The 142,507-nt window shown below is 47.1% G+C and overlaps 3 protein-coding genes and 1 long non-coding RNA gene across 11 annotated transcripts; 2 read left to right on the forward strand and 2 right to left on the reverse strand.

The window, feature by feature from the left end:
• Window positions 1-26,284: 26,284 nt before the first annotated feature.
• Window positions 26,285-64,246, reverse strand: TMEM44 (transmembrane protein 44). 5 transcript variants are annotated; one of them, XM_082698736.1, is made up of 11 exons: window positions 63,794-64,239; window positions 61,278-61,404; window positions 58,870-58,963; window positions 57,395-57,561; window positions 57,110-57,196; window positions 53,035-53,205; window positions 51,157-51,285; window positions 49,071-49,175; window positions 43,995-44,153; window positions 35,158-35,190; window positions 26,285-32,598 (listed from the first exon to the last, which is right to left on the reverse strand). In XM_082698736.1, exons 1-11 carry the CDS (start codon window positions 63,934-63,936, stop codon window positions 32,410-32,412), a joined length of 1,404 nt encoding a protein of 467 aa, XP_082554862.1. In that variant the 5' UTR covers window positions 63,937-64,239; the 3' UTR covers window positions 26,285-32,409. The 5 variants fall into 5 exon arrangements, with proteins under 5 accessions (XP_082554862.1, XP_082554863.1, XP_082554861.1 ...); XM_082698735.1 differs by lacking the exons at window positions 26,285-32,598; window positions 35,158-35,190 and adding exons at window positions 39,698-39,970; window positions 40,186-40,231 and having other exon boundaries at window positions 63,794-64,246; XM_082698737.1 differs by lacking the exon at window positions 35,158-35,190 and having other exon boundaries at window positions 63,794-64,238.
• On the forward strand, window positions 60,655-85,406 carry LOC309847887. Of its 4 annotated transcripts, none has more exons than XR_014302690.1 (6): window positions 60,655-60,898; window positions 61,566-63,882; window positions 79,804-80,240; window positions 81,122-81,329; window positions 83,806-83,927; window positions 84,556-85,406. It is a non-coding gene; the product is annotated as an uncharacterized lncRNA (long non-coding RNA). The 4 variants fall into 4 exon arrangements; XR_014302691.1 differs by lacking the exon at window positions 60,655-60,898 and adding an exon at window positions 82,629-82,673 and having other exon boundaries at window positions 63,745-63,882; window positions 84,556-85,400; XR_014302693.1 differs by lacking the exon at window positions 60,655-60,898 and having other exon boundaries at window positions 63,745-63,882; window positions 79,804-79,912; window positions 84,556-85,395.
• LSG1 (large 60S subunit nuclear export GTPase 1) lies at window positions 76,141-108,462 on the reverse strand. The gene is made up of 14 exons (XM_082698719.1): window positions 108,009-108,462; window positions 106,405-106,531; window positions 100,905-101,025; window positions 100,649-100,735; window positions 100,058-100,144; window positions 95,648-95,708; window positions 93,954-94,130; window positions 88,958-89,374; window positions 85,709-85,810; window positions 85,435-85,578; window positions 83,500-83,623; window positions 81,199-81,278; window positions 79,702-79,875; window positions 76,141-76,614 (listed from the first exon to the last, which is right to left on the reverse strand). Exons 1-14 carry the CDS (start codon window positions 108,105-108,107, stop codon window positions 76,435-76,437), a joined length of 1,980 nt encoding a protein of 659 aa, XP_082554845.1. The 5' UTR covers window positions 108,108-108,462; the 3' UTR covers window positions 76,141-76,434.
• A 12,439-nt stretch (window positions 108,463-120,901) lies between these two features.
• On the forward strand, window positions 120,902-126,371 carry FAM43A (family with sequence similarity 43 member A). Its single transcript, XM_082691936.1, has one exon. It carries the CDS (start codon window positions 122,050-122,052, stop codon window positions 123,334-123,336), a length of 1,287 nt encoding a protein of 428 aa, XP_082548062.1. The 5' UTR covers window positions 120,902-122,049; the 3' UTR covers window positions 123,337-126,371.
• The last annotated feature ends 16,136 nt before the right edge of the window (window positions 126,372-142,507 follow it).

Raw genomic sequence — 142,507 nt, forward strand, 5'->3', positions numbered from 1 at the left:
GGACATCTGCAATAAACTGAAAGACTTACAACTTTTTAGTGAGTAGACTGATACACCCTAAAGGTATGAATTCTGAATTCCTTTCCAGAATAAAATGGGGTATGTATGAATAAATATGTTATCCATGCCCAGTTTAGGAAAAGAGCTACTGTAGCTCTGTTGTTTGTTACTGTAGCTCTGATATCTGTTACTCTGAATGTTAAGGAGACCCGGCACCTTTTTTCTGCTCTATCCTTGGCTTATTTAGAAATAGTGGTGTAGGGGTAAGTAGGGAATTACATACAAGATGGGCTTCCCTGTAAGGAAGAGTGAGACAGAAGAAGAAGGATGGCCTGAGTGTTCATGATTCACTAACTGAGAAAATATTCCTTCTCTATGCGAGGTTTTATGTGAGGGGGTGACCGAACATCTAGTAAGATCTGCGAAGAGCCTGACGTAAATAACCACCATACAGAACAAAGAGCAGACAGGATGACTGAGAAAATGTCTGCCGCCTTGTGATGGAAGTGTCCTCGGCGGGAAGCCCAGCCATCTGATGCCAACCAAAGCTTTGGGCAAATCACATCCCCTCTATGGGTCTCGGTGTCCTTGGCTGTGGCATTAGAGGTGGGGAAGAATCACAGACCCCCACCTGTATAAGGACCCCACCGTCCATCTGTAGCTTTCAGTCTACGGCTGTCCTACTCTCTTCAGAAACCATTTCAAACCTTCTCCACTTTTCTCAGACCCCCAATCCCCAGTCTTAGCAAATGATCTGGGTCCTTCATGCACAAAGAAAAGACCAGTCCTCTACCAGGGCCTGGTAGCCTCAGCCTCCCTCTGCCACATCTGCACCCGTGCTCTTCCCTGTCACTCACAGGCATGAAGGAAGCATCCTTTCTCATTGGTGTTTAAATGACACATGTCTCAGGATGCCTGGGTGGCTCAGTCGGTTAAGCTTCTGCCTTCAACTCAGGTCATGATCACAGGGTCCTGGGAGCCTGCTTCTCCCTCTGGCAGCTGCTCTCCCTGTTTGGGCTCTCTCTCTCTGACAAATAAATAAAATCTTTAATAAATTAATTAATTAATTAAACATGTCCCAGTCATTCCCACCTTAGAAACAAAACACCTAGATATTCTGCCATGTTACCATCTAAGGGTTTTATAGTTTTGTGTTTTACATGGAGATCTAGGATTCATTTTGAGTTAATTTTTATGAAGGGTATAAGGCCTGCATCTCAATTTCTATTTTTGCTTGAGGATGTCCAGTTGGTCCAGCACCATGTGCTTTAAAAGACTGGTTTTTTTCCTCCATAGAATTGCCTTAGGTACTGTTGCTATACACATTATATAGAAGAAAAGAAGTTAAGGAACTTTCTGTAGGATCACACAGCAAGTCACTGGAAGACAAAATCCAACTCAGGTTATCTGCTGATGAACTTAGGCTCTTATCCAGGGATCTCCGTGGTTCCTCTGTTTCATGCCTGTCTATGTATTAATGAAGAAACACATTTCATTCTAGAAATAAACAAAGAGGCTAAAAAGGACAAGTAAATATTAGCTATAAATTTATTACACAGAGATTACCACTGTTGACCTTTCCACATAAACCCTTCCAACCTTTATCCTCTGCATTCATCCATGGCAGGTTTTTACTATAAAAATCAGATGATGGGGAGTCTGGGTGGCTCAGTGGGTTAAAGCCTCTGTCTTTGGTTCAGATCGTGATCTCAGAGTCCTGGCACTGGGCCCCGCATTGGGCTCTCTGCTCCATGGGGAGCCTGCTTCGCCTTCTCTCTCAGCCTGCCTCTCTGCCTACCTGTGATCTCTGTCTTTCTGTCAAATAAATAGATAAAATCTTTTAAAAAATTGGATGATGATAATGTATTCTGTTTTATAACCTGAATTATTATTATTATTATTTTTATTTTTTACTAATAATAAGCCATGGACAGTTTTCTTGTCAGTAAACATACCTTTGAAACACAGTTTTTATTGATGTGTAATACACCCTCACACAGGTCCCCATTTTTTAGCCTGTCCTTTCTGGTGGGCATGTCATTTGCTCTTCTTTGCCCTTTGTATTTAAATTTTATTCCTCAAGCTTAATTCCTAGCAAAATAATTCTTGGTCAAAGAGGCAGGCGCTCACCTTTCTAAGCCTATGCTCAGGCAGCTGCCTTGGTCAAGTGTCCGGCCATAGCCTTCTTGGAACCACAGTGGGAAGGTGTTTGATGTGCCCAAGTCCCAGGCTATGTGCCAGGTTTTCTTTGTTTTTGAAAATGTCGAGTTTCATCTTTTTTTTGGAATCCTCCTATAGGAAATTAGCAGAAAGTACATGGGAGCTGCTAGCCTGGTACCATTTTGAAATAGAAAGTCTTCTTTATCTTGCTTCTGTAGAAGTGCCTGAGCCTTTGCCAGTGTGACTGTTGCCAGTGCTAATTTGCCCTCAAAGGGCTCAACCTCCAGGGTGCATGAGTGTGAAGTTGGGGTGGGGTGGGGGCAGAGACAAGGACGGGAGCATTGGGGGAGGAACCCACACAGCTAGTGAGTGCCATGCAGACTGTGAGAAGTCATATTATAAATTCCTCTGACTAGAGGAATAGCCCAGGGAGGAGAACAAGGTTAATTTAGGGTTTAGGAAGGTGGATTTGAGTCTACGGCCATACCACCCTGAACGCGCCCGATCTCGTCTGATCTCGGAAGCTAAGCAGGGTCGGGCCTGGTTAGTACTTGGATGGGAGGAAGGTGGATTTGAGAGCCAAGAGACAAAGGAAAGGCTTGGACAAAGTTCCCAGAGAGATGTGGGAAGACTTTGCGGCCACACTTGTAGCCATAGTGGATAGAACATTAGAGCGTGTGTGTGTGTGTGTGTGTGTGTGTGTGTGTGTGTGTGTGTGCCATACAGGAAATAGTGAAAAGGATTTGATTTATTATTGTGAAGGGTCTAAATGATATGAGACTTTGAATGGGGAGCCACAAGGTTAGTTCCTGTACTACAGGTACCAGGAAATTAAGGAAGGGCTTTTCAAAATACTATGTACTCTGATCAGGGTCCTACAGCCAGGAACAAAAACCCACTTTCTGGGAGGCTGTATTCTGGCCCCAGTGTTGTTCCCTGCCCTGCCCCCTCCTCCCTCCACACGGGTTGTTAGGAGAGCTACCTGCCCCTCCCTCAGCCTGACAAGTACGCTCGGAAGGTTTCAAAATGTTCAACACGTCTCCCTTTTTGATTCAGACAATATTTAACTGCACTGAGTCTCTTGGGTGGTGAGCCTCCAAATTCTCCTTGTCTTGTAGGCCAGGGTAATCATTTCGGGAGTTTGGTGGTTGAAGGGCCAAGAGGGTGAAAAAAAGAAAGGAAGGGGATGGCCCAGGTAGAGTTCTGGAACACACGGGGTCTGGCTTGGTTGCCCAGAGAGGTCACCATAGAATCAGAGAACCGGTTGCCAGGGGAAGGAAGGGGTCCAGGCGGCAGAGGACAATGGTGGCAGTGGTTGGCGGGGGGCAGTTAAGGAAGTTTTCCTGGGGTGCAAAAATTGCTAGTTCCATTTGTGGCTGCTCCTAATATAGCAGTCTGCTTTCCCCTCTAATCTCCGTGTGGCCACCACAGCCTTCCAGCCCCCGGATCCCAAGGGCCCATAGGAGCTGCTGTTGAGATCCGGCACCGACAAACAGACACCCCCTGGGCCCCTACTGGTTTTGCTGAACATTGCAGTTTGGACACCCCCCCCCCAACTTTCTTTTTTTTTCCCCCCAGAAGACAAGTTTTCATGAGCCCTGGCTTGTATTCCATCCTCCTCAACTTGAAAATTCTTCCACTCCTGGCTGGAGAGCTAGTCCTGAAGCCTGAGAAGACACTGAAGAGGCGTGGGCTGAGGGCTTCAAGCTGCCCTTCCTGGGAAGGAAGGAGCGATTTCCAGGCTCGGGACCTGGTCCCCACTGTCACACTACAAGAGGGCCTTTTGCGGGCAGACAGGAGCAGAGTTGGGGGGGTGTCCAGTCTGCAGGGGCCCTCCAGGCCTGGGGCCCATCACCGGTCTGAGTGGTGGCTGAAAGTAAATAAGCTGCCATTACCCACTTTTTTCACAACACCAAGAAACTGGAAGAAACTCTGAGTCAGTCCCTATGTGTGTATTTCCACTTAACCCACCAGGAATCTTCTGCCTCGCTTTATGCAAGAAGCTATCATCGTCGTAATCAGGAATGAAAATTTTAGCAATGATGGGTAGGAAAACCATTCTAATTATGTCAAAACAAAACCCACATTTTTCAGATTTTCCTCTTCTCATTCAGCAACCTCTTCTAAAAAGAATCAGAGAGTCAAATAACATTAGCTGGTTCTTCCTCATTTTTTAGAACCCCTTGACAGTTGGGGGGGTGCCTGGAGACCAGCCCCGGGGGCCTCTTCTAATCACCGTGTAGCCCCTCCCGAGGGGGCCGTGGATCCAGCCCCCTGACCTTCCGGCTCGTCCTGTGATTGTTCCCAAAGGCCTCTCCCAGATCCAGACCACCAAGTACCACTGACATCCATCACCACACGTGCGGCTAAGAAGCAAGCCCTCCCTCACATTTCCCTCACCCTCCCTTCCTCAAAGCCTTTCCTCCTAGCCTCCTCAGCACCCTAAATCAGAACTATTTCCAGTTGCTCAGGCCTCACACCCTGAATTCATCCTACATCCTTCTTCTGCCCTTGCTTCCTATCTAAACCATCAGCAAATCTTAAATTGTTCTATTTCCAAAATCTACATCCCTCTCCCCTCCCCCCTCCCCCATCCTGGGGCCAGACGTCATTATCTCAATTCTGGAGGGTTAGGGGAGGCCCTGAGCTCACCTCCTCAAGTCTATGGGGATCCTTTTGTGACATGAGTCAGATCAGGGGGCTTCTCCTCCCCTGACCCTGGCCTTCTCTCTCTCTGCCCTGTCAGCCGGCCCCTACCCCTGACTCTGCTCCAGCTGCTCTAGCCTCTTCCTTGAACAAGGCAGGCACGTTCCAGCCTTGGCAGATAACTGCTGGGCTGGAGGCCTTCACTTTCTTTCTCAGTGTCTCCACTGAGTATCACCTTATCAGAAAGGCCTCCTGGTAAACCACCAAGCCCACACCCTTCAGATGTCTCCTGCTGCTTATCCTGTCATCCCTCAGCATTTTATCTATTCCTTAGTTTGCTGATTGTCTGTCAATGAAAGCCCCGGCCCCAGCCCCAGAATATAAACTCAGTGAGAGCGAGGTCTTTGTTTGCCGCTAAATCCCCAGAGCTTGGCACTTAGTAGGTGCTCAATAAACACGTGTTAAGGGGGATGGAAAGGCCCTGAGGTCACTGGGGCCAAATGGATCACTTTACACAAGAAGATACCAAGACCAGAGAGGACACGTGTCTAGAGGAGACCACTTAAGGAGATTAATAGCTGTGTTGGAACAAAGGCCCAAGTTTCCTGATGAGGAGTCAGCTCTAGTAAATTGAAGCCCACAGCCAAGAGGCATTCCTACACAAATAGTCAATACATGTTTGTCTGTGTGTATTGTGCACTAGTTAACTTTAGTGTATAATATACTCCCATGCTCATATTCTGTTCTTACTCCATTTTGTGAAATTTTGGAAAAATGCTGACCATTAATTGAACTGCATGAACTGTTTCTGGGTTGTGACCTGGAGTTTGAAACTAGTACTCTATGCTACAGAGTTTAAAAAAAAAGAGAGAAGAAAGAAAGAAAAAAAAAGTCTTTCTACACCTTCTCCCATTTTTATAGTACTAAGAGACATGGCCAATGCACACACTCATTAGTTTTAAAACTTTTAAAAGTGCTGTAGGAAAACGATCTGACAGTAATTCCATAGTGGATGTGGCCATGCAAAGCCATAAAAGAAACACCTAAGGTCTGGTGTCTTGGCTCTCCCAGCTCATGTATATTAATCTCAAAATGTCATCCGATTCCTGATTCTATCGCTGTCAGTTTACAGTTCTGAATTTCATGCTATGCCTAGTCATATTCATTTGCTTGGTTTTGTGTCTTGTTTTCTGCAGCAACTCAGGCTTGTAAATTGCTGCTTTGTGCTTACAGTCAGAACAGTGCATTCCAAAAGGAGGCAGGCGGAATGGCGAGGGTTTTCACATAGCTGACTTTGTTTTGACAGTGATGGTATCTGACAGAGTGGGAACTGATTACAGCCCGACACCCAGTCGCATTGTATACACCGACTATTCACAGCTCCTGGGGGTGGGAGGTACACAGGAGTATGGGGGCAAGAGACTGAGAAGTTGGTCAAGCCCAGGACAGGGAATACGCAGTTATGCAAGGCACGGAGGTCAAGGTCATGTTTAAAATCAAGTCTTTAAAATAATTGGCTCCAGCATAATAACCCTCTGGTCTAAATTTATCCCCTTCCTAGCTCTCACAGGTCTGAGAGCAGCTAGTGTCACCGGTCAGGAAAAAGGGAGAACAGGGTCCAAATCTGTGTCTAAAGAAAATCTCAAATGAAAGACAGAGAAGATTTAACCTGGCTCCTTCCATGTTGTCGGATGCCCCCTGTCATGGGATCTTACTGCAGGAGAATATGGTTATATAAGACTCAAGATAAAATCATCACCTTCATATTTATTGCTGTCGTCAGCCACGTGGCTGGGAATTTCCTTGGGACTGTGCCCCCCTCCCACTCTGCTCCAGGCTCTTCTCACATTGTTGGGGAGAAAGACGGGGTGAGCTCTGAGACCGGAGTCCTCCAAATTCTCCACCTGTCTCCCCATCCGTTCCCTGCCCTGCTCTGTGCCCTCTGTTTGCTGTGCCCTCTGTTAACTGTCACACCGGGCTCCCTGTTCCTCTGGCTTCCTATGGGGCTCAACCAATGGGAGGCACTGGCAAGACATTCCAGGTCGACTTGCTTCCCCCACTGCCTCCCACCACATCCGCACTGCTTTGCTCCCCACTGGACTGCTCTTCCAACAACGGTGACGGCCTTTGCTGCTCTGGCTTCTGTGAGGAAGCCCTTCTGTCATGGCTAAAGTTGTCAAGGCCTCAGGCACACCATCCGCTCCCCTGATCCTCTGGGTCTGGTCCTATTTCTGGGCACCTGGCCATTCTGTGTTAGTTCCTTCACTCTAGCCATACCTTTGCAAACAGTTCCTTCATGAAGCCCCTATTCTCCCCACTTCCTCCTGTTAAACACTTCTGAGTAGGCACCTGCTGCCCACTGGGACCCTGATGGGATGGGCTCACTCTCATATCCATGAATGCTCTGGGCCTTGCTCGTGCTCTGGATCTCACTGAGGTCCAAGCAGGCAGAACACTTTGTGACCTTAAATCTGACCTATGCTCCCAGCACAGGCCTGTGGCTCTCCCTCTGTATCTATTCAGGTCCTGCTTTTTTTCTCTTTCTTTCTTTCTTTTTTGGATAGTTATCAGCTACTAAACACCCAGCTGAAGGAATCTCTTGATTTTGTTACACAACTTTGGGCAGGGTCCGGTTGGGTCAAAGCTTATGGTGGTCACTCCAAGGTTTTCAGGCCTCGTTCCTTTCCAAGGGCTGGGGAGAGCTGGAAATGTGCTGGTGCAAGCTAGTCCCTAAGGAGAAGGAGATTCTCGAGTCTGGAAAGAACAGGAAAGGTCATCTGGGCCAATCCAGTCCCTCTGCAGCTGGGAAAGTAAGATCCAGGAAGAAGAGACACCCTTGAGAGAGTCAGGATGGGAATTCAAAGCCCTTGAATATTTGTCATCAGATCTCAGAGTTGGAAGGAGGACTAAAGGTTGCACCACCTGGCCACAGTCAACAGCGAAGTTCAGGGCTCTGCTGGTTACAAGGGGGCACTGCCAGAGCCACAGTAGCCTCTGGCAGTCTCCCAAGCTGTCCCTAACCAAGGACAGTTCAGACAGCGCTCTGGGGTGTGATCTGCAGTGAAGACACACCAACCATGTCCCCTCTCCTGGCAGGGCACGCTCCCTGCCCGAAGATCAGCCCCCGCAGTGCAGCTCAGGTGTGGGCGGCACAACCTTCCAGTTGGGGGGAGTCAACCCCAGGCTGCGCACTGGCTATGTTCCCGACCCAGACTCACTTCCTGGGTCCATGTCTAAACCAGCTTTCCCGGCCCCTGGGGGCTAGATGGGGCCTTGTAAATCATCCTTACCCACAAAAACAAGTGAAAGTGATGGATCACTGCCATCCATGGTGGTGGGGACAAAGCTTCACTTTCTCTTCTGTCCATCTGGCTGGAAGCAAAGGATTCCAAGATGGCAAAGTTAGCAGGGGGTTGGGACGCCTGGGTGGCTCAGTTGGTTAAGCAGCTGCCTTTGGCTCAGGTCATGATCCCAGCGTCCTGGGATCGAGTCCCACATCGGGCTCCTTGCTCCGCGGGGAGCCTGCTTCTCCCTCTGCCTCTGTCTGCCATTCTGTCTGCCTGTGCTCTCTCTCTCTCCCTCTCTCTCTCTGACAAATAAATAAAATCTTTAAAAAAAAAAAAAGTTAGCAGGGGGTCCAGCCAGGATGCCGATTGAAGTCTCTGGAAGAGAGCTGTATGGGAACCCTGCCTCACCAGTGCCACCCACATCTTACTGTTAGAGGAGTGGGAAATAAATAAGTCTTTGTCGCCCCTAATATTGAGATGAGGGGTGGAGGAAGGGGGGGCGGCAGCTAGTGCCAAGAGCCCAGGCTAATACAGAAATTGAGTCACTTTCCCGGTCACCCCTCAGTCCTCAGGCTTGATCTTGGAGAGACATCTTCAAACCCTCCTGTCTGCCCCTCATGGAAGTCGCATTCCGCAGTGTCTCCCTCCCACCCCTCCTCTCCCGGCTTCCCCTCTCCCCTGCGGCTACCACCTGGATGGCTCAAAGGGCCTTCTAGAGGGTGGTTTGCTTCCCTTGGGAGCTCCCTCCAACTCTGCCAGAACCATTTCTTTATGGGGCCCTCTGACCCTCTTCGGTCCTCAAACAACACACCTAGTTTGCTCTGGGAATTGCCTGGGTCCCCATGGTCATCTCTCAGCCAATTTTCTTAAAGCAAATTTGCTGGTGAACAGCAGTATTCTCTCGGCAAAAGCACACAGAAGGCTCCATCAGCTCCTTTATTGTTTTAAAGGGACAATCATTTAGGAGCACTATTTACAAGTTTTTGATAACAACAATAATAGCAGTGACAGAGATGATAACCCCACCTTTTTTTTTTTCCATTGTAGAAACTTCCAGTCATTCACCCTATCAACCCCTTAAAATAGTCCTTCCTATCTCCACTCTTCCCTTTTGGGACATGACCTGGGTTTCTATGTCTAATCTCCAAGATCCTAGGGTGGTACCCATGTAGAGATTTTTTTAATTGCTTCAGGCCATAGGGGAATTTTCTGCTGAGAAGACAATGAAATTTGTCCTTTTTCCCACCCTTCTGGAGGAAGAAACATTTCAGGGGGTACCTGACCTAAACATCCTGGGCATTTCCAGCAAATCTCAGCAGATTGATGAGATGGGGCAGGGGGGAAAAATAGGACGGTTGAACCTGTAATACGGTAGGGTTTTGTTTTGTTTTGTTTTGTTTTGTTTTTCAGTCATTGTAGGTGGCCAATTACAATAGATTAGCCTAGTCTTTTACTAGTTTCTCTTGACTAGCTCTTGAGTTCTTAAAAGGGCAAAAATCTTTAGCGAGATGATTATATATGATTATGGGATGGTGCCTTAGTGATGAGAGAAGGAAGGATGGAGTCAATTATTGACTAATTATCCACTGGCCTCATGGTCATGTTAAGGTCATAGAAAGCAGGCTTGCCAGAGTCAACAGACCCGGGCCTAAGGCGCAGCCCTGACACTTGGTGTCATCACTGATAAAATGAGGAGGATGGTCTACACAGGGGCTTTTCACGCTTCTGTGTGGACATAGATGGCCTGGGGATCTTCTTGTTTGTTTTGTTTAGTTAAAAATTTTTTTTTTTAAAGATTCTATTTATTTATTTGATAGAGAGAGAGACAGCAAGAGAGTGAACACAAGCACGGGGAGTGGGAGAGGGAGAAGCAGGCTCCCCACTGAGCGGGGAGCCCGATGCAGGGCTCAATGCCATGACCCTGGGGTCATGACCTGAGGTGGAAGCAGATGCTTAACCACTGAGCCACCCAAGTGCCCCGAGATCTTGTTTTATTTTTTTTATTTTTATTTTTTTTTAAAGATTTTATTTATTTACTTGAGAGAGAGACAGTGAGAGAGAGCATGAATGAGGAGAAGGTCAGAGAGAGAAGCAGACTCCCCATGGAGCTGGGAGTCCGACACGGGACTCGATCCCGGGACTCCAGGATCATGACCTGAGCCGAAGGCAGTCGTCCAACCAACTGAGCCACCCAGGCGTCCCGAGATCTTGTTTTAAATGCAGATTCTGATTCAGGAGGTCTGGGATGAAGTCCAGGTTTCTTCATGTCTAACAAGCTCCATGTGACGCCAGTTCTTCTGGCCTTCAGGTCACACTTTGAGTAACAGAGGTCTCAGTGGCCAAGGTCCCTTTCCTAATGTTCTGTTTTTTTCACATGAGTAATCAGTTTGTTCACCACTCAGCTGCCAAACTCCTTATAAAAGGTAAGTTTATTTGACCCTTCGGTGGCTTCCATATAATTCAGAAAAAAATCCAATTTTGGCAATGTAGGTCTGCAAAGCCCTAGATGATCTGATTCCCCCCACCTCATGACTTCTCTGACCCCATTTCCTATCACATCTTCCCTTCGTATATACACACACACACACACATACATACATACATACATAGGCTAGCCACACTGGCTTCTTTGCGGTCTGCTCTAGACTCAGAGTTATTCTTTTTTTTTTCCCAAGATATTTAGAGAGAGAGGGACAGAGAGAGCGACAGTGGGCGCAAGCAGGGAGGAAAGGGAGAAGGAGACTCACCACTGAGCAGGGAGCCCGATGTGGGGCTTGATCCCAGCATCCTGGGATAATGACTGGAGCCAAAGGCAGACACTTAACCAACTGAGCCACTCAGGTGCTGGGACTCAGAGCCTTTGCATGTACTGTTCCTTCCACCTGAATACGTTTCCCCCAGTATCTGTATAGTCTGATCTTTGCTCAAATGTTGCCTTATTAGAAAGACCTTCCTGATCCCCCTATAAAAATTATTCCCCCCATCCAATCATTCTGTAACTCCTTACCTCACTTAATTTTTATTCATAGCAAATATGGCCATCTAATATCTTGCATATAGGTTTTGCTGTTAGTCATTGTCTTATTTATTCATTGGTATATTTGCTTTGATTTTTGTGTATTTATTAGGCTATATGTCTATTGTTTTCCTCTCCCACTAGAATATGAACTCTGCAAGAGCAGGAATTTTATCTACTTTGCTCACTGCTGTCCTCCAGGACCTGAACAGACCCAACCATCACTTTTAAATAAGTAAATGAATAGATGAAAAGTGAGATATGGATAGGCTATTAAAAAAAATAGGGCCCTATGCTGTCATTTGATCCATCGGCCCCCTCTTTGTTTGTAAGAAAAGCTATGAGTCCCCAAGACCCTGGAGACTGACAGAAAGAAGAGAGCCGTCTATAAGGAGAAAGGCTTGGGGTTCACCTTAGCCACAGAGCCGTCTCTCACCTGACTTCCCTTTGCAACCCTTGTCACCTGAGACGTGTCCATCACCCTGGTGTGGGAGTGACTGCAGCGGGCCCCCATTCAGATCACCAAACTAACTCTCATTACTCTATTCTAGGGGCACCATTAGCTTCCTGATTTCCATTTGACTTTGCAAGCGGACTCCCCATGGTGAGAAAGAGCAGGCTGGTCAGGCTGACCCAAATGTCCGCTTCACCTGGCATTTATACGTCTCATTATAAATTAATCATTTGGCATTCTGCTTGATCCCCTCTGGTCTCCTCTGAGTGAGTCAGCTTTCCGAGTCCCATGAACATTAGGGCCCTGAAGAGATCAAGTTTCTGAACCTTCAAGGCCAGACCCTGGACAGCGGCTAATTCTACACTGGGTTTCTACCCTGTGAAGGCGCTCAGCAGAGGGCCAGCTGGGCCTTCCCAGGCACCACCCACTATTCCCGCAAGATCTGTTTAGCATTTTTCCACAGACCCAGCAACTCCACCTAGAGGAGTTTGTGCCAAGGAGAGAGTTGGATAAGTTGGAAAAGGCATAAGCAGAAAAATTGTATTGCCATCTGCCTTCTTCCTCAGCTACCAGTGATGGTGGTGGTGGTGGTGGTGGCGGTACATTTGCAGACCACGCGGTCCCCAGAGTGCGGATGGGTGCTGGAGCCCCCCCAGTGCCTGCCTCAGAGAGCACCTGTGGGAGTTAATGGATGTGGTGGTATCTCTCACTATAATTGTGAGGGAAGAGTTCGTGACAGAGTGGTAGTTGTTTAAATAATCCGTATCCCAAACCGGAAGTGAATGAAACTTTGGCTTCATTTAGTGAATTAAGGAATGAGGTAGCCACCTCGCTCTCTGGGGCTGGGAGCGGAGTCCGGATCATGCAACAACAGCTGGCGTGCCTGAGCTGAGTCCTGGGCCAGGCAATGGCACCGTCCTTGGTTCTGGCTGTGGCTCTGGGCATGGCGGGGTGGGTTAGCAAGGTCAGATGGGCTCCAGTCACTGCCCTCTCCTTGAGGCCTCCACCTGGAGCACGGTAGCTTCTCCAGGAGACCAAAAGACCCCTTCTATTCCCCTTCCCAGTGAGGGGCCCCTCACCCCCACCCCAGCCCTCACTCTCCGAGGAGCCTTAGCCCCACACTCACTCTCCTCACCACTGGAGAGGAAGCAAGCTACTTTTAGTTTCCAGACATGATTCACCCCCAAGGGTGACCAAGATGACCTCTCTCCCTGAAGGAGGAGATAACCCCCAAGTTAGCAAAAACCTGGGAACCACTCAGGCAGGGTCTGGCTCACTGTATTAAGGTGTATTCATACAGCATATTAAGGTTTATCATAAAACTGTTAAAGTGAAAATAGAGATCTATACAAATCGTGAACAAAAAAAGAATGTGACAGAACTGCACATTCTTAGACTCTCGTCCTAATTTTACAAAACCGTGGATATACAAGTGTAAACAGACGTGCATAGAGAAGTAATTGAATGATGCTTCTTAAAATGCTGACAACGGTTATCTCTGGGTGGTGAGATTTCTGGTAAGTCTTTTTTTATTCATCTGCATTATTTAAAATTTCATAATGAGCATGTTTATTTTATAAATAGGAAAAACCCGACTCTCGGTTCACAAGAAAAAGCTTCCGTTCAATCTGGAATACTGTAACATTCAAAATGCTGGAGCAGCAGCTGGTATGTGGCACCCCGGAAATGGGGTTGAGGATGGCATTCGCCCTGCCCCATATTTGTAGGATCAGCATGCCCTGATCAGATGACCTCCATGGTAGGTCTTCCTATTTCAGGAATCTGTGATTTGAAGACGCCAAACAGTATCTCTAGATCAAAACTATTTATAAGAATCATTTCCTTCATAATGAGCTGGAACTTCCACAAACTGCTTGTATGTTTAGATGACATCATCTCTGAGATTTATGTGAAATGACTCTTTTTCCTTGATGTTATCAAGGAGCTTCAGCAGTTGAGTTCCTTGTATTTCGTTGTGTTTAAATGATATCCGAAGAAGCTGTCATTTGTCAGGGTTTAATTGTTTCCATGATTTTTTTTTTCCTGGTAAGTTTCCAGATATTGCTGAAGAGATATTATGAGACCAGCAAAGATGATGAGAGGTGGAACTTCCCTCCAAGTTCCAGGTTGCAGCCCAGCTCTTCCACTTTATTTATTTATTTTTTTAAAGATTTTATTTATTGGGACGCCTGGGTGGCTCAGTTGGTTGAGCAGCTGCCTTCGGCTCAGGTCATGATCCCGGCATCCTGGGATCGAGTCCCACATCGGGCTCCTTGCTGGGCTGGGAGCCTGCTTCTCCCTCTGCCTCTGCCTGCCATTCTGTCTGCCTGTGCTCGCTCTCTCTCCCTCTCTCTCTCTGATAGATAAATAAATAAAATCTTTAAAAAAAAAAAAGATTTTATTTATTTATTTGATAGAGAGAGAGAGAGAGAGAGATCGCAAGTAGGCAGAGAGGCAGGTGGGGGGGGGGGTGGAGCAGGCTCCCGCTGAGCAGAGAGCTGGATGTGGGGCTCGATGCCAGGACCCTGGGCTCATGGCCTGAGCCAAAGGCAGAGGCTTAACCCACTGAGCCACCCAGGCACCTCAAGTTTATCCTTTCCTAGAAGGGAAGCATCAGCTGAAACCTTTAAGGCAAGCCACACAAAGCCACTTTCCTGGGCTGGACAAACTCTTTGCTTGCTACGTGTCTACCAGAGGTGCGGTGGCCGAATGTACTCTGTGACTTTAAAAGAATTTCAAGCTGAGTGGGAAGGGGTCGTGAAATCACAGAAGGGCTTCAGGAATGATTCTCCACTGAGCAAAGCTAAAAAGAAATCTACATGACATCGTGGAGTGGGACAGAAATAGTCTTCTTGCTCTTTGTAAACAGCCAGAAGTACGCATGCGTGGTGATACGCCGAGGTCTGCAGGAGCCAGCATGACTTTGGAGGGTGGCAGGCTACAGTTCAATGCCAGGGCACCTCGCAGCTGTTCTGCTGACCTACAGGACAAGTGAAGGCCTTACGGTTTTCCTTCTCATCCCCTCCTACGCACCCCCCACCCAGAGGGAATGATGTGGGCAGAGGGCAGCTGGGAGAGCTCACATCTGAACACGGGGCAGGAGGTGCTCTCTCTTCTTCCTGGGACATCCAGGGGGCAGGAGCCACGCAGACAGGCATGCCCCTGTTCTCAGTGGAGCTCACAGCACCTGAGCCCTGCTGCTTCTCAACAGCTCAGTCAAGGTGAAAAGGAAAGAAACAAGGGCTTCTGTTTCATTGACACCACCTTTGTTCTCATGGTGCCATATGACCAAGTCTACTTTCCACCTGTAGCTTGTTTCTCTGTGATGATAACATCCAGCTTCTCTGGGGATTGGAAACATGGTTATTAAGTGCAGGAGTCTGTGGGCAAAAGTGTTATTTTAAAAGTGATGTCCTCTGGCTTCCTCCAGCATTGTGTGGCATTAAGGCAGGGTCAATGGCTTAGGGGCAGGACGCCTGGACATCTGCTTCCGTGGCCTGGCTGTGTGCCTGGGCCCATTGCTCCCCAGGGGCTCTGCCGTTTAAAATAAGGGACTTGACCTGTGGCCTCTGTACAGTGCTGTCTGCTCTTGTCTTTCATGACTGAGTCTAAAGGCTGGAGTGGCCCCATGATGCATTGCAGAAAGTGAACCAAATGGACACCTGAGTTTTTACCCAGCTCTTCAGGGGAGCTCAGAAATGAACCCATCCTCCTTCTTCACCCTGACTATCCGATAGATCTCCAGGGAGACCTTGTAAACCATACCACTTCTCAACCTCACGCCGACCAATTGATTAAGAATCTGAATCCCTGCTTAGGTATTGCTTAAAAAACTCCCCAGTTGATTTTAATGTCCACAGGAGCCTGAAACCACTTAACCCTTCATGACAACAGGCCTCAGCAGAGAGACCCAGTTCCCAGCACTGGCCTTTTCGTTGGCAACAGAGCTGGGACTGGAGCTCGAAGCTTGTGAACCCCAATCCTTGAAAAGGACCGAGAAGTGATCAATGGAAATTTTTATATTCCCCATCAATGAAAACTCTTGGGTATCCTCAATAAACATCACTCCTAATCCTAAAGGTAGTGATGCAGGGACATCTTCACAGGGGGAGGGCAGCTGGACTTATTTTCTGAGTCACCTTACCTTTGGTGACCTCAGTAATCACAGGTGCTACTATCTCGCTGGACAGAGGAGCCCTAATTCCCAGTGAAGTGCAGCCCAGCCAAAAGCTGAGGGACAATGGATAGGAATTAGCCATGAGAAGCCACATCTTTTAAGAAAATCTGCTCCCGCTTCAGCGCACTTGTCTTCTGAGAGGGATGTTGCTTGCCTCCCTGCCTTAGGCCCAGGTGGAAGGCCAGCAAGTTTCTGAGGCCCATGGGCAGTCATTTATTTATCTCTGTCAGATAAATAAAAAAATAATCTTTTAAAAAAAGCTCAGAATCAGAGAGAAAGGCCAGCAGGAAGTGTAATGTCTATCCCCTACATTCGAGCTGCTTCTCCTGCTAGCTGACACATGGAAGGGCCACCCAGCCTCCAGCCCCACATCTCCCACAGCTGTGAGGCCTCACCAGGGCCCCTTCCTGACCCTGTCAGGAATAAGACGATGTGGGGTGGTTTTGATATCCTGCTTCATCTTTTCTGAGCTAAGAGACCCAAGATCCTGTCACAACAGAAAGAACGGCTGGACGTATAGTCAGCAGGTCTGGTTGGGGTTTTGTGTATTTACTTTACCTGCTAAGACCTTGGGTTGACCCCTTCATTCTTCTGAGCTTTTGGCAACTCAACTTAAAAATGGGGATCTAGAGGAGCGGCGGGAGGAGGGGGAGGAGGAAGCGCACGGAGGAGGTGGGCGAAGCGTGACGGGGAGGGTCATTAAAAAAAAGGGGGATTTAGGGGTGCCTAAGGGGCTCTGTTGGTTAAATGTCTGCCTTTGGCTCAGGGGCTCAGGTCATCATCCTGGGGTCTTGGGATCAAGCCCAGCAGCTAGCTCTCTGCTCTGCAGGGAGTCTGCTTCTCCCTCTCTCTCTGCCCCTCTCCCTGCCCTCTGCTCCTGCCCATTGTGCATGCCCCCCCCTCTCTCAAATAAGTAGATAAATAAATAATCTTTTTTAAAAAATGGGTATCAAACTCTACCCCACTTACCCCTCAGAATCAAGACAAAGATCAGCAACATCTTTAAACTACAAAGACCACTGGGGGGGGGGGGCTTTATTTGGAGGGAATCGAGGCTTGGATGGGAGTACAAATATTCAGAAGGGCTAATGTTGCAGAGAATGAGGCATTTCTGCCCAAACATCTGCAGTTGGAAAATGGCTTCAAGGGATACTTGTTTAGGTCTGACACTGATCATCATATTTATGGGCTCCCTGAGGGCACACCATGGGACTGACTGAGAGAGGCTCTGAACAGGCCCTGTTTTCTCCTAAGTGGCAGAAGCTGTCCTAGAACCAACGCCCTCCAAAGGAAGGCTACCCGCCCCTGTGCTGTTGCTAAGCAAATGTGATGCTCTTCACCCCATCATTATTGTGCCTGGTACATGGAAGATGCCAGACATATTCATTGAGTGAACTGATCCCAATAGAAGGTAAAGCCCATGCTCCTCCAATACTCTCTTGAGATCTGCAGCTTCTTAGGGCAGAAGTCACAGGTAGGACTGAAGATTAAATTAATTGGGGGAAAAAAAAAATAGCCAGGGGCGCCTGGGTGGCTCAGTGGGTTAAAGCCTCTGCCTTCGGCTCAGGTCATGATCCCAGGATCCTGGGATCAAGCCCTGCATCAGTCTCTCTGTTCAGTGGGGAGCCTGCTTCCTCCCTCTTTCTCTCTGCCTGCCTCTCTGCCTACTTGTGATCTCTGTCAGATAAATTAAAAAAAAATCTTTAAAAAGATTAAATAAAAAAAAAGAAATAACCAAACCAACTGCTCCAATTATAGAATAATACGTATGTATCTATTGTGGTGAAGGAGTAGGCATTACAGGTATGTACTACACATGCACAACCAAAAGAAATAAGAGCACAATTCCGTTGCAGAAGACGTTGCTAGTGACAGTTATTAATATGTGCCTCAGTTGGTTAAGCAGCTGCCTTCGGCTCAGGTCATGATCCCGGCGTCCTGGGAGTCCTGGGATCGAGTCCCACATCGGGCTCCTTGCTCAGCAGGGAGCCTGCTTATCCCTCTGCCTCTGCCTGCCATTCTGTCTGCCTGTGCTCACTCTCTCCCCTCTCTCTCTCTGATAAATAAATAAAATTCTTTAAAAAAAAAAAAAAATATGTGCCTCAGACCACGCTGGCCACGGCTGTAGGCAGGGCAGAGAAAGAAATCATCTGCAGTGTTACAATTGGGGTGAAAGACAGGATGGCACCTGGGGAGACCGGAAAGGACTGGAGGAGGGGGAGGTGGTGGGGGAGGGAAGTGGGAGAACAAGCAGGGAATCACGGGACAAATGGAAACTCTAGGGCACATACGATTAAGTCCCGAGAGCCACTGCTTAGCGAGACTTTGCTCTGTGTAAGGGCTAAACGCTCTGTATACACCATCTTATTTGCTCCTCATGGTAAGTCCATGAGGAAGATATTTTTATTCCCCTTGTGCATGTGAAGCAACTGGAATTCAGGTGGTCACAAATCTAGTAAATAGCAGGAACAGGATTCAGACTGGCCTGACTCCCCCCAGTCCTTGCCCTTCTGTAATCCAGCAAGAAGGAAGGAACTGCTATTGCAACAACACAACGGGAGAAAAGACAGGATGAAAACGAATCAAGGAACCTTTTGTTTATGGATTCTGAGGTGCCATGAATTAACATAGAAGCTCAGGTGGGGTTGGGAGGGATAGAAGGAGGAAGAACGGAATTAGAATTGTGTCATTCTGGTGGCCGTCGGGAGGGTGGACAAGAGATCAGTCAGGAGGCTGTGGCCATGATCCGGGCTCAGAGCGAGAGGCTCACTGCGGGTCCTCAGGCTTTGCCACTCAGTCATGTGGTTCGGGGGCCAGCAAACTCTGAGTCACATAGAGATGGTCAGAAATGCAGACTCTGAACCCCACCCAGACCTACTAGTTTAACTATGTTTTAACCTGATACCCAGCCAATTCTAACGCACATTGGAATCTGACCAGCATTGCCATGAAGGACGGGAGCTCCGCCCGGCCCTCACGCTCCTTCTAGAGGTACACATCTTTTTTGGATGGTAGATCCCTTTGAGAATCAGAGGAAAGTCAAGGATCCTTACCCCTGAAAAAAATGCTAATGCATACCAAAGGTAACCTACAACTTTAGGGGTGTCACAGAGCCTGGAAGAGCACGAGGACAGCTGCTGGTTTGTAAAGAATCCCCGAATCTTACGATTGGTTTTTTTTTTTTTTTAAAGATTTATTTATTTATTTGACAGAGAGAGATCACAAGTAGGCAGAGAGAGGCAGGCAGAGAGAGAGAGAGGAGGAAGCAGGCTCCCTGCCGAGCAGAGAGCCCGATGCGGGACTCGATCCCAGGACCCTGAGATCATGACCTGAGCCGAAGGTAGCGGCTTAACCCACTGAGCCACCCAGGCGCCCAAGAATCCCCGAATCTTAACTCATTGATAATTTAGTTGGGGAGCCATGGTGAGGAGTTTGCAGCTAAAAAAAATTCAAGTCTGAAGTCATGGGTTGTCATCTTAAGAGACCTCTCCAGAGCCTGGACCAGACTTCCGGCTCCAGGGCTGGGGCAGAGACCCTGTTCCCATCGTCCCCACCCCACTGGCATTGTTCTCCAAATCCCCTGGGTGATCTGAGCAGATACCCTGGAGCAATGAAACCAGGCCCACCCCGGCTTCCTCGAGCTGGATGGGGCCTGCCTGCCTCTTTTTCTTAAGTCCCAGAAAAGCCAAAATTAGCCTCACTTTTGTTTCTTTTCTCAGGAGCCTCTACATTGTATCTCAGGAAAGGATTATTGTGCTCTGGGGACCCTATCTTATCATGGGGTGTGGGGGAGGTGATGAGTGAAAGGAAAATGGTCTTTGACAAATTGGTTCAGTGTGGCCAATCACGTGACTTTCCAGCACTCCCGCACTACTGCTCCAGTGAGGGTATTGTTTTGGCTCCCAAATATTTAGCCAAGCAGGAGCCCGGGAAGGTTGGGGAGCGGTCAGAGGCCTGAGGGCATGATAATGCGGGGAAAGGACTGATTTGGGTGACCCTCTGGCATTATGTGGAGAACCAATGATACCGGGGAGGCTCTGGTCCCACAGCCCGAGTGCTTTATCACTCCCTGAGTTCTTTGGAAAGGTCACTGAGGGTCACTGCCTGAATGCAGAGAGCTGGGCGAGACCCCTTCCAAGGAATCTGGCTCTGAGGCTCCTCTGATTCAGTAATTACCTGCTTCCTGGCTGGACAGGCTGCTCGCCTAACTCCTCTGGGGCCCAAGGAAAATACTCTTTTACCCCGCCGGTACCTGCGTGACAATAAACCTCTTGCTGTTTGCATCCAGTGGCAGTGTTGGATTCTTGGGTAAGGGGATCCGCGGGTCTTTCACTCTCACAACGCACAGTGCTCAGAAAAACAAAACCATGCCCAGCAAGGCAAGGAGCAAATGTGACTTGAGCTGTCAGAGCTAAAGGCTTCACACAGAGAATTCAAGGCCTGACCAGGCATTTGCCCTTGTATGACTTTTCCCAAAAAATTCCTGCGTCTCCAGGGAGAGAACGTTCCCGCTGACCTCACTCAGGCTCACTCAGCCTGACATCACGGGACTTTCGGGAGATGAGGCCACAGCAGCACGTGACAATGTGTGTTATCGATGGGGAACACTTTCCCCCCACCCCTGTGCTCATGTGGTCATCTGTTTGATATGCCTGTGGGTGGAGGTGGGCAGAGGGGAAGGGAGTGTCCGGTCACCGGCGACAGAAAAGAGCCATGAGGTCATCGGAGCCCGAGGCTTTCCTCACTGACTAGCGGCAGCAATTGTCTTCCTGGCTTGCTTTCCCAGGGGCTCACCTCCGCTCTCATGGAGGGTGCTGATACTGGGGCTCCTGCTTTGGACATACATTTTCTTCCATCTGAAAATATGCTCCAAAAGCCAGATAGGAGATATATTATTTGGCAAGAGATTTAAAATTTAGCTTGTAGAATTGCACTCTTGTTTCTAGGTCCTGATTCTCCCTGGGATGCCCCCACTCCGGGGCCTCACACAACTCCCTGCTTAGGCACGGCTGAGTGGGCAGCCTTCCACCCACTTTGTCCACACTAGTGGCCTCTCACTAGTTTGGGATTTCCCCCCACTCCTCCACTCCAGAGCCATGGACTCAGCAGAATGTGAGAATGCGTATGATAAGCAGACCCCCCCACACACCCCAATTCCAATGTTTTAGTATCAAAATATTCTGAAGGGGACACCTGGATGACTCAGTTGGTTAAGCAGCTGCCTTCCTGGGCAGCTCCCACATCCTGGGATCGAGTCATGATCCTGGCATCCTGGGATCGAGTCCCACATTGGGCTCCTTGCTCGGCAGGGAGCCTGCTTCCCCCTCTGCTTCTGCCTGCCATTCTGTCTGCCTGTGCTCGCTCTCTCTCCCTTTCTCTCTCTGACAAATAAATAAATAAAAATCTTTAAAAAAAATGTTCTGAGGAATGGCTTTAGCACACAGCCATTGGCACGAGTGAGTTTTAATAACCATTAGGTGTCAGTCCTCCTATTTCAATGGTTCTCTACCTTGGCTGCATATTAGAAATACACGTGGGGTTTTTAAAAACTACACACAACATGATTTCAAAGAACAGATTCTTTCCTCTTCTCTAAGAAGCAAAAAAGCGCCTCAGGATCCCTGGCAGTATTTCCAGTAGAAGGAGGCCTATTGGACACCTGGTAATCTCTTGGGGAATCTTCCTCATGAGGGTGAATAGCTTGGAGCCACAGAGAACAGACAGCCTTCTGAACAAAATGGGGTATGGGGACCCCAAGACTCACTCTGGTAACTTCCTTTGAAAGAGTAGCCTCAGGGGGCGCTTGGGTGGCTCAGTGGGTTAAAGCCTCTGCCTTCAGTTCAGATCATGATCCAAACATGGTCCCAGGGTTCTGGGATCGAGCCCTACATCAGGCTCTCTGCTCAGCAGGGAGCCTATTTCCCCCTCTCTCTCTCTGCCTACCTCTCTGCCTACTTGTGATCTCTGTCTGCCAAATGAATAAATAAAATCTTAAAAAAAAAAAAAAGAGTAGCCTCAGGGCACTTGGGTGGCACAGTCAGTTGAAAGAGGGACTCCTGGTATCAGCTCAGTGTGTGATCTCATGGTCATGAGATCAAGCCCCCTCGTTGGGCTCCATGCTCAGCACTGACTCTGTTTAAGATTCTCTGCCTCTGCCCCTCCTGCTCGTGCGTGTCCGCTCTCTCTCTCTCTCTCTCTGATAAGTAATTTATATATACATATATATTTTTAAAGATTTTATTTATTTACTTGTCAGAGAGAGAAATAGGGAGAGAGAGCACAGCAGGGAGAGCAGCAGGCAGAGGGAGAAACAGTCTCCCCGCTGAGCAAGGAGCCCAATTCGGTACTCGATCCCAGGACCCCGGGATCATGACCTGAGCTGAAGGTAGATTCCCAACTGACTGAGCCACCTAGGCATCCCCAAATAAATCTTTAAAGAAAAAAAAAAAAAAAAAGAGTAGCTTCATTGGGGAAGGGGATAGGCTCAGATCCTTAGAGTCCAGGATGGTCACAGAAAAGCTATGGGCGCAGATCGGTCTCTGTGGGGAAGAGGGTGGGAGAATGGAGAATCTGGAACTGTCAACTGAAGGGCCTGGATCCGGGTCTGACTCAGCACCATGAGGCCAGCCGGTCTCCTGGGAGGAGGCTGTGTAGGTGAGCTATTTTAGGAGACTAAGTCAGGGTACCCTCGGCCACTGGTAGCAAAGGGGGAGGCAGCTGACCTTTCTGGAAGGGCCACAGCTGGTCCTGAAAGGCTGCCAGGACCCGGGGGCAAACAGCAACGAAGTGAGAGGCTCGGTGTCCAACACTGACACCACGAGGCCGCAAGAGGTCACGGCAGAAGTCACGACAACGGCTAGTCTTGTCTTGGGTGCTGTTTGCCCTGTGTTGATCTCACTGCCTTGAGCTTATTCATTCATTTAATAACACCCAAGAACAGTTCTGGGAGAGAGTCACAACCACCCCTGTTGTACAGAGAAGGAAACTGAGACACAGAGGTTATACAGAGAGTAGCGGGCAGGCTGCGAACCCGAGCGTCTGGCTCCAGAGCCCACTCCCCTAACCACAGGCAGCCATCATCACTGAGCCCTCACTGTGTGCCCTTATGTTCTCTGAGCTCCTTTAGCCTAGCTTATGAAGGAAGAACTGTTTTTATTCCCATTTCACAAATGAGGTAAGTGAGGCATGGGAAAGTTAAGTGGTGGACGTCCATTGCCCATCCTCTCCCTTCTGGGAATGAGGCCGGACTAGTGCCACCTAACCCTATCGCAGCTCCTTCACTTTGGGGACCAGCTAAGCCCTTAGGGTTCTTGGCGACCCCAAGTGAGGTGGGAATCTTCTAGACGATGCTGAGCTTCCCGCAATAAAACGTGTGCGGTCCTTAGGGAGAGAGTGGAAAAGCAAAGTGGGTATGACAATATTTCCACCTCAGTTTTGTGAGAGCAGACCGTACCAATCTCAGGGCTCCTGTCCCGGATTTACTGAATCAGAAGATACAAAAGGTGGGGCCAGGAAACCTGGATTAAAAGAAAACCCAAACCAAACCCCAGGTGATTCTGGTGCCTGGCCGGGGTTGAGAATTACTGCCTTGATTTCATAGTAATATTTTACAACTCCTGGCAGCAGTGATTCTAGGATGCGCTGCTAGCTTTCAGATCATCTGGCTAGAAAGAAGCTGCCTGTAGAAGCTGAAGAGAGGGAAGGAGCTGGTGAAGGACGGGGGAGCAGAGAATCAAAGTCCACGGGGCTCCAGACTCACCCACACAAGCGGGAGGTGGAAATCATCTGTTCTTCAAACACAGCCTCAAATATCTGGTTCTCAGTGAACACTTGCCTTGTGTGGGCCCCACTCTTCCAGCCTTGTCCCCAGCCAAAGGACTGCTACCCTGTGAACCCACAGCGCAAGCTTCCCTGAGACCACTGCTCGCCTCATCCCTGTCCCTGCTCTGGGTTCTCCAGCCCCAGGCAAGACACACAGTCTCAAGGCATAAGGTTTGTGCACTCCCCCAGCCGCCTGGCAAGATATCTGGGATGCAGAATCTCTCAGAAAGTGCTAGCTGAGGGAGCACAAGGGAAGGAAGAAGGGTAGAGTAAAGACAGGAGATAGAGAAGACTCAAAGAGCCATAAGGGTCACCATAGAGGGACGATGGCTGGTGAAATCTGATTTAGTGTTCATCCCTTGAGCACGTGTGACCTTCGCTCTGACCCACTGCAGGCACTCAGCCTCTCTAGGCATTCACCTGGTCAGCCCAGAACTGGGGACAGAGTACACAGAGAGAGAGGAGTACATTTATGATTTCGCCAGGAACTTCATCTTAGGTCTGCGGGTGCTTATAACAACTCTGTGTGGTAAGTGGGGTAAATGTTAATAATCCCATTTTACAGCTGAGAAAACTAAGGCTCACAAAGCTAACAAACGTGTCCAAGGTCCCGTGGCTAGCGAGCAGAGGACAGGTTAGTAGATTTTTAAGTCTGGAAGAGCCCCGGCATATCTCCCGATCCAAATCTCTGGGCAATGTTGCATCATCCCCAAAACCTCTTCGAGGAGAGGTTGGAGTGGTGGTGGTGGAGCTGGGTTGTAGACATTATGGTGTCTGGGAGCTCTGCACGTATACAACTCACTCAGCTCAATCCTTTCCTCCTGAAGCCCGGTCAAAGGCACAGCTCTCTCTCTCTCTGCTCTCCCTGTTCTGCTCTACCTCACCCAAGAAGCCAAGGCCACATCTCTGACTGAGAGAAGGCCCGCTTGCCCTCCCTTGTAGCTCACAAGACCAGCTCAGCAGCTCCCTCTCACCTCTCCCTCCCTCAGGCCAGCATGGGAGAGTCACCACTTGCCTGTGGGGATTTATTTTCTGGTAAAGGGGTATCAAAGGGGTGACACCTTCTGCTTCTCTTGGTTTGCTCTGGAAAAAGGGAGCATCTCAGAATATCTCAATCCAGCCTGTTTAGAAGTTCAAAGAAGCTTTACTCATACAATCTCAGAATAAAAGTGCAGTCAAGGCCTAAAAGACATCCAGGTGAGGTGGACTCAAAAGTGGGGGGGGGGGGCAACAAAACGAGTTGCTTCATGCCTACAAAGTCATGACAATAACTGATACTTCACTGGCCTTTAGGAGCTGAAAAGGCCATTCATGGTCAGTTTGCAGTGTGTGGCACCCAATGAGGATGCAGGTCAGAGAGGAGTGAACTTTCTTAAGAAGAGCAGGAATCAGTCTCACTGATGAAGGTTTAGAATATAGGTGAGGTTCAGTGGGGTGAGGTCCGGAGCCGATGACCAAGAAAGAATTCCTGAGACATCTTTGGTACAAGACAGGGGGTTATTAAAGCAGGGGGACAGGACCCACGGGCAGAAAGAGTTGCTGCCCAGGGGTTGGGAGGGGTGGCAGGGGAGGTAAGAAAAAAGGGAGGTTTCAATAGAACATTCATATCTACCCAAGGCCTTCAGGCCTTGCCATTGTCAGATTAAGGTTGTTTTCCCCTCTAGCAAGGTATTGACGTTAAGATAGTTGAGAGATTCCTAAGGAATGTCCCACTCAGGAGTGGGGGTGGGGAAGGTTGCAGGGTGTCCGCTTCTGCTTTGTCCTCAGCCAGCCTTCTGTTCCCTCATCATCACAGCCAGGGAGTGGTGGGACCAGGACGTGCCTGCTGGCCTTCTGCATCCGAGGTCAATGACTTTGCCCTGTGGCAGGCCAGGGCAAGCCCTACTGGGGACCTCCGCTCAGGCTGCTCCCCCTGGGATCAGAGGCAGCACTTCTAAGCCTGGTCCTTTATTGTGTATTATCTTATCTCAATAGGAAAAGGCAATTCAGGGGAAGAATTTCCTTGTCACGGTGCTCAGGGCTTTCCATTGTCCAGCTTTCTTAGCTCTGGTTCATCCCCAGGGTCTGACAATTACTCATGTCCCTGGAGGCGCCTTATCAAGGGTGTCAAAGATAGAAAACTTATTTTTTTTCTCAGGACCAGACAAACTGGAATCTGTCCATCCCTTGTGTCAGGACATCATCCCACAATTAGCGGGCGGTGACTCCAGCCACACAGGGAAGCTGCTTGAAAAACAGTCCCTAGGAATCTGCCTGGTTGCTTTGCATAGCCCAGAGCCTTCAGGGTCCTCCACTGACTGACCAGTGGGATGGACTGCTGGACAGCCAGACAGCCGGACAGCCAGACAACCATCTCTTGGTGGGGCTGACTATGAGAGGCTTTACTCCTGTACCCTCCCCACCCAACTTTTGACGCAGGAAGACTTCAAACCTACAGAAAAGTTGAAAGAATCATACAACAAACAAACACACCGTTCACCCCTATTCACTTGTCATTCAGTTTATCTCCTTTACTGTATCTCTCTATTTTCATATACATATACACCTGGAAATACATACTCCTCACCCCCCTCAAGCCATTGAAAAGTTGCTGAGTCATGATGCTTCTCTCCTAAACAGCTGGGCATGTGTATCCTAAGAATAAGAATTTCTACATACACACAGAGAGCAAGATAAAAATGCATGCACAGGTGTTTATCAACTTGGAATCTACAGCCAGGGAGTTAGATGTAGAAAGAATCAGCCTTTATTGAAAAAAAAAAAATGCACGCACAATATACAGTACAGTTACGTATGGATTTCACTTTTTCTAATGTTTATGCAGATTTTTAAAATTTTTTATTTATTTTTAAAATTTCTTTTCAGTATTCCAGAATTCATTGTTTATGCTCCACACCCAGTGCTCCATGCAATATGTGCCCTTCCTGATACCCACCACCAGGCTCACCCAACCTCCTACCCCCTTGCCCCTCCAAAACCCTCAGACTGTTTTTCAGAGTCCACGGTGTCTCATGGTTCATCTCCCCCTCCAATTTCCCCCAACTCCCTCTCCTCTCTATCTATTTGGGGGACCAGATACGTATTTATAAGTTTCTTTGTCTAATTATATAATAAATATATACTAATTGAAAAAAATGTAGAAAGCATTAAAAGTATAAAATTCATAAACATATCCATGACAAAGTTACTTATACATTTGTGAGAATGAGCAAGGCACTCAGGCAGTGAACTAGATGATTTTAAGGTAATTCAAGGTCTAATACTTCAGGCTGTGGTTCTCCAATCTTTCAGGTTTTGGGTTTTTTTAAAATCTTTTAGATTTAATGGTGAAATATCATTGCTTCATTGAAGTTATGTCTAATCTGTCCCCACAGTGGGTATGGGGACTTGACAACTTTTTTTTTTCTGTCCTAAATAGTTTTATGAGAACACCTCATGCAAATAGATCCGTTTTAAAGTAATTTCCTTAGGGCAGTGTTTCTCAAAGAGTGGTGCTGGACCATGTAATGGATTCAGTCACTTGTGGAGCTTGGTAAAGATTCCTAGGTCTTGCCCGGATCTAGGAAATCACAAAGGGGTGGAGCCCAAGAGACTATATTTGAACAGGTGCCACACAAATCGGAGCTTTGGAATAGACATATTCACCACGTGCAATTACTAGTTAGAAGGAAAGGCCTATGGACAGCTCTTTTATGGCCAGGATATCTCTGGGAAAGGCCAAAATGGCTGCAGTAGGTGAGGGCACTTTGTCCAGTTGTGCGTTTTGCAAATTCCTCAAACTTGCGCTGGAGATGCTCCAAGTGCTAAGTAGGGATGGCCGGGGGAGGTGTAAGAGGATGAAGGGAAAGGTCAAGTCCAGAGTACAGGAGTGGAACTTGCCAGCCTGCCTTGAAGGAACATGTGAATTAGACCAGGCTGGATTCAGAAGCTGGAAGCTGGTTTAGGAATCACCACATAACCAACGAAGCTCTGGCACTGGAGGCTGATCCCATAGCAACCCACAGGATGTGAAGACAGTTCTTTATACACAGTGCTCAGTACACACGTGAAGCTGCTCTTTCTTATTAGCCCGGAATTCGTGCAAGCTGGAGATAATGCAGCTAAGAGAAAAAAGTATAATCTTAGAATCTGAGAGCCAAAAAGCCTGTTTGAAATCAAACCTAATGAGAAAACTACAAGCAGCTGGTTAAAAGTGGTAGGAAGGGGCGCCTGGGTGGCTCAGTGGGCTAAGCCTCTACCTTCGGCTCAGGTCATGATCTCAGGGTCCTGGGATTGAGCCCCACATCGGGCTCTCTGCTCAGCGGGGAGCCTGCTCCCTGCCCCCCAGACCCCGCCCCCACCCCGGTCTCTCTCTGACTACTTGTGATCTCTCTGTGTCAAATAAACAAAGTTAAAAAAAAAACTGGTAGGAGGAGGAAGGAAGAGGGAGGGGAAAAACGGAAGGGGGGTAGGGAAAAGAACAGAAAAGAAAAAGAAAGAAAAAGGACGGTTGCTTGAGAAAGAGGGCTGCTGAGGGCAGAGGGGAGGAGCAGGGCACTGTTCTTTTTCTTCATAAACATTTTGGTACAACCTGATTCTTTTTTGAAAACAAACATTAACCGCACTACCTTTATTTTTTTTAATGTGTATTTAAAACACAAGACTGATGTACAGTATACCGTAAACTGGTGTCCGGTGGTGTCAACTACATTAGTCACGGCAACATCTTCTCAGAACGATCCCCTTAAAACACCAGAATGGCGATCCAGGCACCAGCAGCCCCTAGACGACCCTCCCCAGTCGCCGCGCCGACGCCGCGAGGCGGGAAACCGCGCGCGGCCGAGCCGGAGGGAGGCGGTGGCCGCGGAGTGCGCACGCGCTGAGCCCCGCGGCGCCTCCTTTCCCGGAAGTGCCCGGCGGTGGTCTGAGCGCACTGCGGGACGCTGGGGTTTGGCCCCTTCTCCGGGAGGAGGTCGGCAATAGGAGGCAGGATTCAGTTCTGATTGGGTCCGCAGGGGGTGAGGAGGGGCAACCGCCCCTGACCGCTCGCCACTGGGGCTAAGCCCTATCTGTAATCGCAGCTAGCTGCAGACTCAGAGGACCCGGGAGAAGAGCCGCGCCCTCGGCCGCCCGTGCCGGCAGCCGGTAGAAAATGCCTGGCGGAGTCGGGAGAGGGCGATGCGTTCTCCAAGGAACAGATTAGTTTGCAGTGAATCTGAAGGCACTTAAACGCTAACGCGCTGTTGACGTGTCTGACCCAGAAGAAGCAGTTCAGGATGCCTGGTGCCTTGTTTAGCTTTCAGAATTTGGTACGGAAAAAGCCGTTGTTCTCCAAATCATTCGATTTAGCACCATTTCTTGAACTTCTTTCTTGATTAAGAACGTCCCTCTCACCTGATGGTGACCTTTGGATTTCTACCGGCAGGATGTGTAAGCTTGAAGAGATCTGCGTCAGCCTTGCGCCGTATCTGGGCTTGTTTCAACGCCGAGGCTTCTCCGCCAAAGCATTGACCTGAACCTGGCGCGGGGGGTAATATTGTAAAGTAGGAGAGAGTAGTCCGATGCTCACATCGTTGGAAAGTGCCAAGAATGATCAACTAGGCACGGAAGAAGAAGTGGAGACCATCTTGAAAGTATTCTGAAGTCAGTCTTGAGACACTCCTACGACATCAGTGATTGAGCCAGGTCTTTTTCTCACACTGTGGAAAATATTTTTCATATTTCCTTCAATATAAGACATGGTTTAGCAAGAATGTGACTTCACCAAAATAAACTGCCAATAATAGAGCCTCTTAATAAACTAAATGAACTCACCAGAATCCCCAAGTTTGGAAGCAAGGTGGCATAGTTTTTGGTTTTCAGTATTGAAAGGACTCTGCAAAATTTTTAAATGTCAAATCCCATGATGCCTTCATGTTACAAAGACAGATTTTATCTTCATTGGATAGCAAAATCCAAACAGAACTATGGTTATATATTGAATCCCATTTTCAAAGTAAATCTGAAATTTGTCTTAAAAGAGTTTATAAAGATGTCCATCTTCTGTGGAAAACAAATTCACCAGCAGGGAAGAAAGAAAGCTGGCCTTTCATTTTACAGGTGAGGAGACTGTGACCCAGAAAGAAAAATGATTTGAGAAGGATTACGCCAAATCAGATTTGGGAGTTAGAGCCCAGTGTCACGCCTTGCCCAAGTGCCTCTCCTTACTCTGTCCAGGCTCATATCCCATGGTAACAAACATGATGTGAGTGTGGCCTCAGATGTTGCTCACAGGAGATATGGAGATAGTGGTTTTTCAGGATCTAGACAGGATTTTAAGAAAGTCTTAGTGATCAGAACTCTCCCTAAAGGGTACAGACATCAGAATATACAATAGTGAAATCTCTCTCTCTTTTTCTGGGAAGATCTTAAGTTGGGGCTACATAATCATTTATTAGGATTGTCAAGGGGATTCAACCCTCTGAAGATCATTCTATTTGTGAGTCTGATATTTTTTTGTTACTGACAGCCCTTTGAGCACCTAAGTGCCCAGCAGGTCTAAGGAGAATGGAAACTAATCCCTTTTCAAGGTTACTTTGAGATTTAGGTATTGTGTTATGCAGTTCATGTATGTTGATTTACTTAGTCTTCACAACAGGCATTGTAGATAGGTATTGTTTCACTCAGTTCACAAAGGTTAGGTAGCATGCTCCAAGCCACGGAGATAATAGGCAGCACAACTGAGGCCACATTAAACCATCACTTACATCCAGATGAGTGGGTGAGAGAAGATGATGACGGTTTGTTTCCCAGCCTTTTCCCTTGTAGGTAACCCTTTTACTGCTCAGTGAGTCTTCAGGGCAAGTAACTCCCATTATCCTCCTGGTCCAACAGGGATGAGGCTGCAATGGAGGCCCAGGACGGGGACACTCCGACTAGGAGAAAAGATTTTGGGTTGGCACCTCTTTACAAAGGCTCTGGGGTTCCAGAGCTTTGCCTAACAGACAGGTTCTTATTGAACAAGGAGGCCAAAGTTTGCTTCCAAAGTTTTCAGTTTAATAGTTCACTCTGGGTGAAGAGACTTCTTCAGGATTCAGCTTTGAGACAAGATTGGACCACAACATGAGGAACTGGTTTGTGAAGCAAGGCTGGGACGATGGGAACTAGGGAGACAGACAACATCTGGGACTCAGGTAGTTTGTGCTGCTTAAATCAGCGAGACTATTTGATGTTGTTGGGTAAATGGCCATTTCATTAAGACTCGGGCAATTTCTGGTACCCCCTGGGAGCATGGGCCAGCCTCCTCTTGAGAGAAGGAGGATATGCAAAAGGTAAAGTCCAGAGATTGTATCCTATCCCTGGGCCTTCTTGCCTTTCTAAAGATGAGCCCACCTTCTGCCCTGCTGCTATTGCTCCAGTTAAATATGTTCCCCATGTTCATACTGTGCCCATGACTACATTTCTGCTTCCTAAAAAGCTGTGGCCTACCGGAGGCATGTCAGTCACCTTCCTACTCTAGTTCTGGTCACGGCTGCCAATGAGCCACGGTATTAAGTGCTAACTCCCTTGCCTGTGTGGTCTGATTCCTTGCCAGCCTCTTCACCACCTAGCCCAGATTGCGCCATCCATTCCGGCCACATCAGCTTCCTCTTTCCTGGACTGGATTCCATCCCTCCCTGGGTCCAGTCCTCTGTAGGCTTTCTTCCGGAATGCGCTCTCCACCCCAACTCTTAGCTCCTTTCCAAGAACAGCTTCCATGGTTAAGAGCACAAAGCAAAACTGGCTTTGGCAAACTCCATTTCAAGACACCAAGGGATCAGAGCAGTTGGATAAAGGGGATAAATAGGGTGGCTTTAAGTTCTCTTCTAGCTCAGAGGCCACTTAAAAAATTGAGATCTCTGCTGAGGTCTGTGGAATCCCCTTGCTTTCCTGAGGCACCCCCTTCTTCATGCTGCTGGGATTTAAACTACGCCTTTGGAGAAACCGGGTAACTGCAACTAAGTCACACAGGCTCTGAGGGGCCATCCAGGAGCAAAGCTATGTTTCTTGACACGCCTTCCAGTTCCCTTCATGGCTGGCTTTTGTGGCTGTGCTGGGATTCAGACATCTCTGCACTCCACAGTGAGATGCTCCAACTCAATCATGACTTACTCCAGTAAATTTATTCACTCCCACCTCGGCCCCATTCCCTCCAACCTTCCCCTCTCCCGTGATCATGGTATCAAAATAATGCTAAAATGAGATGACTATGCTTGAATTTAACACCTCCCACCATGCCTCTTTCATGTTAGCTCCTGAAGCAGACAGGCCCGCTCACTGCAAACCCTGCCAGCACACACCTTGGGCGGGTTGGAGCAGCTCCTGGTACCTAGAGCAATGAACTTAGCTTGCCCTTTCAATAACCATGATCTCACAAACTTTTGGTCGACCAAGCAGTCCCATCTCCAACTTCCAGCAGAAAACTCCAGAAGCAGAAAACTTTGATGGGAGCCAGGTCCCATCAGTACTGGTGAGGGTGTCCTAGATCTGCATACGGGCCCACCCTTCTCATCTCCTGGACTTGCAGAATGGGGGTCCGTGGAGATCCAAACATAGGAGCTGCTTGTTAGATGAACTCATTCCTGGCACCTAGCAGAGATGTGGAAGATGGCTGAATCGGAAGGGAAAAGGAAGAGAGGGCCCAGTAGATGAAAGTTTCTACTTCAAAGCAAGAGTGGTCTGTGAACTTCTGATCTTCAGACCAAACTGCGCATGCCCAGGTCTATCCACGGGACCCAGAGTCTTCGCTCTGTTCTGAGCCACAACACACAGCAGCCAAGCTCAGTGACCACACCCAGCTCCTCACTTTCATGAGCCACCTCTGCAGAAGCTGAGATGCCTGCCATGGGGTTCACTGCAGGTTGATCCCTGCTCCATTCCTGACAAACGTTTGGCTGAGGGCTCTGAGCTGATGGCCTTGCATTAGGTGTTCTTCGTCAGACGTCAAGACCACTGGCCCCATGGAGCCCTTGTGTGCCTGGGATCCGAGCATGTCTACGTTGTCTTTGTTCCCTTCAAGGTTTACGTCTTCAGGGTCCCACTGTAGAGAAAAGACACAAATGGTACCTGGATGGAACAGATGCTTCCCATCTCTTACAATGCGCCACGGCTAACAACAGCTCCAGTCCTGGTTCTCACAACCCAGGCATAGACAAGGAGAAACAGTAAGGGCAGGTTAATCAGGCCTGCGTTTCTAGGAACTCATGGGACACATACAACTTTAAAGCAAGGAGTTAACAGACAACCACCCGGAACCGACAGACCTACTCCCCAGCCCCGACAGACCCACTCCCCAGCCCCCTTTTCCATCTTTACTCTAGTGAGAATGAGTCATGTTCCTTTTATCCCAAGACTTCCCACCTCCATGCCTAAGTCATTCCTGGAATAGATCAGGCAAATTCAACCCATTCTTTATGGCCCAGATAGGTACCTCCTCTTCCAGGAAGCCTACTCTGACTGCTTTTACCCATTGAGCTTGCACACCCTTATTTCTTTGTATTGACTGTACAAGTCATTTGTAGCTGAACATGGGCACTGCCTTGTCCTTTTAGGTAGAGGATGAGTTCCTTATGAGCAGAGCACCGGTCTGCCCTTGCCACCTGGCCCTCCTCCCCACCACATCATTTCCTATAAAATTGAGGCTCAGCAGACTTGTCCAAAGCAAACACTTAAAACTTAATTGAGAAGGTGGTCACTGCCAGTGATTATTCTATTATTCTGACTCACACAAGTATGGGAAAGGTTAAGAGCAAAAAGTTGAGAAAAGAGAAGTCATATAAGCATTGATGATACATGGTTTGCAAAGACCTCCTCTTTTTCTCATGTGACCAAGGAGAGAGAGAACTTTGCATGGGGCCAAGAGCAGGGAATTCTTGGTGAGTCCAGCCACGGAGGCAAGCGGGGGTTGGACTCAAGTCCTCCTTCTGCCACTAACTTGCTTTCTCTTCTTTGGGCCTCAGTTTCTCGAGTGGTAAGCCGGGGTGTTGGATCAGCAACTAAATATGATCTCTTTAATTTCTGAGTTTCTATGACTGATAACTTGGAGTGACAAGGTCACATTTGACAGTATCAAGAGACCCAGGAAACAACATAGGAAAAGATCGTGTCTGCCTAGGCCAGATGATGCCTAGCCGGGCAAGGAAACAACCAGTCATGGCCTGCCCTCCAAGAAAAACACTGCCAGCTGCTCGAACTTAAGCTCAATCCAACAGTCCAGTCGTAAGGGTCCTAGATAAGGTCTGTAGGGCTCCCTGAGCTACTGAGAGAAATGCACACAGCATGCCAGTTATAAAATACAAAACGTGGCTTTGTTTGAAATAGGAAGAGCCCAATTCAATTAGTGATTTACTGATAACTGAATTGAGTTCCACTACTTGGTGCCTAAAAAAGCATCGTGTTAAAAAGGCCACCTCCTCCCCTAACCCTGCGGGCCAAGGACTAAGCTGATCGGGTTGTTGCAGCTTGGTCCCCCACCCCTGCCCTGTACCTGTTTGGGGCTGTGCCAGCCACTTCAAGCACTAACTTATCTATGCGTGATTGCAGATGTGGGCAGGAGATAACAAGCAAATCCCCAAAGAGTCTCCGATGGCCCTGCAGGCTCCACCGCCCAGGTGCCCAGGGGCGGAGGTAGGGGCCTGTTTCATTCTTTGAGGGTGGACGGTATGCTTTGTGATGAATGCTGATTTCAGGCTCAGGCCCACGTTCCAGATCACAGCTCTTGGAGCGGGCTGTGATCAATCTCACCAGAAGCGCCCAAGGTGCCCATTAAAAAAAAAAGACGGATGCCGGGCATCCACCCTCGCCCCTCTCTGGTTTGGGACCTAAGGTTTGACATTTTAACAAGTGCCTCAGGTGATTTTTAGCGCCACAATATTTCAGAATCACTGCTCCAGCTCCCGAAAGAGCTTCTCCAGAGTTGTTCTTTCTGCTCTTGACCAACTCAGAGGCCACCAAACAGCCAGCCTCTTCAATTAAGTGCACTCTTTGAAGTGGGTTAAGCCTCTGAAACATTTTTAATCTCTTCCTTCTGAATTCCTGGAAGACTGCGTTTTGAAACCTCATCTTAAGCAATGAAAACATTGCTGGAATCCAGGCAAAAAGAAAATCTGAGCAAAAGATGATCTCCACCCTTACCAGAAAGAATCCTGGGAGATGAGCAGCACAGGTAGTTGTCATCAGACAAGCTCAGCTCTCCCCTGCAGGCCAGGGAGGTGTGGACACAGCACCCGCTGCCCAGGGTCCCAGAGGGACAGTGTGGGGGGATGCAGCCGGCCCCCAGCACCACCACCACCACCGCCGCTAACCTGCTGCTACTCGGCTTGTCCACGGGTTTGTCTGCCAAACCATGCTTCTCCTGGGGTTCCACATCTTCTGAATCCCTACCTGATGATTTGGGGCACAGCAGAAAGCACTTGGAACTGAGAGAGGCTGGAAAATCCCCTGATCCTCAGACTTGCCTCTCGTTTTCTTTTTTCTTTTTTTCTTTACCTAAAAGAATGTGGCATGGGCCCAGCCATCCAAGAAGGGCTCACAAAAACAGGAAATGGAATCAAGCCACAGGACATCCCTTCTGGAATAGAGAGAGTATGATTGTCCATACCTGCTCCGAGTTTAGGGCTTCCCAATACTTCTGCTGCAGAATAAAAAGAGAGATGGAAACAAGTGTTGGCGAGATTTCGCCAGCGTCACAGAGCAGAGCAGAGCAGAGCAGGGCTCAGCGCCAGCACAGTCTGCCCAGTGAGCGAGGCGGCAGGGCCCTGCAGTGATCTGGGGGCAGAGGAACAGAGGACTTGAGCAAGCAGAAAGGCAGCAGCTCCTGGTGGCTACAATCTAGTTAAATGATCAATAGGATAATTGCGATAATTACAAAGGGCTGCAGGTTCTTGGAAAAATTATAATCTGTACTAGATGTAAAAATTACTATTATTAGAAGTTATTATTATTATCAGGCATAATAATAAATCTTCCGTTTATTAACCACATGGCTGAGATGAGTCAACTCAAACCCATAAAACTAAGAGATGCAAATAAAATCCCCTTGAAAATACAGAGTATTTTCTACCAGCCAAGATCCAGTTTTAATTAGCCTTTACTGCATGGGTGGTTCCACCCCAAGGCTCAAGTATGTCTGACTCAGGTTCTGGAAGTTCGCAGGATGGTCTGCTCTTGTTCATCCAGCACCTCATGCAGCGCCTGGGAGATACGTGTTTCCGACATAGAGTCATGAATCTGCAGATGTCCAGCAGACTTATCTGTCTGTCGAATAGCTGCCGATCTGCACAGTCCAGACGATGTGGCTTTGTCACATTAAAACAAAGCCTCTACTGTTCAATTCTTTTAAATTCCATTAAAAAAAAATTTTTTTTTAGGGACACTTGTGTAGCTCAGTCGGTTAAGCATCTGCCTTCAGCTCAGGTCATGATCCCAGGGTCCTGGGATCGAGTCTGGCTTCAGGCTCCTTGTGCCGTAGGTGCCTGCTTCTCCCTCTGGTTGCCACTCCCCATGCTTGTGCATGCACTCTCTTTCTCTCTCTCTCTCTCAGACGAATAAAATAAAATCTTTAAAAAATTTTTAAAATTTAAATTATTTTTTAAATTATTATTTTTTTAAGTTGGAGGTCCAGCGCTTTTTTTAAAAAAAGATTTTATTTATTTATTTGACAGACAGATCACATGCAGGCAGAGAGGCAGGCAGAGAGAGAGGAGGAAGTAGGCTCCCTGCAGAGCAGAGTCCTCTGCAGAGCAGAGAGCCCGATGAGAGGCCCAATCCCAGGATCCCGGGAACATGACCCAAGCTGAAGGCAGAGGCTTCAACCGACTGAGCCACCCAGGCGCCCCAGGTCCAATGCTTTTTTAAAAAGTAATCTCTATGCCCAATGAAGGGTTCTAACTTACAACCCCAAAATCAACAGCTGCATGCTCTACGGACTGAGCCAGCCAGGCGCCCCTTAAATTTCCACTTTAAACAACTTTTTAAAAAAATTTTATTTATTTGACACACAGAGAGAGAAATCACAAATAGGCAAAGAGGCAGGCAGAGAAAGGGGAGGAAGCAGGCTCCCTGCTGAGCAGAGAGCCCGATGCGGGGCTCGATCCCAGCACCCTGGAATCATGACCTGAACTGAAGGCAGAGGCTTAAACCACTGAGCCACCCAGGCACACTAAACAACTCTTTAATTGTAGATTTTCAACCATATACCAATAAAAGAATATCTAATGAACACCCAGGGACACATCCTGTTTTATCTGCTGTAGCTCTCCAATTTTTTTATTTGCTTAAGTATTTTAAAATAAATAATTTTATCTGTAAATATTTCAACATGTCTCTCATAAATAAAGACGTTTTCTAAAAAATCCTTAGAACAGTGCAATTATTAGACCTAACAAGATTCGTGATAATTCCACGGTGTTCATCTTTTAATGACAGCCTGCCTTGGGAGGGAGACATAAACTGAAAAAACAAAACAAACAAACAAACAAAAAATATTTTTTTTAAAAAACAGGGTGAATTGGAGAAGATATGAAATTACTAAAATGATAGTTCAACATACTGCGAATGACAGAAATGTTGGGAGGACGCAGGGGTTGAAAAGTGAAACAACTTTAACAAATGAAACAAATAAAAAGAAATGAAAAAGGGGCGCCTGGGTGGCTCAGTCGGTTGAGCCTCTGCCTTCTGCTCAGGTCGTGGTCTGGGGGTCCTAGGATTGAGCCCCACATTGGGCTCTCTGCTCAGAGGAGAGCCTGCGCCCCCACTTTCTGCCTCTCTGCCTACTTGTGATCTCTCTGTCAAATAAATAAAATCTTAAAAAAAAAAAAAGAAATGAAAGAAAAGTTGCTAACTTTTACCTTTCTTTCGAAAATACAGATGTTCATGCAAAGTAGCAATAGTAATCTGATTTTACACAGTGAGGGGCTGTGTTTGTTTAAAAAAAATTATTAAATGCAGAAGAAGAATCAAATACAGAAGAGAATACGAAGATTGATGGGAAAACTGGTAACCTCCAAATAAAAGTCTGTAGTTTAGTTAATAGTAATGTACTAGTGTTAATTTCTCAGTTTTGACAAACAGCATTCTTGTGTAAGATGTTAACATTACAGGAAACTGGGCAGAGGCGCACAGGATCTTTCTGTACTACGTATTATTCCAAAATTTGAAAAGTTTATTTAAAGCCAAGCAAACAGAACTAAGAGTCCCCCAACTGGATTGGCAAGAAAGCTTGAAATTTCCTTTTCCAAACTTCGCCATCACTGTTTAAAATTTAAGAAGAGTGCCCTCTAGTGGCAGTAGTAGTCGGGATTTCTTTTTAAAGTTCTTTCTTAAGCCAAAAATGACAGTGTGCCCAAGGATGCAATGAACCCAAGTGTCTCTGAGAACTCTCTCCACATCCCCAAAAGTGAAAATAAATCACATATTCTGGTGATTCAAGAGCAAAATGTGTTAATTTCTGTTCAGGAATTTTTTTCAAAAACAAATTTAAAAATAAACATAAAATAAATTCTATCCCATAATTCTACTCCAAGAGCCTCATGAACAGTATTGAATAGCTCTCTGAAATACACACAATCACATACACACACAAACCAAAATGTGCAAACAGCTTTTCTCCCTTATCGTCAGTGGGCATTACCACGGTCTTGAAATTGTCTTTAGGACGCTGATTTCACCACCTCCATGAACCACAGCAGGTAATATGTCAGTTCAGCTCCTTTCTAAAAGCACACTTTTTCATGCTTCTGAAATCAAAAGCAATACATAGCCCCCCACCTACAAGGCATGGGGCAACATTTCCTTTGTTTCTGTAGGCTTTGAGGTGTGTCCTAACCATTGAGGAAACATGGTCACTTTCCAGGCTTACATTTTAGACTTCGTCCTCTTACACTTAGGGAGAAGTGACTTCTCCCAAGACTGGGGAGGTGACACGGTGTTGGACTCAGGACCAAAGATGATGAAAGTTTTTTTGTTTCTTCCAATTATAAAGTGTTAAGATTGGCCAGGTACATATCAGCTATGATTTTCTCCCAGAATTCATTAAGTGAATTTCCTTTTGAACTGGAACCTTATAGACTTTTAAAATTTACACGATATGCTTCCAAATGGTACCCTTTCTATTTCTCTAGTTCGTTAAGCTGTTCTATAGCACCTGCCCTAAATGGGGCAGGGTTTCACCTCCCCACGCCTTCCTCCTCCCCACCTGCCCGAACTCTTCCTGCCTTCTCCATAATACACGTTTACACTCAAGGTCATGGTGCTGCACAGGACCTTAAAGACGGCCTGGTCCAGAGCTGGGGTTTCAGAGTGAACATTTATGGGAACAGTACATCCCGACCTTGGCGGAGCCTCACAGCCTTCCCCAAATCATTGTCTCCACTTTCAGAGCAGGCCCAGAGAAAGGATGAGTGCTGCCATACTGATGCCACAGCCAGAAGCCCAGAGGTCATACCTGAGCCCGCCTCCAGCCTGCTTCCCACGAACGCTGTGTGGGGCACACCAGCTGCCCCCCACTTGATCCTCCTATTTACCCTGTAATGCAGGTAGCACAAGTCTCAGGATTCCTAGATACAGAAGGAGAAGCTGAAACTCAAGCAGTCTAGTGGGGGCCCAAGGCCACCTGGCAGGTCAGCGAGAGCCCAGAGAAGCCCGAGTCTGTGCTGTGTCCTGCACAGCTCATTTCCCTCTGGGGACCAGGAGAGCCTCTCTGCTCACCCTGGGGGAATGAGCAGACTGAACACACCTTTCAGGAACTATTCTTTCTCATGGTCTCATTGCAAGTGGTGCCCGCTGTCCGGGTAGGACACAGTTCCCTGGAGGGCAGAATGTATGTCCTGAACTTGATCTTGATCTTTGGTACTTATTGGAATGTCTGGCCTCCTTCTTCACACTTACACGTATTTTCTTCTAAAATTAGCACTTTTATAGCCCATTAATGTAAATATATATTTTTAAAAGGTATGCAATAAATATATACATAAATATAAATATATATAATAAATATGTATTTAAAAATATTTTTATATATTTTATATATGTGTACATATACATTTTATATATTTGTACATATAGGTGCCTCGTTAGCGCAGTAGGTAGCGCGTCAGTCTCATATATTTGTACATATACACACATACACACACACACACACATAATTTTTTTTCCTTAAAAGAATGATTTGGTCTTCAGAATAGCAAACAGCCAAAGGAATCTGTCCTGGTCTGCTGGTGCTGAAAGCAGGGTTTGGAGAGGGAATGAGCAGTCTTGGTTGCCAACAACAGCCTTAGACACAGAATTAGCAGGGACACACAGGGACTTGACCCTCTTTAGACAGAGCAATCTGGCATTCCATCCTGTTCTTGACCCCCACACATGTACACACAAGTGTACACAAGACACAGACTTTGTTCCAAAGCCAGAAACAGCCTCTTCTAAAATTTCTTTTTTTTTTTTTTTAAAATATTTTATTTATTTATTTGACAGAGAGAGATCACAAGTAGGCGGAGAGGCAGGCAGAGAGAGAGAGGAGGAAGCAGGCTCCCCGCTGAGCAGAGAGCCCGATGCGGGACTCAATCCCAGGACCCTGAGATCATGACCTGAGCCGAAGGCAGCGGCTTAACCCACTGAGCCACCCAGGCGCCCTCTTCTAAAATTTCTACAAAGCTTCTTTCTCCAGATAGATGGCACTGCGAGGGAGCACAGAGGGAAAAATGACTAGACATTCGTTCATCACAAAGCTGGACTTCAATCTTTTCTTCTATCCCGGGGGGCGGGGGTGGTGGGAAGGAGAGGAGAGGAAAGGAGAGGAAAAAGGAGAGGAGAAAGGCACAGAAAGTTTCAACAACGGGGGAAAGTCAGATGCTGGCTACTCTAGAAAGGGAAAAGGCCACTCCCAAAAGCCCTGCTCCTTCAGGGCCACAGCCCCCACTGCAGACCACAGGGACATTCACCCGTCCTCAGCATCTGCTCAGTCCGCCCTCAGTGGCTCTGCAGGAGCGGGCAGCCTCGCGCTGAGTGGGCGAGTGAGTGAGCGAATGAACCCATGGATCCTGTCTCTGTGCAGGATCTCTGTGCCTCTCTTGTGGAGATGCCCAGAAGCCCTCACGGTCCAAACACAAGGCCTCCCTCCAGGGTCATGAGTCACACTGAAAGCTCTGGCATCATCCCTCGGGTGCCCTGACCAACCCAGCCCTCCACATTTAAGGAAAGGTGAAAATAACCCGAAGTCTCCCTCCACGTGAGCTCACCCGGCCTTATCTGTCTCTGTCTTATCTGTATCTGTTCTGCTGTTACCGGATTTACTTGCAAGCCCGTGTTTTCTGGCCCTGAGCACCCACGCGGAGCACAGGGCAGGCGGCAAGAGTCCTGGACAGCAAGTCAGGTTTCTCTTTTGTCAACTGGGAATGCTGGATAATAAGCCTGGTCCTGCAGACCTCCCCGGTAGGAGTCCCGGCCAAGGCACTGCGGCAGTCAACAGCAGGGTTTCTGGGCCAGACAGAGCTGGGGCCGAACCCCTCGTCTGCTCCCTCTTATTTTTATCATGATTATTATCATTACTATTATTATTATCATTACTATTATTAAGAATGCTTTCTTGGGCAAGCTACTTAAACTCACTGAGTTCTAGTCCCCTCTTCTGGAAAACAAGAATAACAAAGGTAGGGGTACCTCGGTGGCTCAGTCAGTTAAGCATCTGCTTTCGGCTCAGGTCATGATCTCAGGGTCCTGGGCCTCCCTGCTCAGTGGGGAGTCTGCTTCTCCCTCTCCCTCCACCCCTTCCCCACTAGCTTTCTCTCCTGTGTTCTCTCTCTCTCTCTCTAATAAATAAATAAAAAGTAAAAAAAAAAAAAAAGAATAACAAAGGTATCTGCCTCAGGGCTGTTGGGAGGATTACACGGAGCGTGTAAAGTACAGAGCACACAGCGTCTGGCATGCGACCCACGTGTCCTCAGGGTCAGCGATCACAACAATCATCCTGACTGATGGCGTGCAGGCATGGAGTGAACTAAGTGTTGTGGGGATGGCCGCCTGCTTCCCTGCCTCCCTAACGCTGCAAGAAACAGATATTCACCATGGTTGGTATGTGCCCGGCACATGGACTTAAGCCACCCTCTGAGAGTTACAACATCATAAAGCACCACCGGAGAGATAAACACATCACTTTAACCATACAGAGGGCCTCCAAGGCCTCCATGGTAGGAGCTGGGATGCCATTCACTTACGGGTATGAGGGGACAAGCAGAAGCTATCAAGACAGACACAGACAAGGTGGGGCGGCTGAGGACACGGATCGGGCAGCTGAGGACACGGATCCCACAGCTGTTGCACTATCTCCCGCTCATCTACTGAACCATCTGTATTGGGAGTTTTCCAATACGTCTGATCTGGTAGCATATGTATCTAGTGAAATTCTAAGTTATTTCTTTACAGGATGCAGTAGCTTTGTCATTCGTGGTGTGTGTGTGCTTTTGAGAGTGAAGCTGAAGGACTGTGCCATGGGCTGGGCTGGGGCAGGTGAGCTTCAAAAATTATATTCCTTTTAACATAGGCAAAAGCCTTCCTTGCCATTTGCTTAATTTAAAAGTGTGACCCTAACCCCTTTGTACTCAGATAGTTTCAAAAAATCAGTGTCTAGAAAGATAGAGGTAATGGAATCGGGGAAGGACAAGGACCACAAATCACAGAAAGGCCCAAACCTACCACCAAGACAAATTTCCCAAATTTTCAAGGTCACTGTCCAGTCCTTACGTCAACTTTGGCTGCCTTTGTTTTCACAGAGCAAATACTGCTGCTGGGTCTCCCCAGCCCCTCCCTGACCCATTGACTTAACTGTCTTTTCCTCCTCACTGAACACACTTAGCCATCAGGCTCATTCTCCCCATCTCCACACACCCCCCACCCGCCCAGCCTTAGATTTCTGCCAAGATTGCTAGATCCAGGCTGCCAAGTCATGTGCTGTGGGTGTCCTACAAATTCTGAGACTGGAACCAGGAAATATACAATACTGAATGGCATAGGGATACATAGACCCCAAATGGTGCTCGGTCTGGTGCAGAACTCCTCACTCAAAACCCAGCTCTCAATGACCCGCTGTGTTTTGGAATCGAGGGACAGAGAAATATGAGTGCAGCTCAGGCCCTAGTCCCAAAAAACTCATGCCCAGCCTGTTGGGGAGACAAGCCCCTACAGCTCACCACAGGACACAGCCAACAATGGAAGTTGTGTAAGAGAGGTCTATGTTCTGGCATTCACAGGAAGGAGCCATTAATCTCGTGTGTGTGTTGGCGGGATGAACCGTCACCCAGCAGGTGACAGGGTAGGCTTCTGATACATGGGCCAGGAAGAACCCCAAGGAGAAAGGCCCAGAGGCCTGGGTACAGGGAACAGTCCACGGCCAGGGCGGACATTGAGGTAATAAGGGAGGAGGCCGAGTCCCATGAGGCTGGGGTAGCCGTGAAAGGTCTAGAACCTCACACTGAGGAATCTGGACTGTATCCACAGATCAGTGGCTCTGAATCTTCTGGATTTTGGGGTCCACAACGAGTTCAAGTTTAGGATAGTTACCCAGGATGGCTAACTGAACTATTTGGCCAGATAAGGCCATTAAAAAAACCCAAACCCAAACCCAAAACTCAACACAACTACCACTTGCATTATCATCATTTTATAAAAGGGCACTTTAACTCCCAGATCGTAGAAGACAAACGCTGGAGGAAGGACAGTTTTCCTTTCCCCAGCCAAGCCCTACCAGAGACCGCGGCCACTGTCCCGTTGCCCTCACACGCCTACAACACTGCCCTTGTTCTCATTTTCCGTAGGCAAAGGGAAAACTTCCTCCTAGAACCGGGCTGGGAACCACAGCTAGGGGACCGACAGTGACCGAACAGCTCGGACCCGAGAGTTACAGCACGTGTGGCATCCAAAATATGACCTGTGTTTTGTTCACAGATCCAAAGACTCAAAATGAGGCGAAGTTTGCCAAAGTGCTGGGCACGGTGCCCAGCAAGGGGCTCCTGTATGCAACCCTGATAACGCCATGCGTGTAGCGGGTGCTCCAGCCGGGGAAGAGATGCTCCATGGTCAAATGAGTTCGGGGAACACTCAGACTCTGAACGTTAATCGATTACTTGTGCGTTTTAAGACTTGAACATGCGGATGACTCTAAAACAGCACTGCAACATGCCCTGAGGCCCTAATTCATCTGACTTGGGAAGCTCTCAGTCCCGCCCCGCGTGAGCACCTCCGGGGGGCGGGAGCGCCATGCGTGCTCATTCACCTTCCATTGAGCGTGCGCGCCCCTGGGGGCAGGAAAGCCCTGCGTGCTCGCTCACCGGCCAGCCAGAGTGAGCTTAGCGTGGGCAGCCTCGAGAACAGCGGTGCAAGCCCCGCGGAGGCACCGGCAAGTGGCAGTGGGGGACAGCCATGCACCTGGTGGGTGGTAGCGTGTACCTCAAGGTCCGAGTTGATGGAGGAGACCTCGCAGGAGCTGCTGGAAGACACGCGGGCCCGGATGACCTGAACGGGAGGGTACGAGGGGGGCTCCTGCAGGGTGTCATCTCCAGGGCTCATCTGTCCATCGCCGGGCAGCCTGGTGGTGCTGCAGCTTGCCTGCAAGTTGTATGGGGAAGGGCAGGCAGGGAGGCTTAGCTTGCTTTATTTTTGAATTGTCAAAGCATTCCAGTACTCTAGTATTCAAAGGGGACAAGGGGCGCCTGGGTGGCTCCAAGGGTTAAGCGGCCTGACCTTCAGCTCAGGTCATGATCTCAAGGTCCTGGGGGTTGAGCCCTGCCTGGGGCTTCCTGCCCAGCAGGGAATCTACGGCTTCATCTGCCCCTCCCCAACTCATGCACTCGCGCTCTCACTCAAATAAATAAAATCTTTTTAAAAAAAGTTACAGAAGGGGCGCCTGGGTGGCTCGGTGGGTTAAGCCGCTGCCTTCGGCTCAGGTCATGATCTCGGTCCTGGGATCGAGTCCCACATCGGGCTCTCTGCTCAGCAGGGAGCCTGCTTCCTTCTCTCTCTCTCTCTCTGCCTGCCTCTCAGTGTATTTGTAATTTCTCTCTGTCAAATAAATAAATAAAATCTTTAAAAAAAAAAAAAGTTACAGAAGGGTGTAGAATGCAACGTCGGCCCCCACCTGCATGTGGAGCCGCCCAGTTCTCCCCAGGAGCAGCCAGGCTCCTGATCTCTCCATATCCAAGCAAATGCAGATAACACAGCTCCCTAGCTCGAAGCACGGTGGCAACACATCTACACTCTCCTAGGCAACTTGAGTTGTCTCACTTCACAATATGTCGGGGGCTCGTTCTACAGCAGTGGATTTGTTGCTCTTTCTCTTCCTTTCGTGGCATCCTGTAGGTGTTCCCAAACTGCGAAACCGTCCTCTACTGACTGGACTTTGAGGGCATTTCCCATCTCTGGCTTTTACAACACTGGCTGCAGGAAATTCTATTGTACATCCAAGGTTTCAGGGTACTTAAAGGATACATTTCTAGAAGCCCAATTGCTGGATCAGAGGGTATGAGCTTTTGTGATTTGGAGAGCTACTGCCAAAACGCACTGCATGGCTTCATACCCACCAGCAGCTCCGGAGGGTAAAGTGAGGAAGAAACTTGGAAGATTTCTGTCTGTCCATCCATCCATCCATCCATCCATCCATCCATCTCAGGAGAGAGCTGCCCTCCACAGGGCTCTGGGACTCTGCTGGAGATCCCCAAAGCCCTGCTGGCCGGGGTTTCAGAACCAGGTGGGATTTGGGTTGTTCCACTGACATACCACAGGGGAACAGTCTGCCTTCTAGAACCACTTCTTCCACAGTGAACCACAACACCCTTGGCAAGAAACGCATCCTCCTGGAGCCTCAGTTTCCTCATCCAGCAAAGGGGACATTATTCCCTGCCTTGTCTCCTTTGAACCGGGGGGCGGGGGGGAGGGCAGTCTGCAGGGCTAAGATGTGAATGTCCCGGACACATGAGATTGGCTACTCATACTGGGCCCCAAATCACACAGGGCTCCAGCCCCGGGTGGGTCACATGCATGGTTTTATGTGAGAGTTGGCTAGACAGGCTGGGGGGCGGGGGACACAGGCGCCCCAGGGAACAACGTTAGAGTCTGTAAATTCCTCAGGGCCTGATGACACCTGAACTGGGTTTTCAAATATTCCAAGTCACTGATCCCCATGACCCCACAGCATTCAGCCTGAGCTCACCCTAAACTCGGCTGCATGGGAAACCTCCCTGGGCCCAGCGCCAAGGAGGGACTGCTGGGAAGACAAGTGAGCATCCCTGTGGGCCTTGTTGTCTACTCCCAGACAGCTGTGCAGACAGGACACATAGTGATGCCCATGGCAACAAGGGACCTAGTTCATCACAACCTTGCCCCCCAGGACATTGTCATGAAAAAAAGAAAAAAAAATTGGCTAACTGAGCAGGGCATGAAATGAGCACATGTTTTAAGAAAACACGTTCTCCTTAAAAAAACTCGGGTCTGGGGTGCCTGGGTGGCTCAGTGGGTTAAGCCCCTGCCTTTGGCTCAGGTCATGATCTCAGGGTCCTAGGATCAAGCCCTGCATCAGGCTCCTTGCTCAGGGACCCTGCTTCCCCACTCTCTCTGCCTGCCTCTCTGCCCCCTCTCTCTCCGCCTACTTGTGATCTCTCTCTGTCAAATAAATAAAATCTTTAAAAATAAATAAATAAATAAAAATTAAAAAGCTCAGGTCCCAGGCTCAGGCAGGCTTGAAAGCCATTCCTATGCTTTCCTAAGTATGAGATCTTGGGCAAGTTACTTAACACTCCCTGTGCCTCAATTTAAAATCACAATACAACAGTTAATTATTCAATAATAACAATAGAAATAATAATAGTTATGAGAATTTGCATTAATAATAATTTGAAAGCCAACCATTGGGGTGCCTGGATGGCTCAGTAGGTTAAACAGCTCAGGTCATGATCCCAGGATCCTGGGACTGAACCCTGCATTGGGCTCCTTGCTCAGCGGGGAGTCTGCTTCTTCTTCTCTCTCTGCTGCTCCCCCTGCTTGTATGCTCTTTCTTTCTCAGTGTCGAATAAATAAAATCTTAAAAAAAAATAAAATAAAAGCCAACCATTTATAAAATGCTTACTTGGTGTCAGACATTATGTCAAGTAAGGGGAGCAAGGGCACAGACAGGTCTGAATCCTGGTTCTGCCATTGACAAACTGTGTGACATTGAGTAAGTTGCTTAACCTCTCTGTGCCCTGTCGTTCTTTTCTATAAAATGAGGTTAGGGGTCGGCTGTGAGGTTTACATGAGTTCATGTACAGGAAGCCCTTAGATCAGAGGGATCACTTCTATGGTTGGTTACAAAGCACTTAGTCCAGTAATCTAAGCGCTATGACCAGCATAAGAAGCATCATGGAAGCAATAGCTGTTACTACTGTCTCAAAGACTGGCAAGTAGTTAGCTTTCAATAAACACACTGGGAGTGGTGGCCTTAGAGCCCAGAGAAGCAGCATCCTTCCCCAGGCTGGACCTCGGTGCTCAGGCTGGCTGCTGGGAGCCTCAGCGACAGAGGGCAGTGGCCCTCTGGTGGACACAGAAGGAAGAAGCCAAGGGAGTGTATTTGCTCAAAAATGTGCCAGATGCCTCAGTAGAGGAGAATAAAGGAGGGACACACTTTTCTTTCACGCAGTCTGTTCTGCAGCAGGAATCCATTCAAGATTCAGGTGCTGGAAGGGTTAGACTGAATGCAAGCTTTGCACTATTATTTTTCAAAAGTTTGATAATTTAAAATTTTCTAGTGCCAAATGTTCCCAGATGCTGCCAGGTTCCCTGCTCTCTCCCCAGACTTCCCATCCTAAGAAGGGTTTAACAGCCTAGGTGGGCTCTTCACTGTGAAAGCATGCTCTGAATCTCTCTGAATGGTACTGGCATCCCGGAGTTACCTGTGCCCACTTTCCAAGGAGACAGAACAGAGAGTAAAACCCATCTCTCAGGCCCAAACTCTTTCTGAGCACCAGCCCATCCCACGGGGGCCACAACTACTGAGCTCCAAGCCTGCTCCAAAACGTCCAAACATCCTTTACCAAGGGCCACATGCACCAGTGGCTGGGCAAACAAGATAGAAGGAGGCAAAGTTTACATCTCAGAAGGAGAGAGACAAAAACAAAAGTAAAAGATAGTGAGAAATGCTTTGTAGAGCATTTAAAAAGGCAATAAAATAGAGATATATTGGGATGCCTGGGTGGCTCAGTGGGTTAAAGCCTCTGCCTTCAGCTCAGGTCATGATTCCAGCGTCCTGGGATCAAGCCCAGCATCGGGCTCTCTGCTCAGCAGGGAGCCTGCTTCCCCCTCAAAAAACAAAACAAAACAAAACACACAAAACAAAAAACCAAATAAAAATAGAGATATATGACAGGTAGAGGCTACTTTTGAGTGTGTAGTCAGGGTTGGCCTTTGAGAAGGTGACATTTATTATTATTATTATTTTTTAAGATTTCATTTGTTTGAGAAAGGGAGAGAGAGAGAGAGCGAGCGCGAGTGCAGGAGCAGGAGGAGGAGCAGAGGGGAGAAGCAGACTCCCCACCTGAGCAGGGAGCTCATGCGGGGCTCAATCCCAGGACATGACTTCAGCCAAAGGTAGACGCTCAACAGACTTGAGTCCCCCAGAGAAGGTGATGTTTAAACTGAAGTCTGGAAGACCGGAAGGAGGCACCATATAAAAGCAACCTGAGGAAGAGCATTCTAGGCACAGGAATGGAGAGAAATCCCAGGCAGCTAGGAGGAGTGAGTGAAGAGGGAAGAGAGTGGGGAGGGAGGGAGTGCTGGGCTCCAGGGTCTTAAATTTTCTTCTCTATGAGATGGGAAGCCAGGGGGTTGGGGACCAGAAAGGAGCACGATGTAATTGCCCCTTCTGGCTGCTGACTGCAGGTGGAGGGGGTGGGACAAGACTGACCGTGGAGAAGGTAATGAGGTAGGAGGCTGCTGGCTCTATTTTAAAGGCGGTATTTAGGAGACTCACACATGGAGCGGATGTGCAGTGAGGGGGAGAGAGGAGTCCGAGGCTTGACCAACTGCCAGGAAGAGGACGGCGGAGGGAGAGGACGTGGCCATCTCAAGTTCTGTTTGGATGTGGCAAGTGTGGGATGCCATGTGGTGACACTGCCGGGACTGGGACTGAGGGAGGGGAAGGCGTCAGGACGCACACCGGGGATAGCACAAGAGCTGGCACGGAGAGCTAGTCTGCCCCCCAGCACTGCCTGAGTGATGCCTCTAAAAGGCACATATGACCCTGAGCTCTGGTCCTGTTGCCTCCTGGACTCTTGCCCCTGAGGATGACAGTCTCCACAGTGGGACAATCTCTCCCTTGCCTCCTCTCCAGTCTTTCACCTGGCCTCCACTGAGGCCTTAGAGAGCTCCTTCCTCCTTTAACATGCTTTCTTGCCTCATTCTGCCCATCCCGCAGCTAAAGTGTCACCTCCTCCAAGAAGCCTTCCACGACTATTTCCCACCCTTCTCGTGCTTTGGCTGTGGGCCACAGCCATGTACCTGCTGCACCGGCTCGATGGTCAGCTCCAAGTAGCGACTGATGGCTGACATTGTCCTGAGTGATTTGCAGGGTGGAAGTGTAGTGAGAGGCACCCAATCTGAATTCTTTTAAGGGGAGGTGGGGAGACAAAAAAAGAATTCTTAGTCAGGAGACATTTTTCCAAAAACAAGATCCCATTTTGTTCAAAAGAATCCCTAAAATATTTTTTCTGTCCTTTCATGGTACATTTCACTTTCTGCTTCCTAGAAGATATTATCTTATCTCCTTGTCTTTTCTTTTTCTTTTAGGATTTTATTTGAGAGAGAGAGTGAGGGGGAGGGGGTCAGAAGGAGAAGCAGACTCCCCGCTGAGCAGGGAGCCCAGTGTGGGGCTCCATCCCAGGACCCTGGGATCATGACCTGAGCAGAAGGCAGATGCTTAACTGACTGAGCCACCCAGGCATCCCCTCTTATCTCTTTCTTTGAGGTCACAGTAGGTCAGTGGTTCCCAAACTTTGTTGCACAGTAGTCACCCGAGCATCGTAAAAAAAAAAAAACAAGCTAATGTTTAGCTCTGCCCACCCCCAGCAGACATTCTGAACCATTGGTAGAGGTGTGACCTGGTATTTCAAAGCCCCCCAGATTATTCTAAAGCATGGCAAAGTCTGGGAATCACTGCAGTAGGCACTAAATAAATACTTTTATAAACCAGTGGTTCCCAGACATTAGTGTGCATCAGAAGTATCCAATGGATGCATTAAGACACCCTCAGCTTCAGAGTTGGCGGAGCTGGTGGAGCCCTAGAATTGCACCCCCAACGAGTCGGTGGGCAGTGCTGGTCCAGGGACCACATGGAAAGAACTACAGAAGAGGGGCGCCTGGTGGCTCAGTCAGCTGAGCGTCTGCCTTTGGCTCAGGTCATGATCCTGGGGTCCTGGGATAGAGCCCCACATTGGGCTCCCTGTTCAGTGGGGAATCTCCTTCTCTCTCTGACCCTCCCCCTGCACCACCATGCTGTCTCTTTCAAATAAATAAATAGAATCTTAAAAAAAAAAAAAAAAAGCTACAGAAGACATTGCAAAGGCTCTACTTCCTTCAGAACACCAAGACACATGGGGCTCTCTTTACGCACATTGGCTCCCTTTGGGGATACAATTTGCTAGGTTTCTGGAATGGAATGAAAATAACCTCCTGTTAGAGCCTTGCTGGGAACATGGGAGCTCTGGGCCGAGCACTTACAACACTCCTCTACCTTGGTCATGCCCCACTACCTTCTGTTCCATGAACTGAGTCAGATTTCCATGTTAAATCTAGAACGTTCGAAGGAGTGGGCCAGTTTGCTCAGAGAGTCTCCTTTACGCTCTCTGAGAGAAAAACGAGGATAGTGAGGAGCCCAGGCAATAGGCGAGATGTCTTTCCTCAAGAAATTATCTTAGAAAAGTGAGAGCTGCTTTGTTTCAGTCCTTATAAGCACTGCTATATCATGAGGTGACTTTTCAGTTATTGGGAACCAAGGACTTTTGACAAAGGTAAACTGTCTCAGGAGAAGAGAAGCTCTGCCTACTTACAGAGGTCACCTTCTTGAGTCAGGAAAAGGGGACAAACACATGTGCTGGTTTGACGTAATTGTAAATGGCAGACACGACCATAAACAACACTTTGAAAGGCCAGCTTTTAGCAATACCAACTGAAATAAGGCTGTGTTAGTGATGGCGATGATGCACACGTCACAGATGCATGTGAAAGTGGGAATACAAGTTTCTCCAAACTATGAGGGCAAATCATATTATTTCTAATTCGACCTGTTAATATATATATATATATATGGAAGTAAATTGCTAAAGAGCATACATGGACATTTGACTATTCCATCTACGTTGCTAAAAATACATTAAAGTTATTAAATGATCAAAAAAATGTAAAAAAATACGTTGTAATTGGAAAAACAGAGAATCCTACGGGCACCCTTAGTGTTGGGCAAAAACAGTTCGTTGTTTTTTTTTCTTTTTTCCATAAACAGTAGTTTTTTAAAGTGACCAAGTGTCCTAGTTCCAGGGACATGCAGCCCCCGGTGGGACCAGCAGGTTTCCAGCTGGCAAGACCTTGCCTCCTGGCTTTCTTCCTCTTTCTCTGCGCAGGTCAAGAGGGCTTGGGTGTCCGGGCTCTCTCTGGCTTCCGGGGCAAATCCCAAGGCCCGTCTCATCTTGCTCTTCATCACCCAGGAGAGGAATATGATCTGAGAGGGAGAGTTAAGGTCCAAGGAAGCAGAGCATTTCAGCCGCCCCTGGCTGCCTTCACCTCTGCACTCTGAGGCCCCCCTATGCCCAGGCTCTCTACCTCATGGGATGATTCTGCCAGGGTTGGCTCCAGAACAGACATGAGCTCATTTAAGAATGGAACCAGTTTGGGGCGTCTGGTGGCTCCGTGGGTTAAACCTCTACCTTCGGCTCAGGTCATGGTCTCAGGGTCCTCGGATCGAGCCCCGCATTGGGCTCTCTGCTCAGCGGGGAGGCTGCTTCCCCCGCCTCCCCATGCCTGCCTCTCTGCCTACTTGTGATCTCTGTCTGTCAAATAAATAAATAAAATCTTAAAAAAAAAATAAATGGAACCGAGTCTGACTTTCTCTACATATCCCTGGCAAGGGCCCAGCAGCCAGCAAGACCCTGCCTCTAGAATTTAGTAAATACTCAGCAAATACTCATTATACAAAAGCATTTTGAAAACATCTTCCTTGAAGGGCTTGGCTTACAGGGACAGTACACGGAATGGGTTGAATAGTATCCCGCCGCCCAAATTCATATCCTGGAAATTCAGAAAGTGGCTTTATTTAAAAATAGAGTCTTGGAGGCCCTGGCTGGCTCAGTTGGGGAATGAGCCACTCTTGATCTGGGGTGGCGGGGGGAGGTTGTGAGTTCGAGCCCTTGCTGGGTGTAGAGATTACTTAAAAATAAAATCTTTTTGTTTTCTTTAAAAGGGTCTTTGCTGATATAGTTAAGATGAGGCCATAGTGGGTTACAAGAGTCCTTGTAAGAGCAGAGGACACACAGAGATAAACGAAGGGAAGAGGTTTTGTGAAGACTGAGGCAGGAGATAAGATTACGCTACCAGAGGCAAGGAGCATTAGGGGCTATCAGAAACTGGAAGAGGAAGGGAAGGTTCTCTCCCAGAGCCTCTAGGAGAGTGCGGCTCTGCGTGGACTTTGGACTCGTGTAGCCCGTGGAACTGTGAGAATACATTTCTTTTGTCTCAAGCCACGAACTTCTAGTAACTGAATATGGCAGCCCTAGAAAACAAATACAGCCCATGAGAAAAATCACCCTTTTAAACTATTTCTAAACTATTTATGATGAATCCACACGTTTTCATACACAAATTACCCACTGTCTACCTCTCTATCTGCCCACCTTCTGAGCTTAGCTTGCCCTTGAGGCTCTCACGTCAAGGTCCCTCGGGTGTCCGTGCATCATGCAACACCCTCTGGGGAACCAGAAGGGTGCTCAGTAGTCACTGACAAAGGGCAGCCCCTGTGAGTTTATCTCTGCGTCCCCAGCCCAGGCCAAAGACAAGAGAACAGGGATGCTTAGCCTTGCACGGCACGTCAGCTTACAAAGCCCATTCCTAGCCTTGTGAGAAAGGGCAACGATGAGGAAAACGGGTCTCTGGGAGGGTGGGGCCCTGCCCAGGGGAGGAGCAGCAATGAGACCGGTGCACGGGTCTTCTGCTCCCAGGGCCAGGAACCTGCACACTCCCCCTCGCTGCTCTGCAGTGCTCCAGCCAAGAGATCATTCCTTCTCTTACTTGTACATCAAGGAAACAAAATACAAAATTGCAAATAACTGCAATTGCATCTATCTGCCCCAGGGCTCAACCCTAGTCCCTGACCCCTGGGAGAGAGCTCCATCTAGCAAAAGGGAAAGAGGGCACCACAGGGACAGGGAGGAGATGAGACACGAGCAGTCAAGCCTCCTAGACCCCAGGTGGATACAGAGAGGTCCAGTGCAGCTCGACCGAGAGAGGTCAGGAACCAGGGCGTGGCCCGAAGCAGGTACTCAGGCCGCCGGTCATGGGCCACGATAGCCGAGGCATAGAGGAGGCCAGCCAGGGCCGACAGGAGCCGGGTCCACAGGTGGATGGAGGGAAACGCCTTACCTTGGCACTGGACAGAGAGAAAAGGGAGCTGGGCAGGGGGGAACACTGTCACTCCCCAGCTTCCTCTGAGATGAGTTCTAAGACCTAGGCTCTTGGCATGGCAGCCCTCTCTCTGCCTGTGGCTGGTTCCTAAAGGTGCTGCTTTAATAACGCTTTTGCTCAAGCTGCTTCCTTTGCCTGGTGAACTCCTATTCATGCCTCAGAACCTGGCTTAAACTCAACTCTGGGAAAACTCTCATACTACCTCCACCCTAAGGGGGGTGAGAAACTCCCATATCCAGGCCCCATGACACATGACGCATCCCAGCAGACAGAGGGCTCCTGAGAGCGTCCTCTCCATTTCAGCATCCCTGACACCCGGCACTGGGGAGGGGCTCATTAATGTCACCTGGGAGAATGGGAGGGAATTAGAAGAATTCTGAATAGCCAGGGACTGATGTCTCTTCCTGAGACCGTCAGTGCTGAATCTGGCCAGCCGGGAAAGGCCAAGAACATTAGAGATTAGGTCCTGGAAGTTTTGAAGTCAGGGATTATTTTTGGAGAATGAGTAATGACAATATTGATTAAAAAAAAAAAAGGCAGGGACGCCTGGCTGGCTCAGTTGGTTAAGCGGCTGCCTTTGGCTCAGGTCATGATCCCAGCGTCCTGGGATCGAGTCCCACATCGGGCTCCTTGCTTGGAAGGGAGCCTGCTTCTCCCTCTGCCTCTGCCTGCCACTCTGTCTGCCTGTGCTCTCTCTCTGACAAATAAACAAATAAAATCTTAAAAAAAAAAAAAAAAAGGCAAATAACCCATATTCAATATTCATATGTTAAATACCCTTTACAGGTATGAAGTCACTTTATATATACATTTATATGTATATATACAAATACTACATATTTATAATTATATATAATCACACGGTATATTAAAATTTATGTAAATATAAATTACATATAATTTATTTTACTTATTAAATAACTTAATTTAGAGATATACAGGCTAAGATTAGAGAATAATAATAATAAAAAAAAACCCAGAGGAAAAAGCAAGGTTTGGCTGATTTTCCCCATTTTTATTTTAACTCTGGAAAAGACTGCTTGGGAATGTTTCCTTTCCCTCTGCATTTATTCAAGTTTGGTTCCCCACGGCTCCCTGTTTTGTTTTTTGTGTTTTTTTGGCCATGCCCAGAAGACTGGTTCATAGAGACCACCAGTGCTCTGGCTGGGGTGGGGGGCAGGGGGCCCCTGGCCCTCCAGCCACCCCGGACTCAGCCCAGGAAGCAGCGGTCTGCACTGCTGTGATGAGAACTCCTGGGGGATCCCCCAGCCTGCCCAGCTCCATTTACTGTGGACACTGAGGGCTTGAGAGAGGAGGTAACTTGCAGGGCCAGCGCAGGGACCTGCCTTCTGCCCCTTGGCCTTGTACCTGCTGCTGTTTAGGATGATCCCAAACCGGGTGAGCTCTCTGCTGTCACTCATGTGTCCACCTACTCCTGGCTCCCACTGACCTCAACACTCAGTCTCTCTTCACTGTCGGCACAAGACCCTGTGGGGCTCTATCTGCTGGCATGCTGGACACACCGTGGGTGCTGAGCACCCACTCTAGGTTGGGGTAGGCTTGGTGACTCGGCATGTGGCAGGTTCAGCACCTGTGGGCTTTGTCTGGCTGGTCACAGAGAACCCAGGGGCGCTGTCCAGCCCCGTGGCTTCCTGGCAAATCCGCGCTGGGGGCTGGAAGCAGGTGGGGTATCCTGCAATGGCGACACTCCCAGTGCTGCCAGCAGAGGCCATACTGGTCAGGGGGTGTGTCACTTCCGGAAGAATGGGAACCTCTTCCACCAAAGCCACCCAACCATTCTGTTCCTCAGCACTCGCACCAGGGGTAAATTAGAAGCAGCTTCTAGGAAATCTAGCATTCATAGCCATGCTGTCTAGGCTTCCCAGAAAACCCAAACCCTGCTGAGTTTCTCCCTCACAAGGGGTACTTAGCTGTGGACTCTTCTGCCTGGGACCAGAGATGGTGCCTGCGAGACTGCCCAATCTAATCCCTAACACGACATGACTCTATCTGCCTGCCAAGGGCTATCAGGCTTGAATGCCTTTAGTGATGGGGAGCCCACTCCCTCCTAAAACAGGAATAATGATACTGATCACTTTCTACATTCCAGAAACTATGCGAAGCATCTAAATTATAAATGTGATGCCCCCCTCAACCCATAATCTCTTTCCAGTCTTGCTTTTGGTTCTCTTCCCCAAGACCACAGAGAACAGCACTGCTCTTTGTGCCCTGAGAAAGCCCTTCTAATTCCTGCTTCCACAAGTTTCCTTTTTCCCAGACCAGATTAGGTCAATCACTAACAAGTGTCTTCTGGCACCTACCACGGGTGGGCTCCAAGCACCTGCAATACAGAGGGAATGAAACAGACCAGACCACTGCCCTCAGGGCGCTCATGTTCTAATGGGGACCAACAACTTGGTTAATAACTGAAGGAGCTAACTTCAGGCTGTGACAAACGCTATGAATAAAATGAACAACAGGAAGGACACAGTCATGGGACTATGTTAGGTGCCTGATGCAGAGGTTGACTTGTTTTCCCCCTCACAAAAGATGCTCCCAACCTCCAGAGCCAGTGAATGTGGCCTTGCAGATGACCATGTTCAGATGAGGCCATTAGGGTGGACCCTCGCTCAGTATGACCATGTCTTTAAAATAGGGAAACTGAAGCACAGACACGTACAGAGGGAAGGCCGCATGAGGACACACACAGGGAGGAAGAATGCTGTGTGAACCCTGGAGTTATGGAGCCATCAGCCGAGGAAATTTCCAGAAACTTGGGAAGAGGCCTGAAAAAACTCCTTCCCTAGCACCTCCAGAGGGAGCTCGGGCCTGTGACACCTAGACACTGGTCTGCAGGCCTCTAGAACCTTGAAGCCTGTTGTCCCAAGTTTGTGACCCTTTCTTACGGTGGCCTCAGGGCACTGATACAGGCAGGCACCTGTCCCTCTGAAGGTCTTCGAGCCGCATGTCCCAGGGATTCTCACACTTCCCTCCACTGATCTGGAGTTGGCATGCCCGGGGGGGTTCCCAGCCAGCCCCCCAGGCTTCTGCTTTCCACAAATGACCAATGAAGCAGCTGCCATCTCCAAATCCTGTTCTCCTGGAACTGCTATTAAATGATGTTCTGGGGAAAGTGATTTTTTTTAGAGGCAGTGAGGAGCCCGTGACGCTCACCTTTGCCTCCTCCGGGCTTCCCTTTGGTTTGGAGCCACGCTGAGGCAGCCCTGGCATCACTCCCCGCCCCCAACTCCCACCCCCACCCCTGCCTGGCAGTGTGACGTTTTCACCCTCACTCACTGGAGTGGCATGGGAGCCCTCTCTCCTTCTGAAACCCCAAACATTTGATTCTATTTTTCTCTGAGCGCTTCTCCTGCTTTGCATTTCTGTGTCTTTCCACGAGACTGTAAGTTTCCCAAGGGTGAGCACAGCATCTCAAGTCACGGCTGCGTCCCCTCCAGAACCGGCCAACACAGGGCTTCCCTCAGCCTAGATGCCCGGGAAGTTTCCGTGGTGAGATGCTCCCGGAAATCCAGAAGCCTGGCGGCTGTATGATGCTCTCCTCTGAAACCATCTCATTTTCCTAATGGGATGTCTTAAACAGACATCTGAACCCCAGTGCCTTTTCCCTGACAGCCTGCTTTTCTTCACTATGGAGAACACAATGGGTTCTCCCGTGAGAGGCCCTAGCAGGGCTCATGAGCTCCCCTGCATTGGCTGACCAGCCCCTGCACGTGTGGAAATGCACACACACACACACACACACACACAAAATACACAAGTAACACAAGGACCTAGAACTTGGAAGAGGCTCCCAAGGGCCCCAAGACCTGCCATGGTAACCCACAGTCCCAGCCCCGACCCAGCCTCACGATTCTGGAGAGCGGGGGGATCCGGGAAGCCCAGGAGCCAAAGACAGCAATGCCACCCAGCAGGTAGCCGAGGACTTCAGTATTGTCCTGTGGGAACAGGTGACACACTCAGTGGCCTAAGGAGACAGTCCATACATCCCAGACCCATCCTTTCCCAATTTTAGTGGTTTCCTCCCAGTGACGGCAAGCCTGAACCCTACCCCTACCCCTACCCAGGGCATTTGCTGGGACCATGAGGAGGGAAGGAACACGCCCACCCCCATGTCCTCCTGGGCTCAGCCTCACCTGCAGCAGGCTTTCCAGCAGCCTCCGCTGGGACCCTCGGATGGGGCCTGAGGCCTTTGGGGTGGTGGCCCAGAGAGCCCAGCCTGGTCCCAGGCTCAGCGGCAGGGCCAGGGCAAATACACTGGCCCTGAGCCACTGCCTCCTTGTCCTCTCCTGGGAGCCTCGACCTGCAACAAACAGCAAAATGCCACAGGCTCCTGGGATCTAGAACTCGACGGACAGCGACATGTGCAAACCAGCTGTCAGCCCAGCCCTGATGCCAGAATGGGTTCCCAAGTTGTTCTGTGGGCCAGATCCTCCCCACCCTTCAAGGCCCCATGGCTATGTCTCCTCTTTGGAGAAGTCCCTCCTCCCCACCATCCCAGGCCATGCACCCTCACGACTGCTGCTCTTCTCCTTGCTCGGCCCTCTCATAGCGTTCTGTTTCACATGTATCTGTGCACAGAGTAGCCTCCACAAGATTGGAAGCCCCGGGGGCAGGGCCCATGCCCCAGTAGCTTCTGGATTCTCCGCAGAGCCTAGCACAGAGCAGAACTGGCCCAGCCTTAGGGAAAGCACCACCATGCTTGTGCTGGCGCCCAAAACCGAGCAAAAAAGGAGCACGGTCTTGGAAGTATCCTTGAAATATAAGACAGATGTCCTCCGAAAATTCTTTTTTTTTTTTTTTAAGATTTTATTTATTTATTTGTCAGAGGAGAGAGCCCAAGCAGGGAGAGTGGCAAACAGAGGGAGAAGCAGATTCCCCACTGAGCAAGAAGCCCGATGTAGGACATGATCCCAGGACCCTAGGATCTTGAACTGAGCCAAAGGCAGACACTTGACTGACTGAGCCACCCAGGCACCCCAGGTCTCTGAAGATTCTATTAAGAACATGTCCCTTCTAGGCAGTACTGAGCAGCTGGAGACATCTTACCTCACCCCACTGAGGCAAGCACTCCCTTTCTGGACACAGATCTGGGCACACTGCTGCCCCTTCTCAGGAAGGCCCAATCCCACAGAGTCAGGGTGACCCATCCCCGCTCAGTGACTTGCAGTCCCCGCTGGGCAGAGGTGGCCCACGCCTACTCCTGGCATCCATTTCCGGAAGTTACGGGGCTTTGTTTGGCCATCCTGGACTTGCACCGTAAGATAGCTCGGGACCTCCCCTCAGCCTTGTCCTATCCCACCTCCTGGCCTTTGCTCGTATGATCCTTTTCTCCTGGATTATCTTTCCCTGCGGCCCCCGTTTCACCTGGATTATCCTTTCCTGACGCCTACAGGCCCCACCTTCCCTCTGGTTGCCCATGGCTGGCGTGTGCACACCATCTCACCAGCAGCACGGATGGTTCTGTAGGGCCCTGTCTCCTCTGTGACTGGGGTCGAGGAGCTCATTCTTTTGTCTGCGCCCAGGAGAGGCCTGGCTCAGGCATGACAAGGAGCACAGGGCCCGCTGAGGAGAGCGGATGAACACACAGGAGCGAGGCGCACACACTCACCGTGACGAGACTTCCACTGGCAGCCGCAGATGGGGAAAAGGATGAAGACAAAGTTCACCAAGTCAGCAGTGGCGAGGTAGGCACCTGTGAATACCTGGGAGAAAAGGAGACAGACTCTTGGTGCTCGAACGTTCTCCAGCTTCCGCAGCCCCTCTCATCCTGGGTCTCCTCTCCCACTACTGTGGTGATCCCAACGAAGCCGCCTACTGCCCCCAGGAAAGGCTGGTTATCAACTCCACTGGACTGAGCGGGGGGCGGGGGTGTGGCGTGTGAGTGACCCATCCCTTGGGCAGAGGCCCACCAGCAGAACCAGCCCTGCTTTTCTCACTCCACATTCTTCCCAGTGCACGGCCAGTCTCTGCTGTGGGACTTTAGCCCAACCACTGGCCTCTTCTGGGCCTCAGTTTCCTCCTCTGTAAAATAGGGATAATAACAGTGCCTCCCTCAGTGCTAAGCAGATTACATGGAGCAATACATGGAAAATGCTTAGATCAGCTCCTAGAGGAACGGACAAGGCTCCTACCTACCGGGGTACCAGCTACGCTGACAGTGGAGTCACTGGTTCACAGAAGACTCTGCAGGGGTGCCTGGGTGGCTTAGTGGGTTGAGCGTCCACCTCTTGATTTTAGCTCAGGTCCTGATCTCAGGGTCATGAGACTGAGCCCCAAGTTGGGCTCCATGCTCAGCTTGGAGCTTCTTTCCCTGCTTGGGATTCTTTCCCCTTTCCCCTCCCTTTGGCCCCACCCCCCACTCACGTGTGCATGTGAGCTCTCTTCTCAAAATAAATAAATAAAATCTCAAATAAATAAATAAACAAATAAAAGAATAGATTCTGGAGTTTGAATCCTGACACTGCTGCTTAGTGGACCTTGTAAAAGTTATTCAACCTCTAAGCCTGAGGATCCATGTGTGTAAAACAGGGATAAGGAGAGAGCCCAGGTCGTAAGATAATTTGAGGACTAAATGAAGTAATATGAGACAAGCCCTCAGTGCCAAGTACACAGTGAAGTATTTACTTATTTATTTTTTTTATTTTTTTTTAAAGATTTTATTTATTTATTTGACAGAGAAAGATCACAAGCAGGCAGAGAGGCAGGCAGAGAAAGAGGAGGAAGCAGGCTCCCTGCTGAGCAGAGAGCCCGATGCGGGGCTCGATCCCACGACCCTGGGATCATGACCTGAGCCGAAGGCAGCGGCTTAACCCACTGAGCCACCCAGGCACCCCTACTTATTTATTTTTAAAAGATTTTACTTAGGGGCTCCTGGGTGACTTAGTTGGTTAAGCGTCTGCCTTTGGCTCAGGTCATAATCTCTGGGTTCTGGGATCGAGTCCCACATTGGCTCCCAGCTCAGCAGGAAGTCTGCTTCTGTCTCTCCCCCTACTTGTGCTTTCTGTCTCTCTCTCTCTCTCAAATAAATAAATAAAATAAAAATTTAACAATTTTTATTTATTTGAAAGAGAGAGAGCAGGCACACATGAGTTGGGGGGAGGGGCAGAGGAAGAAGCTGGCTCCCCGCTGAGCAAGGGTTTGATCCCAGGACCCTGACACCATGAATTGAGCCAAAGGCAGACGCTTAACTGACTGAGCCACTCAGGGGCCCCTCACAGTGAAGTACTTAACAAACATCAGCTATTATGACCCGGATGGAGCTGGGCCTCCCTGTATTCTGTCAGCAAATGAGAATGGGCACCGGAAACAAAAGGTTGTTTGTTTGTGAGACAATATTATTCGAAGAAGGGTTAGAACTCTCCCAGTGTGTGTCGCAGCCATGAGGCTGCCTTCCACCATATCCACCTGGGTGGGCACCAGCCTATTGGGATAGGCCCTGTTTACACAGCTTTGAGGGCTTAGACCGTGGGCAAGCTTGACATTGTTTATCACTTGCCCCAAAGCCTGCATCACTGCTTGGGAAAAGCATTCAGCCGCTCCTGTTGAGCTGAGGCTCTGAACACAATCACCACAACCATCCCTATTTACTGAGCATCTGCTCCGTCCCAGATGCTGTTTGAAGTGACAGGGATAAAGTAGTGAGTACAAACTCTTGCCCCTGGGGAGGTGACCCTCTAGTAGGGGTTAGCCTACCATAAAGCAACAAGCACAGGAAGTAAGGAAAGCAGAGGGTGTATTGAGGGTCAGCTATGGGAAAAAACAGAGTGGGGTGAAGGGGCTGAGTTCCCTGTGGTGGAGGTAGGGCATGGGTCGGCACAAGTGCTCAGGGGAGGCCTCACCGAGAAGCTGACCTCTAGCAAAGCCTCGAAGGAGTTGAGCAGTGAGCCCACATGGTCATCAGGGCAAGAGCCCCGGATGGGGGGCAGAAAGACCAACGGGTACAGGTCAGAGGCAAAAACGCCTCTCGACAGTGATGGAACCAGACAGAAGCCACTGTCACCTGTGGGCCTGACGCACCTGGATCGTGAGCTGTCTGGCCAGAATGGCCCCGATGGTGTCACACAGGCTGGTGAGGAGGCAGCAGGCAACGCACAGCACTGACTGGTCCTGTCCGGATTTCTTCGCACACCTCAGATAGAGAAGCCTGTAGCAACAGATAGGGGAGTGGGTGGGTATGGACAGGACACAGCAGCCAAAATTGGATTCCCAAAGCAGGTGTTTGAAAAGGGCACTTGTGACTTTGTGTCCCTGTGAAGCACTCTCTCCCCCAGAGATTCAGCAGGTATTTTTGAACTTGGTTCACAGATGGGAAAATCAAGGATCAAAGACTGCAGCACGAGCCCATGGCAGGAGCCAGACCTGCCTCTCTAATGAAGAGGAATTTCTTTGCTCCTACAAATCAGGCCAACTCAAGTTCATGACCTACCACTCAGTGCTGACAAACTAACTGTCAGGTTTGATTACTGAAAGGAAACATGCCAGTTATAAAAGTAATTGCCCAAATTAAAAAGGCAACTTGTTCCTTTCAAATTCACGTGTAATCCTTCAAAGCTGTCTGTCCGTGCAGAGGGGTGGCCTGGCTTCTGCCAGCCCTTGCCCAACTTAAGCATGTTCTTTACACACACACAGAGAACAAAACTTCTTAAAGAGGCCATGGCACTTTGGGCTGACTTCTCCCTAGGGGCCCCCACTGCTGTCTTTTCTCCTTACTCCCCTTTTCCTGCCCTGCCCCTTTCCCCCAGAACAAGCACAGAAAGGCACAACAGCCTGGAAGGAGTGAGAGATCTCTCAGAAACACTGGGTTGGATCTCAGAAACACTTTGTTCTAGAAGTTTCCGTGCTACATTTTATGGAGAAACTGAAGCACCCCTGCAGCTCTTGTTTCATTTCCTTCAACCACAAGATGTAACTCACTCCACGTTATCAGGACTGTTTGGCTGGTTCTGAGGGCCTGCCCTGGGGAACAATGGAGGAGAAAGGAAGGCTGCTGGGTGCCCAGTGGTTTCCTGATCTGCCAGCAAAGCCCAAAGCTCGCAGTGAGAACAGAAACCTTCCATTTGGGCTCTGGGCTCCTGACACCAATTCAAAGTCTAAGAGCAAAGACTCTAGAGACCCTCGGACTCAGATGAGAAGCAGTTGATTTCAATCCTCACATTGGAGAGCTGAGAAAAGATGGGTCTATGCTGACTAGGTGAGTTCATGGCAGACCCTCTGGCTTGGAAGGTGGAGGCTTTGCTCCCTGCTGTCAGGGGAGGGGGATCCTGGGGGACCCTTCCCCAGGCCACGCCCAGTTTGGAAAACATACAATCCCTGAAGACAAGACTGGGCTCAGGGAGGATGGTGTCCAGACAGGACGCGGGTTGAAAAAGCAGAGGAGGCATTTGCGGGGGGAGGGGGGGTACCTAACCTCTCCCAATCCGAGTTTCCAGGTCAGGAAAATATCTAATAAAGCACCTAGGCTGCCTCATCCTCACAAGCCTGCCCCTTTCTCTAAGAGTCTGGGGGATCCGTTCTTTCCATTCACTTGCGCAAGTTAGTTAACCTGTCAGAATCTCCAGAACCCTGAGTGCATGGGAGTAGTAACAGAATGAGGTGAGTTAATAAATGCCACACTGGGCCCACAGTAAAAGTGTTAAGGTTTGTTTGTTTGTTTTGCATTCCAGTGACTGGGTAGGGGCGCTGCCAAATTTCCACAGCAATATCACACAAGGGAGTGGAATGTCCATGGGGTGCCCAAGCTGAGCCACTGCCGGCCTCCCTTGGGGTGCTGCTCCTTTCTCCGCTGCCAGGGAATACTTGGGTAGCACCAGCTTGGGACAGGGTGGCCCGAGACCTGGAGGCCATCTTGGGCCAGACTTCAGCCAGCTTAGGACCCAGGTTACGGTGACCACCTGGCCAACCGGCTCCAGATGCTGGACAGAGCAAAGGCTGTGGTTAGAGTCAGATCCTCGCCAGTCCTCCTTGCAGATCAGAGGGCCTGGGGCAAAGGGAGGCCAGAAACACGAGGGGAGCCTCGTCCTAGGTCCTGGCCTCTGCCAAAGGCGGTGGCAGGGCGGGAGCAGTAATAAGGATGTTTAATGAGCGCTAATGATACTAAGAGCTTTACCGGGACTAACTCATCTAATCCTGCCATCCGACCCACGAGTTATCAACCCCATCTACGTGAGGAAATCGAGGCTCAAACAGCTTGCCCAGCTCGCACCGCCAGTCGGCGAGGAGACGCTGACAATAGAACCCCGGACTCTCGGCTGCCGCCCCGGACCCCACGCACTGCACCACCCAGCGTCCTCCCGCGGGCCGCGCGCCAGCCTCCCCGTGCGCGGAATCCGGAAAGAAGTCCTGTCCGACTCCAGTCCGCCCTCGAAAGCTCCTTTCGATCGCGGAGCTGCGCTGCCTCCTGTCTCCTCCCTCTCCGTCCCCTTCCCTCCAGGTTTCCAGGAGGGAGCTGGTGGGGGAGGGGGAGGTTAGCGCCCCGCGCCCCCCGCGGCCGACCCGGCCCCCACCCCCGCGCCGCCCGGTCCGGTCCCTGTTACAGCGTGTGGGCGGCGATCCAGCAGGAGGAGGAGCAGATCCACAGGCCGAAGGAGATGCAGACGCGGTGGCGGGCGAAGCAGCGGTCCAGGTAGTCCCAGTCCCAGAGCGCGGACGCGGGCGCGGGGCTGGCCGCCTCCCCCATGGCTCTCCCGCTCCGCCCGGCCCCGGCCCCGGCCTCCCGCACGGCCGCCCCGCGCCCCCTTCCTCCGGCTGGTGCCCCTTGCGGCGGCGGCGACCCCGGCTGAGCGCACGGCGGCGGCGGCGCGGGGGAAAAGTTTCCGGGACCGCGCGGCTCCCCACCCGGCGCGCTATTGTCGGGGGTCGGCGGGCTGGAGGCCGCCCCCCAGCGGCGGGAGCCGGCAGCGGCCTCCGCACAAAGGCTGCGGCCCCCGGCGCCCGCCGCGCCCGGACGGACCCCTCGCGGTCACCCGCCTTCCCCCGCCGCGGCGGCCAGAGCCGAGTGGGTCACGGTAAGGCACTCCATTTTTCTGAGCCGAACAATACACCTTACTTCGCGCCTGGTGCAGCGCTTGGGTGCTGCGGCTCCCGGCGGGAGCGGGAGGTCTGATCCTAGGGTATAACGGACAGGGGGCGGTGGGGGGCCAGGCAGAGGGACACAACCCACTCCTACCCCGCAGTCCCCAAGCCAGACTTCCAGAAAGTCACCCTGGAAGGTGCCCCAGCGAGCTGAGGAGGGCGGTGGTCTTGGCCATCCTGCTGTCCCCTCCAGCCACATTGCCACACAATGCTGGTACATAGAGCTGTACTTGAAAACAAAGCTATGATAATCTTAAAATTTCCTCGTTGATTTTAGTAAATTTGCTTAAACAAGGAGGTGACCCTATCATTTAGGTTTTTGTTTTGTTTTTAAATAGCAGCCTTACAGACTTCTCATTCATATACCACAAAATTTACCCTGTTAATTTACAATTCAGTGGTGGTTAGGGTGTCCACAGGGTTGTACAACCACTACCACTATCTCATTTTATAACATTTTCATCACTTGCCAAGAAGCCAGTGCTCTTAGAAATTACCTTCCCCTCCACAATGGCAGCCTTAGGCAACCACAAATCTACTTGCTGTCTCTACAATTTTTGTGTTCTGGAAATTCTATTATTTATTTTGTTAGTGAAAGGTTTTATTTATTTGTGTGTGTGTGTGTGTGTGTGTGTGTGTGAGAGAGAGAGAGAGAGAGAGAGAACTCGCAAGCAGGAGGAGCAGCAGGCAGAGGGAGAAACAGGCTCCCTGCTGAGCAAGGATTCCCCATGTGGGGCTCCATCCCAGAACCCTGGAATCATAACCTGAGCCAAAGGCAGTTGCTTAACAGACTGAGCCACCCAGGTGTTTCTGTTCTGGAAATTCTATCCCTTCTTTCACTCCACATAATGTTTTTTTTTTTGTTTTGTTTTCCACATAATGTTTTTAAGGTTAATCCATGTTACAACCTGTGTCAGAACTTCCTTCCTTTTTATGGCTGAATAATAATCTATTGTGTCAATACATCACATTTTATTTATCCATTCATCAGTTGACAGATGCTTGGGTTGTTTGCTTGTTTGGGTTATTATGAATAATGCCTCTGTGAACATTCATGTAAAAGGGTTTGTGTGCACAGAGGTTTTCAGTTCTCTTGGGCGTGTCCCTAGGAGTGGAACTACTGGGACTCCTGGTAACTATGTTTGAGGTTTTTTTTTTTTTTAATGTGATTTCATTTTTTTTTTCTTAAGATTTTTTATTTATTTGACAGAGATCACAAGTAGGCAGAGAGAGAGGGGGAAGCAGGCTCCCCGCTGAGCAGAGAGCCCAATGTGGGGCTCGATCCCAGGACTCTGGGATCATGACCTGAGCCGAAGGCAGAGGCCTTAACCCACTGAGCCACCCAGGCGCCCCTATGTTTGAGGTTTTGAGGAACTGCCAGATGGTTTTGAAAAGTGGCTACATTATTTTACAGATTAATTTATGCTTAAAGTTATGACCACTCACAGGAGAAATGGAACACTATTTGTCAGGTATGTCAGGCTAGGAGCTGAAGACACAGGTTTTTTTTTGTTGTTGTTTTTAAAGATTTTATTTATTTGAGAGAGTGCAAGAGAGAACATGAGCAGGATAGGGGGAGGGGCAAAGGGAGAGGTGGACTCCCCACTGAGCAGGGTGTCGGACACGGGGCTCTATTCCAGGACCTATGCGGAAGGCAGACACTTATCTAACTGCCCACCCAGGTGCCTCTGAGGACACGTTTTTGAGAAAAACAGTCAAGTCCCTACGTTCATGGTGCTTACAGTCCAGTAGGAGAGAGACAGACATTAAAGAAGCAATAGAATAGGGGCACCTGGGTGGCTCAGTGGGTTAAAGCCTCTGCCTTTGGCTCAGGTCATTATCTTGGGGTCCTGGGATCGAGCCCCACATCATGCTCTCTGCTTGGCGGGGAGCCTGCTTCCCCCTCTCTCTCTGCCTGCCTCTGCCTCTTTGTGATCTCTCTATGTCAAATAAATAAATAAAATCTTTAAAAAAAAAAAAGAAGCAATAGAATAAATAGAAGTCAAATGAAAATATGTTATTCAACAGAAGGGGCCAAAATCAAAATATGGAAATGATTAAGACAACTAAGGCAAGATTAAAAGTTTAAGTTAAGGGGCGCCTGAGTGGCTCAGTGAGTTAAGGCCTCTGCCTTCAGCTCAGGTCATGATCTCAGGGTCCTCGGATTGAGACCTGCATCGGGCTCTCTGCTCGGCGGGGAGCCTGCTTCCCCCTCTCTCTGCCTGCCTCTCTGCTTACTTGTGATCTCTGTCAAATAAATAAATAAAAAATCTTAAAAAAAAAAAAAAAGGTTAAGTCAAAAGGAAAAATCTCCTTCGATTTTTCTCAAATACATAAAATCTTTAAAAAATAAAGGAAAAAGAAAGAAAAAATATAGTAGCCGAGTTTCTCGTAGGCTATAAAAAACACCCACGGTCTGCAGGCCCGGCCTGCTGGTTCTTTGTGGGTTCTTCTGGCGTGCGTGTGGATACTGACCTGTGATTGCCTGGATCCCGGGTTCTTCTGGTCACGTGGCCTACCTACTGTTCCCAAAAGAGAATCTGTTCCACGCACTATCTTGCTGAAATGAGGACATACCCTGCCTGTGTCCTGTCACCCTCTCACAGGGCTCCTGTAGGGTAGGGGCTGCCTTGGGCTCTGCCTCGTTGAGGCTTGAAGACACCAGAATTTAATTGGTTTGCTTCTTATGAAGACTTCCTTGTCCCTCAGGCTCAGTATAAACCCTTGGAGGCTGGGCCCGGTTGGAGAAATTGCTTCATTCCTCCCCACCCCACCCTGGACCAAGTTTGGACCCCTCAGTAGTTTTTCGTTCTGGCGGTTAGTTCTCAGCCTTTTCAGTGAACTCTGAGAATTTGTGGAGAAAACCTCATCCGCAAAAAATAAGAACCTGTGTGCACACTCACGCGGTTGTTCATACAATCTTAGGAATTTGTGGAAGTCCTGAAATGCCACTATGGATTTCATGCAGGATGAGACCCCAGACTAAAAACCCTTCGTTTGAGGGGTTAAGCTCGGAGGGAGTCCCCTTTCCGGTCCCTCCGGGCGGTGAGGTGTGAGGATCCTTCAGCCACCTGTCAGAAAGGACCCCTGCTGAGTCCAGCTCTCTGGGCAAGAGTGCTTGGAATCTGCACTGATCCATTACCTGTCGCTCTGAGTGGCTTAAAATAACAGAAATATATTCCCTTCCGGTTCTGAAAGCAGGTTCCGGGGACCACAATCAAGGGGACTCTAGGAAGGGAATCCATTCATTGTCTCGCTCTATCCAGCGGCTGGTGGCTTCCAGTGCTCCTTGCTTGAGGCCTCAGCACTTAACTCCATCTCTCCCTCTGCGCTCACATCCCCCTTTTTCTTCTGTGTCAGATCTCCTCCCTCTGCCTCTTTCCCAGAAAGACTACATTTGTGACCTGCTCAGATCATCCACACTACTCCCCATCTCAAGATCCTTAACTGAATCACGTCTGTGGACTCTTTTCCCATATAAGAGGACATTTACAGTTTCCAGGGATTGGGACCTGGTATTTTGGGGGGCCACTATTCAGCCTATGATGCCGACTTCCCACAGGCTTCCTGTGAGATTCTTATGAGAAACTCCAGCTTGTGGAGATGGCCTTCAGTGGAGGCGGACAGACTGTGGGGAGTTCTTGCCAGTCCCTGGACACGCTGGCTCACAGGAAAACGCAACGGGAAGAGTGTGGGCTTTGGAGCCTCCCGAGGCAATCTTCCCTGCCCAGGCTGCTCTGCGTCCTGATCCTGTAGGGACATAAGCCACTGGGCCTGTACTCCTCCAATAGTTACTGAATGAATGAATGGATTTTTTAAAAAAAGATTTTTCTATTTTAGACAGGGGGTGGGGGTGGGCAGAGAGAGAGGGAGAGTCTCATGCAGACTCCCCAGTGAGAGCATAGCCCAGTTCAGGGCTCAAGCCCAGGACCCCAAGATCAGGCCTGAAACCAAGATCATGGAGCTGAAACCAAGAGTCGGATGCTTAACCGACTGCACTGCCCAGTTAATTGATTTTATTTATTTATTAAAGATTGCATTTATTTATTTGACAGAGCAAGAGAAGGGGCGAGAGAGCACAAGTACGGGGAGAGGCAGGAGTGGGAGAGGGAGAAGCAGACTCCCTTGCTGAGCAGGGAGCCCAACCTGGGACTCGATCCCAGGACTATGAGATCATGATCGGAGCGGAAGGCAGACCCTTAACCAACTGAGCCTCCCAGATGGCCCCAACTGAATGAGTTTTTAAACAGCCCATACAAATGTGGTAGGTACTGTAGTTAGAGCGTGTTTAAGATCCTTTTGTGCCCCTACCATTGTGCGTGCCGGTGTGTTGGGAGGGCTTTTAAGAACCCCACGAGGGGCGCTTTGGGGAGTAAGCTTGCTTTTGGCACTAGGAGACAGGCGGGATGGCGGGCGAGCCACCCAGCTGTCAAAGAAGTGGGACTTCATCCATTGCAACACTTGGGATTATATAGGCTAACCCATGCCCTCCCTGCTGTGCAAACCCCTCCCAAATTCGGCCAGGACCTTCCAAAAGGATTTTCACTCGGTGGGCCCTCAGGAAGTGGATCAGTTCCTTTCCTGGGCTCCTCAGAGGCCCTGCAGCAGCCCTGCCCAGAAGCTAAAGCTCCTGTTTCTTTGGCCGTTGTCCAGAGCTTGCCAAAAAGAAAAGCTAACACAAGGACCAGAACACAGGTCCTCCCTCCCCCGCTTAGAGGCATTTCCTGTTGGCAGGAGCGGTGAGCCCAAGGGCTTTGTCCTGGACAGGGAGGGGCTGCAGCAGCCTGGACTTTGTCCTGCAGGGGCTAGGGCCACGCGTGCCTGGAGGTCCAAGCCACCAGGTGGGGTGGGGGAGGGGACACACACAGGCCTGCAGCTCAGCTGTTTTCCCTTCTGAGGACATGCTAACCCCCCTGCCAGCGTTCCTGTGGGGTATACTATTTAGAGGAAGGGCTTGGGGCTGCTACTCAAGCAGCAACACTAAAAAAGGCTCTCTCCAGTGTGATTTACCTGCTAGGAAGACAGAGAAACCACTGCTCGGCAGATGCGTTTTGAAATAATGGCATTTCCAAATCCCAGTCAGGCCTACTGTGGACACGCTGGAGTGTCATGAGGGAAGCAGGTGGTAGGACTCCTGGGGCCCGGGGTTCTACTTAAAACTCAAACTCACATCAACTCACTGCTGGGTCTTGTGAAAATTGTGCTTTTTCTTCCCCTTTAAGTTCTTTATTAGTAACATCCTGCTCCTTAAAGTCACTTACTTCACAAAGCTTAGAAGCTAAGCAGGGGCTAATGGAACTCATGGATGTTGAAACATTACATCAAGGAAAGCCTTACCTTTTTTTTTTTTTTTTTTTTTTTTTTTTTAAAGTAGTCTCTACCCCCAATGCAGGGCTCAAACTCACGCACCAAGACTCAAGTCTCACACTCTACGGACTGAGCCAGCCGGGTTTCTCACCTTTTTAAAGAGCCAACTAAATAGAATTCAGTACTTGAATATTTGAAACTCTTGCTAATTTAACTCTTGCTAACTATTGCAAATCTTGCTACTTTAGAAGTAGCCAAGATGTACAAATTATAAATGTGAAATCCACCCTTTTCCTCCCCCACTCTCATGAAAAAATTCTCACCATTCTGACCTTTGATTATTGGGCTGGGCAAGAATTAAGAGTCATTACTGTTAGCAGTTAACTTCTGAAGTTGTTACGAGTCACATTTTAAGTGCCTAATAGTCAACATTGGCTGTGGTTACCTATAAAATAGCCCTGGATTATAGAAAATTTATTTGCATTGTGGCCAGAAAGTTTTATTTGACAACTCCTGTATTACAACATCTACGGCAGCCCTACTTTATATATATATACATATATATATATATATATATATGTATATATTTAATTTATTTATTTGACACAGAGAGATCACAAGCAGGCAGAGAGGAAGGCAGAGAGAGAGAGGAGGAAGCAGGCTCTCTCTGAGCAGAGAGCCTGATGCAGGACTTGATCCCAGGACCCTGAGATCATGACCTGAACCGAAGGCAGAGGCTTAACCCACTGAGCCACCCAGGAGCCCTGGCAGCCCTACTTTGAAAAATCAGAACCCTCTGGAGAATAATGATATGTCTGTGTAGGTTCCCTGTTAACAGATGTACCACTGGAGTGTGGGGTATTGAGGGTGGGACAGGTTGTGCCTACATGAGGACTGTCAAATATGGGAACTCTGTACTTACTGCCTAATATTGCTGTGACCCAAACACAGTTCTAGAAAATAAATTAAAATTAAAAAAAAAACACAAGCCTGCAAAAACTTCTTCATGTCCATCAATAATAGAACCATAAACTACAGCAATGACAGATTTATCACTATATAAGTATATATGACTGTGGCCACATCTCACAATGTTGGACTGAAGAAGCCAGATAGAGGAGGACACACTAGATTGTGTGTGTGTCATACAAAATCTGGTGAAAAGGTCAGAATAGCAGTTACCCTGGGGAAGATCAGTTTGTGGCTGAAAGGAGGCATGAAATGCTGAACCTTCTGTATCTTCATCAAGGTGCTGGTTGCATCAATGTGTTGTGAAAAGTCAGCTTACCTATACTCTCACAATTGTGCACTTTCTGTATACATATTACACTTCAGTAATATGTACTTCAATACAACATTTACAAGATGTATTCGGAGTCTACCGTGTCCTGGGCACTTTCCACTTACATGATGCCTTTCACTTCCAGATTGTTCAAAATTGTTTTCCCTTCATATCAGAGTCTTTTTTTTTTTTTTAAGATTTTTAAAATTTATTTGACAGAGAAAGAGATCACAAGTAAGCAGAGAAGCAGGCAGAGAGAGAGAGAGTGGAGGAAGCAGGCTCCCTGCTGAGCAGAGAGCCCGATGCGGGATTCCATGGGGCTTGATCTCAGGACCCTGAGACCATGACCTGAGCTGAAGGCAGAGGCTTAACCCACTGAGCCACCCAGGCACCCCATATCAGTCTTTTGAAAGCAAAATCTTTCCTTTCTGTAGGGCCCTCAACTGGTCAATAGTATGAGGAATGCACGGACAACAAATGGTTACGGGTGGGTATTTTGAATGATTTTCCTCACTTCTCCCCACAAAGAAGTTAGAGGCGTGGCATTAAGCAGATTTCTGGCTTGCTGCCACATTTTCCAGTTTACCTTCAAAGAAAGCATATGTGGCTACTGGCATCTTGACCAAAACCTTAACTTCCTTCTAGTTTCCTGAAAAGTAAGCAGACGACAGATATATAGCAGGTTCTACTTTAAAAGGGCGGTGTATTTCTTGTAATAAAATGCTGGATAGAAATTCCAAACAATAGAGATAATGTCAGTGACTGGAATTTTTAAGTGTAAAGTACTAACTGCTACAAAATGGGTGAGAATACCCCCCAAAAATCGAAAGGATGCTTAACGAGACACATTGTGGGCAGAAGCCAAGATGAAAACAGAAAGCCCCTTTCAGGGTGTTCTAGTTTTGGTTCTTCAGACTCTATCTAAGCAGAGGACCTAGGTTTAGTTAATTTTCTTGACTGGAGCCCAATGCGGGGCTTGAACTCAACCTACGCTGAGATCACTGTTGGATGCTTAACTGAGTCACCCAGGCATCCCTTAAGTTTAGTTTATTTGGGAGGCAATCCTGCATTTCTGCATGAAGCAGAAATGAGGGAGTGGAGAAAGTGAGGGATGGGAAAAAGGCCACCGGTGAGTTAGTGAGAGGGTGTTGGCTGTGGGCAGGCAGGGCTCAGCTTCCCTGAGGACACGGTTAAGGCACGCGTACAGTGTGTGCACCAAGTGACAGACGCTGGGGCACTTACCAGCCCCCGTTCTTTACCAGTTGGTGGTGGTTCTGGGGGTGTTACAGCCCCAGCCCTTTTAGACTGCCCTGTGTGCAGGCTGAGCAAGCCCTGTGGGGCAGGAGAAAGGGAAGCAGGGAATACAGGGCTTGTGGTGGAAAAACCTGCACAGGAACTGCCCACTGGGGCTGCAGGTGACCCCACCGTGGGCTAAGGGACATGTAGTGGTGTGGGGCATCCACACAAACATCTCTTAACAGAAAATTGAGTCAGATGCTCTTCACAATTGTTCCACACTCACGAAGTTAAATACCAAAGGGTATACATCCAGAAATAAGCCCTCACGATTATGTTCAATTCTTGACAAGGGTGCCAAAACAATTCAATGGGTAAACACTAGTCTTTTCAACAAATGGTGTTGGGACTACTGGATACCTCATGTCAAAGAATGAAGCTGGTCTATCTACTTCATACCATATACAATAACACAAAATGGACCACAGACGTAAATCTAAGAGCTAACACTTTTAAACTATGTAAAAACTATGTAAGAACATAGAGGGTAAATCTTAGTAAACCTTGGATTTGTCAGCAGTTTCTTAAACTTAACACCAGAAACATAGCAACCAAAGAAAAAAATGGATACATTTGGAATTCAGCAAAATTAAAACTTGTGTTCCAAAAGACACTATTTAAGAAAATGAAAAGACAGCCTATTTAATGGCAGAAAACATTTGCAAATGACAGATCTGATAAGGGACTTGTATCTACAATGTACAAAGAACTTTTGTAATTCAGTAACAAGATAACTCTAAATTAAAGAATGGGCAAAGGATCTATCTTAATTGACATTTTTCCGAAGATGATATATAAGTGGCCAGTATGCACATGAGAGGATGCTCAACATCACTAGTCATTAAGAGAATGCACATCAAAACCAGGAGATACCACTTTGTACCCATTGCGATGGCTAAGACAAAAAGACAGACAGTAACAAGTGTTGACAAGTATATGTAGAAATTAGGGGCGCCTGGTTGGCTCAGTCGGTTAAGCATCTGCTTTCGGCTCAGGTCACCATCCCAAGGGTCCTGGGATAGCGCTGCTAGGCAGGAAGCCTGCTTCTTCCTCCCCCTCCTGCTCCCCCTGCTTGTGCTCTCTAATAAAATCTTTTTTTTTTTTTTTTAAAGATTTTATTTATTTATTTGACAGACAGAGATCACAAGTAGGCAGAGACAGAGAGGGGGAAGCAGGCTCCCTGCTGAGCAGAGCCTGATGCAGGGTTTGATCCCAGGGTCCTGGGATCATGACCTGAGCTGGGGGCAGAGGCTTTAACCCACTGAGCCACCCAGGCGTCCCTCTAATAAAATCTTAAAAAAAAAAAAAAAAAAAAGGATATGGAGAAATTAGAACCTGTTGATGGGAAATGTAAAATGGCGTAGCCATTCTGAAATAGTAGTTGCTCAAAAGGTTAAATGTAGGGCAGGTCCACTCCTAGATATATACCTGATTTAAAAACCTGTGTCCACACAAAAACTTGCACACAAATGTTCAGAGCAGCATTACTCATATAACAGAAAGTGGAAACCCACATATCATTATTAATGATTTGAGAGAGAGTACAAGTGGAGGGAGCAGCAGAGGAAGAGGGAGAAGTAGACCCCTCGCTGCGTGCAGAGCCTGACGTGGGGCTGGATCACAGGAACCCAGAACCCCAGGATCATGAGCTGAGCTGAAACAGACCCTTAACTGACTGAAGCCACCCAGATGCCCCTGGAAACCCAAATGTCTTTTAAGTGATAAATGGATAAACAAGATGTGGTATATACATACATCCAATGGAATGTATTATTTGGCAATTAAAAGCAATGAAGTACTGAGAGGTGTTAAAATACATACAAACCTTGAAGACATGGGCTAAGTGAAAGCCAGTCACAGGTCACTTAGCTTGTGATTCCATTTATAGGAATGTATAGAAGAGGTAAATCTATATAAAGTAGATTAGTGGTTGCTTGGGGCTGAGGGGATGAGAAGACTGGGACCCAATAGCTAAAGGGTCCTGGGTTTCCTTTTGTGGCAATAATGTAGAATTGACTATGGTGGTTAAGTTACACAACTCTGAATATACTAAAAACCATTACACTGTGTGCATTAAATTGTGATTTTGTACAGTATATGAATCTCAGTAAAACTGTTACAAAAATAAGAGCATGGAAGCATATGTACCTACTTTTTCTGTAAAGTCTCATGTTTTAGCTATTACATTATCATTAAAGCAAAACTTATTCTAAATCCGTACATGCTTTGTTCATTCAGTATGGAAGTTTTCTCCCACACAACTGTGTGCCTGTTCTTCAGTAAATGGAACAAAGTATACGCATGTGTATGTATATATATATATATATATATATATATATATATGTATGTATTTTTTTTTTTTAGAAGACTTTATTTATTTGACGGAGACACAGCAAGAGAGAGAACACAGGCAGGGGGAGTGGGAGAGGGAGAAGTAGGCTCCCCGCTGAACAGGGAGCCCCATGTGGGGTTTTGAGTGGATCACGACCTAAGCTGAAAGCAGATGCAGAACGATTGAGCCACCCAGGCGCCCTGGCACAAAGTATATTTTAACATGCCAATGCTGTTCCTGTCATGAGCTTTTTTTTTTTTTTTTTTTTTTACTAATTCTGTCTCATTTTTCTCAGATTAAAATGACTAGAAGTAGATTATTGCAGATGGACCAACACCATTTTAGAACCTTCTTAGCTTTGCCTCCTCTCAGTCTACCTCAACCTTGGTCTGGAGTAACTTTTCGCTCCGCATTTAAAGAAGAAAACAGTAATCCCCTGTTTATAAACCCTTCCTCGGCTTATCTAGTACTTTTGAGAAAACATCCAGAATCCCCCCATAAGCTCCAAGGCCCCGTGTGGCGGCTCTTGCTAACGTCCTTCCTGCTTCAGGCGCTTCTCCTGCTGGGCCATTTTCTAGTGCCCTTTCCTGCCAGACAGGAGGGTTTGTTAAATGAACAAGTACACTTTTTATTCTCTAGGTGGAAGATATTTTCAAATAGATCTAAAAGTCCTTATGGCCACATAGGGCAAGGCTTAACTGCGAATTCATAGATGAACTTTGAGTGTGTGTGTTTTTTATGGAAATGTGCATTTTTCTGGAGAAAGCATCCATAACTTCCATTAGAGTTTCAAAAATACCTATCACACAAAATAAGCAGGTCCTACAAACCTACCTACAAAACAAGGTAGGTTTCTGATTTAAAGGAATAATGAGGCTCAAAGAAAAACGGAGACAAAAATAAAGTGAGAAGCTGAAATAGCCATGGTGTATTTATCACACACAATGGCACTATGAAATGTAAACTGCCTTTGTGATTCTTTTTTAAACAATATTTTATTTATTTGACAGAGAGAGAGAGACATACACACACAGCAAGAGAGGAAACAAAAGTAGGGGGAACGAAGAGGGAGAGGAAGAGGGAGAAGCAGGCTTCCTGCAAAGCAGGGAGCTTGACATGGAACTCGATCCCAGGACCCTGGGATCATGACCTGAGGCAAAGGCAGACGTTTGACTGAGCCACCCAGGTGCCCCTATCTTTGTCATTCTTGATGGTTATAAGTACCAAGGTGATCAGGGATCCCTATGACTAAAACAAAATCTAGCTGCTTATCCCCCGATTTTCTCACCCCTGCAGATAGCCACAAAAAAACCGCTTGCTTCCTTCTATAGTAGAGGCTCATGTTGATGGTGATTTTCCATGGAAGGTCGTGCTCTCCAGAAGTTTCTGGAAACTACACACGCCAGTCTCCTATTCCACGATCTGATATGCCTTCTGTCATCCCAGGGGTGTGCGAGGTTGAGAATCATTAACCTAACTAATGTTCCCCAAAGAAGCCATCTAAAATCCCAGTCATGTCTTGCAAATTCAAACTGTTTAAAGAATGTGAAATGTCCAAATGGCAGTGTATCTACATAAACCAATAAAACATCTGTCAGTGGCAATTTAATTTTAGTACTTTTCAAAAAAAACCCCAACTTACAAATTAGTATGCATCAGTGTATCTGTTCTTGCACACATATACTCATTCGTTCCCTCATCTTAAGTTCAGCCTTCTACAGGACAAAGTTTCTGGGGCTCCAAGATGACTGTGTGAGAGTCTATGCCCCAACGAGCCTCTCCGTCTGGATACAGACTGTTTGGTGTGGCCACGGCATCGCAGGCCAGAACAGCTCCTCTTCTATTCTGGATGCACAAGGCAGATGCCATTACGTCACAGCCCATGTTCACGTATCCAGGTGCTTATAGAGTCGGCGACTTTTCTCTTTTTTATTTCTGTTGCCATGTTTTTTCCAGGCCTTTCCAGTCCTGCTCTCAGAGCTCACAGTAGCTGCAGTCACCAGGCCACTCCCTGGCTTGTAGCCCATCACAGTCTGGACTCCTTTGGTCAAAGCTCTCACATTTTCCTAGGAAGTAAGACAGCATTATTTGAGCACAGAATTACTTATGGAGAACTCTAAGACAGCAGACTTCCACTTCCTTCACGCTCCTTTCTCTCCTCACTTTTTTGCTCCCCTCCTGAGATCATGACCTGAGCTGAAAGCAGACGCTTAACTGACTGAGCCACCCAGGTGCCTCTCTCTCCCCATTCTTAAATAAGTTTCTCAGCATTCTGTCTTCAGTGCATTCTTTGTTCTCAACTTTGCTTAGTCCCAGAGCTTCAAATACCATCTCTCACTAGCCACAACAGAGCACTCCCATTACCTTCCTCGTGTATTGCATACACCCAGCCACTGAGTTCTCTGGATTGCAGGCTCTAGGATTTGGTGCATCTATCCCCTCCTCTCCACCACCCGGCTCTAACCCTGGTATTCACTGACTTTTACTGCAAGTGAGAGGAGTCTGCAACACTCCTCTCATCCAGGCTCCAGGCTTCCACTAGACTTCTCCAATCACATATTCCTCTTCCTGTCCTCACAAGCCCCTGGTGGCTCCCTGCAGCCTGGGGAATCGAGTTCCTATTCCCTCACAATGTGCACAGGCTACTGACAGCATGGACTGTTTACTCAGAGAACCTACACCCCCATCTCTTCATGCCTTTGTTCAGACTACTCCCCCTGCCCAGGGCGTGCCCTCACTACTCCCTGCACCTGGCACATTTCTAGCTGTCTGTCAGAGTCCAGCTGAGGTCTCATCACCCCTCCGTAGTTTCACTCACCTACTCTCCTCCCAGCCCCAGGAGGAACTGCTCCCTAGTCTGGGTTCACAAAGTACTTGACTTACACCTCTGCCCTAGACCTGGTGTGTCATGTTATTTGTTAACTTGCCCATCTCCCCTTAGCTAGAATGTGACCTCCTTGTAAACAGTGTCTTATTCATTTTGGTATCCTAGGTCCTAGCATAGTAGGCACACATAGAAAGTGCACAAAAAAGTTTTTGTAAACTTGTGACTTAAGTGGAACACAAACAAACAAACAAAAAGAACTAAACAAATTTTAAGTTTACTAGGTTAAAAAAAAAATAATAAATCCCTCATAATCCTGGAAATGCAAAGCAGTATTTCATGATCTTCTTATAATAGTAAAATGTTACTCTAGAGGCTAAAGCTTTGGTATCTGTGACTTTTTAGCTTTCTTGCACATGACCTTTAGAAACATTGTGTAAACACTTAAAACTTCCATTTACACGTTTTGCATGACAATAGCAGGCCCAAGGAAGAACCTGTAATCTTTCTGCATATCATTAAATTTCCTTCTAAATATTGGTAAGACTGAAAATAATTCAAACCAGGAGCCACAACAATCTAAGTTCTATCTCAGCTTTGCCATTTAAGACAAGTGTCCTTGAATAAGTCACTTAAATTCCGTGGGCTTCAGTGTCCTCAATGGTAGATAATAATGGGGACAATACTATCTGCTTGGCCCACCTTAACAAACGGTGTGAGGGACACAAATAAAGCATCATATAAATACAGTAAGACTCATTCTCTGGATACAGATGACCCCTGCCCCACCCCAACTTTTCTGGGTGTAGCAGTCACAAAAGCATTTAATAAATATATTAAATACAGTTACAGGATTTAACTGTTCTACATATATATTTGTTCTTTAAAATTAATATGTATTGGCTCAGAAAACCCACTTAATGGTAAACAATATTTGCATATTATGACAAAGGCTTATATTGGAACATATAAAGAATTCTTATAACTCAACTCAATGTCTCCAAAGAAGACATTCATGTACTCATGAGCACATGAGAAGATTATCAACATCATTTATCCTTAGGGAAATACAAATAAAAATCATGACATATCACTTCACATATACCAGAATGGCTAAAATGAAAAAGACAGAAAAGAAATACTGGTAATGGGGTGCCTGGGTGGCTCAGATGGCTAAACATCTGCCTTTGGCTCAGGTCATCATCTCTAGGTCCTGTGATCGAAGTTGGGCTGCCAGCTCAATAGGGAGTTTGCTTCTCCCCTTCCCTCTGCCTCTCCCCCTGCTTGTGCTCTGTCTCTGTATCACTCTCAAATGAATTAAAAAGAAAAAAAAAAATCTAAAAAAAATTAAATAAAAAAATAAAAAAAAATATATATATATAAAAGAAATACTGATAAGGATGTAAAAATTAGAGCCCTCATACACTGCTGGTGGGAATGTATAATGGCACAGTCACTTCGGAAAGTTTGGTGGTAAATCAAATGTTAAACATGGAGTTACCACTGGACCTAGCAATCCCACTCCTAATTATATACCCCAAAGAACTGAAAAATCTTATGTTCAAACAAAAGCTTGTACATGAATGTTCACAGTAGCACAGAAGAAAGAACAGCCAAACTTCATCTACAGATAAATAAAAAAAATGTGGTCTATCGATTCAATGGAATATTATTTGGCAATAAAAAAGAAGTACTGATACATGGATGAACCTTGATGTCATGATGCCAAGTTAAAGCAGCAAGTCATAGGGGCACCTGGGTGGCTCAGTGGGTTAAAGCCTCTGCCTTTGGCTCAGGTCATGATCCCAGGGTCCTGGGATCGAGCCCTGCATCGGGCCCTCTGCTCAGCAAGGAGCCTGCTTCCTCCTCTCTCTCTTCCTGCCTCTCCGCCTACTTGTGATTTCTGTCTGTCAAATGAATAAAATAAAAAATCTTAAAAAAACAAAACAAAACAAAAAACAACTAACTGCATAAAAAAAAAAAAAAGAAAAAAAAAAGAAAAAAAAAAGAAGCAAGTTATAAAAGACCACAGAGTGGGTGATTCTATTTATCTGGATAGGCCAATCTATCTAGGAGAAAGTAGATGAGGGATTGGCAGGGGCTGGGGGGAGAGGGGAATGGTGAGTCACTGCTCATGGGTATAGTATTTCTTTCTAGAATGAAAAAATGTTCTAAAATTATGGTGATAGTTGCACAACTCTGAATATAGAACAAACTACTGAATTGTATTTTAAAAGAGTGAATTTTATGCTATGTGAATGAGTATTTCAACAAAACTGCTATATAAAATGTGTTGGATCAGAAAGTAAAGAAAAACTTTAAAACTTACTTGATGGAAAAAAGTTTTATCAACTATATTTTCAATCTGTATTACTTTTTTACTTCTGCCTGAATGTATTTTCAGTCCGCCACCATTTGTTCTGTTCTCTAGGAGTCGCTGGTGTTGCTGCTGAAAGGTCACAGGGTCTCTTCCAGGAGGAGGATGACAGTACAGAAGTTTACCCTACAAAGACAACAAGAAAAGTAACAGCACATGACAGGTGCCTTGTGTGTTATCCCAGAAGAAAAAGTCCTCTGAGAAGCTATCTCCGCCAGGCACCCTCTGGCAAGCTTCCTGCTTTTTGTTGCAGAGAGCTGAGCAGAGTTCTGTCCCCTATAACCACAGCCCTAACGAACACACAACTGTGCTCCTTTTTACCTTGTCTGCATTTTCTACAGAAGTGTTCTTCAGTACACTGACATGAGTAGACTTAGGGTAAATATTTTCCAAAACAAAAACCAGGACACAACTGCAAAGTGGGACGATACTAATGGGGACATTGGGCTGGCCGTGGTTGCTCACTGGGCGCAGATTTTCCACTTCCCACTGTAAGCACTCTATAAACTGTGGTTGGTTTTAACTCATCTTCCGTGGTTTTATAAATGGTGAATCAATACATAATTTATCCATACGAATATTCTACTAACTTCTTTCTTCCAGAACTGAAGGCGAGAGGGTATGCTGCCCAATCTGACTCCTGTGCTTGCCAGAGCTCTGCTGACATGGCACTGAGAAGGCCAAACAAAGCCAAATCCTCATAACCAGTTATTACTGGAGATCCAGAATGCTTTGTTTGTGAAAAGAATTCAGCTTAACCCATAAATACTATTGGGGGTTAATTATGCGCGAGGCCCTGAGCTTAGTGGTGTGTGTGTCTCCACATACTTGTATTTTTCTCATTTATTTCCCATAATAATCTCATGAGATAGGTACTATTAATTCTTATTTTACTTACAAGGAAAACCCCAAACTTGGCAACTGTTCATTTGTAACATGAGAATAATAACCTCACAGACTCGCTGTGTATTTTTAACGAGGTGACACAAAGAAAACATTTTACACTGCCCTCAGCAGGGCTCGCTGGGAGTGCTGCTGTTATGAGGGCATGCGCAGGGAGAAAGGCCCATGACCAGCTACACTGCAGGGAGGGCGGGGGCACAGCTGTCACAGGAACCAGCAAGGGCTGTGGGAGATGGAAAAACCAGAGGCACCATTTTCTCACTTTCACCGATGACAGGTTCAGCGCCCTCTTGCCTCGCCTTACGCTGCTCGTGACATGCCAGGTCCAGATGACACTAGCTGCCCTGGTCAAGAACGTCTTGCCAAGGCTGTGGATCCCCTTACCCAGAAGAGCCGCGAGAACCTTGCCCATGTGGCGTCTCTGACAACACAACCTCAGTGAGGAAGTATCTCCTTTCTAACTTAACAGGCTGCCGGCATCTAAAAGCACAGTGTGAGAACGAAGGCCTATCTACTCCAGAGCAACAAGGAGCCAGGCTCACTCACGTTGACGTAGTCCTTCAGGATATAGCGAGCAGACCGGGGCTGGTCTGGCTGCCCATGCGCTGTCATGAATCCTCGCATGTCTGTTTAGGCAAATAACGGTGCAAAACGGAAGTCACAACAAAGACAACCAGGTGATGGAAATTTAGTCTGTTACCCCACTAACTGTGCATCCTGACTTGTTAGCTTTATTTTTTAAAAAAGATTTTCTTTCATTTGGCTGGGGTTGGGGGGAGCAGGGGGAAAGGGGGAGCATAAGCAGTGAGGAGAGGCAGAGGGAGAAGCAGACTCCCCGCTGAGCTGGGAGTCCAACATGGGGCTCAATCCTGGGACCTGGAGGATCACGACCTGAGCCGAAGGCAGACACTTAACCATCTGAGCCACCTAGGCACCCTTGAGTCACTAGCTTTCAAAAAGCAACCATCACTGCAGAATATAATCTGGTTAGCACTATAAAGACATCTGACAATCCAGGTGAACAGACGATACTGTTCTGATATCCTAGCACCAAGTGGTAACAGAGACATTCAATTTCTCTCTTCTCCAGTTATTTCTTTCATCTCTTCATTTTATGAACATTTAATCATGGAGGCTACCTGTAGAATGCTATGTTGTCACTATTATTAGCAACACCAAAGGAAATCAGTAAGTCTCTTCTTGTTTAGTGATCTAGCTATGCTTTTTTCAGCTTCTCAAACATACTGCAAAGATCCCTCTAATACTCACCTAGAGGGAGTAGCAGAGCATAGTGGTTAAGAATATAGGCTTTGGCAGAGATAGGTGGGGTTCAAAACTCGGCTTCCTCACCTACTAGCTGTGTAGCAGGCTCTGCCATTTTGGAAGAAAATAAAACTCTAGTTCACATAATATTAAAAAATACATTTAGGCAGATTAAAAATCTAAAGTATTAAGAAAAAGATATTAGAGGTAAATAATTTTGTCCTTAGATAGGGAAGACTCTCCCCAAGTAAAACACCAAACCCCATCAAGACAAAAAGGGGAAAAAAAAAACAAAAAAAAAGGCTATTAAAAATTTTTAATGTTGGGTGCCTGGGTGGCTCAGTTATTAAGAGTCTGCCTTCGGCTAGGGTCATGATTCAGGGTCCTGGGATCAAGCCTCGCATCAGGCTCCCTGCTCAACAGCGGGAGGCCTGCTTCTCCCTCTCCCACTCCCCATGTTTGTGTTCCTTCTCTGTCAAATAAATAAATAAAACCTTAAAAAAAATAAAAGTCTCTCAACCTAAGTTCAAGTTCTGGTTTAAGTGTGTTTCATATCAAATCACCTTTCTCTGTGAGAAAAATACAGGTTTTTTTTTTCTCTTTGTATCAAATCACTCAAATAAACTGAATTCCTTCCCCACTGGTGGCAGTTCCTTTAAAGGCATGTATGCCACAGATGTGTGGAAATGTTTCTAACACTGCTATCTCTTTAGGTAGACAAAGGTTCCTCCAGACCACCTTTAAAGTTTCTATTTAAGGTAAATAAACCACAATCAGCTGAAGAATGATAGGCAGCTAGCTCCCACGTAGCACTGGGTTAAGACACAGAGGTGGGAGAGTGATTGACTCATTTTAAAGTCAAACAAGGTTTTCAAGGGACCGATGGAAGCAAGGGAGACTGTTTTGTGTCCCCTTCTTGACCATGCTCCACTCTGTCCCAATTTCTGAGGACTTCCTTTTCCATGCTGCCCTCCAAACTTTCCTATCCTACTATCACAGCATATTCATTTTCTTCCTAACATTCCTTCACTTCTGTTTGGGAGAAGACTCCAGAAAAAGCCAACATGGCTTCAGTCAGAATGCATGTCTATACGTGAGTACCAATAAACCAGTGAATGCCCTAAGGGCCTTTTCTTCAACACATGTGACAGCTGCTGGCATGCCCCCAGAGCTTCTGACACTGTCTGCATGTAGGCCTCCTACAGGGAGGGGCCGGAGACCAGGAGGGCAGGGGAAATCATGTCTCCCCTGGAGTGGGACTGATTGCTACTGTCAAGGTCCACAAAGGGCAGACCTGAAGAGTCGTCCAGGGACTCAAATGATCTCCTTCTCTAACTCCAGGAAGCGCTTAAGTAATCTACTGCTCAGGCAGTGGTCAGCTCTCCCTCCCTCACTGTTTCACTCTGAACCCACCTGCAGGATAGCTTGTGGGCAAGACCAACAGAGACAACAGAAGTACCAACAAAGTAAAGGACATGGCAAATACTAAGGAATAATGTGAATTTGTATCTTTGCAGGAGTAGGTCTCTCATTAACTATATTGTTACTTTTTCGTTCATATTTTAAAAATAAATCACAACTCACATCCATAAGCTGTCAATAGTTCTTCTGATGTTGGAGGTCGATGTGGATCTTCATCCTCTCTAGGCTTGATGATATTAATGCCATAGATAGCTTCTAAGACATGTCTTGGAATATTCTGGCAAACATAGGCTTGTCAAGGAATCCATTCCCTTGAACTGAACCCCTCCCCACCACAGCTTCAGACACATGCTTCCTAATTCAGCACTTCCAGGACAGAAACTTTTACCTCTCCAGAAAAGAAGGGTAGTTACTCACTAATTTCTGAATACTTTTTCTTCCTTTAAACCCCATGCTACCTTGTACCAGTTATTCATGGACATGCTCCATCTGACCGTCCGTCCCCCCAACTGAATCTGGCAAGGGCAGGATCCACGGCTGATTGATGCCTATAGCCTCCATGGAACCCAGCCTAACCTGGCTTGGGATAAGTACTCAGTACATACCTGATTACTAATTCACAGAGAAGCTGAAAATATACAGAGAAGCATTTAGTGTAACATGTGTTCCTATCTATCAAGAGGCAGTAACAATGTCATCTATTAAAACACTGTACTGAAAGGGAGCCTGGGTGGCTCTGTGGTCATGATCTCAGGGTCCTGGGATCGAGTCCCGCATCGGGCTCTCTACTCAGCAGAAAGCATGCTTCCCTGCCCCCGCCCCCCCGCCCGCCTGCCTCTCTGCCTACTTGTGATGTCTGTTTGTCAAAAAAAAAAAAAATCTTAAAAAAAGGTGCTGAAAATGCAAACCTTTCAAACACGGTACCAGTCCCACCTCGCCCCCTGGAGGTATGTGAGTCTGTGTGCAGTCACTAGGCCACTTTGCAGACTTTGACATTTACCAGTATCTATTAATTCAAAGTACGGTTCTGCAAGATGACAGTTTTTACAGAAATGGTGTCAGAGCGTATGTGTAATGTTTTCAGATTTACCCAGGTCACTACAGGTAGACTTAATGCAGTGCAGTCTTTTTAACTATTGTGTACTATTTTATTTTAGCAATACACTGTATTTTACCTATCCTAAATGAATTCTTTCTTCCTCATTTTCTTACAGAAAGAGAAATTAAACTGGGGTGCATGAAAAGCTGTGGCCTTCAGGGAAGTCATGAAGGATCATGTCAAGAACTGTAACTTACCCTACCTAGGAACTAACAGATTGGTGTGCTGGTCTCAGGGAGTCGCCTGTCTCCCGCCAGCACACACAGAATAGTAAACAGGCAAACATGCTGGCTTATAAGAACGGTAAAACCTTAAGACACCATGGTTCTTAAAAGGTTTGTCTCTGAGTTCTTTTTTCATGTCGGACACTATTCTAGATGCTTCACAGAAGGTAACTCATTATGCTGGGAGGTGACAGAGTTCCTAATCAGCTGCTTACTAGCTGCTAGATCTTGGCAAATTGTTGAAGTTCTCTGTGCCTGACTTTCCTCAAGCTTGAAAAAATGCAAACAGCAGCAGTACCCACGTCAAGGGCTGCTTTAAGAATTAAATGAGATTACTTGGTAAGTGTTGTGTGGCGCACACAGTAAACTAGCAATAATGTTGGCTGAAATGATTACAATTCTCACTGTGAGATCATCAACTGTGAAGTAGTTTTTCGAAATTTTTCAGGAAAGGAATGTTTCTGGAAGGTTATGCAAGCTTACAAAGGCAACAGAAATAGTCTAACACCAGTGTCAGGATTCAACTGGGAGCCGAGATCCAAAGCCCGGGCTCTCCCACTGATAACAGGCGACACAGTTGCCATCGGGACATGAGGTCTTCCTCCCAGAGTCCTGAGGCTACCTCACTGTATAAACTTAGATCACTAGCCAGTATTTCAGGTTTTTCCATTCAATAGCATTTGTGAATTTATCCAATGCAAAGCAATGTCCCAAACAAACTTGAAGCCCTAATATACACAAGAATAACCAATTTTTATAAAGCGGAAAGGATATTAGTGACACAGGGGGGACGTGGTCTCTCATTTGGTCAATTGGGAGGATTCCACTGCAAATCATCTCTGCCTTAGTAGAGACGAAGGATGGCATCACCAGGCCAGGGCAGTCACACAAGCAGAGGCCAGGTTCCACATAGAGGGTCTGAAAGATAAGTGAGAAGTTTATGCTGGGCACAAAGCAGAGGAAGGGAAAAGACCAGCACACGAGCAGCAAGGACCTTCAAAGAAGCACCCAGAGGGAGGAATCTGAGAAGTCGATGCTGCAGAAATACCTGGAAATGCTTGGTGTGGCCAGGTGTGGCAGACACAGACACTTTCTTGTCACCCATGATGGTGTTGATTGTGGAACTCTTACCAACATTTGGGTAGCCCACCTGCAAGAGACACCTCAGTTACTGAAGAGTCAAACGCTACCTCTGTCGAACCCAAAGTAAATACACACAAAGGACAACAGTAGTGTAAGTGTTTGGGAGCTTTAAAACATTTGAAATAGATGCTGTTTGTTGACAATCTTCTCCCCGGTGGTATGGGTGTATTTATTCAGACAAGTTTCCTGGTAAATAAATTCTTCCTCATCACTGTCTGCAGTGATGAATAGTCAAGCTAAGTACATTTTACTTTTATAGGTCTTGCTGTAACAGCAGACGTTACGATAAACCTCAGCCCTCTGTTCCCAGCTTTCCCCAGGATGTCCCATCTCACAGGCATTTTGCTGTTTCTGCTGTGTTTTTCACACTGTGGGTGAAGTCAAGCATTAGACAGGCATTTTAAACACCACCACATACAATTAATCTTTAATTTTTAATGACTTGTTAGGAAATTTCTGTCTTATTGGTTAAAAAAATTTTTTTTGATTGGTTAAAAATTTTAAGTGGCACATTGACTTGATATGGGTTAGCAAGCTCTTAAAGCTCTTCAATTACTCCTAGTAGGATTATATTAGGGTTCTCATGGCAGCCTTGCTCCAGGTTTTTCCTCAGGCTTCCTCCTGTACCTCCAAATCCAATTCCCACTTACTTCTAAGAATCCTTTATCAGTGTGACTGGAAGATTATAAATACCAATTCCACTAAACATAAAACCCCAAATCTTCCACCTCTATTCTAGGCCTCATTACAGACAATATCCATTGTTCCAGTCTTTGCTCTCGCTCCTCTTCACACTTAGACAAATTGTTATCTGCTGTTCCACGACATATTTCCATTCCTGAGGCTTTGCTTGAGCATTTACCTTCTGTCTGTCTGGAAGGCCCTCCCATGGTCACTTTGTCAAAACCTCACATTATACATTCAGGTGAGAAACCTCTTACATAAAGATTTCAGATGACTGCTCATCGTTCTCAATATTCTCATGTTTTGTGTTTGTTTGTATCTTGATTATATGACTTATTACTACTTGTTTCGATGGCATGAGTTGGGGGGAGGCCACTGTTGTAGCTGTACTCTCCCCCACCTTCTGTAGATCAGGCTCCTTCACTACACACTCCTACAGGCTGCAGGATGTATTCTCACACGCACCACACCTGGAACTCCAAGCTCTGGGAGGGTGAGGACTGGGTCTGTCTGCTCCCAATATACTGCTAGGGACCAAAAGGATGCCTGGCCTGCGGCACGTGACCAGTAAATGTTCGTAGACTGAGGAAATTAACCTATTCTTGGGATTTCTAGAGCAAAACATTCAGAAAGTAGAGGGGCTGCTTAGTACTTCCCTAAGTGTGAGAAAGAAACTAGCTTTTAGGGAAGCTGGTTTCTGGTAGCATGAAAAAAATGAATTTTTAGCAATCATATTAAAAAAAAAAAGAAGCTGAAGCTCTGATGCTGAGGGAAATGACCTAAGTTCTCCAAGCTTCACAGCAAGTGAGTCCATCCCACTGTAACTAGGCAGTGTACTAGGTCTGCCCAGCTCTAGGGACAATTCCTTTAACTAGCACTCTGAAGTGAAACGTTGACGTACTATAATCATTGTAAGTAGGCTTGTGGTGGGGGGTGGGTGGGAGCACACTTTGAAACAATTAGGATTAGCTATACTTGGCATGTAATTTAAGAGTTAGAAGATTTTAAACCTGTCATGATCTACTTTCCCTCATGGTTTTGTTCTCTTGGATGAGAGACCTTTACAATAACCTTCTCTGACATCTAACATCTCCTTAGCTAAAGATGGGGCCTCTGGAGCTGTGCTGTACATCTTTGAGGTAGCACTTCTCACAGCCACCTCTAGAACTAGTGTATATGTAGCTAAGGATGGGATCTCCTTTCCCTTCTTCTTCTTTTTTTTTAAGATTCTATTTATTTGACAGACAGAGATCACAAGTAGGCAGAGAGGCAGTCAGAGAGAGAGGGGTAAGCAGGCCCCCTGTTGAGTAGAGAGCCCAATGAGGGGCTGGATCATGAACTGATTCGAAGGCAGAGGCTTAACCCACTGAGCCAACCAGGTGCCCCTCCCTTTGTTCTTATGCAACTAAAGCAGCAGTCACATTTTACTTGGCCCAAAGATGCTGGGATTTTCCCTAAAATACACCTGGAATATTTACAGTACAAGTTGGCAAGGATCACATGACACCAAAAGCCCAAGATTATTGAACTTGAAGTCTGAAGACAACTTTGAAGGCGTTCTCATTCTGCTACCTCTTTGTAAGTCACAGGACTGGTAGGGCTGAAATGGAAGACAAGAGAAGATAACTGATATAAACAGGGCTGTAACCAATGTTAAGTCTTGAGAGCGTTCATTCTTTTGAGCTGGACTTTAGCTATTCCCACAATGCCAATAGGCAACAAGAGGGCAATAATGTTCCCTATGATGCCAAAAGGTTGGTTGGTCTCTTGGGGTCCAGTGTAGCTGCCAAGATCAGAAATAAAGGCACCCATGTGGTGGGGCACGTGGGTGGTACAACCGGTTGGGCGTCCGGCTTTGGGTTTTGGCTCAGGTCGTGATTTCAGGCTCCCAAGATCAAGCCCTACTTTGGGTTCCATGCTCAGTGCACAGTCTGCTTGGGATCCTCTCTCCCTCTGCCCCTTCCGCTTCTCTCTTTCCAGTAATAAAACTTTCTTAAAAAGATTTTATTTGGGGCGCCTGGGTGGCTCAGTGGGTTAAGCCGCTGCCTTTGGCTCAGGTCATGATCTCAGGGTGCTGGGATTGAGTCCCGCATCGGGCTCTCTGCTCAGCAGGGAGCCTGCTTCCCTCTCTCTCTCTCTGCCTGCCTCTCCGACTACTTGTGATTTCTGTCAAATAAATAAATAAAATCTTAAAAAAAAAAAAAAAGATTTTGTCAGAGAGAGAGAGGGAGGGAGGGAGGGAGGTGGAGAGAGAGCATGAGCACAAGCAGGGGGAGCAGGAGACAGAGGGAGAAGCTGGGTCCCTGCTGAGCAAGGAGCCCAATGTGAGACTTGATCCCAGGGCTTCGGCAAAAGGCAGATGCTCAACCAGTTAAGCCACCCAGGCAGCCCTCAAATAAGAAAATCTTAAAAAAGAAAGAAAGAAAAAACTACCCATGTAGTAACGATCTGAGGACCTATTTCATTTTACCAGTCCAACTGTAAGTTGTCCGTCTTTCACCTTCTTCCCAGTGTGCAGCTGCTTAAAGATCTCCAACAATTCCTGCCTCGATACCAGGTGGGTGAAATTGTGTGTGCACTCCTTCCGCAGGCTCTTCCTACCCTGAGCCTCAGAATCCACAGGACAGCTTCCCTGCCAGTCCAGGCCACAGGCCTCTTCATCAGGATTGCTATCCTCTTCCGAGCAAGTCTGCCAAACCTCTTCCTCCTCCTCTGGACAGTCCTCATACTCACTGGAGTCTTCATCGCTAGAGGCAACGTCACTGAGTGCGAGGGAACTGGTGTCTGGGAGATGTCTGGGCTCACTGCATGAGACCAGAGCCTCATCGCAACTGGACTTTTCGGACTCGGCTGTGTTGGTTTCTCCAGCATCCCCTTTCACCTGCTCCTGAAGAGAGGACAGAAACCAACAAAGCTCAGAAGTGTATGACAACGGCACCTTCCACTCTAGTGAATGTACTCAGCGCTGGTTATCTCAGGTGAAGACAGGATAGGATAAGTTATGAAGGAGACCAGAAAAGATGAAAACAGGGAGACATGGTAAACTTTTTGGTGAAAGGACACAACCAACTAGCAGAAGTGGTGCTCTCTGGGGATGGGAGGAGCAGTGGACCTTCACTTTACACATCATGTTTGTAACAGATACATCTCTAAAAAAAGCAAGAGTTTAGAAAAAGCCGGTGTCAAGCTGACTTCTTTAGCAGTACATTATTTTGCACCAGGCTGTAGAACAAAGCATTTCTCATTAATGATAAAATATTTAACATTCTCTTCTTTGCACAAAACAAGGGCATGGTTTATAATTTGAGTTTCTTTTTACATTTCCATTTTTAAAGACCATGATTTGCATGTTACAGGGAACTGCTATTCCTTTGTAATTGCCTTTAATAAGTCAAAGCACTGTGGAGCACAGCTCCCTCTGGATGAAACGCAGAAGCAAAAAAACTCAACTCCACATGTGAAACTTACGCACATAAGCAAAGAGAAAGATATGAATCATTTACTCTTCAAGGATTTGTTAATTCTTTTGAATTCCTACTGATAATAAAGCAAAAGCAAGACAATATACAGTATTATTAATTTGAATTAACAAGAGGTCTGGGTTTGGATTTAGAAGTGATGCAAACTTTAAATCATTTCTAAATTACCTAGTGTTAGAATGAGTAGCCATCACAGAAGAGGACACTATGAACTCAGTTAAACAAGTATCCTAAATTTTAGGAAAGTAGAGATATAAACAAAATGTTAGGAAAAATAGGCATGATTTCATGCTCAGGCCTGGCAGGTCAAAAAGAAACATGGCAGCATGGCTTATAATAGAACTACAGAACTAGAAGTAATTTCTATGAGAGCAATGAATATTAAGACAGTATGTCTTCATTATGAGCTCTTTTGGATTGTTTAAAATATCAAAGAAACAGAAAACAATAATGTGAACTGAATGTGAATGTATATTAAAAAAACTACTAAAACTAGAAGCAGTTTAGGTTCAGAAAAAATGATAAAGACAACAAAAGAACTTTGTGCCAGTTATATTAAAAATAAAAAGATGGGAAAAATCAATCCCTTAGTGGGGGGAAAAGAGTGCAATTTAACAGATAGCCAAGAGAAAACAAAAGTACTCAGCTTGAAATCTGAAAATTTTTTTTTCCCCAAGTAAGAAGGGGTCAAACAATTGCAAAGGAAGAACCAAATTTCATATAGGTGAGGAAACAGTGATTATCAAACTATTTCCAATAAATTCATGTTTGACAGTCAAATGACAGATGTGATGCTAGCTTTGAAATCACAACAGTAGCTGGTTATTGGTCTCAGGAGATTATGAAAAATGGCAGACACTTCAGAAGACTTGAGAGAAGTAAAAGACGGCTAACTTAAAAAGGGAGAAACAGTATTCTCCATTAACCAGGCTCTGCCAACTCAGAACTGGGTATGGAAGCAAGTCTACAGGGCACCTGGGAGTCCTAGAAAGACAGTCACCAAGGTACTAGTTGGTTAACAGTTCAGGGAAGGGGCGCCTGGGTGGCTCAGTGGGTAAAGCCACTGCCTTCGGCTCAGGTCATGATCTCAGGGTCCTGGGATCGAGCCCCACATCGGGCTCTCTGCTCAGCGGGGAGCCTGCTTCCTCCTCTCTCTCTCTGCCTGCCTCTCTGCCTACTTGTGATCTCTCTCTGTCAAATAAATAAATAAATAATCTTAAAAAAACAAAAAACAAAAAACAAAAAACAGTTCAGGGAATACCACCTATATAGAAACTATCTTTTTTCCATTTTTTATAGTTATGGGGTTGATACATCAGGGCTAAGTAATACAGTGATAAGTATTTATTAAAAAAAATTTCCTTAAAACACTCATCTCCAGAAAAGAGTTGAAACACAGAAATAACGGTTAAGAAGACAACCCAAGAAGCCAGACTGACTGCCTGAGGATAATAAGCACTTACAGTTATTGCTGAGATGATTAAATGAATACATTGTATAAAGTGCTTAGGACAACGTAACTGGCACAGAATAAGCTTTCTATGGTTTAGTTTAGGTTTTTGTTTTTTTTTTTTTAAAGATTTTATTTATTTATTTGACAGATTACAAGTAGGCAGAGAGGCAGGCAGAGAGAGGAGGAAACAGGCTCCCTGCCGAGCAGAGAGCCCGATACGGGGCTTGATCCCAGGACTCTGGGATCATGAGCTGAGCCCAAGGCAAAGGCTTTAACCCACTGAGCCACCCAGGTTGCCCTATGGTTTAGTTTTTATTAACAGTAGTTAATATTAGTAGTTTTTATTAACAGTAGTAATAATGGAATAATTATTATTGTTACATCCTTGTGAACACACCTGTATTCATCACATCAAAATGCTTACAGGGGGGCTCAGTAAGTTCACAAAAGCCTTGGTGCTAATCTGTTTAACAATGTTATTAAGGACTGGAAAGAATATAGAGGACAAACACACAAAACTTGTAGATTCAAAGCTAAGAGAAGAGAAAAGCAAACCGTAAAACCAAAATGAATTCTCTATCTTAGCCCTAAATCTCTAACAATATTTCAGAGTAATTACATGTCCTAAATTGAGGTAAACACAAAATGAAAAACTTGTTCCACATGTAAATATGGGATCAGATTTGCATAAGTTTTTTCTTTTTTAAAAAATATTTGAGGGATTTTGTTGTTCACAGGTTAAATGAGCCACAAGCTTTAGCTCCTCTGAAATGGGGTGAACCAACAAAAACAAAAACAAAAACAGAATTACTGGGAGTATTCTGGTCACAGGACATAGTCATCCCTCTGAATATTAACACACACAATTAGGTGCCACCAACTCTTAAGTGTTTCCTGACACAGGGAGACAGGCACTTGAGATGAACAGTGTCCCAGATACTGTGTCCATGATGAGTAGGACACCAGAAAATATACACAGAGAGAACTAAGGGGACAAAGAAGAGTCCATAGATCAAAGGCTAGGGAGGCTGCCTTGGCTTCACTGAACTGAAGAACTTTCTAAAGGTAGAAAGAAAGAGTGAGCTACCTAGTCTCTATCATTTAACACAGATAAATAACAGAGATTATATGACTGTCTGCCATGAAGGTGAGGGAAGGAATTCATAGAGCTACCTGTAAACTCATCAAGGGGAGGGCATTTTGTTCACTGGCACTCAGCTCAACATACAAAATAGCCTACAGATGGTTGACAGAGATGAAAGGAAAAGGCTAGGGAAAAAGGCATCACTTTAAGTCTCTTTCAGCTCTAAGATTCTACTACTAATTGTACTTCATAGCTATTACTAGCTAATAGTTATATTTTTTATTAGAAAATATACCCCAGGGGTGCCTGGCTGGTTCAGTTGATGGTGCATGTGACTCTTGATCTTGGGGTTATGAGCTCAGGCCCCACACTGCGTGCAGAAATTACTTAAACAAAAACAAAAACACTCCAAACTGTTTCTGTAAAATTTAGGTTAAAAAGTAACATTGTATATTGGGGCGCCTGGGTGGCTCAGTGGGTTAAGGCCTCTGCCTTCAGCTCCGGTCATGATCCTGGGGTCCTGGTATCAAGACCCACACGGGGCCTCCCAACAGGGAGGCTATTTCCCCCTGCCCCTTGCCTGCCTCTCTGCCTGTCAAATAAATAAATAAAATCTTAAAACAAAACAAAACAAAACATGGTATAGGGCGCCTGGGTAGCTCAGTTAAGCATCTCCCTTTGGCTCAGGTCATAAGGCCAGGGGCCTGGGATGGAGCCCGGCATCAGCATCATCGCATGGGGCTCCCTGCTCAGCAGGAAGTCTGCTTCTCCTTTTCTCTCTCCTTCTGCCCCTCCCCCTGCTTGTGCTCTCTCTCTGTCTCAAAAAATAAATAAAATCTTAAAAGAAAAAAACCAAGATAACATGGTATATCTTTAGGATTACTTCACTTGTTTGTTTTGAAAACAATGTCAAAAGAGATTCTAATCAAGTCCTGAGAAGTAGAGTTAAACCCTTCGGTTGTACCGCCTCCTATTAAAAACAATTACAAAGTCATTATTAGACTTCCTATACAATTTCCTGTCAAAAATCTAAAAAAATAGGGGCGCCTGGGTGGCTCAGTGGGTAAAGCCTGGGCCTTCGGCTTGGGTCAAGATCCCAGGACCTGGGATCAAGCCCTGCATCAGGCTCTCTGCTCAGCAGGAAGTCAGCTTTCTCCTCTCTCTCTCTTTCTGCCTGCCTGTCTACTTGTGATCTCTGTCAAATAAATAAAAAAATCTTAAAAAAAATCTAAAAAAATAAAAATTATAGCTTGTATCAGTGTGTACCATACAGCCCCAGAGACGTTCACAACCAGGGAAAGTAACCTTGTGGCTCATTTTTCTATACATCACCCTACTATCAGAGCATTTGGATTCCCAATAATCTTTAATAAGAGTAAACAAAGCTTACTAACCAGAAACTGAAATCTTCTTCCCAGAAACGCAACCTTAAAATGTCTCCCAGGGTTACCTCAGAGTCACCAATTAGTTGAATGGCTTCAGCCAAAGCTGACCAGAAGATAATCTTCACATTTTCTTGTTCAAAGTATGTGGCCCAAGCACTCCGCTGCTCAGCAGTCAACAAATCGGCCTTATTTATCAGAATGACATTTTCCTTATTATCATCTATTTCCTTCACGTAACATTCCTAGGCAAGACAAAGGTATTTAGAAAGGCCTCTTCAAACAAGTGAAAATTGGGCTAATTATACAGAAAGCCCCCATATAGTATTAAAAGCTTTTACTGCCCTCAGTTTTAAGTCAATCCTAATTTAAAGATTTTCCATCCTGGTACTTTTCTACTGATCCTTCTCAACAAGCTCTGAAAAAGTTAGATAATATATACCTAAAAATACCCTCAACATTAGCAACTGGAAAGGGTAAAAGGAAATACTCTCCTACCCTGCTGAAGTATAACAGATTCTTTTTCTTTAAATAATGTAGCTCCTCTCTTTAATAGTGCTGAGTTGTTTCTTTTATACAAAAGTTTAAGAAATGCAAAATTAGGATATTTCCCAGCCAGCAGGGACTATTTTTCAGCCAAGTGATGACAGCCAATATAATCTCATCTTTTCATGTAAAAATACTTTTTGAAGTCTAAAAGAAAAACAAGACCCAGTAATTGAAATTAATTCCCAACCACAGCTCTTCATTAGGAAACAAGGTATAAAAGCAGACTTCATAAGAGTTTTAGCATTCTGATTTTTGTCCCTCACCAGTGAATTTAAAAATATTCTGCAGCAGGGTGCCTGGGTGACTCAGCTGTTTGAGCATCTGCCTTCAGCTAGGGTCATGATCTTGGGGTCCTGAGATTGAGCCCTACACTGGGCTCCCCGCTCAGTGGGGAGCCTGCTTCTCCCTCTCCCTCTGCCTGCTGTTCCCCGCAGCTTGTGCACTATCAAATAAATACATAAAATCTTTTTTTTTTAAGATTTTGTCTATTTATTTGTCAAAGAGAGAGGACAGCACACAAGCAGGAGCAGCAGCAGGTAGAAGGAGAAGCAGTCTCCTTGCTGAGAAAGAAGCCCTGTGTGGGGCTTGATCCCAGGACCCTGGGATCATGACCTGAGCCGAAGGCAGATGCTCAACCAACTGAGCTACGCAGGCATCCCATAAATAAAATCTTAAAAAAAAAATATTCTGGACTATTACTATTATAGACTCAAACACTAACAGGAATACTTCACATGTGTACAGTGTTTTATTAATTTACAACCTGTATTTCATTTCATGTAGCCTTTACTCCTTAATTGTTACTCCTGCTGGTGTTTTACAAACTTAGTTTGCTTGTAAAATATCACAAGAGGAAATAACTAAGGTGTGAAGAGAGAGAACTTAATAGTATGGGTAAGCTGTGATTAGTAAATACAATGCCAGTTCAGCTGATGTCTCTTAAAAAATGAGAAACACTGGTAAATGTCTATTAACAAACTGGCTTCTAAACTAAAAGCTAGAAAAGTCATGTGTTTGTCCTTCCTGCAGATGGTAATACTAGTTTCTGAAGGAAGACACCTGTCTAAGGAGCAGCAGTACGCATGCGGAGGCCTCCTTAAACCACAGCTAGAGGACAGAACTGAACGCTTGCCAGCAGGGACTGCTACCAGTGATGCTGTCCTCCCGCTGAAGCTCCAAGAACTTCACATCTGAATTGTCACACTTCACTTACCAAATCCTCACATCTAAACAGGAGTGGGTTTCGAGCATCTACTATCTGGACCACGATATCACTGAAAAAGAAAGGGGAGATACTCTAATCACTGTGAGGTGCAACACTGACCATATGATAACAATAGAAAACAGTTTCCGCACATTAAGCATTTGACACATTTAACATTTTAAGGTACAATTACCCCCAGTTTATCTATGAGGAAACTGAGGCATAGGACAGTGAAGTCACTTGTCTAAGGTCACCAGCTGCTAAGTGAGGGAGCTGGAATGGGAAGTCAGTCTGGACCAGAGGACATGCTTGTAATCATAACATTCCCTTGCTAGAGAGCCTCTGATGTTTCATTCTAAAGCTTCAACTGTATCTTCTAGTAAACTCTTCTGGTGAGGTAAAAGTATTCCAAATACTTCAGTCCAAGGGGAGGTCTACTGTGTACTCAGTACCTAATCTACACTGGTGGTCAGGCCTCAAAAGAAAATGAATAAATCACTTGCTGACAGCTGCCACTATCAAAGCCTGTATCTTAGTTAAGCCCAGGGATGAAGAGAAAAAAACAAATCTAGCAACTCATCATCCACCAGTTTCAACAACGCGGCATTTAAATGGCTAAAATACAAAACGGGAAAAATATCAACTTAAGATGGCACACTGAAGCAGGACCAAGGAGTCCAACTTCTGCATCACACAGAAGATGCAGCAACAAGAAAACTTTCTGTAGCCGACAGCAAGCTCCTCAGAGCCCTCACAAATGCATTGGGGACTAGAGTAGCCAAGCGCTTTGAGAATAAATCTCCCACTGCTCTGGGAGGATCCTCCTTTCATTCTGCCTCCATGGCTAGGAAAGATGCGCTAGTGGCCAGCTGCCACCAGAAGGAAATACGCTGCAGGCATGCTCACAGCGGTCTCCTAAAAAGCCGAGTCTGGTTAGCCTGTTCTGAGGTAATGTTTATGCAACTAGACTGGACACGGAGGAAATGTATTAAATCAAACTTACCATTTAAGGCAGGGCTTTAAGAATCCAAGTGCATTTTCTTTCAGTATAAATTTCCAGCATAATATTGTGATTCCAAGAACTCACAGACTTGCTAATTAATGACAAATTGTTAAGTTCTCTAATTAAGTGGGTCCCAGTATTTCTTCTTTAAGGTATTACCTACCACTTTCAAACTGTGAGGATTTAACAGTAAATGCAACAATGAGTGCAAAACATGGACAAAGTCTAATAAACTAAAACTGCAAGGTCCACCAACATCAGGTCTACCCGCAAACAAGCAGACACCAGAAAGAGAAGACAAACTTCAGACCGCTTGCTTCATGTGCTGCCTGAGGCTGCAGAGCAAAGTGCTGATCATGTACCAGGGAAGGCTTCCGCAGTACAATAGTGCCTTATCTTCCTGAATACAGAGTTCTGCCCTCCGTGTCCCAGCAGCTTCCTGCATTTCAGTGACAGGGTATACATCAAATCTTTTCCAATAACTACGCTTGAAATTAAAGAGGCAGATGGCTTAGCTAGCCTGTTACCAAACAGGAGGCATCTGTTGTACCAAACACATCAATAAATATTTCCTGTTAAAAAATGTGGCAGTAGTCACTTCAATAATATTTCTATGTCAATCAGAACCACTTCCATGTGATAAAAACCATATACCGCAAGTTACAAACATGCTCTTTTATAAAAAAAGAAATACCTCATAATGAAAGTAACAGAGAAAGTAACATTGCAAAATAACTGAAGTGAGGAGTTTCAACAAGTACAACAAGCTCCCTCTCAGGAAACCAGGTGCTTATTTAGGGACGTAAAACATGGGTAAAGGGCCATTCTGTCAAGTGTGAAAGAATGAACACATATGCTTCCCTCTCAAAACCTCTAAGAATGAAAGTAAACTCTGAAGCTTATTAGGACAAAGAGAAAGAACAGCAGCAATTGAGACATGGCAGCCCAGTCATATTCCTGGGTATATGGTATATGGTAGCCTGTTCATATTCCTCAGCCCTGAGGGAGCAGGTAAGAAGTGTCCGATGCAAGGTCTCTAGGCAAGGGTGAAGTGTAGAACTGTAAGCAATCTGAATGAGGAGCTCTTAGGTCTGCTTCCCTGTGCCTTCGAGGCAGGCAACTATACCTCCTCAATCTCCTATCCCAATGGCAAAAGGCTAGGGTCTATTATGGAGAAAATGAACCTGAGAAGCTGAAGACTTGGGACCTCAAGCACAGAAGGTGGGAAAAAGGTGCCATACAGAAGAAGAGGGGATTAAACAAGTCTATGTACCAAATAGTGAAAATGTACAACTTCTTTGCATCCTAACACCCACCACGTTTAGCCATGCTCTTGGCAGGAGACCATTCTCTTTAAGAAACTGACTGGCTCTAGGGAAAAACCCTACAAATCCAAACATCTTAGGGGTATTCCAACAGAATAAAATTGACCCCTACTTGGTCCTATACAGTGAAGTCCACAGTCGGCAAATTCCAACCAAACAGGTAGTCTTGTCAATCACGTTTATAATGCTTCTGCTGCTTCTTCTTTTTTTTAAAAAATATTTTATTTATTTGTCAGACAGAGTGAGCAAGAGAGAGCACAAGCAGCGGAAGCGCAAGGCAGAGTGAGAAGCAGGCTCCCTGCTGAGCAAGAAGCCCGATGCAGAACTGGATCCCAGAACCCTGAGATTATGACCTGAGCCTGAAGCAGACGCTTAACTCACTGAGCCCCCCATAGGTGCCCTAAGAATTCATTCCTAAATATAATCACACTGGCTGGGTGGCTCAGTCGATTAAACATCTGTTTTCAGCTCAGGTCACACATGATCCCAGGGTTCTGGGATCAAGCCCTGTCTTGGGCTCCCTGCTCAGTGGGGAGCCTGCTTCTCCCTCTCCCCCTGCCCTACCCTCCTCCCTGCTCCTCCCACCGCTTGTGCTCTCTCTCTCTATCCCCCAAATAAATAAATAAACATCTTTAAAAAGGTCACTTGATACCTGAGGAAAGCCTCTTACATAAAAGTCAGAAACCAGAATAAATTAAAAAAAAAAAAGGAATAGGGAGTAAAGTCAGGCAATGTAGGAAGTAGGAGAAAACCTAAAATAAAAAAAAAACAAGCAGAAAAACAAAACAATACTGTTAAATATGAAGATGGGGGCATTCCAAGGCCAAGTTTCCATATGTTAAACCTTGTTACCATTTTTCTTTGGACGCAGCTGTACAGATCTTTAACTGCTCAAGAGGTCCTAAAGAAGAGATCCACTGTACTCCACAAAAGTTCCCCAGGAGATCAGTGGGTCTTCCCGAGCCTCGTTCAAGCCTAACTGAATCAAAGGGGCCTGCACAGAGTCTGGGAATCAGCAGCAAGCTTCTACTTTCTAGACTCTTTAGAGATTTGCCTTGTTACCCTGACACCCTTATATTCCAGCCCAACAGCCTTCTCTCTGCCCTTGCAGGAGCAGGATGGGGAAGGTATGCAAGTGACTTAAAAAAAAAAAAAAAAAGATATAATCCATACATCATAAAATTAACCCTTTTATTTTATTTATTTTATTTTTAAAAAAGATTTCATTTATTTATTTGACAGAGAGAGATCACAAGTAGTCAGAGAGGCAGGCAGAGAGATTTGGGTGCCCCAAATTTAAACCTTTTAAAAGTTTACGATTCAGGGGTGCCTGGGTGGCTCAGTGGCTCAGGTCATGATCCCAGGGTCCTGGGATGGAGCCCCACATGAGGCTCTCTGCTCAGAAGGTAGCCTGCTTTTCCCACTCTCTCCTCTCTGCCTGCCTCTCTGCCTACTTGTGATCTCTGTCAAATAAATAAATAAAATCTTTAAAAAAAAAAAGTTTATGATTCAGTAGTATTTAGTATATTTGCAAAGTTGTGCAACCATCACTACTAATTCCAATTAAAACAAATCACTCCTTGAGTCCCACAATCCTTACCAGGTGCTCCTTCCTCTGTTATAACTCGGCCCACTGTCTTTCTATCTGTAACATAGCAGGAATCACACTCTGGTTTTACCATGTACTGATCATCTGAGTACAAAGACTGCACTTCATTCCTGTGTCCCTGATCCCCCCCCACAACATTTTTTCTCTTTGCAAGCAGACATCTACCTCTTTCACACCCATATTTCCAATAGGAATCAACAGACATTTGTTGAAATAACTGTAGGTACTTCAGAACTCATCTTACAGAAAACATTCACCATTCTCACACGCTTATCAACATGTTTACCTAATTAAAAAAAAAAATCTATACTTGAAAGAAATACAGCATTACACTTTCCGCTTTTATAATAATTCTCAATAGCCATTTGCATAGTTTAATCCCTGAGCATCCCCGCTCCCGGGGTCTATGAGTGTTTACCAACATCTGAATCTAATCTAATACCATTAATGTCTTAGTTACACAAAGGAAAATGGTAACTTACCTTCTCTCAATCACCCTCCAGAGCTGGCGCCAAAAGTCCAAATTTCTTTCAAATGGAGTCAACAGCAATTTTTGTTCCTCTTCTAGCCTGGCTTTAGAATGAAAAGTTTTTATCTTTGCCAGATTATAATCGAAGGTTTCAAATAGTAGAAACACTCATATTTACTGCATCATAATTATTAACTCTCAAACTGTTATTAATTTCTGCTAAGCCAAATGAAAATCAAACTTGAAATTTTATACTTAATTTATTTAAGCCCTAGACATTCAAAATGAAATTTCTCCCACACACCTCCTTCTGGAAGAATGCTTAAGAGAACAGTGATCAACTCCAGGGTGACTAATGGCTAGAGAAGAGTATGAGGGAACGAAGGCCAGGAATGGAGTGGAGTGATCAATTTATCATCTTTATGCAAAGATGCACATGTACCCAGTATAACGCTGGTCACACACAGAATTTGCACTTGAAAGAAGAAATCTACCATTTCCTTTTTAAAAGAATCAGGCCTTCAAAATGCAAAGACCAATGCAAACACACCAAAATGCTAGGCTCAGAATTTCAAGACCAATCTTTCTATATTCCAACACTCACCGGACAAGTTGACGTCTCCATTCTAGAAAGTTATCTTTCTCTGCCTGTTTGAGTTCTTCTGGACTAGTGTTTTTGTCCCACTTTGGTCTGAAACAATCACAGAGGAAAAAAAATTCCATGTGAATTACCAAAATAAAACAGGGGATTTGGATTTAATAATGGCAGTGATAAAAGGAAACAGGAAAAGAGAGAACATCAAATGAAAAATTTTATACTTAGGATGCCTTGTAATGTCCTACATTTCTGCTCAACTCACCTCCGTGGCACACTCAAGAACTGTTTGTTTTCTTCGTGAAGTTTCTTAATTCTCTGGCTCTCCTCAAAAGACAGCAGTCCAGTTCTAGCCTCAGGATGCACAAACTTGATATTAAGCTTCTCTGTTTAGAGAAGAAAATTAAGTATTGTAACTAAAGTGGCAATCTATTGAGTGGTATTAGTCATTACCTTAAAATGAAAAAATATAGCATCTAAAACAGAATTTGAGCTTTCCTGATGTAGATACCTCCAGCCTTGGATAAATAATTTCCAAGTGAAGTTATCTACCAAAAAAGGAATGAAAGAGAAAAATCTTTACTAAAGTTTTCAAAAAGCCAATAATTTTTTTCAAATACTCATTTTATAAAACTCCATATACTGAATGCATTTCAAGGAAAGAGAAACCGTAGGAGTGGGAAGGGATTGCAAAGATTGAGTACAACCCATCTCATTTTACTTATGGGGAATAATTATCACCCAATGGGAGGGGGTGGGGAAGTAAAGATTCAGCAAGGAGACTCACTCCAGTTAAAACTGGTGAACTATAACTAGTGAACTATCACACAGCCATCATTTATGTAGGATATTTTATGATGAATACCCAATTCACAATTACTACTATATAACAATTCAAAGGAATAATAATAATAATAATAATAAAGTCATGTCCATGTACAAACTACAGAGCTCTCTGCTCTAGGGCTCTGGGTCTCTTTCACACACAGCCACCTAGTCTCCATGGGTAGGAGACTCACTGAGAGAAGCCAGTTAAGCTTCTTACCTAATGGCTAAGGGAAGGTCCTATTCAAAGATAACAGAACATCTTCAGCAATGTTTCTCTTGATCTTTAAGCCGATTAGTCTGCTACCCTTGTCAGACCATCAACACCATCTAGGAACTCCATCTGCCTAGTCCAGTCCATCCAACCACTATTTTCATTCATGCATCCTCAACCAAGAGTCAAAAAACACACGCCTCAAGCCCCGTATCTGGTAATTCTTTCACAGAATTCCTCCTTCCAAGGGTGATCTCCCAGCTGATGTTCCTACTCTGTTTTGTCTAATCTCTACATGCCTCTAGCCCCTTGAGTCTTTCCTTTTCTCCTAGTCCCTCGTCCGGCTCACAGATTCATTTCTTTTCCTATTTGGCCAAAACCATATAGTATAACCAGTCTCCAACTAAACATCAAAGTTCCTTACCCACTGCACCCACTGCCTCATCTCCCAACCCTCAGATAAAGCCAACTATCCATTCTTGTTCTCATTTCAGCAGCATTACTCTGAGGGCTGCGCCAAGTAGCACGATAGTGCAGCCTCTTGGCTCTGAACTCTTTTTACTCAGAATACTCCTGACACCCAATGTGTCTTTTCCCACACCAGGAATGAGCTCTCCAGCTCTCCGGACAACAACTGGATGTCCTACAATTCCATTATATTCTGACACTATCAAGAGTTGTATGAGCCTCCAAAGGTTTAAAGGCGTAGTCCCCCAAAACTGTTGCACTTCAGATGCCAAGTCTCTGAATGGGCTTTTATGGAGGCTTTATTGCACAGGCACGACTGATTTAATCACTGATTACCAGTGGCAAGCTCAATTCTAGCACCTCTACTGAAGTCTTCAGAACTCCAAGCCTCTAATAACAGGTTTGGTTCCTTGTGCAAAGAGCCCCCTGCAGAAGCTACCTAGGGTCCACAAGTCACCCCATGAACATAAACTCTGGAATGGCTGTAAGGGGATTATAATGAATAACAAAAGACACTCCTCTCACCCCCAACTCAGGAAGGGTTTTAGAAGCTCCAGTTATTGGAACCAGGGGTGAAGACAAAACAGCGCAACATCATGCTTACTTATTTGCTGAAAATAAAGAGTACTACCTGTGTCATCTTTTAAAAGTAGAGTTCCCAAAGAACATTTAGCATTTCTTATTATTCTGCCCTCCTTGGTTAGGCCAGGGGCCCATATAAAATTTATTAAAAAACCACTGACCCATCCAAAAACACGCATTTTCTCTCTCTCACATGCACATGCGCGCGCGTGCACACACACACACACACAAATTTGGCGTGCAGTTTGCAGGGTTCACACAGACAAGTGAAATATGTAGTTTCCAGATTAAGAACCCCTATCTCTGTATGTCCAGTAGGATCTTCAGACTGTAGAAAACTGAAACAGAATTCTATCACCTCTGCATTACTAAGGGAAAGGATGAGAAGGTATGAAACAATGAGGTTTTAATGGATTTTTGAAAGTTTTATGAAGGTTTCACTGTGTAGGCATGATTGATTAAATTACCTTTGTGATTAACTTGGTAGTGCCGAAAAATTTCAATCCTCTAATTACCAACTAGGTCTGTCTAGAGACCAACCCTCATCCTGAAGCTATCCTGAGATTCCTCAAGCACCAACTATCTTACTAGCATACAGAAAGACATTCTTATCATTACAGAGATTCCAAAGATACGTAAAATATATATTAATTACATGACAATTCAGTGTCATTACAAATGTTATGGGCTCAACATTAGGTAAGTCCTAGGACTTGACCTAGAAGGAAGACAATCTCTCTATATTCTTGGTTCTCCCATTCCCTGAACTCTAACTACATTCCCTTCAGATGATCTTCTACCTTAATAGAAAAATTGAAACTATTAGATACCCACCATTTTACCTTCTCATCTACACATTTCTTAATGTGTGCACCAACCTTCAGCTTCCTTTTGACCCCATTCTATTCCCATCTCCTTCCAGACTCAGACTTTGTTCCATTTCCTCATTAAACTCTATTTCCCCTCATGTTTCTAAAAATTAAAAAACTTTTAACTACATAATACATAAACTCTTTTATTTTTTTTTTTTAAGATTTTATTTATTTATTTGACATATATCACAAGCAGGCAGAGAGGCAGTCAGAGAGACAGGAGGAAGCAGGCTCCCTGCCAAGCAGAGAGCCTGATGCGGGACTTGATCCCAGGACCCTGGTATCATGACCTGAGCCTAGGGCAGAGGCTTGACCCACTGAGCTACCCAGGTGCCCCCATAAACTCTCCTTTTAAAAAAATTCAACCATAAAGGCAAACATTCTCTTTGACCCACCCCCAACCTTCTTCTGCCCACCCCTGCAATCTCAGTTCTCTCCCTGGAGATTACTGATTAAATGAGAAGGCCTCTAAGTTATTTCCTAATATACACATAGATATACAGATTGGTCAGATTATTTCCTTTTACTTTTTTTTGGAGGAGGGGAGAGAGAATCTTGAGCAGACACCCCGATACAGGACCTGACGTGAGGCTTGATCACAAGGCCCTGAGCCAAAATCAAGAGTCAGATGTTAACTGACTGAGCCACCCAGGTGACCCAGTCAGATTATTTTCTTAATGCAAATGGTACCATACCATGTGTACTACTCCACAACTTGGTCTTTTCATATGGTAACAGGACATGGACATCCTTCACTTAAGTATCCACACATTTATCTCATTCCTTTTACCTGCCACATAGTATTCCATAGCATGTCTATGCCACAGTTTATCCATTTTCCCACCTATTGAACACTTAGGTTGTTTCCAAGTATTCACTGTTTAAATACAGCATTATCTGGGAACTTGTCAGAAATGCAAATTCTCAGGCTCAACCCATACCTATTCAATCTCCAGAGAAGGGGCCCAGGAATCTGCTTTCTAGGTAATTCTGATGCTAACACCTGAGAACCACTGATCTAGTGTAGATATTGTGGAAACACCAGGTCATAAAATATGCACTTTACGTTTTTGATACTGTGAAACCAAATGTTGTATTTTCAACCTCTCCCTCTCTGCTGGCTCTTACCCCAGAGCCTACCCACCTGCTGGTATTAACCTGGATTACACAGATAAGCTCGCATGCACACATGCACTTCTCCCTGCCATAGTCAACCATCTCAAAAAGAGTACAATATGCTCATGAACTCTACTTCCTCACCTTCCTCTCTTTCTATGCCCTTTTCTCTCTCTTCCAATGCTGGCTCTACCACTCCTCACTCTTTTGCACTTACTCCATGCCTTTCTACAACATCTGGTTTGTTCCATCTCCCTATTAATCTTGTTCTGATTCTTTGTGCCATTCTTCCATCATTACTATTTCAGTCTGGCCTACTTCTCTTGCTGGACTAATGTAACTGGTCATTCCTCCTCAAAACCCATCAGTGATCCTTCAAAACAATGAAATCTAAAATCATGTTTGACACCTGCTTAAACCTATCAAAAGATTCCTTTAAAGCCCTTATTCTCTCAGGCTCTAGCCCTTGCCCACCCCCTAGTGTTTGTGCATCACATCTTGTCCCTGTGTACTTCAAGTATCCCGCAAGGCCAACTTACAACCATTTTCTGAATAAGAATAAGGTAAGCTACTGCTCACATACTAGCTTGAGTCCTCCACCTGCCTGGATACGTCGTCCTGTGTCACCTCACCTGTCTTTTTTTTTTTTTAAAGATTTATTTATTTGACAGAGAGAAATCACAAGTAGACAGAGAGGCAGCCAGAGAGAGAGAGAGAGGGAAGCAAGCTCCCTGCTGAGCAGAGAGCTCGATGCGGGACCCGATCCCAGGACCCTGAGATCATGACCTGAGCCGAAGGCAGCGGCTTAATCCACTGAGCCACCCAGGCGCCCCTCACCTCACCTGTCTTAACACCTACTCATCCTTTGAGACTCAGTCCCAGCGTAAAGCTTTCCTTGCTTGGCCCTAGCCGTCCTTCAGACAGAATGAATACTAACTACATCTTTTATGATCCCATTGTTTGCTACAGACTTCTTTCATAGCCCCTAAAACAAAATTCTGCAGAAACAAAGTTATCTTATTCAACACTGTACTCTCAGTAGCCAGTACAATTCCTGAGAGCAGCTGGAGCCCAATAAGAACATTTAAATAAATGAATGAATTCGCTGAACAGCACAATAAGGTTTACAACAAAAGAGCAACAGAAATAGTTTATAATGCTACCTGTGCCAGGTACTTTTCTTAGTGCTCAGAAGACATACAGAAAAACATGGGAGAGCAGTGATTAAAACAAATTACATGCATGGAAAATTCACTACAGTGTGTCAACAAGTGCTTTAAAATACAATTCAAACTGCCTACATAACAACAGCAGACCCGGGGAGCTGGCTTCTAACAATGGTATCAGAAAACATTTTCTGGAAAATTCTGGTACTGCCCGCCACAATGCTGATTGGTCATTTTTCTACAAAGACTGAGTTTCTTGAACTCGATACAATGTATAATCTGAAGGTTTTTTAGAGTTTAATTTTAAAACTGCGGTACATTCTGAATGTCACAGCTTGATTCTACTTTGATTAGACAGACCTTCCTACACTCTTCTGGGATATCTGGCTTTGGGTTAAAGACTACCCATTTATGAGTTTAGTAGGGTCCACAAAACACTTCCAAGTAGACAAATCTGCATCTAGTCAGCAAAGCTGGAAGAATGACCAGTGTGTCTTATGTACTTGGGAATAAACAACTTACCAGCTACAAACTCTGTTCCTGCAAGTTCTGCAGTCGCAAGGAAATCATCCAGGGAGCTTTGTTCAGTCACTGACTGAAGATTAAGACGACCCCAATCGTAGCCATCATTGAGCTCACTTGTGTGTAGCTATGAATAAAACACAGGGTAATAATACAGCTGTTCTCTTCTGTTTCTGACATCTGAACAAACTCTAACCTCCCAAGGAACTGTTCCGTGGTCGTGAGGGTGGTGTCAGCCCCTTTACAGTCAAAGCTAATACCAGTTAACATTTAAGTAGTGTAAACATTTAGATACGACAGGCAAGTTCTCTTCATTATTTCATTTAATTTTCAAACCTTTTGAAATAAATTTTACTGTAACTATTTTGCTGACAAGGAAACAGTTTCAAATAGATAAAAATAATTTGTCTATAGGTTCTGCTAATAAATGGTAGAAAATCTGAATCCAGACTCTCTGATCCTGGCAGACATAACTGAAAATTTTTATGGAGACCCACAGTAAAAAATACAGATTACACAGTGACTCAAACGCTGTGATACACACAATGATACAATTCTGTGCCAAGCAGTAGAATATGCGGGGGGAAAAAAAAATGCTGAAACGAAGTTACCTTATTGCATATAATACACTCTGATATTTTGAGTTCTATCCTGTTGGGTTAAAAAACCACTAGTTGGAACCTACTTAACTGATTTCCAGGTGCAATCCAGAGCTTGATCAACACTATTCTAGCTACATGCTGATTACAGGTACAAATAAATAAAAAAACCGAAGGTTAAAAGAGCAGGTGGTGGGTTCAAGGCCACAAAAAAAAAATCAGAGCAAGAATCAAAATCCAATTCTTAAGAATTCATATTCAATCTTCCTCCCACTTCCTAAAGGTCATACTGTAACAAGTTCCCTCCAAATCAACTAAAAACGATCTAATGTAATCTAGTGTCTAGAGTCACCTGGACCTGACGACTACGGAAGAGCCCCGTCTGCCTTTACTCTGTGTACACAATGGCTGGACATCAGATGGTATTACAGTGGCGCGCACACAGCACAGTGAATCTCAAACACCTAGGGGGTATGTCAGAAAAGCAAGCATCAGACTACTTCATCCATTTTTCTAGGATCCTGAAACTGTGTTCATCCGTAGGTCCAGGGAAGTCCGGGGCCGGCTCACCACAGTCTGGAGATGCAGGGCTCCTCGTCCACCGACACCGTTAGGGAATAAAAAGGATGCAGCAAGCATCCGAGTTATTTCGTATTTCTGGGGGCAACCGGCCGCTCCAGGAGGAGTCCTTTGGACAATACCAAAAGAAGTAGCTTTTTTGTGTCTTCTGCTCCGCAACTATCAAACGCTCCCTGCATTCACAGCGCTTCAAGCTCTCCCAACAGCCTCATCATCACACTAGCCCTCCTTTCCCGCCTCCACCTCGGGGCCCTGGGCCTGCTTATCCGCCGGAGGGGAACTTACACACACTCCTCTCTCCGAGCCCTCCTGAGGCGCCGTTTTCCCTACAAAATTTTCCTGTGACTTCCGACCCCGAGGCTTCGCAGCATCCAAACTCTCATAGCTAGAAAAAAAGGCCACGAAACACGATAAGCTCTGTCTTACCCAGACGTCGCCGTGACGGGGGTTACGGCTTCGCTGAGTCTTCTGGCGGATAAGGGCCCGGCCGAGGGTCTCGGGACCCGCTGCTCTCCGCCGGCCCATGGCAGCACAGCGCTGGCAAAAACGCTCCCGGCACCGCACGCGCGTTTTCCGGTATCAAAAGCTCGGTCCCCGGAAGTGACGTATAAGCGAGCCCAAGTAGCGGAGGCCCGAGTTGAAAAGAAGGCGGAATGACTTACTCCAAGCTACCCTTCGTATACCTCTCCTTGCCACTGATACAGAATATAAATATGAAAATGTCCAAGGAACTTAATTTCTATGGCTATGTCTACGAATATCTCAAATTCGGATAGAATGATTGAATCAAAAATAATGGTACCTTCCAGATTCGTGCGTCGATCTTTAACGTCCGGTGAGGAACGAGGAGACCTGAAAAACATGGCCGAGCGTACTCCGCGTCTTAGCCCCGCCTCCCAAGCTGCTTTTGTCACTAAAGGGCGGAGACACGGGTGAAGGACGTTTCTGCCGCGCCAAGTGCGGTCGCTGGCTGGCGCTGGTTTTCGCCTGCGCCACGAGGTGTGGCCCCAACGCCGTCAAGCCCAGAATCTAAATAGTTTTTGTTTACTTAGTCTTTCCTAGCTGTGAACTGGGGAGAAAAGTCCCGGCCCGGATGGGAGCTCAGAAAGGAAGCGTCAGGAATGTTTCCAGAGCTTGGCAAGGTTGCAAGGAAAGCCAACCGGATGACTTAAATGCTTTATTTAAACAACAACAGCTCCACTTAGAATTGCACTAACATTTCCTATTATTAAAGTGAAAACAGGGAGCCGGCTCGCTCTGCGACCTGGGCTTTTGGGGCCCACTCCATCGTTCATGGCCCAGCGACGGGCAGATGGAAGGCTGGGTGAGGGTTGTGGGGTGCTGCGCGTTTTGCTTCCATCGTGAGAACCACCGCAGTGTCACCGCTTCAGAGAGGAAGAAGCTTGCTCACGCCATGGATGGAATTTGTATGGCGTCAGGTATCAAACCCCAGATCTCATCAGTCATCTCGTATGTTGCTGGGAAAAGGGAAGCATGAGGGTTGTTAGCGTGCGTTTCAGAACCCAGTGCTTCTCCGACTTGGTCATGCCTGTGAATCCTCCGTGGAATGGCGTCAAAATGCAGATCTGCACTTCTAACAAGTGTCCGGGTGACGCCGATGCAAATGCTCTGGCCCAAGGGCCACCACGGTTTGGTTAGCAAGAGGAGTCCACTCCCTTCGGTGTAGGGGAGGGCACTGGACTGGCTAAAAGGTCAACCACAGCGAATTAGGGGCATGACCTGCTGGGACCGTATCACCCACCATCTCTGGATTCCCTGCCCAGCCCACCATGAGCTAACTCTTAACTGAGTTGGAGTGAACTTCGGGAAACAGCCAGGGGATTGCTGAAAAGCAATGTAGTAGTTGGCAAAGCTTCCGGAAGTCAGTGACCGCAGATCAGTGAAGGAATGAATCAGAATGTGTTTCCCTCCCATTTCCTAACATAGAAATGGTGTATCTTTAAATACTGCATAATCTCCATGGTAAGATATGGGAATGAACCATGGAAGAGAGTAAATTGACAGTTCCTGGAATTCTCTTGAAGCTGAGTGGTTAAAAAGAAAGCTTACCTCTGGGGCACCTGGGTGGCTCAGTGGGTTAAAGCCTCTGCTTTTGGCTCAGGTCATGATCCCAAGGTTCTGGGTTTGAGCCCCGCATCTGGCTCCCTGCTTCCCCTCCTCTCTCTCTGCCTGCCTCTCTGCCTACTTGTGATCTCTGTCAAATAAATAAATAAAATCTTTTTTTTAAAAAGTAAGGCTTAACTCATAAAGTAAGATTGCATGGATTTTACAACAGTAGGTGAGAGAGCAGCCTGCCATCTCATTCCTAGAGCTTAGTCAGGTACTTGGGATTGCACCCTCGTTTCCTTTTCCAGATTTTGTCATCTCCAGAGATTTAGAGAGAGCAAGCACTTTGGGGTTCTATTGTCATTATCTACAGGCTCCAAAAAATCTTAACCAAATAAAGTGAAAATTTAATCGAGACTAGCAGAGAGTCAGACAGACACTGACATTGTAAGATCACAATAGCAGCAACTATTCTTACCTGACAAATAAGTAAGACAAAAATAATTCTAATAGTTCCCTCAAGACATTTCTCAAATCTCTCACTGTGGGAAAAGAACTATCTGAGCCTCAGTTTTCTTGTTTGTTTATTGGGGTAAGAATAATCCCTGTCCTGCAGAAGTAGCAAATAAGATAATGCTGAAGGATCATTGCCTCGTAGTTCATGGTGTACCAATTTTTCACAGCTGAACAGTTTCTTTCCCGAACAACTGGATGATGCAGGTAAAAATCCACATGTGGGATTATGAGACTGGTTCATTAAAAAGAAGGAGGAAGGCAATTGAGGGTCCTGATGAGATAAGATTATGGGATCCAAATTGAGAGGAAAGTGACATTGAGTTGGTAGTGGTGATAGTGGTGGTGAGGGTAGTGCTGGCTACGGACCAAGTGGAAGGTGTTGCAAAGACGAATCAGCCCAGGTTCCTGCCCTCCCACCGTAGAAGCCATTCTACCCACACACTTTGGGGAACAACACAACCCAGCCAAACTCCTCTCATCACTTTGACACAACAGTGGAAATGCTCATCTACCAGGTCCATGTTGGAAAACTGGTCAGATCCTCCTGATTCCCCACATAGCTGAGATCTTCTGTTGAAGCCGAGATTCTCTGCACAGCTGACCTCTGGAGGAGGTTCTGTTGATATTGATTCATATCCAGCTTCCAAATAGCAACAGAGAGTGAGTGTTCCTCATTGACAGTGTTGCATAATCCTTGACTTACCTCGGCTAAACAAATGTAGTTGCAAACCCTGACACCCACACCCAGGAACAAATTTTGGAGTGGCTTTCTGCTCACCATCTCCACACTGCTGTGCCTCCCTGGACCCCACATCTGTCTGGAGAGGGAGAAGCGAGAGTGGGTGGGTTTCCGTTTTTTCTTTTTACCCTTTGGCCAAAAACAGGTCAGTGGCAGAAACCTGGTTCCAAGGCAAGCTTGCAGCCCTGCTCCTCCCTCTCACCCATTCTCTACAGCACCTCGTCGGGACAGTAAAGCTGTTTGCCTGAGGCTGAGGGTTGTGAAAAGGGAAGTCTGGCAGTGTCTGCAGTCATTCAGTCAGTAAGGAAAACTCCCTTCGATCATCTGCCATTCTCAATTTATCCCTGTAAAAAGTGGGTGGATTCTTAGCAGCCCTTAATTGGGTTCTTGTAAGTGACTAACTTAAATCGCTTCAAACATTGATTGCCTGCTGGTGCAAGTCATTCTGTGTGCAATGAAAAGTGCAAAATACCTTTTGCTTTGGTGATAAAGGCTACAAGAGCCTATATATATTATATTAGAACCTATGAATTTTTCCCAAACTCTTGTAGTTTCCTTTTTTAAGATTTTATTTATTTATTTATTTGAGAGAGATAGGGAGAGAGAAAGAGAGAGCGAGAGCAGGGGAGGAGCAGAGGGAGAGAGACAAGCAAACTGCTAAGCATGGAACACAACATGGGGCTCAATCCCATGACCCTGAGATCATGACCTAAGCCAAAATCAAGAGTCAAACACTCAAGTGACTGAGTCACCCAGGGGACCCCCAAAACTCTTGTAGTTTTATGTGGAATAGCCAGGGATTTCTACTCACAGATGACTTTGAAATTATTTTTGTCCTTACAGTAGTCAAGTGAGAAAGGGAACTTTTATTTTTCGGAACTTTTTCCCCTGTACCCATTAAACAATAACTTCTCATTCCCATCTTATGCATTTGTTTTTCTTTTCTGGGGTGGGAAAGTAGCAGAGGGAGAGAGAGAATCTTAAACAGATTCCACACTCAGTGCGCAGCCCAACTTGGGGCTCCATCTCACAATCCTGAGATCAGAAACTGAGTCGAAATAAAAAAATCAGACATTTAATCAACTGAGCCAACCAGGCACCCCTATTTTTCTGAACGTTTAGTTGCACAAATTGAGACCCAATAAAGTGAAGCAAAGTAAAGGAGAGTAGATGTCGTTACTGCAGCTAGGAAGTGCTAGGTTTTCCTCATTCATTCATTCATTCATTCACTTGTTCATCGCTAGCCCAGGGATTCAGTATTGGACAAACACCCTGCCCCTATGAGCTTAAATTTTAGTGGTTGTCCTGCAGCCAACCACTGTAGAGGGACTCAACCAAGGTTAAATAGCTCAGGTCAGTGGTGGAGCCATGACCTACACTGCCAGTTAGACCCTACTCAACCAGAATGGACTTCCGACCACTCCCCTTAAATTACTCTAATATGCTAACAAGTGTTAGCATGTCAACTTGGATGGTAAGGGAATGAGAAAAAGGTGAAGGAAGTATGACTAGCCTTGGGAGTGGGGACTCCAAGGATATGTGGGGGCCATTTCTATTTATGTGAAGGACTGTTACAGGGAAGGGAGAGAAGATTGCTCTGAGTAGACACAGAGCAGCCAGAACTAGAACAAATGGGTTGAAGCTGCAGAGTGGCAATTTTAGGTTTAATTTGTTTGAATAATCAGAGTGGTTCAAAAATGGAGTGGACGGCTTTATAAGATAGTGAGCTCCCTGCCACCAGGGGTATTCAAGCAAGCATCAGGATGTTCTAAAGCAGGTTCATGCTCCAAAGTGGGGGCTGGAATAGATGATCACTAAGGTGCTTAACAGACTTCTTACCCTGGAAGTTTCCCCTCTTCTTCTCACTACCCTATGTCACCCCAGTATTTGACATAACAGGGTGGTCTCAGGAAGGGTGCTCAGACTGGCAATCGCAGGGTATGACTTCACCATATAGCCTGGGGAGAAGATGACATCCCACAGTGCTTGTCTTGGGAAGGCTGAGGGCACCGTGAACCGCCATCTAGCAAATTCACTCAACGTTCGTTACAAATGCTGTTATCACAAGTGAAATGTTAAGGGGCTAGGTTTTGTGTGTTTTAAAGCTAACCATGCAGGGGCTAACGATTTCTCCTCCCTCCAACTCCAGAGGGGACAAACCAACCGGGTTCCTGCCTCTGGTGGCACTGATGAGAAAGGCTCTCTCATAAGGCTCAAGGTTTTGCTTCTTTTGATTTCTTTGTCATGCCTTTGCTTTTCTGGCTGGGTGCTGTCTAGGCGGCAGACACTGTAGGCCAGCGGGCCCGTGAAAGGAGGGGCATCATGGCCAACATGGGCCACAGGGTGACTTCGGGAGTTTGTAGGTGTCTGACTTGTTAATTTCCTCTCTCTTTCCTGCAATTTCCTGTCATGGCGTCTGTTTTGAGTTGAATGGTGTATCTCAAGAAGAAAGATTATCGTCCTAACCCTAGATACTTGTGAATGTGGCCTTATTTGGAACGTCTTTACAGATGTAATCAAGTGAAGAGGAGGTCATACTGAATCAGGATGGGTCCTAATGCAATAATGTGTTTTTATAAGAAGATACAAATTTGGACACACACAGAGAAAGCACGGGGGTGGGGGACAGGGACTGTGAGGACAGAGACAAAGATTCTTAAGTTCGGGAGTACAGGAATTGCTGGCTAGTGCTGGAAGCTAATAGGCAAGGAAAATGCTTCTTTCTTCTGGCCTCCAGAATTGTGAGAGAAAAAAGTTTCTGTTGTTTTAAGCCACCTGTTTATGGTAATTTGTTATGGCGGCCCTAGGAAACCAGCCTCCTGCAACTAAGGACTAGAAGGGAATTTTCTCGGCTCAACACACTGGGAGGACAGGGCTCAGAGAGGGGCAGGACCTGGGGCCCTCAGTGAGTCAGGTGGGGATGGGGGTGTCTGAGCCATGGCTCTGATCACAGCAAGTCCCTGCTCAGATGCCTAGTGACTCACCACAGCTTGGGAAATGCCTCCACCTGCCATTCAAGGCCCTCCAGGGTCAGGTCCTCACCTGACTCACACCCAGAGAGCTGGGCAATCTTAGGCCAGTTTCTGAACTCTTCCAAGCCTCAGTCCTTTCCCTCTAGTGAAGAGAACATCACGGACCTCACCATACTCTTAGGAGAATGAAACATCTGGAGGGATCCAAAGCATTTAACACAGAGTCTGACACCTAGTAAGTGCTCAGTATGCTTGAGTTCCCTGCTTTTGGCCTAGTTGTTTAGTGTTCAACACTAACCACTGTCTACATGGGCCATTTTCTCCCTCTGGATTCCTTTCCTCTGTCTCTGTCCATAGCAACCTGCTTGTCTTTCAGTGGAGCGTGAAGCCTTCCCCCTCCCTGATGAGTGTCTTCAATGTCTGAGCAGATTGTTTTTCCCCTCCGAGCCAGTGTTTTGTGTTCAGCTCAGCCTGTGTTAGCTCAGATCGCATTATTTGCACCTGTATCTCCTCTCCTACAGCATACCGAAAGTACCTCAAGTTCTTTCAGAAACAACGGATACTGGATTAGAACCTTCAAGGTGAGACCTTGAGCATCTCCCCAGCACCTAGTGGGGCGAGGCCAGTGCCCTTACCGTTTGTGATGGAATAGTTGTAACTTTGCCAGCTCATTTGCATAGGCTCGCTAAAGATGCACCAGGTCAACATGCCCAGAGAGACGTTCCAAAACAAGAGACAAACGAAAACACAAGTTGCATAATATCCTTTCTCAGTGTGAAAACCTCCAAGCATTTACCATGCACATTTAATTTCATTGGTCCTTCTTTATGCCATTTCCTGTAAGATAAGAACTGCTACAACTCTCATTGTTTTTGAAGTGAAAACCCCAGAGAAATTAAGGGTCACCGGGCTGAGCAGAGGAGCCCAGTGGGCCACCAGAGTCTCATGGACCTGGACGTGATTTTGACTGCTAGAGAGACCAAAGTCTCACTGTGTAAATCCCATGACAGTCATGCTTGACTCCGACTTCTTTGGTGGCAGCGACAGCTAATAACAAGGGGAATTTCCATTAAGGGACCCGGCAAATGGCAGCTTAGGTTATGGGGGGAAGTGTTTGATGAGGGCTGAGTCTGCCCATTCAACCAAATGAAGCCATGAGCCCCCCACCCTCCAGATATAGCCCTTCATAGAAGGAGAGAGCAGGAAATGTGCTCTGCATATTTGTGTATTTAAAAGTCTCTGGCTTTATGTTTAGCTGAAGGAGAAAGCCTTGAATGGAGGTTCAGGCCAAGTGGGTCCTACCTGATTTGGGCTTGGCTGCTGAATAATGGGTACAGTCACGCATGTGCACTCTTTGGACCTGAGTGTCCTCATCTGTGAAGCCAGGAGAGGGGGGACTAGATTGTCCTTGAAGGAGTTACCTGGGTGGCTCAGTCAGCTGAGCATCCGACCCTTGATTTCAGCTCAAGTTCTGATCTCAGGGGGGTAGGATCGAGCACTGTGTCAGGCTTCATGCTCAGCATAGGGTCAGCTTGTCCTTCTCCCTCCCCTCACTCTCTCAAATAAATAGAGGAATAAAATCTTAAACAAAACAAAACAAAAAAGATTGTCCTGAAGAGCCCTGCCAGTTCTGACAGCCTGAGCTTGTGATAGTTCACTTGCTGTGAAAATAAACACGGGGTTAATGTTTGTTCATTGTACACTGTTTATCGAGTACTGATTTGGTGGCAGGCATTGTGCTAGGAGCTGAGGACAGAAAGATGAATTCAGTGTAGTTGTTGCTCTCCAAGAGCTCACAGTCCAGTGAGGGAGGCAGAGTTAAAGACAATAACATTATAAAAGGCAAGTGCAGAGGTAGAGATACAAGGAGCATGGAGAAGGAGTTAGGGAGGCCTGGGCCCCTTTTCTCGACAAGATGGTACCTGAGCTGGCTTTTTAAAAGAGAGAAGGGGTCAGCCAGTGGAAGTCGGCGAATGAAGCTGGAGAGGTAGGCAGGTACCAGACCTGAAAATTCTCATGTATTCTGCTGAGATGCTGAGGCTGCAACTTGTGCTGGTAGGAACCCACCAAGTGGTTATAGTGGGAGGAGGTACAAGATGAAATCTGTGGCTTGGTATCAGTGTGGGGGGGTGGATTTGGGAGTGACAGGTTAAAAGGAAAAGAGACTTCTTTTTAAAAAAGATTTTATTTATTTACTTACTTATTTGAGAACAGAATAAGCAGCAGCGTGGAAGGGAGAGGGAGGGGGAAAGAATCTTGAGCAGACCCGGTGCTGAGCACGGAGCCCCACGTGGGGCTCCATCTCACGACCCCGAAATCATAATCTGAGCTCAAGCCAAGAGTTGGTCGCTCAAACGACTGAGCCACCCATGCGCCCCAGGGTGCCTGGAGGAAAGGGGTGGGAGAAGGTATGGATGTGGCTAAGCGAGTGGGTTAGTTGGGGTTAGCACACCATGGACGTTGCTCTTACTGCCTTGGTTTTCTTGAAGAAGCTCTAGGTCCTGAACTTGGCTCTGCTGGGGAGTGGGCAGCTTCGGAAGGGTGGTGAGGATGGAGGGTGCTCACTGAGGTGAGTGGGGGAGGAAATGGAATTAGGAGAAGAGATGAGATAGCTGGCAGGGAGGAGTACAACCTCTGTAACAGATGACCATACGTTTGGTGTAAGTCAACGGGAGCTTGACAATTCTGTGGGTTAGAAGCCCAACCCAGGTCTCAGTGGGCTGCAATCAGGGTGTCACAGGGTCCCCTTTGTGGACGCTCTGGGGGAAAATTTGTCTTGACCTTTTCCAGTTTCTAGAGGCTGCCTGCCTTCTTTGGCATGTGGCCCCTCCCTCCACCTTCAAAGCCTACAAGGGAGCGTGGGCTCCTCACATCACATCGCTCTCACCTCTCTCTGCCTCCTTCTTCCATTCTGGAAAAAATGTCGAGATAAGGTGCGTATACCATAGAATTAACCATTTTGAGGTCAACAACGAAACAATAATTAATGTTCACAATGTTGTACGGCCACCACTCCTATGTAGTTCCAAGACATTTTCATCACCCCAGAAGGAAGCCCCATATCCACTAAGCAGCTGTTCCCTGTTCCTTCCTCTCTCCAGCCCCTGGCAAACACCCACCTGTGTTCTGTCACTGTGCATTCACCTAATGCCTACAGTTGCTATGAATGGACTCCGATGATGTGTGACCTTTTATGTCTGGCTTCTCTCACTTAGCACACTCTCCTTGAGGGTTCCCCCTCCACTTTGAGGGAGCCTGGAAAGGGGGAGAGGGAAGGATAAGAGGCTAGGAAAGTCGGTAGTGGAAGATATGAGGTGGGTCAGGGCAGGGGGCTCCCCAAACTTCAGGATGTGTTCAACCACAGAGGTGTTTCAGTGGAGATTCTGACTTAAAGGACCCAGAAACTGGCCCAGGGGCTCCTGGTGTGGCCTGTGGGTGAGTTCAGCCTGTAACAGATGCTGATGTCAATCCTGGAGGTCTTGAGGAAGGTAAAGAATTGATAAAATAGGAGTTAGAAATGAGGAGGGCTGAAAGGCCAGAGGCCGTCATCACACAGTAGGATTTTTGAAGCTGGGGAGTCCTTGAACCCCCTGAGCTCATTCCCACCTTCAGGCCTGCATGGTAGCCTCGCACAGTGCTCTCCAGATCTATAGCTGTGAGTGTTCTAGAACCCACAATAAATAGGTAAAAGGGAACAGGCAGAATTAATTTTAATAATATGGCATATTTAACATAACATAGCCCAAATATTATCATTCCACATATAATTATTATGAGACAATTGAGACATTTTCATTTTTTCTAAGTCTGAAAAATTCAACATGTGTTTCACACCTGCATCACACTTCAGTTTGGACCAACTGTACTTCATGTGTGCAATGGCCACATGTGCCTTGTGACCTCCTTACTCATCAGCACAGGCTAGAATGTTCCTGCATGGCTGACTCCATCTCCTTGAGATTACTGCCCAGAGACTCCTTTCCTGGCCATGTGGTCTCAACTAGCCACCTTCTGCTCCTAGCCCTGAATTTTTGTGTGTGTTGAGACTTATCACTGTTTGAGATTTTATTACTTGTTTGCGTATTATCTGTGGGATATAAATCCCATGAGGGCAAAGACCTGTCTGTCTGCTTTCATACGGTATCCCCAGCAACTACATCACAACCATCGTAGACTCACAACAAAGGTTTATTGAATGACTTCGAGGATCCTAGATTAGTCATTTGTTATCTCCGAAGCCAACAGGCATTCCATGGGGTGTTGGGGGAGGAAACCCGAGAGCGAGGACCATGATGTAAGAAATAAGGTGGGAGAGAGCTGGCCTGGAATGCTTTCTGTGAGCTCAAAGGCTGACTCTAGATGTCAGGTCTGAGGCCAGGTTTCTTACCTGCTGTGAATTGGCCCTTAGTTGATTCAAACGCTGCCTTACCCGGTTGGAAGAGAAACCAGCCCATGAAATGGCACTTCTGCCTGGCACCAGTAGATGGGGCAGCATCACACACAAAAAGCCCAGTCCAAGGTCTGATGCAGTTGCTGACCTGTTTCCCAATGGCCGTGGCTCCTGTTCTGTTCTGGAACTACCCTGTGTCTCAGGTCCATGGTGTGGGCTCATAGATGGTGCTACCAGTTTTCCCGGCTGAAGAAACTCCGCCAGCCAGCCCAGGCTCAGGCCCAGGCCCAGGTCCAGGCCCTGGGCCCAGGCTAGCCAGGGACAGCCTGGCCCTCCTCCTCCTGGGTCTGTGAGTCCCAGCACAGACTGTGACTCACACGTCAGACTGTTCACGTTCATCTAGAACCTCTCTGCCCTCCCAAGGTTGAAAACAAACTTATTGAGAAGGCAGCCCAGGTGTCGCAGAGACCAGCCCAGAGGAGCAGCTCTGTGGGCCTCTGCCCCCAGAACTGATGTCCTCGTTGCCTCAGAGAAGCCAGGCTGGCCAGTGGAACCCTCCCTGCCCTTGTAGTCCCGAGCGCTCCCTGCTACCACCTGATGCCGAAGGGGGTGCCCTTGTGGAAGCTGAGACCAGCCTTAGTTCCCACCACTGGCCCTTTCTTGTCTTCCCCAAGCCCTTCTGGCCCTCAGACCTCTGAGCAACTTGGAAATGGTACCTGCTTGAACATGACATCTACTTGTAGAGTTTAGACTTGGAGATTATGGACCATCTAAGGGTCACTTAACACAGGTGAATCTGGTGTGCTTTTTACCAGACTTTTCGGTTTGGAGCCCATGCCGTCTAGCCGATGCCTTTGCAAGATTTTCCAGGAATTCGAGCGGAAGAGGAATTCACCTTGACTTAAGTGGCTTATTATTGTCCCTAACTAGTTCATTCCAGCACCAGGTCTGGTGTCCCTCCATTAGCCCATTAGTGCAGCTGGGAAGTAAGGCATCACATCCTGGGGCAAGACTTAGCCATGAAAAGGCCACCGGGAAACTTTCTTCTCTCCTTGTTATAATCATTAAACTCCACCCTCATCTGCATGTGTGCATGCATTTTCATGTTCTAGAATTCTACTGTCCTCTATATCCAGAAAGCCCTTTAATTCTTTCTTGCTTGGAGAAAGCCTGCTCATTCCTCACACATCACCTTCTGCAGAGCCTGTTCCGATTTTCCTACTCAAAACGAACTTTCTCTTCTTCCTGCTTCTCATAGTACATGGGTCTTTCTCAGGGCACATAGCCTGCTCTGTCTTCCTGTTCACGCGCACATCTCATTCATTAATTCAGCAATCAAGTAGTGCCTATTTGTGTACCAGGCACTAGAGGACACAGGGTGCTCTCCTAGATTTAGCGGAAGCCTGACCTGGGTGCAGTTTGCATCCTTTGTTGGACTGGGAGCTCCTTGGAGACAGGAACTGGGTCTGCTCCTAGCTCAGGGCCTGACACCAAAAAGTACTCAGGAAAGGTACATTGAAACTCAGCACCAATGAGTCTGAGAAAATTGGGTTAGAATTTAAAGAAAGGTTATTTAAATTTAAAAGAAAGGCGAAAAGTTGGCAAAGGTAGGGCTCCAGAGAATTTCCAGGAGGGGCTGCAGGGGTTCTGAAATCAGTGGTTTTGGCATGGAAGCCAAAGATATCCAAGATCCTCAGGGGATGAGGCTGCTGGGGAAAGGGGTTCCATTGTCCTCTTCTGGGACAAAGTTGGCAGTTTGATGTAGGATCATCTGGACATTTATCCCACACTCAGAGTTGAAGTCTTTTTGCTTTCACTGAGCAGATCACCGAGGCAAGCTGTTGTTTGAGGATCCCAGAAATGAGTTACCAGCCAAGGGTCAAGCTGGTCAGAGGACTGAGGCTGTGCTGTTCAGGCAGCCCAGGAGAAAAGGATAATAATGTGATCGGCATTCCTAGTAGATGGTGGCTGACTATTATTAGTGAAATAAAAAACGTCATTTGGATTTTCACTAGGAATTCTCACCCAAAATGTGTCAATGATGTAATAAAACGGAATGACTGGCCTGCGAAAACAAAATGAGTTCTAACCACACATAAGAATTACTTAGGAATGGTATAGGTCTCCGAAAACTAGTCTTCTCTGAGGCCTCAGAGCAGGAAGGGCCGCTGCTAGGGATTAAGGACAGAAACACTTTATTTATGGACTCTGTACAATATTGTTCACCCCCATCAGGACATCTCACTTCTCACTATCTGCTTGTCTGTGGAGAAAGGGCTCCAAGACCCTAAAAGATAAGTCTCGCTGTTTTCCTTGCTTCCGGCTTTCCTTGCTTCCTTTAATGAAAAATAAATTGTGAAAAACTACATTATTAAACAACACCAGTCATTCTCAGAGAGCTGTCACACAAGGAAAGAACCACTCTTTCCCCAACCTCTTTACATAGTAAATTAGTCTAAATCCCATCTTCCACCACTTCCCCCAGAAGTTTCGATGTAGACACACATTTATTTAGTGAGTTGCAATTCAGCCGGAGGGTGGAGTGTCAGAATTCAAGTCGCCTTTCCCGAGGGGGTAACCCCGGGTCTTGGCGATACCCTAGATAAATGAGATGCTGGTAAATTTGAGATGTAATTGCGGAATTGGACCGGTTTCCCCTCTCCTTCGACGAATGACTGCAACTAGGTCCCTTTAAGAGACCAGGAACTCGCCGGGCGTCCGGGCCCGAAACGCATCCTCTTCTGTGCTCCTCCCCTGTCCCCGCGCAGCGAATGGTTCGCGCCGGCCTATATTTACCCGAGATCTTGCTCCGGGACCGCAAGGATGTGAGGCTGGCGAGCCGGCTACCGCTTGCAGCACCGGAGGGGCGCGCCGCAAGGGCGGGCAGCAGACCTTGGGGACCTCGGGAGCGGAGTCGGACCCCCCCACCCCCCGGAGGGAAGAAATGAGGTAGCGACGGTCTCCGGAGCCGACCATGCGCGCGCCCCGCCCTCGGCGCCCCACGCTGCCCTGGCGGAGCCAGCCGGGACAGTGAGCCCGCTGAGTCCGAGTCCCTGCGTCCGGCCGGAGCGAAGATGCAGTGAGCCACCGCCGGAGTGCTGCGCCGGGCCCGCCGCGGCCAGCCGGGGCAGCATCTGACCGCACTCGGGGCAAGCCGCACATTCTGGGATCAACCCCGCCGAGGGGCTCTCGGTTTCCAGCACCCCCTGGGGGAGGGAGCCCGGACCCCTGGGCACACTCGCTATCGAGTTTCCGCTCTTTCTAGTTCCAGCCTTGGGGAGTGTGTGTGTGTGTGTGTGTGTGAGAGAGAGAGAGAGAGAGAGCGCGAGCGAGCGCGGGGGCCCTTTCCAGGTTCACCGAGGAGTTTCTGCATATTCTTACCCCGTCCCGGCTGCTTTGGCTGGGGCTCCCTCTGCGCGCGCGCATCTCTTTTTAACGTTCCACTCTGATTTAGTCTTTCTCTCAATTTGCTTGCCTAAGACTCTTTGCCCTCATCCTTGCCCTGGCTGGGGTAAATCTGTGCACGCTCCTCCCCGCCCTCCCCCCCGCCCCCAACTCGCAGCTGATTATTTTCTTCTCTTTTAAAATTTTAACTCGTACCCACTTCGGCGGGGTCCCTGAGGACGATACTCCCTAAGCCCCTCTCTACCAGTGGGCCACTCCCAGCTTAGTTTTATTTTTCTGTCTTGCCCGGGCCGAGCCCGGCCAGGGCGGGTGGCTCAACGGGGCTCGTACCCGGCGCTCCGCCGCCGCCGCCCAGCTGCGCGGGGGCGCCCTCCGGAGATGCTGCCGTGGAAGAAACACAAGTTCGAGCTGCTGGCCGAGGCGCCGCCACGGCAGGCGTCCAAGCCTAAGGGCTACGCGGTGAGCCTGCACTACTCGGCGCTCAGTTCGCTGGCGCGGGCGTGCCCCGAAGGCGCGCTCAGCCGGGTGGGCAGCATGTTCCGCTCCAAGCGCAAGAAGCTGCACATCACCAGCGAGGACCCCACTTACACTGTGCTCTACCTGGGCAATGCCACCACCATCCAGGCGCGCGGCGACGGCTGCACTGACCTAGCGGTGGGCAAGATCTGGAGCAAGAGCGAGGCTGGTCGTCAGGGCACCAAGATGAAGCTGACTGTGAGCGCGCAGGGTATCCGCATGGTGCATGCCGAGGAGCGCGCGCTGCGCCGCCCGGGCCACCTTTACCTACTGCACCGCGTTACCTATTGCGTGGCAGACGCGCGGCTGCCCAAGGTCTTCGCCTGGGTATACCGGCACGAGCTCAAGCACAAGGCGGTAATGCTGCGCTGCCACGCGGTGCTGGTGTCCAAGCCCGAGAAGGCTCAGGCTATGGCCCTGCTGCTGTACCAGACGTCGGCCAACGCGCTGGCGGAATTTAAACGGCTCAAGCGGAGGGACGATGCGCGTCACCAGCAGCAGGAGCTGGTGGGCGCGCACACCATCCCGCTAGTGCCTCTGCGCAAGCTGCTCCTGCACGGACCCTGCTGCTATAAGCCACCCGTGGAACGCAGCCGCAGCGCGCCTAAGCTGGGCTCCATCACCGAGGACTTGCTCGGTGAACAGCAGGAGCAGGAGCTGCAGGAGGAAGAGGAAGAGGAGCGCACGGAGAGCTGCCTGGAGGAGGAGGAGGAGGAGGAGGTGGACCGTGCTGAGGAGGGGGACGCGGCAGCGGAAGAGGCCGAGGCGCAGCGAGCGCTGGTGGTGGCCATGCACTTGGAATGCGGGGACTTGCTGGACACACTGGAAAGTGGCCGCGAGGAGGCACTAGGGGGTGGCGGGGTCTCCCTGGGCCCTGGGGCTGGGCCGCCGTCTCTGCTGCTGGGCAGCGCCTCGGACATGAAGGCCGAGCTGTCTCAGCTTATTAATGACCTGGGAGAACTCAGCTTCGGCAACGACGTGCGCAGCCTGCAGGCCGACTTGCGGGTGACGCGCCTGTTGTCCGGCGAGAGTACCGGCAGCGAGAGCTCCATCGAAGGCGGGGGCCCGGACGCCACCTCCCCTGCTACCGCAGCGGACCGGTCGGGTCCTAACGACGGCGCCAACCCAGAGGAGCCCCACTCGGGTTGAGATCTCAGCAGCCCCCTGTGCGCACCTCTCGCGCCCCACCGTGACTCCCCACCTGTCTTTTGGACAACACACATCTCCTCCGTCCCCCGCCCCCCCTCAGGAAAGGGGAAATGGGACACTTGAGGCCCAGAGTTACCCTGGCCCTCTCCTTCAGCACACTTGGCTCTGTTTGAAGCGGGGCTCAGGTTGCGTGTGGAGATGTGCGAGAGGTCGGACTGCACGGAGGGAGAGACAGGGCTGGGGGCGTGAGGGTGGAGGGCAGGCAGACGGTGAGAAAAGGGCCCGCTGGTTAGCAAGGGATGCCTGCCAGCTGGCCAGTTTCCTGTTTGTGGGGCAGCTGGGGCCTGAGGAAGAGGGGTTAATTTCCTCCCCTGACCGGACCCAGTAACAGGGAGCGGCCTAGCGCTGTCATTGACATGTCATTAAAAAACATTTTTTTTTTCTTTCTCTCGCAACGTTTTAGGCTGTAATGCCACCTCCTTGCCCCCAGTCTTTTTGGTGCGAGAGCTTGGGTTGTTTACCTCAGACTCAGACCCTTGAAATTCTGCCAAATTCCTCAAATAATTGTTTGGGGATGGAGGTGGGGGAAAATGGAAGAAAGTTGCATTTTGTTTACAGTTAAAGACGTCTAATATCTTTAAAACAACAAAAAAGGAGTTTTCCTTTAAAAACACACCTTCCTTCTGCTCAAAAGATCTCCCTCCATGATACTGTGTAAAATATTTTGCACTGTTGTGAAGTATTTTTGACATTTTTTTTTGTACATAACTGTGTTCCCAGAGCTAAATGTTTATATCTTTTGCTGTGCAAAAGGGACATGTAAAATGTTGTTCAGCTGTATATACAGAAATGGGTATAAAACATTTTGTTATTTTTTAAGAGTAGCACTGTTCTGGTTGTGTTTGCACGCCAGTGGGGAGAGAATAAAGAGGACAATGTCACAGAACAGGTGAGCGTCTGGAAGTGCTGCTGAAAATTCTGGGGGGCCACAGGGCTGGAAGAGGGCCTGGCCATTGGTGCCATGGCGCGGTAGAACAGGGTTTGGCCTTCACGGTGCTTGGAGGTGATTCCAGAACCCGCTGTTTGCATAGTCCAGGGCCTCCAGCAGGGTGGGCGCTGCGGCTGGGGCCAGCCCTTGCTTTCTCTTTGAGCCTATCCTCCCATATTCTTTATGCAGTAAACTGTGGCGGTGTGGACTTTCTGGTCTCTTGGAGTTAATTCTTGGAGGTACAGGGTGAGTTCTGTTCCTCACTCCCAGACTTGTGAGGTAATTTAGGAAGGAGTGACTTTCAAGGTCTTCTGAGGTTTTACCACCTTCTTCTGTGGGTCACCTTTTCCCTTACAAACAGCTCAAGGGGCTTTAAAGATCAACCGGAGACCTCAAGAAAGCGTCCTTGGGGCTCTGTGAGGAGTGGGGCCATCTCTGTTTTTCCTGGAGGAAAATCAAGAGAAGGGAAGGTTGGTAAGTTCTGATCATGGCGCGAATGAGTCATGGCGCAGGTGGGGCCGGTGGGGAGGCCAGCGGAAGAACCTATTTCCTTCCCTTCTACAACCCAGCGTGACCCAGTGGGGGAATAGTGTGGAGGTCAAGGCAGACAAGAACTGGTAGAGCTTGGGGTGTGTGTGTGTGTGTGTGTGTATGTGTGTGTGTGTGTGTGCAGGCTTTCTGTGAGCTTGTTTCTGTTGTAAACTCCAAACAGATGTCTCTGGTTTGGCTATACCCGATCAGCCGGAAGTTGTAATGAGACACTGCCAAAACTGTGCCTTCCTCAAATTATTTTCTTCCCTTTGCCCCTTTGGGCTCCATTTCCTGTGTTGCAGAAATGATCCCGCTTCTGGCCTCCATGCTGTCCTGAGGCCGTTCTGTTTTGTTTTCGTCGTAATTATGTTTTGGACAGCTAGACCCACAGATCTGGAATTTGTTAGAACCATAGAGGGATGGTGAAAGATTGTCTTCCTAATTAACAGAGTTGGTCTGGGCATAAGATTAACTTGAGAAACGTGGGGCGCTTGGGTGTCTCAGTTGGTTAAGCGACTGCCTTCGGTTCAGGTCAGGATCCTGGAGTCCGGATTGAGTCCAGTATCCGGCTCCCAGCTCCACCAAGAGTTGGCTTCTCCCTCTGACCTTCTCCCCTCTCATGCTCTCTCTCACTTGCTCTCTCAAATAGATAAATAAGATCTTTGAAAATAAAGAAAAGATTACCTTGAGAAACGAAAAGCAATGTGTAAGTGGGTGGGAAATAACTAAAAAAATACTCAGATTCACTTTTTAAGGGCATTAAGACAAGGTCCAGGCTTTTGAATCTTATATTTTGGTTTGGTTCAGAGTCCCTACCCCTCTGCCCAAATACCTCAGATATACATCATTGCATGAGCTTTAAAACCCCCATGTAGAGAGAGGTCGGGAGAGTCTAGTCCTCCCCTCCCCAGATATCACACCATGTGCTTTCCGTACAGCTCTCACCAGCCTGGCAGGCAGCTGTGTGGCCCATCACTATCTTGCATGACTGGATTTCACATTTGAAATTATTTTCACACATTGCCAAGTTCCTGTGCTCTTTGAAACAGATAAGAACATTAAAGAGGGTGAAGATCACGTGGCTGGTACATGGTGGTGGGGCAGGGTCTGTGTGTCTTCACCCCCCCCCCCCTTTTTTTTTAAGATTTATTTGAGAGAGAGAGTGTGTGTGTGTGAGAGAGAGAGAGAGAGAGAGGGAGAGAACGAGAGAGTGGGGGGAGGGGCAGAAGGAGAGAGAATCTCAAGCAGACCCCACTGAGCACGGAGCCTGATGCCGGACTCCATCTCACGCCCCTGAGATTATGACGTGACCCGAAATCAAGAGTTGGGCATGTAACCAACTGAACCACCCAGGTGCCCCTGTGTGTTTTCATTCTTAACCAGTTAATGGTTTAATGCCAATGCCAAGGTTGGCTTTTATCTGTGACTGATGGGGGTAGGGCGATTGGTCAGAAAGTGCAGACAAATGACATTTAAACCAACACCATCAATAAATGGAAGGCAACTGTTTCTTTAAGTCTGATTTTTCCAGTTATTTGATTTATAAATAGGGAAGGGGGTGTCTAGGGGTTGAGGAAGGAGGAAGAAGAAAATAAGCAGCCTGCAAAAGAACCAGTTCCCTCCCTCCCTCCTGGTGCCCTCCCTTCCCTCCTTCCTCTGCTCTACCTTTTGGCTTTTATCCCCACTGCACCCATAGCACTCTGGCTGCTGTAATTCTAGAAGAGATCCGAAGGTGATACACGATTCACCTCTTCTTACATCTCAGTCTTCCAGGGATGATATCACTAGCATCAGAAGAGAAGTCTGAATGAAAAAAACAAAAATGAAAACGAAACACTGCTTTGCTCCTGACACTCGGATGGGAAAGAGTGGTGTCCAAAGCAAAACGAAGCCCTTAGATAAAACCTGCCTTCCAGAGAGCACTGAGGTCTGGCTTACTCATCCTATCTAGCTTTACCTTCCTGCGAGCTGGGGTTCAGGTTCCTCCTCTGCGTAACCTGATGGTACTTTAAATGCTGCGAGACACTTTCCACATTCTCCCCGAGCTTAAGTAATCCTTTGTGTCCAACAACACACCACGGACTGTGTGAAAAATGAAGTGACTTCCGGTGGCAAGAGAGGTCTTGTCGGGTGGCAGCGCGAGTCCCCAGAGGACGGTTTCTTGGACTGGAAAAACATCCTCCCCTATTCATTTGTACCATGTGTGGTGTGCGTTGATGGGGAGCGAGGGAAAGATGGGACAGCATGAAATAAACAGTAGTATTACAAACCTTCTCAGCACTGAGAGTTGCAGAGAACACCCACTCCACGCACTTGCACGCTGGTTCCTAAAGCAAACCTCCCACCCACTGCCCCCAGAGTCAGCAGAACAGATTTTAAACAAATGAGAAAGGTTCGGTTAGACTGAGAAAGCACAATTCCCTCCCAGAGACAGAGCTGCTTTTCAAGGGCCCTGCTCTTGAAAGGAGAGGGAACAGACTGGTAGAACCCACCCCTGGCATCACACTCGAGACAGAAAAAACTGCACGGGAGTCCACCAAGGATCATGAGAAACATGCAAATTCTGTTAGGAGCCAGTTGCCCTCATTTTTAGCAGGATTTAGTAATTTAATAAGCAGAACACTTTCCTCCACGTGGTATGCATCAGTGGTCCTCGCATCTGCTGGGAAGTGATGCACAATGGTGCGAGAAGTGTGTGTGCAACCGGCGCCTGGGAATCATTTGTGACATGCGGGAAACTACTCCAGGCTCGGGGAGGGCTGGGAAGCCACAGGTCAGGGCACTCTGGACCCCCAGTACCAGGTTTTCCAGCATATGGCCACAACTGGATCTGGCTTTTTTGTCAGCTGGCGCCTTTTCTGCTCCTGCTGGCCCATCCCAGGCCACAGGCTGCCTGGGGCCACCCGCCCCCACCATGAGCCGCTGTGAGGTGATCCCATTTTGAGCAGCTCTGAATAACCACCACATTGGTGGCTGGAATGGCTCGCTGGCCCTGGAACGTGGCACCCATTCCCTCCCCTCTCTAGGTCTGTTCAGTGGCACCAGCAAGGGTCATGTTTCTAACCCCCCAGACGGTGGCCCTTCTGACAGCCCCCTCTTCTACATCTCCTCTTCAGCTCTGTCCCATCCCATTTCCTCCTGTAAGGCCTCATTTCCCTCTGGCTTCTCTCATGATCCTGTCTTCATGTCTCCTCCTTCCTCCAAGCCTAGCTCAGACCTGAAACCAAACCTAAAAGAAAAGGCAGCCCAAACTTTAAAGGACAAACAAACACACAGTCATTAGTTGGCCCTGGTCCTGCAATCCCTGGGCTCTGTCCTTCATTTACAGATGAGCAAACTGAGCCCTAGAGGGGAGATGTTGTGTCCAAGGTTACACAGGAGGGACCAAGACCCAAGGGTCCAAACTCTGAAACCCATGCTCTTTTCACATTCCTCCCATTCTCATGGCTTATAACCAAATTTTTCACTTTGGGATGGCAGAAACTGGCAGTAGAATTTTTCTGTGATTCGCTCCCCCCTTCTTCTTTGATACCTCTACATTTCATGCCTGGTAGATGCTTGATGATAAACACTTGTCAAGTCATTCTTAAACATGCCATTCTTGCCACCAAGTGTGAATGAGTATCTGCTGGATGCCTAATGTTGGAGATAGAAAGGGCAGGTGGTGTCCTCCTGGCAAGAATGCTCCTGGTGGGTGGGGTGGCGGCCCCCAGAGGAACCTGGTCTCCTCTTGCTCCTACCCTGAGATCTGGTCTGGTGAGATCTCACCCTAGAAGAGCAGGTCTAGTTTGAGGGTGGGGGAGCTCTTCCCATTGCATCATGATTATTAATTATCCGTATCTTTTCTGGTTGGCTGAATACTCCAAGGACAGGCATGTGTCTCTGATTCACCAAACTTAACACAGAGCCTTGCACCTAGTTGGTACTCAGGCAGCAGCAGTGAAGGAGTAAAGGAACCATTCTATTTCAGCCTAAGAGAATAGGCCTGATAAAGTTCAAGGGCATTACCTAGATGGAGGAGTCAAGGTTTTTTTTGGTTTTTGTAGTTGTTGTTGTTTTTTGTTTTTAGAGAGAGAGTGTGTGTGTGCTTGAGGTGGGAGGGAGGGAGGAGCAGAGCCAGAGGGAGAACGAAAGTCTTAAGCAGGTTCCTGGCCCAGCAAGGAGTCTGATGCGGGGCTCAATCTCACGACCGTGTGATCATGACCTTGAGATCATGATCTGAGCTGAAATCAAGAGTCAGATGCTTAACTGACTGAGCCACACAGGTGCCCCTGAAGGTTTTGAGGACATATGTTTGGGAAGGAGGGAAGATTGGGGTTCAACTGACTCCTCGTCTCTACATGAGGTAGATTCAATTCTCAAGAGTTTCCTTGGAACTTCCCTGAACTTCCTAGGGACGGGTGATTCTGGTCTGGAGAAGGGAAGTTTATTTGGAATTGGCTCTGGGTGGAGTTGGAGTCCCATTCCTGCTCATCCCAGCCCCAAGGTTATGGCCCCAATTCCTTTAATTTGAGTCAAATGAAGGCTCAGATAATGTGGTAGGGCAGAAAGCCTTCAGGAAGAGCCTTGGATGCAGGCCTTGAAGTGACCTGAAATCCCTTCGCATTAACCTAATCAAGTCACTAATCCCCCTCTAGCCTCAGGACCTCATGAATAAAATGGTTGTGTTGGATTATATAATAGCAAGACTTTCAGCATTAATGTTCTGAATTGAAAAAGGAGTAAAGGTTAAGTTCAAGTGTGTTTCTGCCTTCCTCCATCCCTTAGTGGGAAGAATAGAAGAAACCTCTGTCCTGGGGCTCTAGGGACCAGGGCTCATCATTGGGAGCCCCCTGTGGCCTGGATCCCCCCCACTGGAGTTTAATGCAGAGGTTTTCTCGACCAAGCCAGAGCAAGACTTGCTTGTTAAGCAGCCCCTTCACTACCTCAAAGCTTGGAGTCCATAGTGGGTCCTAAAATGGGGACCCACATTGAATCTAAGGACCAGGTTAGGGCCAGGTAAAGGACCATAAAAGGACTTTCCTAAGTTTGATCACTCAGCAAGATGGGGCCGAATTCAGGTCTCCTGACTCTAAGTCCTATACTCTTTTCCCTGTGTCTTTTGGGTTGAGATAGGTTAAGTTTGGAAGCAACCCAGCCACTATCAAGAGAAACTTGGCAGAGTCCAGGCATCTGAGGGCACCAGGCAGCAGAGTGTTTGTTCTCCTAAGGATGGAGACCAGGACCCACTTGCAGCAAGTCTGGGAATAAGAGGAGGTTGATAACCTGGGGCATGCTTGCCTGCCTCCCCTGGTGACAGGCTACTCCCTGCTCCAGGACCCACCCCAATTCAAGATCCTTCTCCTAGGAGAATTTCTTCTTAGCTGCTTGTCAGGGATTCTCCCTCTGCTCTGTTCCAGGACTGGCTAACCTTCAACTCAAAGGGTCACCAGCTGACTCCCTAGCGCTGAGAGCCTGAGAGCCAGACAGAACATTAGCACTCCTCCAGCTCAGTCCCTTCCCTCTACAGATGAGGAGACTGAGGCCCAGGAGAGGGAAAGACAGGTGTCACAGGGATCAGAGCTTGTAGCAGGCTTCTATTTTCCCCTCATCTCTTTCCAAGACACCACATTACCCTCTTTTAGAAACACTCAACAGTAATGTGGGGAGTCCCTCTCCCTTCGTGCCATGGGCCCACGGTGTGTGTCTGATGTGTAGGGCTCCCCTCCTCTCTGCAAGAGGTAAAGTCTGCAATTTTGTCTTCTCAAGCTGTTGTTCCTCAGTCTACAGTGGCTGTCCCATACCTAAAGGGCCTTTTTAGGGACTTAACATTCTAATAGGGGACTCTTGAATATTCAAAGCCTTTGAGATATAAGATGCCAAATAGGAAGGATGTTTTGGGCACCATGATGGAAGGAGGCAGGAAGAAATATTCACATTACAGATGTTCTGACCCCATAAGCCATATTCCTGAAGGTTCCACTCTTGCAGCTGAATGGCTATATAGAAAAAGAGAAAGTGATAGTTCCAAGGTCATGTGAGTTCAAGGAGGATGGGTGGGGAGGGCCACAGGGTCCTGCATCAACACACTCTCAGTTCTGTGTTCCAGTTCAGGGCTTGCAAATGATTCCCAAGTACCATCTACCGAACGGCAAAACCACAAGCACTTCCTTATTTATGGCTGCTGTCTGTCTTCCCCCAAGGCCTCCTCTGTAGAGAAATATATCTTAGCCTTTGCATGTCAAATTGCCCCCAATGTTCCCTGATTCTCAGGGAAAACTGTTCACCACCTGGTTTCCAGCAGAGGAGCTCATCTCTTTAAAAGAGCATCACATGATTTGCTGCTCCCATCTGTGCTTCGACCAAACCACATAATGGTTGTCCGACAGTGATATGTAAACATACCAAGGTGTGGGGGACCCTTCCTCTCATATCAGCAGCAGTTGCTGCCACGGAAGAAAGCTCCCAGAGACCACGGCTGGTCAGACCTGTTTGGAGATGTTCACACGCTGAAGTTAAAAGAGGTATTAGTCTTATGCCTTGACTCAGGTCTTAGCAAATGTCCCATATTAACTGAAAGATGTAGGACTGGGTAGCTATGGTGGATGGCGGGCAGTCTTCCTGTGGGCAAGGCTATAAGGTATGGCTGAAAGAGAACTGGACTTGATTCGGTTCCAGCTCTGGTTTTCCTGTACAGTAGCTCCTTGACCTTGAGCAAGTCTCCTTGGGGGCCAGTTCTTTCTGTGAGATGGAGACAGTCACATTTAAATGTTCTTTCAGATTGTTTTGAGGTTCAAAAATCTAAAATTTGGATGAAAGAGCAGATGTTTTGTCAAGGGTAGTACAGGAAAGGAGTGGTTGCTACTGAAATATCCCAATTGAAATAACACAGTTGGGATGAGTGAGCCTCGGTGGGGCTCCCTCATAGTGCAAATGTGTCGTGGGCAGGAACATTTTCCATGAAACATATTCCCAGGACTGAAGGACGGAAAACAAGGCAAAACGAGAAGTAATCTATTAAGAATAGGAAACAGTAGGTGGGTCTCTAAATGGGGTGCTTTATGTGGAAAGATTGGGGCTAACTTTCCGTCTGAAGCTCTAGATACCCACATGTACCATGTGGCTCTGTGTCCAGCCCAATCTCTTCCATCAGGCGTGGCAGGAGAGCATGGTGCCTGCTTGCGCTCTCTGGAGGGATTTTATTTGTTCTTTGTAATGGGATTCATTTCATCAGCATGAGATTATCAGCCCAGATCAGTAATTCCACTATGGTTAGTACTCTATACTCAGGCGCGCGCCCACACACACACATCCACCTTTCCCCAAAACGTTCCACAAATATTTGCAGTCATAATTTAATTCACCTTTCAGATAGATGTTTATGACTAGGACAGAGTCCTCTTAAAGTAATTCTATACACTGTTTTGTACAAATGTGGAGGTTCAGGCACCTGGGTGGTTGAGCCTGTTAAGTGCCCGCCTTCGGCTCAGGTCATGATCCCAGGATCCTGGGATCGAGCCTCGCACCAGGCTCCCTGCTCAGCATCGGAGTCTACTTCCCCCTCTCCCTCTGCCTCTACTCATGTTTACTCTCGATCACTCTCTCAAATAAATAAATAAAATCCTAAAAAAAAAAAAAAAAAAGAAATGGGGATGTTCAAGGTTTTTATCGGGAATCCTCTATATAGTTAGAGTACACACAGGAAAATTTAGAGTCCTCTTGTCCTGATGGAACTGGTGTGTGTGTGTGTGTGTGTGTGTGTGTGTGTGCGCGTATGTTCCTGTGGGTATGCCTGGGACTGTGCTCAAGGGTGAATATGAGCTGTACTGTAAACTCAAGCTGTTGTGGTTGGCATTAGTGTGAAATGATCAGTGAAAACTCATAGCGCAATGAGAGAGCTATGTTGATCCTCCCACATTTCTGCCAAGAAAAACTTCAAATCACATCACCCTTTCCTTTCCATTGTACCCTGAGTTTCTTTTTTGTTTATTTTTAAGCTTAAAAAAAGTCCTTAACCTAACAGAAATCACCAAATTCCTTTAAGAATGCTCGGTATCACTGGAGACCTTGATCCAGAGAAGCCTACTGCTGGGGTGGCCGTTGATTCTGGTTTGCTCAGGACGGTCCCAGTTATGCCCGAGGTCATCACATAATTATAACAGAGCCACCCTTCACTCTCAAAGTGTCCTCGTTTGGATGATAAATGATGTAGTTTCCCAATCTATAACTCAGGTAATATTGACCTTAACTTTCGCAGGTCTCCATTCATTCATTCCTTTCTCTCCCTCACTGAAGAAACATTTATAATGCATCTACTGTGTGTACTTATTTATTTATTTACTTTAAAAGATTTTTATTTATATTTTTGACAGAGGGAGACACATCAAGAGAGGGAACACAAGCAGGGGAAGTAGGAGAGGGAGAACAGGTTTCCCATGGGGCAGGGAGCCTGGTACAGGGCTCGATCCCAGGACCCTGGGATCATGACCTGAGTGGAAGGCAGATGCTTAACAACTGAGCCACCTGGGCAACCCATACTGTGTACATTTATAATGCACCTATTTGTGTGCCGAGCACTGTGCTAGTTGTGGGGGAGAGATGGGGGCAGTGTGAATTGGCGGAATGGAGGTGGGAAATAAGAAGGAAACAAGGATGGAAACCACAAGCAGTTCTTGCCCTCATGAAGCTCATAATCCAGAGGGAAAGACCAAAATATGTGATATCCATCCAACATCAAAAGAGGTATAGTAAATTTATGTGTAAAGTCCTGAGGGAACACAGAGGAAGGGCATCCCCCCCACCCCAATCCATCCAAGGGAGGGGATGTAGTTGTAGAGGGCTTCACATAAGAGACGATCATCCTGTTCAACCGTCAAAGTGGTCTCCTCAAAGGCTCTGACGGAGTCATCAAACCTTGCCTGATCTAGGTTCTAGAGGAAGCATAGTTTTCTATAACTTTTTTTTTTTTTTTTTGATGGGGGAGGTGGTTGTAGGATGTGTTTGAAGATCTCCTACCTGCAACCTCTCTCCAGCCCTGTACTTCTGAAGGCCAGATTAATATTTGGGATTTCTTTCTCATTGGTCTATTTCCTAACCCATGAACTTGGCAACCAGAAGTAATAGAATATGGTGGGTATAATTAAATAGGATAAAGAATTCTAGCTGCTTTAACAGGTCCCACACTCACTGGCTTAACATAGGAAGAGTTTATTTCTCACCTATGCACTGTTCTGAATGAAGAGTCTTGGTTGCCAAACCATCAGTCAAGGCCCAGGCTCTGTCTGTATTGTGACTCCACCACTTTCTAGAATAGGAGTTGGTTAAATTGGGCCTGCTGGCTGTTTCTGTATCTGGAGTTTTATTGGAACACAATCTCACTCATCCATTTATGTATTCTCTATGCCAGCTTTGCATTACACAGTTGAGTATTTGCAACAAAGATCATAGCCCATAGGCCTAAAATATTTACTATCTGGCCCATTACAGAAAACATGTGCTGACCCTTACCCCAGTGTCTCAGAAGTCTCTCTGGGTCACCTGCTTCTACCAGACAATGTCTTCCAGTGGACAGAGAAAGAAAGTGCATGATCTTTTGGAGATTTTAATAGGCATGCCTAGCAGTGATGAACACAACTTCAATGTGTGTGGCTAGGACTCAGCCCCTAGCTACACATAACTACAAGAACAGCAGTCTAGGTCAGGTTTATTTGAGCAAAGACCTTAGGAGGATCAAGAGGAAATTGCTATTTATAAGAGTTTATGAAGGGAAGCATCATTCAGTTGACACCTGGTCCTAAGGGTTGTTTTGAATAGCTCAGGACCCAGAACTCAAGTAACTTTTCAGACACAGAGGCTGCAAACATCTGCTCAAGACTAAAGGAAACATTTGAGGTGGGCTCTCTCCTCCGTAGGGCGTCTGGGAATTTCTACCATCTTTGGGAGCAGACCTCTCTCCTGAGACAGCCCCGTACCTGGAGGGGCAGCTGTGGTTCTTGAAAAGTTCTTCTAAGTTTTGCCTTTCTGCCATCTGTCACACTTTTCTGTGATACTACAGAGTGGGTCGGCTCATTCTTCCCCAGTGTGCCAGGCAGAGCAGAAACCCTACAAGGAGGTTCCTTCTTCACTCACTTCTGGCCACCTGAGGGGAGATGCTTGTGCTCTTCTCTCCCACTGAAGGCTCAGCAACTCCCTCCATGGAGCCCAGACACTGGGGAAGAGGGACAGCTCTGCTTTCCAGGTGAGAGGGGGACCTGGCCAGGTGTGTGAGTGGTTGCTGAGTGCTCCTGGAAGGGCTGAAATGAATTCCAAGCCCCACCCAGTGGTCCAATAGAGGTCCTGCTGTCTCCTGTCAGAAACATCTCTACCAGCCAGCCAAGACTACACACTGGCCCAGGGGGTAGGAAGGATAGGGGAACTGTTACTTTATACTTTATACTGTATTGTACTGGTGGGGTTATTTTTTTTTTTTATTAGTGTGTTACATTTGTAATAACCTAATCTAATTTATTTTATTTTTTTAAGGGATTTTGTTTATATATTTGAGAGAGACAGAGAGCGAGCAAGCGCACATGAGATGGAGGGGCAGAAGGGGAGGGAGAGAGAATCTGAAGCAGACTCCATGTTGAGCACAGAGCCTGACCCAGGGTTTGATCTCGTGACCCTGAGATCACAAACTGGGCTGAAACCAGGAGTTAGAGGCCTAACTAACTGTGTCACCCAGGTACACTTAATTTAATTTTATTTTTTAATTTTTAAAAATTTTTTTGAACTTAAATTTAGTCTTTTTTTTTTTAATTTTCAGCATAACAGTATTCATTATTTTTTCACCACATCCAGTGCTCCATGCAATCCATGCCCTCTGTAATACCCACCACCTGGTATCCCACCCCCCACCCCTGCCACTTCAAATCCCTCAGATTGTTTTTCAGAGTCCATAGTCTCTCACGATTCACCTCCCCTTCCAAATTCCCCCAACTCCCTTCTCCTAACTCCCCATGTCCTTCATGCTATTTGTTATGCTCCACAAATAAGTGAAACCATATGATAATTGACTCTCTCTGCTTGACTTATTTCACTCAGCATAAACTCTTCCAGTCCCATCCATGTTGCTACAAAAGTTGGGGATTCATCCTTTCTGATGGAGGCATAATACTCCATAGTGTATATGGACCACATCTTCCTTATCCATTTGTCCGTTGAAGGGTATCTTGGTTCTTTCTACAGTTTGGCGACCAAGGCCATTGCTGCTATAAACATTGGAGTACAGATGGCCCTTCTGTATCTTTGGGATAAATACCCAGGAGTGCAATTGCAGGGTCATAGGGAAGTTCTATTTTTAATTTCTTGAGGAATCTCCACACTGTTCTCCAAAGAGGCTGCACCAATTTGCATTCCCACCAACAGTGTAAGAGGGTTCCCCTTTCTCCACATCCCCTCCAACACATGTTGCTTCCTGTCTTGTTAATTTTGGCCATTCTAACTGGTGTAAGGTGATATCTGAATGTGGTTTTAATTTGAATCTCCCTGAGGGCTAGTGATGATGAACATTTTTTCATGTGTCTGATAGCCATTTGTATGTCTTCATTGGAGAAGTGTCTGTTCATATCTTCTGCCCATTTTTTGATATGATTGTCTGTTTTGTGTGTGTTGAGTTTGAGGAGTTCATTATAGATTTTTATTTTTAAGATTTATTTATTTTAGACAGAGAGAGAAAGCACGAGTAGGGGGAGGGGCAGTGGGAGAGAGAAAGAAGCCTCGAGCAGACTTCCCACTGAGTGCAGAGCTGGACGCAGGGCTTGATCCCAGGACTCTGAGATGATGACCAGAGCTGAAATCAAGAGCCAGATGCTTAACCAACCGAGCTACCCAGGTGCCCTCCAATCTAATTTTAAAAGAAAGAACTGTTTAAAGCATTTTAGAAATGCTTTCATTCAAAATGGTATTTTATAAAAGGCTTGTGGGATCTAACAGAATTTTCTGGAAATTTACTGTTACACGTGCCAATGGAATATGACATTAGCTTCTCAGTCATTATCCTTTGATAAGTTTAGGGATAAACCTGCAAATAGTAGAAATAAATGTACTATTATCAAGGCAGGAAAAAGAAGGAAGGAAGGAAGAAAGGGAGGGAGAAAGACAAAGTGGTGTCTTTTCTGGAGGTCACCACCACCAGGGAGAAGCACAGGATTCCAACTCTGAGGCCTGGATTGAACCTCCTTCTACAAGGCTCCCTGTGTGACCTGGCACAAAGAAGTTCAATTCCTTGAGGTCTAGTGCCCTTGTTTGTAAATAGAGATTCTTATGCTACCTTACGCCATTGTGCAATTCAAAGAATATCAAGACTATGAACCACTTTTTATGGAAAAGTGTGATACAGATGTGAGGCATTTTCACTGCTATCCTCTTGGAGGGACTTGAAGGGCAGGCTTGGGCTGGGTCTCGGGCGGGTTGGGCCACATGGTGGCCAAGCCTGCTCTGGCCTTCTCTTGTTACTTCCTGGGAGTGCTGCTTCTTCAACCTTCTTGGGGCTGGAGATCAAATATTTCCTCAAGATCTGCACTATGGGAGGCCAGAACGTGACCTGGGGTGGCTCCACCAGGTGCCAGCCCTGTGCGAGGCCTGTCTGGCCATGACCGAACCCCCTCTCCTTCCGAGAAGGCTGACTTTCTGTGTCGGTGGTACTTAAAAACTTAACATAAGGAAGTTTTCAGCCACTTTCTTTCCTGATGCTTGTAGCTACCCAGGGAGGCAGGCATGGGAAGCAGCAATAACTCAGTTTTCAGATGAGAGATCTGGGGAATAAAGAGTAGAATGGAGGAGAAAGGAGGACTGCTGACAAGCTTTAGCACCTACTGAGTGCAAAGCAAAGGGCTGGGCACTTTAAGTGCAGGTATCTCACGGTGGGGAGTAAGTCATGGGCAGCTCTGGGACTGCTGTCCCGGTCTCCACATTCCCAGCGCTCTCAGCACAGAACGGCACAGGAGAGAGGGATTAGGGGCAAGGGATCCTGAGGGCCTGGGGGTAGAGAGGCAGCAGAGAAATAGAGAGGGCTGGTTGGGGGGGATGCAAAGGGGAGGTGGGCAGCTGGCAAGGGAGAGGATGTGGGTGGGGTTGGGGCCACAGCTCCCATTATGAGGCTGTCATCAAAGTGCCCAGATAAATAAAGGTTTGCAATTACAGGGAGACGTGGGTTTGGGAATCTCCCAGCAGCGGGCCCAGATGTTAATTAAGCCGAAGATAGGTTATTATCTCTCTCCATTGGATTGAACAGAGGGAAATGGATGCAGATGGCAGGTTGGGGACTTGCCCATGTGGCTGTGATGTGTTATTATTTCTGGTTTTTAAGAGGCACCCAACCCGGGGCTTTGGGGCACTGTGGAGGGGGAAGGTCACTTTTAAGTGCTAGTCACTGCGGACATTTCTCACTCCTCCCTTGCTGTTAAAGAAAGGCTGGCCAGGTACTCAGCATTTGCCCTGTGGCTTTCTGGAGCCACCTGACTTGTGTTCCCAGACTGGGGCTGCCACCAAGCCAAAGAGCAGAGCATGGGTGCAGAGTACAAGAACCCTGAAGGCTGGTCCATTGGAAACATCTCAGTGCAGATAGGCAGGGGAGGCATTAAAATATTTAACAACCAGTGTGGTGGGTTCACCCACCCATCTGAATGGCCATGGGCCATGGCACTGGCCCAGGACATGTCCTGAGGGCCCCTTTGGTGCCAGCCGTGAACTCTGATTGCTGGGTCTTGGCCAGGAGTGTGTTTCAGGGGGATTCCGGAGGAGGTGGCTGGATGGCCAAGGTAACACAAGAAGGAGGAGCACAGTAAGAAGCTTGGTTCAGTGGCTGTTTACCAACAGATACGGACACAATTCCACATTTCACTGACCTGCATGGCTGTATTAGCAGGATTTCAATCTTGAGAACGGCTTGTTTTTCAATCTGTAAATTGATTGACAAATATCAAAACTTTTATAATCATAATATTAACATTTTCTTATTAATAATGATATTTCATCTGATCACAGAAGCACCAGTGGGCTCTGCTGTCATGCCTTTTATCTAACGAGCTGCTTTCCTAATCCCAAGAGGAGGTTTCTGATCTGCTTCTCAGGGGACTGTGGGCCTTGGCTAACTCTTGCTTTGGGGGTGGTGGGAGACATAAGGCAGTCTTTCCTGCTCAGTGTCTTACACCCGCAGGGATTTTCGCACTGTTGCAAGATAAGATGGTCACCTGTAGCTAGGTCATCTGGCCGTCCATTCCCATCTACCTTTCTAGATTGAGTAAGCGTACATTGATGAAAAAGTAAGCTGCTTCGAATTCACCTTTTTATTCTGAACATCAGTTGGAATGACTGTAACAGAAACTGTACTCCCCGTGCCATGGGTATAGTGGCCGGAGGATTCCAGAGGGAGGGCCTGGGTGGCCAGGGGCCCAGGGAGGCGTGAGCCAATGGTGATTTACTCACAGATGTTTACTCCATAAAGCTTCCCTGCCTATCTACAGAGCAAAATGAAAGGGAGTGGCCTTCCTTGGTTGGCAGCTTGGGGCAGTGGTCAGCAGTAATTTTCAGGCCGAAGCTGTGGAGTGTCAGGCTGTCCCTGGCTTCAGCCACTCCAAGAGTACTAGTTCTCAAAGACATTATAGAGATTTCCTAATTAGACTTTTATTGTGCTTGGAGACCAGGAGATAAAGGGCATGCTGCTGGACAGAGTGTGACCATGATCGTGAAGATCAAAGTGAGTCCTGGCTTACTTCTGAACCTTGACCTTGCTTCCGAAGGGCTGAATAATGACACCACCTGCAATAAAACGACGATGATGGAAAGAGGACGTTCTGGAATACCAGAGTGACCTAGTTATGCTCTACCTGGGAAAGGCAAACAGGCATGAGTTACTTTAATTCTCTCCAGCAGCTCTGTTAAAAGGCTGACTGAACATTCGGGACAAGCCTTAGAATAAACAGGCATGCCTGGATGGCCAGTCCTCTGTTTAGATCTTGGGGAATAAAATTGCAGCAATGAAGCTATGGGCTTGGTCTGCAGTTCTGCCATAGCTCACCCAGTCGAAGTCTCATCTCTGCATTTGCCCAATGATGAGAAGAGTCCTCACTTGGGAAACTTTAATGTATTCTTGTATTTCTTCTAAATTAACATTTCTGAGATGCCTATGATCATGTTAAAGTTTAGTTAAATCACCTAGGAATGTTTATAAAGGACTTTCAGCACAATAATTAACTTTCACAAGTAATAACTAATAGATATAACTATGGGTATTTTATTTATTTTTATTTTGTTTTATTATTTATTTATTTGAGAGGAAGGGAGAGAGTGGGGGATGGGTAGAAGGAGAGGGAGAGAGAGAATCTTAGGCAAGCTCCCCTCCTAGCATGAAGCCTGACATGGGGCTCAATCTCACAACACTGAGATCATGGCCTGAACTGAAATCAAGAGTCCAGATGTGTGGGGCACCTGGGTGGCTCAGTCATTAAGCATCTGCCTTCAGCTCAGGTCAGGATCCCGGGGTCCTGGGATCGAGCCCCACATCGGGCTCCCTGCCCTGCGGGAAGCCTGCTTCTCCCTCTCCCACTCCCCCTGCTTGTGTTCCCTCTCTCACTATGTCTCTCTCTGTCAAATAAATAAATAAATAAAATCTTAAAAAGAAGAAAAAAAAAGAGTCCGGATGCTTAACGTACTAAGCCACCCAGGCATCCCTACAATGGTATTATTTATTTATTTATTTATTTAATTTTTAAAAATATTTTATTTATTTATTTGACAGACAGAGATCACAACTAGTCAGAGAGGCAGGCAGAGAGAGAGGAGGAAGCAGGCTCCCTGCTGAACAGAGAGCCTGATGCCAGGCTCCATCCCAGCACGCTGGGATCATGACCTGAGCCGAAGGCAGAGACTTAACCCGCTGAGCCACCCAGGCATCCCCCTACAATGGTATTTTTATAACCATTATCTCATTTGATCTTCAATAGACTTCTGAGATGGGTAGATACTATTAGTCCCATTTTACAGATGAGAAAAGGCACAGAGAGGAGGAACTGACTTAGAACCACGGTGTCAGAGGTTTTAGTGATCAGCTGGTCACTAACTTCCTTTTTCAGATGGAAAACCAGCTGGAGTGAAGAAACTGGTCTCTCACTAAGTGGAGCAGAGCTGACATGCCAAGGGTGGTTCTTTTGTAATTATTTTAAGGAAACTACCTAAACTCTGAGATATTGTCTAGGTGATCCATAACCTAGGTTTGAATATTTTGGGGGGAAAGGGGAGAGGCTGCCCTTCACCCTTGGGCTCAGGCCTGGACCAGAGCCTCTAACATGTGGTCCAGTAGCTATTTTGAACCCATAATTATTCAATTTAAAGCAACAGAAAGAACACAGAGCATAAGAGATGGGGTTTTAACTAGGAAGAGTGGGGTCCCTGTCCAGCCAGGGAGAGGGATAGGGAGAATCGATAGGGCTGGGGTCTTGGGAGCTTCAGCCGCTATAGAGTCCTCAGTCCCTTCCTTCTACAACCCCTGGCCTCAGCAACCTACATCTCATCTCTGTTTGTTGGGGTCCATTCTAGGCTTTAGTGGGAGTGTTCCTTGGCTCTGCCCTTTCCCACTGCCTCACCCCATTAACTTCCTGGTGCCACTCTCCTCCAGACCCAGAGAGGCTTTTCCATCAGGCCACGACACAGTGCCAGGCACTGAAGAATAGGAGACTTGCTCTAGGGTTCAGCCCTCCAGGAGCTTGTGGCTTTAAGAGGGGAGAGAAAGGCAGTGGGCCACAGAATGGGCTGTGATTTCCCATGGTAGTTTCCTCACTGAGTTCTCAACAAAACACCATGGGAATGTGTAGACACAGGGGCTGGAGGAAGAGAGTGAAGCTGATGAGGCCAGGGTGGGGAGTGGGATTTGTGACTGGAGAGAAGCCAGAAGGCTGTAGGAATATCGGGGGCATGAAGAGCGCCATGGTTCCTCAGAGAAGTGCTTTGGGTGTCTGCGCATGTGTGTGTTCGCGTGTGCGCGCGGGTGTGTGTGTTTGTGTGTGTGTATGAGAAGATGGAGAGGTGGACAGAGGTCAGGTCGTAGAGGGCTTGCATATTCAACAACCTTGACCTTCCCCTTGAAACTCATGGTTTTGAAGGACTTCGAGGATGGGCAACATGGGGCCATGAGGTGACGGTAGAGGAAGGCTCCCTCAGTGGTGTCAGGGGAGAGAGAGGGGAGTGAGGAGGGTGTGCGGGCAGAGAGAACAGGGAGGAGGCTGTCCCAGTAGTCCAGGCAGGAGATGAAGAAGGTCTGGGCTGAGAGGGAAATTCTGGGATGGGGGAGGGAGACAGGCCCCAGGGACATTCCAAAATGATGAAGAGGACAGTCAGGGAAGGTGAGGTGTCCAAAATGCAGGGGTGCCCTGGGGCCAGCCCGTACTGGCAGAGTAACCTGACCGTGCATGTCCCCTCCCAAGTCTGCGCTGAGGGGTGCCCTGTTGGGAGCTTCAAACCGGCTTTGGGAGGAGGGCCAATACCACAGAAATCAAGAAAGATGGCAAATCCGAACGTTTTCTCCCCAGAGAGCTGGTTGTTCCACATTTACCAGCCCACCATTGCCGAGAAGCCTGCTGCTTCTCCTGCTGTGGGTGGTCCCGAGTCACAGGGTCTAAAGCATCTGAGATGGGCCTTCGG

The sequence above is a fragment of the Mustela nivalis genome (assembly GCF_964662115.1).
Source record: "Mustela nivalis genome assembly, chromosome: 1".
Lineage (NCBI taxonomy): Eukaryota > Metazoa > Chordata > Mammalia > Carnivora > Mustelidae > Mustela > Mustela nivalis.

Coding starts and splice junctions, on each gene's coding strand:
- TMEM44 (XM_082698735.1), bottom strand. CDS start 63,936: ATGGGGGAGGCGGCCAGCCCCGCGCCCGCGTCCGCGCTCTGGGACTGG. Junction 44,154..49,070: donor CCATCGAGCCGGTGCAGCAG/GTACATGGCTGT, acceptor TACAACTTGCAG/GCAAGCTGCAGCACCACCAG. Junction 40,232..43,994: donor CCATCAACTCGGACCTTGAG/GTACACGCTACC, acceptor GCTCCCTCGCAG/TGCCATCTATCTGGAGAAAG.
- LSG1 (XM_082698719.1), bottom strand. CDS start 108,107: ATGGGCCGGCGGAGAGCAGCGGGTCCCGAGACCCTCGGCCGGGCCCTT. Junction 101,026..106,404: donor AGGAACAGAGTTTGTAGCTG/GTAAGTTGTTTA, acceptor TTCTCTAAACAG/AGAAGCTTAATATCAAGTTT. Junction 89,375..93,953: donor AACTAATTGGTGACTCTGAG/GTAACCCTGGGA, acceptor TCCTCTCTTCAG/GAGCAGGTGAAAGGGGATGC.
- FAM43A (XM_082691936.1), top strand. CDS start 122,050: ATGCTGCCGTGGAAGAAACACAAGTTCGAGCTGCTGGCCGAGGCGCCG.